The sequence below is a fragment of the Sciurus carolinensis genome, chromosome 1 (assembly GCF_902686445.1).
Source record: "Sciurus carolinensis chromosome 1, mSciCar1.2, whole genome shotgun sequence".
NCBI classification, from domain to species: domain Eukaryota; kingdom Metazoa; phylum Chordata; class Mammalia; order Rodentia; family Sciuridae; genus Sciurus; species Sciurus carolinensis.
The window spans coordinates 137,854,813-137,998,991 of NC_062213.1; the positions used below are offsets into that span (position 1 = coordinate 137,854,813).

At 40.6% G+C, this 144,179-nt stretch overlaps 1 protein-coding gene across 3 annotated transcripts; it reads left to right on the forward strand.

Moving 5' to 3' along the window:
* Window positions 1–2,356: 2,356 nt before the first annotated feature.
* Window positions 2,357–79,026, forward strand: Lpar3 (lysophosphatidic acid receptor 3). 3 transcript variants are annotated; one of them, XM_047560562.1, is made up of 4 exons: window positions 2,357–2,398; window positions 12,465–12,601; window positions 30,704–31,460; window positions 77,852–79,026. In XM_047560562.1, the coding sequence occupies exons 3-4, from the start codon at window positions 30,725–30,727 to the stop codon at window positions 78,178–78,180; spliced, it is 1,065 nt and encodes a 354-aa protein (XP_047416518.1). In that variant the 5' UTR covers window positions 2,357–2,398; window positions 12,465–12,601; window positions 30,704–30,724; the 3' UTR covers window positions 78,181–79,026. The 3 variants fall into 3 exon arrangements, with proteins under 3 accessions (XP_047416518.1, XP_047416508.1, XP_047416497.1); XM_047560552.1 differs by lacking the exon at window positions 2,357–2,398 and adding an exon at window positions 2,608–2,860; XM_047560541.1 differs by lacking the exons at window positions 2,357–2,398; window positions 12,465–12,601 and adding an exon at window positions 2,609–2,860.
* Window positions 79,027–144,179: the final 65,153 nt, after the last annotated feature.

The following is a 144,179-nucleotide window of genomic DNA, read 5'->3' on the forward strand; positions in this document are numbered from 1 at the left end:
CATAAAAACACAAGGAAGCTGATAAGCAAATGTTTTTTGAAAAAGTTTTGAAAGACTTTCCAGTCAGTGACCCCTACTGGAAAGTAAAGATCTTTAGGCTCCGTGCTTGCCAATTTCAATGTTAATTTTTATTTGGTTTTTCTAATATAAACATTTTGGTACAGAAATGAGACATCCCAGATCCAACTAGGACTGAAAGAAAGTTTTGGTGGAAAATTATTGAACTTTATGTGAAAGATTGGATTTGGGGTTCACATCTTTCTCTTTAGATGTCTTTTACCTCTTCTCCTTTTTGGTTGTTTTTTTTTTTTTTTTTTCTACTGCTCCCAAGTCTTTATCACTGCACCTGTTTTCCTAAGTCACAACTGATCCACACTTGTTAAAAAAAACCAAGTAGCAATAGCTAAACTGTGGAACCAACCTAGGTGTCCTTCAACAGATGAATGGATTAAGAAAATGTGGTACGTATATCCAATGGAATATTACTCAGCTTTAAAGAAGAATGAAATAATGGCATTTGCTGGTAAATGGAGTTGGAGAATATTATGCTAAGCGAAATAAGCCAAACCCAAAAAGTCAAAGGCTGAATGTTTTCTCCGATATGTGAATGCTAATTCACAATAAAGGGGTAGGGGCACTAGGGAAGAATAGAGTTACTTTAGGTAGAAGAGACTGAAGGGAGGGGAAGGGGTTGGGGGGCAGGAAGAATAGCAGAGTGAAAGAGATATTATTAACTCATGTGCATATACGTCGGTATGAGCAATGTGATCCTACAATATAAACAATAAAAAAAATGAGAAACTATACATTTATATATGATTTATCAAAATGCATAAATGCCTTCTATTGTCATGTAAAACTAAATAGAACAAATTTTAAAAATTTAAAAACCACATAGTAACTACAATGTCTTTCTCCTTTGGCAACACAGCTCCCCAGACGTACTTCTCTTTTTTCCTTTAAGATTCATGTATTAATGTATTAGGCCTGGAGTTGTAGTTTGGTGGTAGAGCGCATGCCTAGCACTGTATGAGGCACTGGGTTCGATCCTCAGCACCACATAAAAATAAATAAAGACATTGTGTCTGTATTCAACTAAAAAATAATATTAAAAAGTTATTTTAAAAATTCATGTATTAAAGGTAATTGCACCTGCCTCTGGCAAATGCCTATTCTCCTTTGCAGTGCTCAAGTTCAGGAAGTTCCCAAGTTGCAACATAATGTGTTTCCAAAGTGCCTTTGTTAGTAAGTCGTTTGTAACTTGGAACAGATTTTCCCAGCAAAAGGCTCTAAGTGGTGTTTACGGTTCCCAGGCCAGCTTACAACTTACTGAACACACTACACATTTGTTGAGTCAAGCATTCGCTAAGTACTGGTGGTTGAGAATTTTTAGGCTCACCAGGTTGCCTTTTAGCACTCCGCTGCTTGAATTGTGCAGTTTACTCCCCTGATCCTATTCTCATCTATCACATGCAACAATCCTGCCTATTTGGGTAAACATATGAGCTTTCTTTGACATTAGCTTTCCAAACTGTACCTCTCTCTACAGAGTTCATCTGCAAAATACTGCAGTAATTTTCTGAACCTCCAGGTGAACAACAATTATTTGCACATGCAGATAAAAATTTAGCCAAAATACTTCTATGAAGGGATGAGATTCACGGGGTAAGGAATCTAACATTAATAAAACATTGTCTTCAAAGACAGCAGAATTTCTTTGGTGGTAGGGGGCAGATTGACAGATTGTTTTCTAGGGTCTAATTCTTAGTAGGTACACCAAAGGGCCCCATATCAGTGTTGAATGTACAATGAAGGAATGGCAAAGGGCTACAGGCACATGTCTGGAAATATGCTCTTAGAAGTACCGTAGGAAGGACTTTTCATCTTACACCTTTGTCTTCTTGTGAAGTTACAAGACTTAAAGACTCGTCGTTGAGCATCTCGGTGACCTGGATTTTGTTTTGCAGGATCCAGACAGAACAAAATCTTTATGACATTTGTTTTCCTTTGCATCTTTCTTTACCAAAGGTGGGTTATTGAAGGTTTTATATGTCAGCTTTGAAAAAACGATGTGTCCAGTACTCTTTACCCCAGGAGGCCAAAAAGCCTCCTGCGAGAAACTTAAATATATTTTGTTTCCTGATGTAATAAAAAGGTGCCTAGGATAGGCCCCAAGCCAGATGTACTTCAACTTCCTTGGCCTCTGGTGGTTACCTGCACCCTGGGGTAGCTTTGGGGTTCGAGTTTTAAGACCATCAGGTCTGGGCCTGGCAGTGAGCCTGCCTCCCACAGGTGGTGGGTGTGGGCTGAACTTTCCCAGCAGCCACTTCAAACAAATCTCTCCCTATCGAGGAAGGAGAGAGAGAGGGACTGCGTTTTAATCCGGAGAGTCTTTGAGGTATGGCTCTGTAGAGTGTTAGCGGTCCTTCGGGTGGGCTCCCTCCTCTCCTAGGGCCATCCTCCTGGGGATCAAATCTCAGGAAGAAGTGCATCTGCAGAAGGGTTGCTGTCCCCTGGCTCGCGCGGACCTCTCCGCGTGCGGGTTGCGGTCTTGCCGGTGGAGGGCGCTCTCCCGTGGGAACTTTCGGACTCACGGGGCAGGGCGGGTCCAAGCAGGGAGGCAGCCTCCTCCATCCCCTCCCTCGCTCAACCAAAGTTTCGTCGGGCTGTGGGCTCGTCGCCGCGGCTGCTGGAGAGCAAGAGCTCCGCTGATCGGTCGCCGGTTCCCGCGTCCTCCACGGCTTCTCGGTGCCAGGTCGGAGCCAGGCGCCCGGTCGCCCCGTCGCGCTCGGCCCCGAGGGCATGCGGCAGTCGCAGGGGTCCCCGCTCTTGGGCTTGGAGGTGCGGACGAGAGTAAGCGGTGAGTGCAGCGCGGGACAATGAGAGAGTTCCCAGAGCCGCCGCCCGCCTGGGCACGCATGGGGACGCCGGACGCAGGGGCCCCCGCCGACCCCAGCCTGTGACTTTTAAGGGTTACCTGACTTGCAGTCTAGACCTCAAGTCCACTGCAAATTCCTGGGACAGAACTCTCCAGTCCCTCGACCCCCAGAAGCAAAAAGCAATTGAGAGGCAAACTAGAGGTTGCCTCTGTCTCCGCTATGGGCGGGTGGGCTAGGCGCAGGACGCGGAGGAGCGGAGAGCGCCGCGCAGGTGGCGCTCCGCATAAATGCTGCTTTTCCAAACTCCGCCTGATTGCGGTCGGTGGTTCTTAGGAAACTGAGGTTGTTGTGCGGATCCTAGGAAGATAACATTTTTGGCTACCAGTTACACCCGATAGGATGGTTCGTCCGTTGAGAAACATCTTGAACCGAGCGCAGGCATCTAAAGATTCGGGAAAGTTACTAACTTGAAACGCTTCAAAGTTGTGCTGGGTAAGTGAAAGTACTCGCTTTCACATCCCGGTGGACAGAAGTGCTTTGTTTTGTAGCAATGTTACTTTATTGCTTTCCCTCAGCAAGTTGTAACTACCCAAAATCTCTTACAAAATTCTCAGGCATGTAATTAGAGAAGTGACTGTGAATATTGGAAACAATTTAGTCTTATTAAGGGAATCATTAAAACAGTCCTTTAAAGCATTTACAGGTCAATTTTTAAGCAGTAGTTTTCACGAAATGTTTTATCCATAATTTGTTATTGTCACCGCAACCCTTTTCTCCCTCCTCATTATCTAGTCTTGGAATGTCACTTCAGAAGTAAAAGGCCGCTCAACTTCTCATGATTCCTACTTTCTTTATGTAAGTCGGAGCATGTAGTGAACATCAGTCTCAGGCAGGCAATCTCTTCTTTGTACATAGGTGATCATTACATGCATGTACTACATTTCATTAATGCATGAACGTTTGTATTCTTAAGGAGAATTGTTGGGTTTTCTAGTGGGTACTATCTGTCAATAGTTGCTAACCCCGTTTCCTGTAAGACATTGGATTCAGGTTGGTATGGTGATTTGTGTTCAGCGAGTAGAATTCCGCCCCCACCCCCGCCTTTTTTTTTGTCCAGAAGTGATACAGTTAGAAACACACAGCTTTGGCTCCATGCTTGTCTAAACAAATGGGGCCATTCTAAAAAAAAGAAGTCCGGCTAGCAAACTGCCAGTGAGGGTTGGATACTCATAAGCTTCCAGAGCTTTCTTGTGCCTTGAGACTGTGGACCTAGTATCGCATAGAGATCTGGACATCTAAACATTTGGATAACACTTGTATTGATTGTCACTCCATATTTACTAGTAAAATGGATCATTTTGGCATTTTTTTTTCTTATTTTACTTTTTGGCTTCGGAATTCAAAGCTTTGAAGCTTTTATTCATTTACAAATGACACTTTTCTAAATCGGGTCAATTCATTCATCAACTATAAGTCTCTATATCAGATCAGATCTATTTTAGGTATCTGGCAGTTTTACAGGATGCTTGATAAAACAGATCTGCAGGTGTTTTCTATGAATGAAGACTGAAAGGAAAACATTAAAATAGGGAACTGTTATTTGTGTACTTTCACCAGAATCTGAGATATAGAACATGTTAACTTGTATCTCATTTTTCAAGAACACACAGGCATAGAGAAACAAATGCACACTCAACAGTGTAGCCAGGCATCAACCACAGCACATGCTCTCAAAGTTAGTTGAACACACATCTCTAAGACTGACTGCTGTTTCTTGAAGTTTCCTAACTTCCTGCTGAGGTGCAGTAATCCACCATAAATCAAGCTCAACCTCTTATTTCTTTGGGCTGGGGCAAGGGGAATCACTATAACTTGAGAGGGAATTACTATAACTCAAATGACCCATTAGCCATTCTCCTTGGAGTATACATTAGTTCAAATGCTTTCTGGCCTGTGATTATACCCAGCAGAGTGGTTAAGTCTGATTGTAAGCGTCTAAATGGGCAGAGAACAGGCCCAAGGCATTATTAGTGTGGGATAAAGAGAAGAGCAAGGCTTTACGGTCAGACTAGCCTTTATTGCAGAAGGGCTTTCTGACCCTGGGCACATTGATTCACGTCCCTTAGCCTTAATTTCCTCATCTATGAAGATGAAGACTATATCCACCTTCCAAGATTAAAAGAGAAAGCACTTAACAGGGTCTCTGGTATACAGGAAATATTTCTAAAATGGTGTTTGCCCTCTTTTCCTCCTAAACATGAAAGTATTGACATTTGTGTCAACATGGATGCAAATCTATATTATTCTATTGATTCCCAAGCTGTGGGTGACTGAGAGATGCTTTATAAACTTTTCTTATGTGCTGTCCCCTTTCCTGACCATAGATCTTTTGCTCCTTCCTTTATCATTCCTCCTACAAGTAATGAGCTTCTTCCTTGTGGCCTTGTTGATCCTTATCCTGGATTTTGTATGTAGGTGTAGGAGTCCTCTGGACTGAGTCCTGCTATTGATGGGTGAGATGGTGTTGCAGGTGGGGAGCTATCTGCAGAAGCAATGAGAGTTTGTGCTTTTACAGATAATGGACTCAAGACACTTGGAATACAGGAGTCTGTGTTCTAATCCTAGCACCACTTTTGTGAGCTCTTGTGACCTTCAGTATACTTTTCATCCTTGATCAATTTTGTCATTTATACAATGGGGATAATAATTTCTTTTCTATGTGTCTGCATGGGTTATTGATAGATTCCATTAAGTCATGTGTGTGAAAGAACTTTGCACCCTGTGAAGGTCCATATAAATAGTGGAATTAAAAAGGCATGAGGTTCAAATGTGAGGCATCCCAGTCAGGCTCACTTATTGACTGGGGATGGCAAGATCACCATGTGGGTATCTTGTGTGCCAACTGGACACTGCTGCAGTCCATCCACTTCCCTCTCTTTTATCCTCTGAAGTCATACTAGACTTCAAAGGGGAAATTGTAACCAGAAGTTGAGAAACTACTCTGTGGAGAATACAAGAAGATTAATATCAGGACTGAGACTACCCAACGCTATGTGATTGATGCACAGGGCAAAATTCCAAAGAAGCCATAATTCCTTTTTGTAATTATATATACTGTCTGTTCATCTCAGTTATTAGTGAACAAAATCAAAGAGCTAGCTAGGACACAGTAAGTCAGGAAAAGAGTAACAAGGGCAATCACAGGCGTTGATGTGCCTTCTTGCTAAATTGAGTATTTAAGGTTCACTCTGCAAAGCAATAATATGACTCAAGATGATTTACTTATTTCATTCAATCTGTAAAATGTGTACTACTCTCAACACAATAGCAAGTCAGGAGAGTACCCACTGAGAGAACATTTCCAACATCCTGGGTGGTCTCACCCCACCTCTTCAGCATCTCCTAGGTCTATTCCTCTTCTCTCTTCCCTTCCTGGCCTGGCCTGGCCTCTGTAGCTCCTGACCCCCTAACCTCCTGTCCAGACGATGTCCTTGAACTCCTCCCTTGCACATGCTCCCTGATACTGCCCCACTCCCTGTAACCTTGTCTCCCCCCTCAGATATGAATTATTCATATACCAGACAGCATATTGCTCTGGAAAGCAACCCACCTATATAGCTTGCCCTACCCCTTCCTAAGAATGTTAGCTAGCTGTTTAATTACTCAACAGCTAATCCTAAGTCTTTGTTGTTCCCTGGAATATAGACTGGATGTTCTACTAGCCCTTTCCTTGACTTAGCCATGTGCAGATTGGTGGTGTTATTAAGGAAGGGCTCAGCAGGTGGCAAGATGTTGTTGGAGGGCATATTAACCCCCCTATAGGTACACAAGACAGTTTAACTAAAGGACTTTCAAGCAAATATGTAGTCTAAATAAAAGTGGTGTACTTGCTTTGTAAATGAAACTTTAAACAAGCCCTTATCTCCCTTATCATTAAGCCAGGTGTTACAGTTTAGATATGTGGTGTCCCCCAAAAGGTCATGTGTGAGACACTACCAGAAAGTTTAGAGGTGAAATGATAGGGCTGTAAGACCCTCAATCTAATCAGTACATTGATCCACTTGAACGGATTAACTGGAAGGTAACTAGGCAGGTAGTGTGTGGTTGGAGGAGGTGGGTCACTGGAGGCATGCCTTTGTTAGTTCCGTGGTGAGGGGAACTAACAGTCTGCTTCCTAATTGTCATGTTCTGAGCTGCTTTTCTCTGCCACAATCTTCTGCTATGATGTTTTGCCTCACTTTGGGCCCAGAGCAGTGGAGTTGGCCATCTGTGTGGACTGAGCACTCTGAAACTGTGAGCACCAAATAACTTTTCCTCCTCTAAAATTATTCTTGTCAGGTCTTTTGGTCATAGCAGCAAAAAAAAACTGACTAAAACTATCAGATTACTATAATCCCCACGCTTTATGGAAATTCTGGGGTTTCCCACAGACATTTTTTGCACCATGTTAGTCAGAGGTGGACAGTGGGGACATGCAGAGACATGTACTACCCAAGGAGAGCTAGAAACCCAAATTCAAGACTCACAGGCTATTGGCAGTGACTCATTATTGAAAAGTCTATTGGGAGAACATCAAGGAATCATTTACCTCCTTGTCTTGCTTGATCTTTTACCCACTAAATCCCAAGTTTTCAATTCCGTGAATATTTCAATATTTTATGTCAATGGGGACATAATCTAGAGCTTACATAGTCTGTATTATCATTAAAGGCAATACAGATTGTCCTATAAATAGGGCACCAGAATAATATAGTATCTGATAATTTTAAATACAGTGCATTTCTCAAAGGACAATCTATTTCTAGAAATACTTTCATGATGCATTTCTTATGTTACATATAAGTTATGTAATATTTTGTTCCATTAAATACTTAAGTAGAAATAATGTTCACATCAGAGTTTGTCATTTTCACAATGAGTTTAAAAATATTTTCAAATGCTCTGATCACCTATTACTTTTCTCAAAAGAATAGACTTCTAAAAACATAATAATTATTTTAAAATTACCTTAAGTGGTATATTTGTTGTTTAAGTTGTTATAGGTGTTCCATATCTATGGATGAGACAAAATAATATCAGTTCCTTGACTAGAGTTCTTCCTCTGGACAAAAATTAACATATGGATCTGACAAAAAGAAAATAAGTACACTTACCCCTATGAATTCATGCATTCCATGTTTGCAGATATAATAAAAATATTTGGGGAAAAAACTCCATCTGAACATATACAGACTTTCCTCCTTTTAATTATTCCCTAAGCAATACTTTGTAACTATTTATATAGTGTTTACATTATAGTAGTTATCATAAGTAATCTAGAAATGATTTAAACTATCCAGGAAGATGTGTGTAAGGTTATATACAAATACTATGCCATTTGAGAATAATGAATTTTGGTAAAATCCATAGGGATCTCAAAAAACAGTTCCCCGAAGGTACAACTGTATAATCTTTTTCTGTGTTCCCATGGTATTAGGATAAAAATCTCTATCTCTGACTCTGTCTTTATATATGTAATTTCAATATAAAATATATATTGTATATATTCACATTTATATGTGATAATTAGTCTTTATTCTGAATATTTTGGAAGTAAGTGTAATTATTATTCTCCACCACCCTTGGACATTCCAGCATTTTTTTTCCCCTAAAGCAAACACTTTCTTCCTATGTTACCAGCACACAAACCACCAAATCAGGAAATGGGCATTGGTCCAAAACTTCCTTTGGCACACTATCCAGAGTGCCAATGCAATGCCTATTTCATCAGTTGTCCCCCAGCTGAACACTGTCCCCATGTGATCCAGGTTTCATGTAGCACCTAGTTGTCACATGTCTTCTGGAGTGGTTCTTCAGACATTCTCTGTTCCTAAAGTCCTTGCAGTTGTCCAGGTAGAGGACAGGTCTTACACCCTGTAGATTGGCTCTCACCTGCATCTGCCAGGTGTCTCCTTGGAACTGGACCCCACAGTATTAGCAGGGTACTACAGAAGTGAAACTGCTCTTCTCAGCTCCTCACAACATGGTACCCACCCATCCTACCACTGCAGTATTGACCTCAGTCACCTCCTTACGTTGGTGTCTACTGGATCTTCCCACCTGAAAGCTACCATTTTTCCTTTGAAATTTATTGGTAGTTGTGGGGAAGTATTCTAAGGTTATGTTAATGTCCTATTCTTCATTAAACCTCCACCTACAGACTTAGCCTTCATTGATGACTTTTGTCAAAATCAGCTACCTCTGAAGATTGTTGAAGGATTATTTCCATCCCTCCTTCAACATATATTGGAATTCTACTGTAAGGAAGAACTTATTTTCTCATTTTTTTATTTGTTCTTTTTAGATATACATGACAATAGAGTGTATTTTGAGGTATTATACATACATGGAATATAAGGTTTTAATTCTCATGTGCTTATATTAAGAAACATTGGTTCCTTTTGTATTCATTAAGTTGAAATCTTTTACTTTTGTTATTTATTTTGATGCTGAAATTGTCCTCAGTTTGGCCAGTGGAAACCCTATAAAGCTGGCTCCTGTTTCCTATTGACATATGCTTATCATTTATTAAACATTTCTTTATTTTATGGCACCACACAGATGACCCAAGTTCATCTTGTACTTTCTCTGACCTACTGATTCCTCCCTTTAGTACAGAATGGTATTTTTTTTCTTTTTGAATTTTATATATTTAAGAAGTACAGTATAATATTTTGATATGCTAACCTTAGTATTCATATACATAGTGGTATCATTACTACAATTGAGCAAATGAACATACCCATCATCTCATACAGTTAGCTGGGTTTTTGTTGTTTGTTGTTGTTTTTGTGGTAAGAGTATCTAAAATCTACTTTCATGGCAAATTACCAGTATCCAGTGAAAAATTATGAACAATGGTCCTCCGGTCATACACTGCTCGGGAGAGGATGAGGGAAAATGTGAAGATGCAGATCAAAGGGTGCAAAGTTGCAGCTAGGTGGGACGAATAAGTCTAGAAAGCTGGCATAGAACCTGAGAATAGAATGAGGACACCAAGATATGAAAGGTTGAGATGCCCAATGTATGTAGGTGTTATTGCTTTTAGGTCTCTCAGAGGACAGAGCTAAGAAATACACAGCGCGCACACACACACACACACACACACACACACACACACATGAATTTTTCTGTATTAAGCCATGCATTATAAAATTACATGAATGCTTCCAATTTCAATTCAATGCCCAGGGACATTTTTATTCTTCCCTCTTTGCATGTCGGTACATATCTTCTCTGGCAGTTAGAAAGTTGACTCCCATTGTCTTAAATATTTTTACTTGTTTACTCAGGATAAACAGTCTCCCAGACATGAAGGGCATCTTGCCTTCTCTGTCTTTTCTTTTTTACCATTGTGTCTTGTCCTTGGCTTCCAGGCCTGCTAGCCTGCATCTCTGTGCAGCTTCATCATCAGTCCCTGGTCCCTCCAGCTCACTGCCCTGCGTGGCTCCCAGATGTAGCCTGTGCCTCTGTGTACCTGCCCATAGTCCCCTTCATCATATTGCAGTCTCAGCCACAAGCTGACTGCTCTGTTCAAGGGAGGGAGGAAAGGAGATGAGAAAGGAAGAGAGAAGATTGTGTATTAGTCAGGGTTCTCTAGAGGAACAGAATCAACAGGAAGTATGATTGTAGAAAGGGGATTTGTTAGATTGGTTTACAGAACCAGAAGCTGCATAGTTCACAATGGCCGTCAGCTGCTGGAGAGCTGGAAGAGCCAGCAACTGCACAGTCCAAGATGCAGAAGCCCCAGAACAAGAAAGATCAATCAGTGCTACCCTAGTCCAAGACCAAGGCTTCTGGAAACTATGTGGAGAATCACTGGCAGAGTTTGCTTTGGAAGAGAGAAGAAGCAGAGTCCGATATCCTCAGATGATCGAAGCAGCAATCAAGAACCCATTCAAGAAGAGTCGAGCTTGCATCTGCATCTGCTTCCTTGTTCTTCCAACTTTTATTCCATCCAAGCCACCCTTCTACTGGGCAGTGCTGCCCATGCTTAGGGAGGGTCTCCACTTCAGTTCACTATCCCACATTCCAATCATTCCTAGACTCACCCTCACTGACACACCCAGAAGCCTCTTAATCATCAGCATCTCTTTATACAGTCAAGGTGACAATTCAAATTAACCATTACAGATGGGAATGGAAGGAAGGCCAAGATAGGAATAGTATGTACATTTAAAAATCTTTAATATACATTGCTAAATTGCCCTCTCAAAAAGTTGTCAGTTTACATTCTCACCAACGTGTTATAAAGGTGTCATTTGCACCACATCCTTGAGTATTATTCACCTATTTAAATGTTGTTAATCAGATAGCACTTTTCTTTTATCTTTATATCAGTTCTTACCACACTTATCCCTATGTTATACTCTTCTGTATTATATCATTCTCTAAATCTTGATACCTCAAGCTTGGCCCTATGGACATTTTGGACTGATAATTCTTTGTGTGGAGGACTGTACTGTGCATGTGGAGCAGCATCTCTGGCCTTTACCACCAGGAGCACCCCCAGTTGTGAACAGTGTCGAGGTCTCTGGATCCTTGGGAGGTATCCTTGGGAAGAGGAGAGGCTTAACCTTGGCTGGGAACCCACTGCTCTAGATTATGAGCTTCCTGAGAACATTTTATATCCTTGTAAATGTCTATGCAATCTCCATCTTTGTCTTGCTTATCATGAACAATGAGCAAATGTTAATGAGGATGAGAAGAATCATTGATTGGGTAGAATCCACTGTAGAATTTGTCCATTACGTGCATACAGTCCTGCACATGTATAAGTTCCAGGGACATCCAATAGAGGAAAATGAAAAGGAATGCCAGAAAAGCTAAATTTCCATGCATTGTTACCAAGTCATGACTAGCCTTTCTCAGTTTATTTTTACCCTATTTCTTATGGTCAAATAATTGAAGGTTATAGCCTTGTTCAAATGGTAGCCTCTGTTTTGTTGATGGAAAAGTAAACTACTTTAGAAAACACGTAAAGAAAGTTATATAGTTCATTGTGCTAGATGTGGACCAGGTTACTTCTCTTCAAAGCTTTCTCTGAAACTGGCTAAGTGACTAAGCAATGCTATTTTCTATCATGTATTTAGAGTTTTATTTTGACATTTTCATTTAATTAGATGGACCTTTCCCCATAAACTTTTATCAAAAATTCTAAGGGGAGGGCTGGGGATATAGCTCAGTTGGTAGAGTGCCTGCCTTGCAAGCACGAGGCCCTGGGTTCAATCCCCAGCACCACAAAAAAAAAAAAAAAAAAAAAAAAAAAAAAAAAAAAAAAAAAAATTCTAAGGAGAGATGCACTTATAAATTTCTATCAACATTTAATAAATGGATTACATTTCTTCTAGAATCAAAGTATGTTTGCAGAAGACAATTATTGTTATTTGGAGAATAAATCTGCATATTTCATTTCTGTGGAAGCAGAGAATTGGCTTCCAAAAGGAGTTTCCAGTGGTCAGTGTGGGGAAAAGAGCCCTGGGCCAGAAAGAGGAGAGCAGATCAGAATGAACTGATCTCCCAGTGATGGTTTTATTCGTTGTGCAGGTTACACTGCTCATCTCACTGGGGATCAGATGGGGAGAGAGATGTGAACTCCTCCGCAAGCTGTTTGGTGAATGCATCTTGACTGGTTACTTTAACATCCCAATGGAGTGGTCTAGAGGAGCCATGGCCATGTACAGGTACTCCTTGTCTTACAATGGGCTTGTATCTTTTTTTAAAAAAGTTATTTATTTATTTATTTATTTATTTATTTTATTTTTTACAGACTGCATTTTGATTCATTGTACACAAATGGGCTACATGTATCTTGATAGACCCATCATAAGTATAAAGTGTTCTAAGTTGAAAATGCATATAGGACACCTAACCTCCTGAGCATCCTGGCTTAGCAGCACAGCATGCTGTAGAGTATTTGTTGCTTCCCTTGCGATTACATGGCAGGCAGAGGTCTGTAGCTCACTGCCCTTGCCCAGCATTGAGAGAGTATACTACTACAAACTGCTACCCTGGGGAAAACTCAAGACTCAAAATTCAAGTTATAGTTTGCCCTGAATGTGTATCACTTTCACACCATTGTAAAGTCAAAAAATCAAGTTGAACTGTTTCAAGTTGGGAACCGTTTGTAGTTAGAACATTAAACTTCAGGTTTTAGGCCCTGCTGTTTCCCTCTTTACTGTGCATATTCATCTGGGACTATATGTTTTCAAAGGTGGTGAAAAAAATACCAGCTAAGTCTCTGAACAGGGGAAGAAGAGAGGTTGTCTTTCTGGTGACCAACGCCCTCTGAGGGAGAGGATTCCTCTTTGGTCTCTCCTCCCCATTTTTCTCTGTTGGTACTCACTCTCTCCACCTCTTGGGAACAGGCTCACCCTGGAGCTCACTCGACATTCTGACTGCTCTAGACCCAGGAGGGAACTGGGGCTGTATACTTGCCATGCCATTCACTTCACCCCAATAGCCTAAGTTAGATCTTGTGTTCCTTTTTTAGCAAAAGAAACTGAGGTGCAAAGAGGTTGAGTAACTTTATCCAGGCCCTACTGGTAATAACAGTAATTAAATTAGCACCAAGTGTCAGAGGTTGTTCTAAGTACCTTATTTAAATCTCTCAACAGTCTTAGTAAGAAAATATTCTTATTATCCCCATTTTGTAGAAGAGGAAGTTAAGGCACAGAGAGGTTAACTAGCTTTCTTATTAGCAGGGATTCATACTCAGTCTGGCTAGCTCCAGAGGACATGCCCGTTTGCATGCATATGTCCAGTTTTCCCAACACCATTTGTTGAAGAGACTCCCTTTCCTGCATTGTGTGTTCTTGGTATTGTTGTTTTGTTGTTGAAGATCACATGATTGGATATGCCTCAGTTTATTACTACGATCTCCACAGTGTTCCATTGCTCTATACACTTGAATTTATGCCACTACCATACTATTTTAATTACTGTAGTTTTGTAAAATGGTTTGAAATCGGGAAATGTGAGGCCTCTAACTTTCTTCTTTCTCAAGGTTCTTTTTGGCTATTCTGGGTCCTGTGTGATTCCATATTTTTTTTTTCTATTTCTACAAAAGATGCCATGAAGATTTTTTTAGGGATTCCATTAAATCTGTAGATCACTTTGGGTACTGTGGAACATTATAACAATATTAAGCTTTCTGGTCTATGAACATGAGATGGCTTTCCACCTATTTATGTCTTTCTTAATTTCTTTTATCTCTGTTTCATAGTTTTCAGCATATAAGTCTGTCTTCTCCTTGGTCAAGTTTATTCCTCAATATTTTTTTTTCTTTTTGATGCTATTTTAAATGTCATTGCTTTTTAAATTTCAGTTTTGAATTGTTCCTTATTAGTGTGTAGAAATGCAATTGATTTTTGTATGCATCTTGCAACATTACTGAATTAATTTATTAATTCTAAGAGAGTTTCATTGTTACTGTTGTTTGGTTTTTAAGTCTGTAGTGTTTTCTACATACTAGATCATGTCATCTGTAATGGAGATAATTTTACTTCTTATTTTCCAATCTGTATACCATTTTTTTCTTTCTCTTACTAATTAATCTGGCTAGGATGTTTAATGGAAGTGAAAACAATGGACATCCTTGGCTCATTCCTGATTCTAGAGGAAGGCTCTCTGTTTTTCAACATTGAGCATGTTTGTTATGGGGGTCTTGCTTTTAACCTCTCAACTACCTGCTTCTCTACTAGTATTTAAACCTTGAATCCAAATCCTGTGTTCTTTTACCATGATGTTCTGCCTTCTTCTCCCTCCTCTTGTTCTTTCGACTCCTGTCTCCCTGCTGGGTTTTGAGTGGCAGCTCTGAAGGTTGATCACAGTGGTATTAAGTCTATACTCAGGCAAGAGAAGGACTTTCCTGGACTGTTGTTATTTTAGGGTAGTTTATAGGATGACTTTAATACCATTCCTCATTAGAGCATGAACAGTTAAACTCTCAGAATGCCAGTTGTATATCATTGAATTTTTAGAAATTTTGAGTCACCTCACCTTAGGAAGTACTGTATGCCACCCACTGAGTACTGTCTGTGCTCTGGGCGAGAAGGATTTCTTTCATTAATCCTTTCCGCAGCCTGTACAGTGGCTGTAGTGATGACACCATTTTCAGAGAAGAAGGAAAAGGTCCTGGCCAGATAGATGGGATGCAAGTTAAAGCCACTGCTGCAAGTGATGGGCCTACATCAGACCCAGGTCCAGCTGATGTTCCCTCACCATCCTGCCCCACTCTGCATCACAGCCTGCTGTGCTTTCCCTGAAGGTTGTAAGCTACTCCAGAACTCCACAGGTCTGGCTCTCTCTTCTCTAACCTGTTTTAAATACAAATGCTAAAATATTTTTTTTTCTTTGTTCTGACTGATCAATACCTACTATATCATGAAGGAACAGAAATAAGAAAACCACAAGAAAATCTTCCATTTAGAGGAATGAGAGGCATATACCTGTCACAGTTGCCTACAAATGATGCAGCCTGCTGGGCAGGAATTATGAAGACCTCCCTGCTCTGGCAATGGAGTAAGTTCTGTGGCTGGCCCCTGCTTCCACTCTTTGGGTCAGGCCTCCCAGAGCTCCAGACTCTGACTTTCTCTGTTGGGAAGTGTCCTTGTCCTTCACCCTCTGTCGTCATATCAGAAGTGAATATCAGAAGCATGTACTCCTTGATAGAGGATGAACATGGGCCTTTCCAGGCCAAGCTGTGACCTCCCTGGAAATACAGTTCCTTAAAAACTCCACAGGCTTCTGTTCTGTTTCTAACCAGCACCATGTGCCAATCACCTCATCTTCAAATTCCGTTCTGATACAATTCTTTTTTTTTTTTTTTTTGTCGGTGCTGGCAAGCACTCTAACGACTGAGCTATCTCCCCAGCCCCCCTGATACAATTCTTTAAACTTGCTTGTTTCCCAGTTTTGGGGCTTAGCCCATCTCTCCCTTCCTCTATTTAATAGGTACTTTGACATCCTTTGAAACATGGATGGCTTTCTTCCTTTGTCCCACTACAGCATCCAATTGAGAGATCTTTGGGAAAGGCTGGTGAGCGGTTGTGCCGTTTTCTGCTCTTTGGGGTTACAGAAGCAGGTATTTTTCCGGACCCTCCAGGACTCTTAGTTTCTGGACTCTGTCCATTCCTTTCCAACCTTGCTTACAAATGTATAGATAATTCTTGCCTGAGCTCATCTCTTTCTGGCAATAACTTGCTAAATGCTACAAGGAGCGGCCAACACTTGTTCATATTCTGGTTCTTTCCTTCATGTAGAGTCACGGTCTTCTGAGGCAAAGAGGCCCTAAAGACTGACTTGAAGAAAACAGAAGTTTACTTCTCTGTCACGTTAAGTGTCCAGCAGTGAGTGTTTGGGTCAGAGGGTTCCCTTCATCTCATTTCTCTGCTGTGCACTAGGACCCTGCTAGGACTCAAATGCTTTCTGGCTAAAGACAGGTTTTCCTTTTTTCTAATAAATTATTTTGTAATTTCTGCCAAAGACCAGTAACTTTGGTTTTTCAGAGAAAAATCCACTAATCATGCATTTGTGTCTCACAGCAGTGTCAAATTGCTGTAAACATGTCTAATTGTTTATTCTCAATTTTTTGTATTGATTTCCTCATTAAGGGGAAACTAGTCTGTGAACTACTTCGATTTGTGCTGCCTGAGGGCTTTGCCTGTCTGGATGCTCAATGCCAGAGTTGCAGGCCTGTCTGTGTTCCCACCTGCAGGAGGGGAAAAGAGCGTGGAGGGGTGCACACTTGATTTAGAGCTGACCTGGCACAGCATGTTTCATTTGTGCTCATGATGTACTGGCAAGTGCTTACTCGCACTGCCACCTCAGCTGCCAGGAGGCTGGGAAAGAGAATGTTCTGCGGGACATCCAGGTGCCCAGTACAAGTGTGTTACTCTTTTTTTTTTAATTTTTGAAAATTTGTTCTAATTAATTGTACATGACAGTAGAATGCATTTATACATTTTGATGAATCATACATAAATGGAGGGTAATTTCTCATTTTTCTGATTGTACATATTGTAGGATCACATAGGACATGCAGTCGTATATGTACATGAGGTAAAATGTGTTTCCCTCTTCTATCCTTCCCATTCCCATACCCCTTCCCTCCCTTCACCCCGCTCTACCTAATAAAAAGTAACTATTCTTCCTTAGCCCCTGCAACCATTGTGAATTAGCATTGGCACATCAGAGAAAACATTCAGCCTCTGGTTTTGGGGTTTGGCTTATTTCACTTAGCATGATATTCTCCAATTCCATTCATTTACCAGCAAATGCCATAATTTCATTCTTCTTTAAAGCTGAGTAATATTCCATTTATACACACACACACACACACACACACACACACACACCACATTTTCTTAAACCATTCATCTGTTGAAGGGCACCTAGGTTGGTTCCATAGTTTAACTATTGTGAGTTGAGCTACTGTAAACATTGAACAAGCATGTTATTCTTTAAGAAAAGGAAAATATGATTTAGCAGTCTGGGCTGCAAAATATAAGGCTAAAAAATAATACAAAGAAATAATTGCAAGAGAAGTCACAGGACAAAATAAAATTATGGGCAAATATGTTAAAAGATTGGTTGTGAGTTCAGTGTCACTCCTTGCAGAACAGGACTTTCTAGGAAAGGAACCTGGGGTCCTGTTGGCCCTTTAATGCAGCCTGACAGTCAAATACCAATTGTGTGGTGAGGCTGACAATGGGAAATTCATATCAGAAGCAGCTTAGGCCCATTCTCAGGGGAAGTCTGGAAACCAAATTACTCAGGCTGGGAACAGAGTTAGATTCCACAAAGCTATAACCAGAGTGCAGATCCAAAGGTAGGGATTACTGTGAGAGTCAGGATCCAAAGAGACACCAAGGACAGTGGCTGCAGTAGTCTACCCTGAATCCCAGTAAGACACCAGAGAGGGAGGGGAAAAATTCCTAGCCAGTGTGGTTAGACAGAGGTTTTCCCATTCTAAACCACCCTGCAAACTTGCTAATACTGTCCTATAAACAACTAGGGGGACCCGAAGTCACCATTGTTTTAGCCTTTACAGCTGAAACTTCTTTGATTATGTGGCCCCATTATCCATCCACTGAGCTGGGGGAGATTGAGAGTTCCAGACAGAATGCATGCTGCCCACAAGGACCTCTCAGTTTTCTTCAAGGCACCTCACATGCAGATGGACTCTCAATCAGAGAGGGTGTGAGAGGTGTAATGGCTGGAGGTGATTATTTGAGGTCATCCACATAGAGGAAATAATTTAAGTAATAATCTTTTTGGTGGAAAGAATTTAAAGGAAAAAGAAGAGAGGACTGAGAACTGAGTCTAAGAGTGTCTCTACTTTATGGTCAGTGGAAGAACAGGAGATCGATGGGAACACCGTAAGAGAAGAACTAGGGCAGTGGAGTCACAGAGACTGAGATGGGGAAGAGCATAACCATGGTCAGTTCCACAGGGAGATAAAAGGAGGACTGGAATCTGAATTTGGGAAATCACTGAATCAGATTGAACATATTTTTAAAAACATGTGCCTATTACAAGCCAGATTCTGTGTTTATGCTTCAAAACATGGAGACCGAAGGATAAGAGCTCCGCTTCCAATAAATTTGGAAGTGTGGTTAAGGCAGATAAATATTTAGGAAAGAATGTGGAATGCTGTAAGAGAGGCATCAAGAATTTCTCAGCCAATTTTTAAAAAAGAATAGCCTATGCTTTTTTTCCTACTTCTGTGTCACCTCATGATGGTTCAGCATAACAGATCTGGTTTTCATCTCCTCTGTTTCCAACAACTGAGACCCACCAACCGACTAGCACCTACCACAGCTGCTACACTGAGCGTTAACTGCACAAACATGAACGTTCTTGCCCTAAGAAGCTCAGAGTCTGGTGGGAAAGATGGAAAAACAGGAAAAAATGCTTATTCAGTACAGTATCTGGGGATCCTGTCCCATCACCCGCCAGTGACTGAAAGAGACCCTGAATATAATAAAAACAAAGCTGCTTTAGGACACTCAATTTATACATGTACAAAAGTTCCAGATTACAAAGGACCCAAAGTTGGGAATCGCTCTGATCTTTCCTATACATATCTGTATTCCAATGGGAAGGAGCAGGTGAAAGAGCTAAATTAGATGAGGGGAGGGGAGGGGGCTGCCTGATGATAGCTAACCCAGCAACTCACAGCCACCTGGAAGAGAGGGAGCAGGCAAAGGCAGCATCCCCACCTCAGCCTCCTCCTTCCTTAGCATCTCTTGTGGGTCCTGTCATCTGCAGAAGCTGGAAAGTGAGGAAGCTGGTTGATGAGACCTGTAAGGACCAGCCCTGTAGGATCAGAGTAACCAGAGATGGGTAGGGAGGGGACTGACAGGATCAGGCATAGCATTCAGATGCCTTTTATGTTCACATACATAACCTGGTTGCTTTCACTACCAGACAGGCAGGTGGGAGAGGGAGGCAGAACACATGAGGAGGGTTTGAACCTCCCACTTCCATGATGAAAACTTCTGCTTCCTGGCCTAAGCATAGCACTCTTACAGACCTTCTGACTTACTTGATTAGCAGTTCATAATAAATAAAGTGTTATCCTTTAGGACCTCTGAAGCTTGATTAGAAGAACTATTTTCCACTGCAGCCACCATGCTTTTAAAATTTTGTTTTCCTTTCTGCGTAGAGTTTGAGGATTCAGCTGGAGGGAGGATCTCCAGAAGCACGGAGTCACTGCAGGTCACTGTTGGTCTTTTGCTGGTCACTGTGGGAGATTATTTGTAGAGCAAGAGACTCCTGCACATCCTTCTCAAGACTGGAGGCAGGTCACGCAAGGCAGAGCCCAAGGGAGCTCAATATTGTGGCTGGGTTAGGACAGCTCAGGCCACAAGTTTGTCTGTTGTCAGTTTTATAGTATAAAGTCATTCATTCGGTATAAGCGAGCACTTAGAAATTTTTCAAAATACATTTTACAGATAACAAAAGTTCTTTGGGCAAGTTTATCTATTTCAGTTATGACTGTACCCCCATTGAATTTTGACATTCTTGACTCCTTCCACTAGTTAAGCTACTGAACTGTGATTACATAATGGTCTAAGGATGACTTGCTGCATCAAAGAACATGTGGAGTTACATGTAAATAATATTAAATTTAAACATTTTGATTAACATCTTTACTTTTATGAGGGTCAATGGACAAAATATACCTCATCTTTCTAGCCGAATGAGTTAAAGATTAAAATTTCATAATAGATAAACACAATTAAAGATTGTATTATGCTCAGATAAACTAAGGGAATTTACTGTTCACATCAAATCCATGTGTCACTTCTTTTATTTAGTTCTGTATGTTTCCATGCCTGTCTTCCTGTTTAATCAAGAGGCTTAAGACAGGCTTCAGTCACCAGGAACACATGGGAAACAATACCTTGGGTTATAGTTGTTTATTAAACAAGTCCGAGGGAAGGAGCCACATGTATATGACCTACTATAAATCCACCCACTTGATGGAGAGAGAGGGTAGTAGGTGTGACAGCTGACATGTCCCAGGTTGTCTGTTTTTGCTGACTAAAATCTCATAAATGTGCTCTGGCACAATAACCTGTTTATTCTGCTAAACTTGGGCCGCAGATTCCCCCTGAATGTCCCCACCTCTGAGTGGACACTGACTTGAGACCCTTGAGTTTCTCATTTGTATTAGGTGTTTCCCAAGCACACCAGTGGATGCTTACCTCAGCCTCTGTGGCGCTCCTCTGGGGACCTTCCCTTGGGGTGTAGATATTGTGGAGACATTGTTGCTATATGAAGGACAGAGACTCTGAATCAGAGTGGTTTTTAGGTGCCTGAGTTTAAGGTTGGTTCTTTAGAAATGGAACAATCAAACTTTAGCAAAGTTTAGCTTTCTCAAGAGAAATTGTAATATAATAAGGCAGCAGATTTGTAAAGGCCCTACCTTTAGCAAGCACTGCTACAGTAAAGTAAACAAATCAGCTTTGTCCAAAATTATCAGTGGCTCCTAATACTCTATTATGAACAATGTCTGTTTCAGTTTAATCTGCAACCAGTTGCTACTCCTCTGTAAAGTAACTGCTTATGAAACAGGAATATTATTTATTTTGAAATTAGTGCAGTATAATAATATAATCCTCCCTCCTCCTTCAAAAATTTTAAATACGTGCTTACAGAACAGTTTTATATTTACAGGAAAATTGAGCTGTCATCTACCCTCCACCTACACACAGTATCCCCTGTGATTAAATCTTACGTTCATATGGTACATTTATTATCATTAACAAACCGATATGAATAACTTTATTCATATTTCCTTGTTTTTCCCCCTTGTTCACCTGGGAGCACTATGTACCTTGCCTTTTTATCTCCGTAGGATCCTCTTGGCTGTGACAGTTTCTCAGGTTGTCCTTGTTTTTGATGACTGTAATAGTTTTGAAGTGTGCTGGTCAGGGATGTTGTAGAATGTCCCCTGATTAATATTTGTCTGATGTTTTTCTCATAATTAATCTAGAGTTATGCCTGTTGGCAGGAAGATCACAGAATAAATTGCTGCTCCTAATATATCATATCAAGACTGCAGACTAGCAACACAACTTAGAGCTGATGATTTTGAACTTGATCATCTGGTTGAAGTTGGGTTTTTCAAGTTTCTTCTCCACTGAGAAGTCACTGCCCTGCCCCACTTCCATACTGTAGTCTAGGGAGGGAGGTTACTACATACCATTTTTTTGTTTGTTTGTTTGTTTTTGTTTTTTGCGGTGCTGGGGATCGAACCCTGGGCCTTGTGCTTGCAAGGCAAGCACTCTACCGACTGAACTACTCCCCAGCCCACATACCACTTTTTTACCCCCTTTGGGTTTGTCTCTTTTTAAAAAAATTCATTTTATTGGTTCTCCTTCATTATATATGACAATAGAGTCCATTTTGATAAAATTATACAAACATAGGATATATCTTATTCTAATTAGGATCCCATTCTTGGCGGGTGGGCATAATGGTGGGGTTCACTTTGGTAATTTCATATGCGTACATTGAAAAATTATGTTTGATTTGTTCTACTGTTCCTGTTCCTATTCCTCCCTCCTTTCCTTTTGTTCCCCTTTGTTTAAGCTACTGAATATCTCTTCTCCCCCACCACCCACCTTTATTGTGGTTTATCTTTCACATATCAGCAAAATCATTTGACCTTTGGTTTGGGGGGATTGGCTTATTTCACTTAGCATGATATTCTCTAGATCCATCCATTTCCTGGTAAATGTCATAAACTTATTCTTCTTTATGACTGAGTAATACTCCATTGTGTGTGTATATAGAGATGGATAGATAGATAGAGATAGAGATAGATAGAGATAGATAGATGATAGATAGATAGATAGATACATATTTTCTTTATCCATTCATCTGTTGATGGGCATATCAAGGTTAGTTCCATCGCTTAGCTATTGTGAATTGTGCTCCTGTAAAAATTGACATGGCAAGTCACTGTAGTATGCTGATTTAAAAATCTTTTGGATACATACCAAAGAGTGGGATAACTGGGTCAAATGGTGGTTCTATTCCTAAAGGAGAGTTATACTTACCTCCTTCAGGGTGGAATACCTATGTGATTTATTAGGTATTCTTCTGCCTAGGAGATTTGTCTATTTTATTCCCATTAATTATTTTATTTAGTAACTTATTTCTATCAGTATGGACTCATGGATATTTATTTTACACTTTGGATTATAATCCCATACTGCCTTATTTATGTTACTGCTCGAATTGTTCTGTCTTTGGCCGTTGGGTCCACCTCTCTTTTGAAGGTGTGTTCAGAGAGGAGTCCTCCTTTCTATGTCCAACTCAAGGGGAGCGGCCTGTCACGGGACTGCTTTTCAGACCACCCAGACTTCTCTGTTCTGCTTAAGCTGCTGCCAGGGTCAGCAAACACCACTCCTCACACCTCTCAGCCTGCAGGGCTTGGAGCCAAGTCTGTCCAGGGAAATGAAAGAGTGGTGAGATCCAAATTACAGAGTGCATATACAGAAGAAGAAAGTCATGATGGTCAGTTTGAGTAAAAGGTTGGGAGGATATAAGCAAGGGTGCCCAAGGATACTTCACTTAAGTCTACACTTAACAAGTATTTACTGAGAGCCTACTGTGTGTTGGGCATTGCTGCAGGCACTAGAGATGTGTGGAAACAGCACAAAATCTCTGTCTTCCTAAGCAAAACTTCTAGTTGGAGAGACAGACTGAGTATCGGCTGACCTTGTCTTTGGTGTGCCATCTTGCTTCCGAAGAGGGAGAGGAGAGTGTTATCAGAAGCCAACTAAAGAGCCAGGCAGCAACTTGTCAGATGTAGCTAGAAATAAAAGCAGCCTGAGTGGTTTTCGGATGTCTTAATTTTCATAATTGTTTCCACATTCTGGGCTGGCTGGACATTTTTTCAGAGAAACAAGTTTGGGAGAGTCTAAATGAGAGCTTTGCTCATGAAGTTTTCATTTGGAATCTACATATAGACATTCTAGACCATCATTTTATGAAGTCTTAAATTACTGAAGTTTGAAGTTATGGTAATCCCTCCAGAATTTAGCATCTTTTGTTTCTGGCTCAGAACTATTAAACCTTCTAAACCTTTAGTATGAAACAAACAAACAAAAAACAGCTTGAGATTTGGCAGAGTAAGATATAGCAGCACTAATGTGGTCCTGTAGTTGACCATATTGTGTCCTACTTACCACGAAGTTGGAAGCATATTTTCAGAAAAGTGCCTTTTCTATTCTTTTCAGGACTACTTAAAAAAAAAAAAAAAAAAGACTAAAGACTATTTAGAATGCTTGTCTATTTTTTATAGTGAGACTAAAGACTATTTAGAATGCCTGTCTATTTTTTATAGTGAGGGGCAGTCTTTGAATGTGACTTGATCAGATCATTCTATTTCAGTAATGCTATAATGTAAATTTAACTATAGTTCTTGGTTTGTCTGGTATTTCATTTGCTTAAGAAGAGAAAGCATAATGTTGTAGACAAGCATGTGAGTTTATGGAACAGACTTAACATAAACGTATGTTTATCCCTGAACAGATTTTTCATTACCCTTCAGTGTGACCTTTGACAGGTACTTCAGTTTCCTCATCTGCAGAATGGGTATAATAATAGTATCTACATCATTTTCTGGAAGAGTAAATGAAATGATCCAGGTTAGATGCTTAATCTGGCACAGAGTAATCACTCAAGCAATAGTAATTAATTAAAAGTAGGAAGAAGAGAATGGATATATGAAGTAACTCACTTGAGAACTCATAGTTAATAAGTGAGAGAACTCTCCAATTGTCATTGAGTGGTTGATGTAGAAGTCAGCAAAGCACTTAGCTGAAACTTTTCACTTGAAAGGAGGGGAATAGTGTAGGACAGAGGACCATTCATTTATTCATACAAAAAACTGCTGATGCTGCCAAGGGAGCTTAATAGGCAGGGAGCAGACTGATCTAACTGGGAGTTAGACTATAAGGGCAAATGCTGAAGAAAACATATGCAGTGCTGGGTAGCTGCAGGGAAGCTTAACCAGGGCTCTCAGAATTGAGAGCCACAGGGCTGTTTTGAACTGGTCAGAGAAGGTATCTTGTGGGGAGAACTTTTAGGCTAGAACTAAACTTATTAAATTGTTTTAAATCACAGAATCACGTTTTAAGGTTTGAAAGAGTTCAAGAGATGATAAATTGGTCATTTGTTATAAGCTCACCAAAGGTTTTAGTGATTTCCAGCATTAAAAAATGTGACAATCTGTATCAGAGACTGTCAGCAAACACTGACCGTAGGTTTAGTAGCGTATGGCCAAGAAGAAAAAAAAAAAAATCGAAAGTATTCATTGCAAAACTTTTAGGTACTCATTTTTGGAGATCTGGGGTGATTAAGGAAATGTTTTATAGGAGAATTTGATGAGAGTTATGTCCTGATAGAGTCACTTGCCAGCAAGGAAACTTTTGGTTATATGAAGTTTTAAGTAGAAAATCAGCTTATTTTCATTATTACTGGAACTGTAAAGTGCTGTGTTGATAAGAGTGGACTGAACATGCGCAGCTCTTTGAACATGGAATTTAATTTTTCAGAACTATCATTCTAAAATAAAGGTAGACTATGCTGAGCAGAGTAGATGTTCCTAAAACAGAATTTGTAAACTAACTTTTAAAAGTCTGTTTATTTACTTATTACAGAAAACATAGAAAAGAAAAACCTGGAAAGAATTTTTCTTAAATGATCCAAAATTTCATTCTTCTTAATTAACTGATTAGGTTTTGGGATTTTTTTTCTGTACTGTTTTTCTATATCTTTAAAAGATGGTACACACACACACACATACTTGGTTGTGTGTTTTTCTGTGTGTATACATATAATTATTTGTGTCTGCAATTAAAATGATGATGTGCATTTTCTTGTATTGCCACTTTATGGTAAACATGTACTTATTTTGTCGCATAGTATTTTCATCATGAATTTTCTTTTTTAACCAGTTCATGATGAGAACTTTCTTACTATCATTTGCCTGTTACTCTCAAAAGTAGAACCTAGGCCCGCCAGGGGGTGTCGGAAACTGCTTAGTGAGAGTCTGCCTAATCCTGGTCTTCCTATGTTATCTCAACTTTAAAGTAAGACCAAACTACTTCTCTGTCTCAGGACAAATTTTGCTAAAATGTGTCTTAAGAATGTGCCATTTTGGTTTTGATGGGGGGAAGCTGAATTTGAAGATTTTTGAAGTAACAGTCATTGAGGTTTTAGTGCATCATATAATTACAAATTTGACCAAATGTAAGAACCAAAACTAAACTGCTAAAATGCTAAGATCCCTTTGAAAAATTAGAAAAAAAAATTAGCAGCATATTTTGGTAACACTTGAATTCCAGCATCTTGGTGACATACTAATTGTGATATTTCAAAAAAGTTAGTCAAGGACAATGTAACATTGAAATATGTTCCTCCTAGCTTTCTGGAGCATGTTACAAAATAAAATACATGAATTAATTAGAGAAAGGACACTTGAAAATTGTATCATTATAATTTCTCATGTGGTGTCTTCACATTACAAACATTATAACAAAAATACCTTAGACTAAGTAATTTATAAACAACAGCAATTTATTGCTCACTTTCTGGCAGCTGGGAACTCTTAAGATCAAGGTGCCAACAGATGTGGTGTCTGGTGAGGGCCTGGTCTCTACCTCAAAGATGGCGTCTCCTTGCTTTATCCTCTCATGGTAGAATGGCAAAAAGGGTCTCAAACTAGTGTTTATATACCTATCTACTTATTATTAGATAAATAAGTGGGCTTCTTTTATAGCCACAGGCATTAATCTAGTTGCAAGGACAGAGCCCTTATGACCCAGTCCTCTCAAAGTCCCCACCTATTAAATCTACCAAAAAGGGGATTAAGTTTCAACATGAATGTGGAAGTGGGGGGAGATACAAACATTCAGATCATAGCAGGTGGTTTTTGCATTGTTTGTATTAAATTTTTATGTACTTTCAACAATGTTGAAAGATGATTTTTCTCTTTGGATATTTATATTAAATTTCAGTAGATTAGTATCCTCTATTTAACTCTCATATACTACTGATGGGACTAGAAACATGAGCCCTTTCAAATACAGTTGGACAAAATGCATCAGAAACCTTTAAGTAAATTTATATCCTTTGTATTATTTTGAAATCTATGGACTATTTTTTTTTTAAAGGAGGAAATAACATTTGTTATTCATAGTGATTTTCAGTTAACATACACGCAATAACGTTCAGTTCATATACATATAGTAATTTGTACATATCAAGTGCTCAGTATTGCATATTATCATTATTATTACTATTGTTTTTGTTTTTTATTTGATTTTTTTTATTTTTGTAGACTACATTTTGATTCATTGTACACAAATGGGGTACAACTTTTCATTCCTATGGTTGTACACTATGTAGATTCACACCATTCATGTAATCATACATGTACATAGGGTAATGATGTTTGTCTCATTCCACTATCTTTCCTTCTCCTCCTCCCCTGTCTCATTTCCCTCTACACAATCCAAAGTTCCTCCATTCTTCTCTTACCCACCCCCTCCCTGCTGTATGGACTATTTTTTTTTGGCGGTGCTGGGGATCGAACCCAGGGCCTTGTGCTTGCAAGGCAAGCACTCTACTGACTGAGCTATCTCCCCAGCCCTGTATGGACTATTTCTAAAGAAAGAATTGCTGGCTGGGGAGATAGCTCAGTCGGTAGAGTGCTTGCCTTGCAAGCACAAGGCCCTGGGTTCAATCCCCAGCACCAAAAAAAAAAAAAAAAAAAAAAAAAAATCAAAGAAAGAATTGCTGTATTTTATCAAATGCTTTTTCTGCATCTATCGAAATAATCATGTGATTCTTGACTTTAAGTCTATTGATATGGTGAATTACATTTATTGATTTCCTGATGTTGAACCAACCTTGCATCCCTGGGATGAAACCCACTTGATCATGGTGCACTATCTTTTTAATATGTTTTTGTATGCAATTTGCTAAAATTTTGTTGAGAATTTTTGCATCGATGTTCATTAAGGATATTGGTCTGAAATTTTCTTTCCTCGATGTGTCTCTGTCTGGTTTAGGTATCAGGGTGATATTGGCTTCATAGAATGAGTTTGGGAGGGTTCCCTCCTCTTCTATTTTATGGAATACTTTGAGAAGTATTGGAATGAGCTCTTCTTTAAAGGTTTTGTAGAACTCGGCTGAGAACCCATCTGGTCCTGGACTTTTCTTTGTTGGTAGGCTTTTGATGACTTCATCTATTTCATTACTTGAAATTGGTCTATTTAAATTGTGTATGTCCTCCTCGTTCAGTTTAGGCAATTCATATGTCTCTAGAAATTTGTTGATGTCTTTGAAATTTTCAATTTTGTTGGAGTATAGATTTTCAAAATAGCTTCTAATTATGTTTTGTATTTCAGTTGTGTCTGTTGTGATATTTCCTTGTTCATTCCGAATTTTAGTAATTTGGGTTTTCTCTCGTCTTCTCTTTGTTAGTGTGGCTAAAGGTTTATCAATTTTGTTTATTTTTTCGAAGAACCAACTATTTATTTTGTCAATTTTTTGTATTGTTTCTTTTGTTTCAATTTCGTTGATTTCAGCTCTGAGTTTGACTATTTCCTGTCTTCTACTACTTTTGGTCTTGGTCTGTTCTTCTTTTTCTAGGGCTTTGAGCTGTAGTGTTAGGTTGTTTATTTGTTGAGTTTTACTTCTTTTATTAAATGCGCTCCATGAAATAAATTTTCCTCTAAGTACTGCTTTCATAGTGTCCCAGAGATTTTGATATGTTTCTTTGTTCTCATTGACCTCTAAGAATTTTTTAATTTCCTTCCTAATATCTTCTGTTATCCATTCATCATATAATAGCATATTGTTTAATCTCCAGGTGTTGGAGTAGTTTCTGTTTTTTACTCTTTCATTTATTTCTAACTTCAATCCATTATGATCTGATAGAATACAAGGTAGTGTCTCTGTCTTCTTGTATTTGCTAACATTAGCTTTGTGGCATAATATATGGTTTATTGAAATTGGAGAATATCATGCTAAGTGAGATAAGCCAATCTCAAAAAAACAAAGGACGAATGATCTCGCTAATAAGTGGATGATGACACATAATGGGGGGTGGGAGGGGTTAGTGTTAGGGTTAGAGTTAGGGTTAGGGAGGGGAGCAAGAATGGAGGAAGGAAGGACTGTATAGAGGGAAAAGAGGGGTGGGGGGAAGGGAAAAAATAACAAAATGAATCAAACAGCATTACCCTATGTAAATTTATGATTACACAAATGGTATGCCTTTACGCCATGTACAAACAGAGAAACAACATGTATCCCATTTGTTTACAATAAAATAATAAAAAAAAAAAAGAAAGAATTGCTGAAGTATGTAAAGGTTAATGCTCAAGAATATAGCTTTGTTTATAGAAGTGAAATGCTGGGAACGACCTTAATGTCCAACATTTAGGGATAAGTTAAGTAAGGTATAATATGTTAATATAAGGAAGTATTATGAAGCTACTAAAATGATATCATCTGTATTTTTAATTTGGGAAAATTATCACAAGATAGTATAGCTACTGAATGAAATTACTGGATATTTATAACTAAATGTTGGTGAATGTCTATCAAAGAGAGCAATTTTTGTTTTGTCTTTATTAAAACCGAGTCCTCCTTCCTTGTAATTAAAAGCCACAATAACCTTTTGTCTCTTGAGACCATTCCTTGTTAATTTTTAGTATATAAAATTATGTTTTACCTCCCATTTGCATGACAGAGAAGCAAGTATCTAACTCATTTAAAAGTATCTTTATACCATTAAAGTAAAATTTAGAAAGTAGACTATCTGAGATACATTTCCATTTTGTACTACTTAAAATTGTTATCTGGCCTGTTTATCCTGATTCTGGATATAATATTGGGTTCCAGGATTTTCAGTACCTTTAAAAGCCAAGGTTTCCACTACAGTTTGCTGTTAGAGCTACTTCATTCCCACCAGTGGATGGCTTAGCGCTTGGGCCTACTGGGTCTCTGACTCTCCAGTAAATAAGTTGCAGCCTTGTTCCTTGGGAGGAATCCCACAGTCCTTCTACCCAGAGGTAGACTCCTGGCTTTAAACCCCAGTCTCCTTTGCTAGGACCCTTCATGGCTGTGGACATACCACTGTAAGGCTGAACTCCTGATTTACCCCACCAACCATAGATAAATGGGCATCCTTGGAGCCTCTGCCCAACCCTGCTTTTGCCAGAATCTCTCATCTTTTGGATCCAAGAGATCTGGTACTGGGAGCTTTACTGTCTTTCTCTGTCTGCCCAACTTCACACACATGTCCCAAGGACTTGCCCCCTGCTTGGCAGGTGTATTCTCACATCCATCTTTGGTTAGATATCTGTCCAAACTCTGGATCTCAGTCTTACCCACAGAGGTCTCATCCTCCACATCTGTTGGGTGGAGCGGGCCTGAGGTGGGGTGGGGGGCTGACATGAAGTGATTGAATTGGAAAATTCAGTAAACAAATTCTCATTAGTATAGTTTGGATTAGGAAATCATAAGGAAGAAGTGAACAAAAAAGGTAAGGAAAAAGTGTTGAGACCTAAACCTTCCTTCCTATACCACATGCTTAATAAGTAAATGTAATTGTACCTTGAGAACAAAAGATGGTCAGAGGAGGATTTGGAGTAGAATCAAAAGTGGCAGAAAATTGACCTCCTGGAGAAGTCATTGGGTCATGTGAAGAATAACTCATCACCCATTATCTTGGCAGGAATGTGCTTGGCATTACCAACCTGCCCTTGGTTAATCAACATGCCCCATAAATAAGAAATGGACTAGAAACCACCAAGAGGAAGCATTCATTAATGCTTTGTGCTGTGTGGTAATTGTTACCCGTGCAGAGTGCATATTGCAGTTCTCAGCACTTTTGATATATTGATGCTTCCATGATCATCCTGTCATTCATTCAGGCAACTACTCAGCAATTACCTGTCATGAGGCAGGCAGGGCACTGGATCCTGGGGTTATTTATAAGTGAACAAAATAGACACAAACCCTCCCTCACTGAACTTACAGACTAGCCTGGGAAACAAATAACTAACATGCAAGCTAAATGCTGGGGTAGGAGGTTGGGGACTAGTATATTGGAGTAAGGGACATTTATATTGAGACATGAAAGATTAATAGGAGTTAGCCAGAAGAAAAGACCTAGCAGTGGTAATTGGTGACTTAGTGACTAAATCCATGAAGAGTGATATTTGTTTTCTCTTTAAATTTCTTTCTAGGATGTTCAACTCTTCTCCACAATGAATGAGTGTCACTATGATAAACGCATGGACTTTTTTTATAATAGGAGCAACACTGACACTCCCGACGAGTGGACAGGAACAAAGCTTGTGATTGTTTTGTGTGTTGGAACATTTTTCTGCCTGTTTATTTTTTTTTCTAATTCTCTGGTCATCGCAGCAGTGATCAAAAACAGAAAGTTCCATTTCCCCTTCTACTACCTGTTGGCTAATTTAGCCGCTGCAGATTTCTTTGCTGGAATTGCTTATGTATTCCTGATGTTTAACACTGGCCCCGTTTCAAAAACTTTGACTGTCAACCGCTGGTTTCTCCGCCAGGGGCTTCTGGACACTAGCTTGACAGCTTCTCTGACCAATTTACTGGTCATTGCTGTGGAAAGGCACATGTCAATCATGAGGATGCGAGTCCACAGCAATCTGACCAAAAAGAGAGTGACACTGCTCATTCTGCTTGTGTGGGCCATTGCCATCTTCATGGGGGCGGTCCCCACGCTGGGATGGAATTGCCTCTGCAACATCTCTGCCTGCTCTTCCCTGGCCCCCATTTACAGCAGGAGTTACCTCATTTTCTGGACTGTGTCCAACCTCGTGGCCTTCTTCATCATGGTGGTGGTGTACCTGCGGATCTACATGTACGTCAAGAGGAAAACCAACGTTTTGTCTCCACACACAAGTGGGTCCATCAGCCGCCGGAGGACACCCATGAAGCTCATGAAGACAGTGATGACTGTCTTAGGTAAGAGGAACCACGGCGATCCATTATTCTCATTCATTCAGCAAGTCTTCACTGAGTTTCTACTTATGAGGCAGTTAGAAGGCGACGGTGAAAAACAGACCTAAATCCCAACTCACCTGGAGTTTTTACTATAATAGGGGAAGGTGAAACTAGCTATTCTAATGGAGGTAAACAGAAGAAGTCAGACATAAAATGAGTCCTATGTGGAAAAAATAAGTCAAGGAAGAGATATAGGAATACTAGGCAGATATAGTTTGCAATTTTAAAAAAGCATTTTAAAGGACACCTAGAAGATAACTTTTAAGCAGAGATGTGAAGGTGTAACTAATTAGAACCAATAAATAAAAAATAGAGAGAGATGTGAAGACATGAAGGGCAAACCACATGGATGACTGGGGAAGGATTCCAGGGAGAAAACCTAATAAATGCAGGAGTCCAACAGCAAGGAGGCTGGTGTGGCTGGAGTGGAGTGAGCAAAGAAAAAGTAGGAAGAGACGAGGTCAAGAGCGAAGGGCTAAGGGGTGGGCCTCTCAACTTATGTGGGGTCATGCCTTCATAAGGACTTTAGGTTTTCTTAGTGGGAGGAGAAGCTACTGGAAGCTTTTGAAAGGAATGACCTGATCTGACTTCCATTAGAGTGATGTTGCTCTGGCTGTTGGTTTTAGAAAATGCTATAGTGGGTCATGGGAAAAAATCAGAAAATTGTTTGAGAGGGTATTTCAATACCGGGGAGAATTACAGAGTCACAGCAGAAGTTGGAGGTAATGGTCAGATCCTGGATAGCTTTTAAAGGTAGAAGTGATAGGATTTGTTGATGAGAAAGGTGAAGGAAGAAGGGGAGGTGGGAAATGTCATTAACTGAGATGGGGAAAACTAAGGTTGGGAGGGAAGGGCAGGAGTTTGGTTTTAGACATGCTTAATTTAGTATCCTATTAGACATTCAAGTGGAGGGCCGATCCTAGTGGGTAGGCAGTTGGATATATGAATCAGAATTTCAATATTTGGGACTGGGCTTATATATCTTTGAGAGTCACTGGTGGAGAGGAAATGGTACTTGAAGTCACAAGATGACACCAGCTAACCATGAAAGTAAATGTCAGTGGTGAAGAAAAGAGGGTCTAGGAAGGAGCCTCAGGGGATCCCAATGTAGGGAGGTTGAAGCAAGGGGCAGCCATCAGAGAAACTTCAGGAGATTATGATGGCCGAGAAACCAAGAGAAGAAAGCAGCCAGGGGAAGCAGGTATGGGCTGAGAGTCCCTGACCCAAAATGTTTGGATGTTTCAAACTTTTTATTTGTTGGTGCTCAAAAAGTTTCAGACTGTGCTATAATTTGGGTTTTGGATTTTCAGATTAGGCTTGTTCAATCTGTCAGTCAATGCTCCTGAGAGGTGGAAGAAGACAAGGTCTTACTGGGTTTAGCAGAGTGGTGGTTGTTTGGTGACATGGAGAGGATCGAAGTTGGTATAGTTGAGAGCCTGATTAGAATAAACCTAAGAAAAGGAGGAGTAGGATAGGGAGCTCTGAGGAGTTTTGCTTTGTTCTATGAGCCCTGTCCCAAAAAGATACATGTGGTAAGCTGGACTTTTTGCTTTGTTTTGTTTTCAGTATGGAGGTAACCTGTTGCCCCAATTCCAGTTCTGGGCTATAAGTAGAATCTGTGATGTGTAGGCGCATAAAAACTTTTGTGATTTTGTACGTCTTGTCTTCTAAGGAAAGAGAGCTTTTCTCACCATGAGTCGTGGCTGCTGCAGTGGGGACCATTAATGACAGGTTCAGCTGTGTATACCTGCCATCTCCCAAAGTGAAGGGACTATAAAATGACCTTCAGGGGGACCATTCATCCTGGAGCATACAGAGCATTGTGGTGGGATGGAAGCCATCACCATGTCTCCAGGTCCTAATGCTGCTCATAAGGTTTGGAGGTCAGCAGACGCCTAGTATGATTGTCAAGACAATTTCAGTCAAAGGGTTTACTTGATAAACATTTACAAAGTGCTTAGTATATGTGCTTAGCATTGCCCTAAGTATTTTTATATTAGCTTGTTTAGTCCTCATGACAACCCTATGAGGGTGCTATTATTGTCCCCATTGAGCAGATGAAGAAATTGAACAGAGGTTAAGCATCGTGCCCAGAGTCATTTCAGTGTTAGTGATGGGACCCTATGTCTCTGTGCAGCTGGCCTCCAGAATGCACTTGCACCCTGCAGCTAGTTTTGCTTTATTCGAACTTTTTACTGGTGTCCTCTTTATGTGGTCTTCTGCATTGACCACTTCATTCTCCATTTAGCACCTAGACAAGGACAGGAAAGGTCAAGTTTTCATTCATTTGTATTTCCCCTCTTGAATTAGAGAGGATATTGATGTCTTTGGTAAGGAGTGAAGTTTGACATTTATAAGTAGTGCCAATGAACTGTAGTATATATGTCCCCTGCTTAACTTGTAGGTGTAATCAATTGCTTCTTCCTGTGTCCTGAGGAATTACCTGCCTGCTTAAAGAAAAAAAAAACTTTCTTCTTTCAGCACATTATATACAGCATGTAACAGAAGATTGAAAAGTCTTCTGTACTTCTAGGTGGAGAGAATAGGACTCCATATGGTGGTTATAGCCACAGCTTCAGTGTCATATGTAACTTTATCTGGAATAGCTATGTGAGAGTTTAAAATAAAGGATATATGTGGTTTTGACAGATGTGGTGTTGGGTAAGAGAAAAACAGGAATAAATAATGAAATTGGCAAGTAGGATAAGAGAAGTCGTGGGATTAATATGAAACAGCACTGGGGAATTGGTTTATGGCAGGAAGACAGCTTGGTGTTGAGGGCCTAGGGAAGTTCCTCAGTGGTGAGACAGAGGGATCTGGTGGAAGACAGGAAGTTTGGGGACAGAGGAAATGAAACTGAAGAGCTAGGTGGTGTAAAGGTTTTAAGACTTTGAACTCCTCATTTCTTTGGATAACAGAGATTTGGGGTTTGGCCCCAACCCTTTCATTTTTCTATAGGATGATCTGAAGAATATTAGTTTATTTTTTTCTGGGTTAAACATTCTTATCTGAGGTAGAATAGGTAATCTTCAAGTTCTTTCCAGGTAATAAAGTTCAATGATCCCATTAAAACAATAAGTAACCGAAGGTGGGAATGGGAAGGAAGAAAGCAGGGTAAGGAATGAGGGGCATAAGTAGGAGAGAAAGAGGAGAGAAAGGGTGGGGAGAGAATGGATGAGAATCTTATAGGGCAGCAACCAACACAGGCCTGTGGATTGTCTGTGTTATCGAGCACATTATACATAACAAACAGATCCTCTTTCCTTGAGAGCACCTACTGCAGTATTCTCTTAGGGAAGAAGTCCCCAGTTGCCCTATCTAATAAATATAAGAATTCAGTTGCCTAAAACGAGCATCTCCCAAAGGATAGTATTTTAGAAAAATCAACACCATTGGCATTTACCATCATTGCAATCACTGGTTCTTGGTATGTGGATAGCAATAGCTTAATATTAATTTCTTCAATAATTATATGATTTAAATATCTTTATGACATAGTACTAGACCTTTCTAACTGCTCCTCCATCTATATCCAGTAGGGAGAGCTCATTTAAAATTAAATCCTAAAGTTTCTTACACATACTGGTCTTTTAAATGTTATAGTCAGTCAGTAAATACATAACTGTCTATTAAGCAGTGTGCAAAGAGGCAAGGGTTGCATGAATTTAGTGGGCTTACTCTCAGTTCTGAGAAAGAGGCAAGGGGCTATCAAGTTTGGGGAAGATGCTTAGCTTGAGATGTAATCAGAAAGGATAGATCGGATTTGTGTGGGCAAGAGGAAAGAAATTCTGGGTAGGAGAAACTGCATAATGAAAAGTGGGATGGTAGAAACATCTAAAGCTTGTGTAGTACAGCAACGAAGGGCCCATCAGCACATGATTGTCAGGGCACAGTGAAAAGCAGTGCCATTGTGAACAGGAAAGTTTCATTGGCTGTTCTCATTGGAAGGAGAGAGGTAGACCAGAAGTCCTTTGTGTTCCTTTCCAGTGTAAGATTTTGTTTGAACACACACATCAGAATGGGGAGCTGATTCTTTCCTTGAGGTTGGTGGTAGTGAGAATGGTGGTATGAGTTTCAAATCTGTGTATGGGTGGAAAGGCATGTAGGCATCATGTTCCCATTTTAGCAGCCCTGAGGCAGAATGCTTGCTTGCCTCGGAGTTATGATGTGTGATAGGGCTCTTTATGTGAAAAAAAAAAAAAAAAAACTTGCTTGTTGGTTCTCATTGAGAAGACTTTGGAGACATATGATCCTGCTCTTCAAAGGGCACTGAGGACCTGCCTGAGAGAGTTTTGAAATTGTACTTACTTGTCAAGGAGCCTAATTAACTTCAGTTACCACACACACACACACACACACACACACACAAAACCCTTGTTTATTGTCAAACAACACATCATGTAAAATGTGCACACAGGGATCAGAAAATGGGACTGGACTTTCTTCTATTTTTCAATGTCTTGAAGCACAAAAGAAAAGAAAGGGTGAAGGGATTCATGAACCATGATTTTGGAGCCTTTAGCAAACCTTTCTGGTTCTCAGGGTGATATTTTTCAGACTGTGGGTTATGACTAGTAGTCCCCAGTTATCCGTGGGGATATGTTCACCTGCAATGAATGCCCAAAACCATGAATTGTACTAAGCCTACATACGGTGTTTTTTTCTGTATGTACATACCAAAGGTAAAGTTTAATTTATTAATTAATCTGAGTAAGAGATTAACAAGAACAACTTGCCATAGGTTTCAGCATTTTGGCTTTTTTTGGCATGCCCAAAATGCCAGCATGACTGCTCTTTACTTCAAAGCTTCTGTTAAACAAAATAAGCATTACTTGAACATGAGCACTTTGATACCATGACAGTTGACTTGGTCACCAAGATGACTCTAAGTGACTGGCAGGCAGGTGGCACATATAGTGTAGAAGTGCTGGACAAAGGGATGATTAACATCCCAGGTGGAATGGAGGGAAATTCACTGCCCAGGTGGAAAATCTCATACACATTGTGCTAATCAGAATGTCACAATAAAAAGCTTATGAATTATTTATTTCTTGAATTTTCCATTTAATATTTTCAGGAGTTGACAAGGTAATTGAACCTATGAAAGGCAAAACTATAAATGGTGGTGGTAGGGGGTAAAATAGTGAGATTTTTAGCCAACACATTTTTTAAATGACATCACATATAAAGAAATGTCAGGATACCTTGCATTTGATAGGTATAAGTTCTGTTTCATAATCTTTCTTTTTATGTGTATATGTGTACACTGGATCGTGATATAAAATGTATTTCTTGACACAGGAGATTGTCAAGAACATTTGAAAGGCCATGGTTTATTTTTTTGGTCGGTAAGGACCAAATTCAAAATATGAAACATTATTATTCTTAAAGGGACTTTGAAAAGGTTTGTAGTAATTGAAACAAGGAGTTGGGTATTTTTCTTCTCACTTCCTCTCTTCTCTCCTCTTAGATTGATGATAAATAATCAGTGCACTAAATTGTTTACATGCCTTTATTTTTAACTAGAGCATGTTCACTTTGAAGTCAGGAACTGTCCCTTTTTATCTTTGTGTTTCTAACATGTACTGCCCTCTCTAGCACATGCTTATTGAGCTCAAGATAGAGTGAATAAATGAGGAAATTGAGATTTAGGGAAGTTAAGTGACTTTTCAAAAGCTGGAACTCAAAGAAGAACCCAGGTTTCCTCAATTCCAACTTGATCTTTGGCAGGTTCTGACTGGACATGGCGATGAACTAGACAGTAGAAGGGAATAAGCAGGTGTTCCGTTTTATAATAAGAGGAACCAAGGTTGCAGAAGGATAAGGGATGGAACTGTCTTGGGAAGGAGAAAAGAAAAGACCGTTGATGGGTGCTCCTTATAACAAAATTGGCACATTCCTAGCTTTTAGCATTTTATTTCACTTAATCCTCATGATAACTCCATGCAGATTTAGCTTACAGACAGGAAAACTTGAGTGGACTTGCATGTCTTGGCCCTAGATTCACACTAGTACAAACATTGAAATTGTGTGTTTTGCTTTCATTTACATATTTTATTCCATTTAGTATTCATGCCCACTTTATGAGGGAGATTCTATTATTATTACCAGATGAGGAAACTGAGGCCCAGAGAGGTTCAGTGTCTTTCCCAAGGTTCAAATTCAAGTATATGGGCTCTGGGACCCTACTCTTCACAGTCAATTAATGGCCTCTTGCAAGTAATAGGGATAGAATGACCTGGACTCAAGTCATGGAGTTTATAACTCATATCTCCCCTGATTTTTAGTTTATTTCTATAATGCTCTTCCAACATTTAACTCGCTCTTGATTTGTTCTAAAGATTTTGCAAAATGGTAATGATGGTTATAACACCTCCAGGGGAGCAACAGCTCTGTACTCGTCCAACTCCATAAACTTCATGCTTATTAAAATAGACTGTAGGAATAGGGGCTTTGGATTCTGGGAGGAAAGTAGATTTAAACTCTGACTTTGGCACTTCCAAGTTGCGTGACACCCAAGCAATTTACCTAACCTCTCTGTGACTTCATTTTCCTGTCTGTAAAATGGCATTAATATTAGCACATTTGGCCTGTCGAGGCATTGAGGATTCAGTGAGATGATATGCATAAAGCATACAGTATAGTGCTTGGTTCACAGTAAGGCTGAGTAAATATTAACTGCTCTTCTTAGTCCTTAGTTTGATTCTGAAGAGCTTTTTCCTTTATTCAAGTTGAGTAATCTTTTATTCCTGGTCACCAAGTATACCTTGGAGAAAGTGACCAGAGGCCTACTGCTATTGTTGTCCCAATGGCAGATTTTGTAATGTAGACAAATAGCCAAGAGAAAGCTAACCAGGTGTGCTGGCAAATGGTACCAGTTTCCAGAAACCCAGGCCAATCTGAACACATGGTCACCACAAAACTGAGAAACTCTGAGCTTGCATTTCTAGTTCCTCTGCACTATCCTCTCCCTGATGAAATTCTGTTAATCATTGCTGTCTCTGACAGATGAACTTTGCGTTAAAAATTCATATCAATTTTGCAACATTTATGAAGAAAGCATTGTAAATGAGACCTTGACCACTAAGAATCAGCTTGATACAAATCCTGTAGTACAGCACCAGCATCTGTGTGTAGATGTACTGGATGTTCCTTATATCAAATTGTCCCCATCTTGCTGAAAATCCTACCAGGGTGACTTGTTAGTCAACTGCCTTTATTTCTGAGGATTGAAAAATTTGCCTTGAGTCTGCAAAGAACTGGGACCAGAACCCAGGTCTTTGACTTTGTTCATGGGCTTCATCAGTGAAATGTGTTTGCTCGAAGGAAAGAAGGAAGGAAGTCGTTTGTCTGCTTAACACATGCTTAACCAAGAGGCAGGGAAGCTAACCAGGGAACCTTTGTTTTCTGATTTCATGTAGTTTCTTGTAGTTACCTGCATAGCACAGAAGTCTGCTTTTCATGTTAGCCACCTTGTATGCCCTATTGAACATTTATCTGAAAAAAATGAGCTAAAGTTTTGCCTTGTGCCATGAATAGACTGTTGGCATGCAGGGGCTCTCTTATCACTGTGCAGAGTCATATCAGACAGAGAAAGACTAAATCTTTCCAGAGTGAAAGCTTCCAGGCACCATTACTTAGTACATTGTGTCCAGGGCTGTTCTCTTGTCAGAGAACCTATGTTGCAGACTATGACCTTCCTGTGTGCATCATGACATTGCAACAGGGCCTTATGGGAGGGATGCATTGTTTCCTGGGCAAGGTGTGAATGAGTGGGTGCAAATTGCCACCGCCTCTCAGCTGCTGGCCCAGCCACACACTGTTGGACATATCCTTTCCCCTTCTGAGGGGGTCATGCGGATTGAGAAGACCTCAATGTCTGATGTTAGAAGGAAAACAGCTTCAAATTAAAAAAGAAAATCCATTGGCACATGCTACTTCATCCTGCCTTTTCAGATTGTCACCTCACTGCCCCTTCTTACCATCACAGCACTGTTAGGAATCTGTCTTTTCCTTCCTTCCTTCCTTCCTCCCTCCCTCCCTCCTTCCCTCCCTCTTTCTTTCTTTCTTTCTTTCTTTTTTTCTTTCTCTTTCTTTCCTTTTCCCCCTCTATCCTGTGTGGCTATTGGTCATCTCAAGTCTGGCCCTTGGTCCTTCTTCCCCATTTCACTGTCGCTGGTCTCTCCCTTTGCAGTCAGTTTGAAAGTCATTTTTCTCAAACCTTTGTCCTTGTTTCTAGTGTGGTCACTGCTCTGCCTTCTGCCTTCTTTCCTTTCTTCCACATACCCTCAAGTTCTGTTGCATTGAATGCACTTCTGGTTCTGTTGCATTATTCCACTTTCATGTTCCCTTGAAAACTTTTTTTTTTTTTTGCTTTTATTCTTTTTAGAAAATTGAGACCTTTCTCTTCAGCTAGAACAAACAATTATTGAATATTTTCTGAGTGCAAGGGACAGAAACATTCCTCAATTTGACCTTTCTGAGAAGAAGATTTTTTGGGGGAAAAGTTCCTTTACCCAACCACATCCAACCTTCCTGCCAACACCTGGCCTCCTGGAAGGCTCAGAATTCCAAAACACAGTAAAGCCCTCTCTCAGGGCCTTGATTTCTGCTAAAGGAGAATGTGGTTATTATCTGTTGCTTGGGTTTCACATCACCAGGCTAATTTAACACCTAGAATACTATGGTGTATGCTGACCTATGGGAGACTTTTATCAAATTCACATTAGCATTGTTTATACTTTGAACATTTCAACTGGAAACTGCTGTATCCAGTGTGTAGCTAAGGCAAACATGTTGGGTAGGAATCCAGAGTGAAAGGTGCTTTCTAGAATCACAGCCTATCATGGACCTGGGAATCAACATGGAAGTTGGGTAAAGGGAAAGAGAATCAGGAAGTAGAAGCTACCGGGACACCACAGGCGAGCAGCCCTTCCTTCCTGCTCTGACAGTTGTCCCTCCAGCCCAGACACCTGCTCTCCTTTGCCACCAGATTGTTATCATGAAACCTGTGGAGTGTGTGCAGGAAAGATCCCATTGCCTTGAGGAATTAATATCAGTTGAGAGATTTGATCAAGTTCACCTTGTAAATCATTGCTAGTGCTGTGGCCAGAGTTCTGGGCTTCCTAGTTCTTGCTGCTTCCAGTGGGTTCAAACTTATTGCCTTGGAGAAATATACCTGCTCTTGGATGCCTGAGTGACAGTGATATACCACAAGGGTTGTTGTATCAGATCAAACGGTTTACCACGCAACTATGGGTCTATTTTATTCTTTGTGTTTTATTTCTTTGTTTGTTTTTTCATCGTAAACATTTATTGACACCCTCCTGGGTTTTAGGCAGGAGATAACTCTAAAACATGGCTTCTACCCTACTGGTGTTTTGACTTTGTACTTGCTCTGGTTGTTTATGGTTGTCAGGAGATGACCAAGGCTTGTGAGTCAGTAAGTTGTGTCACGTGACAGAGCACACAGAGGCAGGTCTGCTCTGTGAGGCTTTTCTTATGCATGACTTACAAGGAACACTGTTTATGGGCTTATCCGAGAAAATGAGATGCCTCCTCAAAAGATAACTAAAAGAAACAAAGAAATGTCTGCAATGGCCAAGTGAGGGGATCCAGGCAAATAAAACACTGGATGGTTGGTGGAGGCCTTCCCAAAGAGGTAGGATAAAGGGTAGATCTCAACAGAGCCAGCAGGGAGATGAGAACAAGACCTTGAAGATAGGAGGAGAGGCAGGGCAGGAGACAGGCATCCGTAGACCTAGAGAGGCCATGCTGGGCCATGGGTTAGTATGGGGCAGCACAGACTATTTCTGGAGTAATGAACTAAATAGCAATGGCAATCCAGTTTTAGAGGCACCCTGGAGTCCGAGAATTGAAGGCCTTGAATTCTAAGATAGTGTGGAATTTTTTGTCAAATAAAGAACAGAGACCAGGGGGCTGGGGAGATAGCTCAGTTGGTAGAGTGCTTGCCTTGTAAGCACAAGGCCCTGGGTTCAATCCCCAGCACCCCCCCCCCAAAAAAAAAAAAAAAGAACAGAGACCAGGAAGATAGATGAGTATGCGAATTGTACCTGAGGTGGTTATAATGCAGGAGGGAGGGGTGGTATCTGTGACCAATTGACTAGATCATGTCCTATGCAAAGACATTCAGATTTCAAGTGTTGTTAAAAGATTATGCAGGCCAAATTAAGTAGGTCTGTAGTCAGTCTTCAGCCCCCAGAGAAACTGCCCCATCTAGCAATATTGATTAACATGAAGGTGGGATCTGAGAAGCCCAGAGTTTTAGAAAGGTGAGAGGTAGGTGGGAGAAAGAATGATGTAGGCCCAGGGCTCTGGGGATGGTCAGTAGCTCAGGTTCCAGAGAGAGGCAGAACTGGTTCTCATAGGAGCCCCTGCAGGAAGGACCCTCTGCCAGCCATAGCCCCGTGAATACCAGAGGGACCATCAGCCAGGGAGGCCCATCAGGAGCTGCAGAGAGCAGACAGGGAGGAGACCAGTTGAGTGTGAGCTTGTTGGAATCTTCTGGAAATTTGGCAGGAAGCAGAGATCCAGAAAGCAGGTGGCAGAGACCAGAGAAAACCTGGAAATAGGATTCCATTATGGATACTGAGATTCAGAGGCAGAGGACAGGCAAGAACTAGACTGGATTCATCAAACTGCCACTTTCCTTAAGGCCTCTGAGCTGTGCCCTTGCTCTCCCCTCCCTTCTGGTCTGAACACCCTCCCTTCCTTCATCTGGCATGGACCTCCCCTACCCTACCCCCCATCCTTACTTTCTCATTTTCGGCTGGAGCCCATTACTTCCTTCCAGGAGCTGGGGAGCCAGAAGCCTACTCTCCCAAGTGTTTAACCAGAAAAGAGCACAACCTCTGACATTACCTCCCCTTCTAACTACTGTCCTATCTCTCTCTTTGCCATCATCACCGGACATTTTACCCTTCATTATCCTGTTTTCTTAATACCTTGTACTGTGTCGAGCTGGCTTCTTACCCCAACACTCTTAACAACGCTGCTTGATTAAGCCTCCTTTGCCACATTTAGCTGCCTAACTTGACTTCCCTGTTGTGAGACTGCTGCTTCATGCTACCCTTTGATGCGTTCTCCTTTTCTGTTGCGTGTCCAGTCTCCTCCATTTCTGACCATCCCTGAAGTGCCCCTTGTCCCGTCTCTTCAGCTCTCCAAGTCCTTTCAAGGTGACCTTCCTCTTGAGGCTTGAGCCAACACATCCTTGTGAGTGCTTCCCGAGCCAGTATCTCCATTCTTGGCCTTTTTAAAGTGTGTCAAACTCATGTCCTTCCTTCAAGATCCAACTCAAAAGTCTTCCTTCTCCATGATATTTTCTTCGATTCCCACAGGCAGCATTAATTATCCAATGCTTCTACAACACACTTTTATATGTGTAAAGTATTAACTTGTTTTGTTATAATTCATAATAAAATAATTAAAAAATGTTTGCTAAATTCAATTAAATTATCTTTTGCTGAATGCCTGCATCTCTTCTGAGACAGTGAGCATGTCGAAGACAAGACTGTGTCTGTCTGTTTTTATATCTGCAACTCCTGGCACACAGTATATACTCAACAAGTGCTTATATATAAACTAACAGACACGTGTATTTGTGACAACTGGGGCAGGAACCAACTCTTTACTGGTTAATGAAGGATCTGGTCATAAGAACAAAGGGACAAGGAAGGAGAAGGTAGAACAGAATTGCCATTTATCAAACTCCTTGAAGTGTCAGGCATTTTATGCATGATTTCTCACTTCTTTCTCTTCAAAAAATTTTTATTGCTCTTTTTAGTTATACATGACAGTAGAATGTATTTCAACATATACATACATGGGGTAACATCCCATAACTTCCCATTCTTGTGGTTGTACACAAGACTGTTAAAGCAGTCATGTATTCATATATGAACACAGGAAAGTAATATTCGATTCATCCTACTGTCTTTTGATTGTCTAATCTCTAATAACAACCTTATCAGAAAAAAAAAAAAGAGGGTTTTACTGACTCGAGCATCACATTGTGCTTTTAAATCCTCTTCATAGCTCTGTAGGGAAGCCTTGCTGCACCCATTTTGAATATGAGGAAAGAGGCTCAGAGAGATGGAAACCTGCCCTAGGTCAGTCATCAAACTGTGGCCAAACCTTTATTCCAACCCCACTGCCTGACCAGGGCTGTGCTACCCTCACAGTGCCGGAGCCCACTTCTCAGCAGCTCCAGCAAGGAGATTGGAGAAATATGCAGTTGGTGAGAGGCGGGACTCTTCTCTTCAGGGCGCTTCTGCCTTGAGCAGCTTCCAGAACCTCAGTTCTTGTCCTTGTCATTACTGTGGGGCCAGATTCAGCATCACTAAGGATTTGCCTTACTAATTCTGGACATCCTGTCATGATTACTTCCTGGCATACAGGCCCCTGTGTCCTGGTTCTCACCAGGGACCATCATTTTATGAGCTGGGGAAGCTGGGGAGGGTCTGGGTAGGAAACCTAATTATCTTGAACTAGCATTGACTTTTGTGAGTGACTCTAAAGCATGAAAAGAGATTCTTTGGCAAAGTTGGAGGACCTTCAGGGTCTCTGGTGATGATTAGCATGATTCCCTCCTTCCCAGGGCAGTGGTTATTTGGAGGGGGTTATATTCATACTACTAACAGGGCCTGCTATGTAATTTGTGGGTCCCTTGTTCAAAAGGCAGGGGGAAGTACACTAAAGGTACTAAAACATAAAACCCTTTCCTTTTTCTTCACTTGTCTTCCCAGACTTTCTCATGTTCCATTGGCCCCCTTACAAAAAATAAGTAAACATAAAATTATTGAGACTTTCAAGACAGGTCAATAGAGCTAAAAACCAAGGTTTAGCTCCTGTGGGTGCTGACCCCATGTGACTGGCACCATGGCCCAGTCCATGAGGCTGACCTTGGTACTGAGATGAGCCTCTTGGCCTGTCCAAGCCCAGGACTAACCCTACTAGGGTCCATGGCACTAGAGGAGACTGAGCTCTCATTAAAGTAGCTCCCCAGGATTAGGAGGGCCAGCTGTGTGTGTTGTCTTGTGATCAATCCCAATTTCAAGAAGTATTTTCTTAGAGGATTCTTGTCTACTCTAGGGTTGATGTTTCAGGTCAAGTTTCCTCATCAACAGCCTGGAGTCCTGACATGTGGCAGCCAGCACTGTGTGGTTGAGAAGTCCTGCACACAACTGGTGCTCCCAGGACTCGGCTACAATTTCAATGTTTCTGCGCTTGCAGAACTGGACTCACCAATGAGTCAGAGGACAGTCTATTCTTGCTCTGTATCCTTCCTATCCGGACCAAGGCTTATGATATAAATGTTATATCCGGACTAGTCTCCCTGATGACTGAGTTCACCTGAAGAATTCCACGCCTGGGACTTTTTGTACAACATGAGCAATTCCTGCCTTGGCAGGTCAGTGTCTTCCTCCCCAGGAAATGTTCCAAGCTGTTAGTCCTAGGGCTTCTTATGCTTGTGCCCAGTGTTCTGTTGAAGGCTCTGGGTCCCAGAGATATTCTAAGGGGTTTGCTTTTGAAGGTCTAGGTGCTGAAACCCATGCAGAAAAGTTCCTAGGATCAGCAGCATTGCCTGGATGTTCCACTGTGACTCCAGACACACATGGCAAATTTATGAATGCTGTCTCAGCATGGAGTTTGGTGCTTCCGCATGAGACCAGGAGAGCTAGTGGGATGCTGAGGTGGCACAGAGACCTGGGTTTTTCTGGAGGGCTCTCATTGAATCCATATGCAGCTTAGAAGCTAAAATTGTGTCTGTTCAGTAGTATTGGACAGATCTTCAGAAGGACATAGAGGTGGTCCTTAAGAAGTTAATGCTATGTTATGGGGTGATGACTGGACCCTCCTAAATTTATTATAACACATTTCTCTGATTTAAGGCAACTTGCTGTTTAGGAGGGTAGCATTTGCGTTATGTTGGAGGATCATTAGGCTTCCTGATATTTCTTTGCTGGCCTCTGAATAATAAAAGGTCATGCAGGGCCTCCTGCCCCAGAGAGTCTTTCTGAATGTGGTCCACAGGGACAATGCTAGGAACCAACAACTGGATTCTGGATTTCTGTCATGTGGAACAGAAAGTGACTGACCTCAGGGCACAGCAGGGACAGTCTGGAGGTTCATTAATCAAAGGCTTTCTTGGATTCCTATAAAGTCAGGAATGAGATTCATGGGAGATTGACTGCTGGGTGGGAGAGTTAGGACTCTTTCTGCTCCACATATTAAGGGGATGGTTGGTGTTGGCCTAGGGGGGTATAGTGATTGTGATGTGGACAGGTCATGAGCAGTGGGAGCTGGCAGAGAAGGATGGGGATTTCTAAACTGAGAACCTGACTGGGACCCGGCTCTGTAGAACCTACAAAATCCCTAGGGCTAGAGTCCAGGATCTGGGGTCTTACAGGCAGTCCCAAGAGGCTCAGGGAAGCCATCTTGGATGACTTAGAGACGACATAACTAGATCCTGGAGGTTCAGAGAACACCAACCAGCTGAGCCCATTAGGCTCACAGGCCAGAGGCAAATTTGGATAAAAGAATGGAAGGGTAGGTTAGAGTTTGAGGTTGTGCGAGAGAGTCCTCATCTCATAAGGTGCCTTGAAGACTTATTGGGACACACAAATGGATGTCCTGTATTTACCAGTCAGTAGGTAGTGGACTGAGTACCCCATTACAAGGGAAGTGTGAGAGACTGAATGCAAAGATCACAGTGTGCATTTCTCCATGGGAGGTAAAGTCCTCGGCATCTCTGGGCTCTAAGTTTCCTAGAGAGCTCTCTGGTCAGTGCTCTCTGGGCAGAGGCATGAGTGCCTGAAAATCTGAGGGGCCCCTGGGTGGAGCTCTTTTAATAGCCCAGGCCAGGAAAGAAAGGGTCACAAGGTGATGCAGGGCCTACATTTTTAGGTAAAGGAAGTAGTGCAGATTGAAGGTGAGCACATTGAGATGGACAATGCCCTTTCTGGCTGCCACTGTTTCTGTAGTAGCAGAAAGTCTTGGGTCTCTGGCAGGCTGTGGCCAGGGTTGCCAGATAATTCAGTGGAGGGGAGGGCCTGGCTCTCTGGGCAGATTCCTAAAGGCTATGCCTGCCTGGAGTAGGACAGCAGATCATTGTAAAGTGGTGGTTCCTAGATGACAAAGCATAACAACATGAACCCTGGAGAGTGTCTTAGGAGCCATCAAGAAAGGGTAGGGACCTGGGAATGAGAATCAGGGACAATGAAACATATTTCCTAACAACCACGTGCTTAAGTGCACTTGGTAATCAGTAGTTGAAAGTCAGCATCAAGGAAGCCGTTGACATGGGCCAGGATGGGAGTCAGGAGGAGGGGACATATCATTTGGAGGAACTGGGAGCCCCAGCACCAGGTTTCCCTGGAGACTTTAATTAGTGGGACTAGGATAGAAAGCAGGCATCCAGATCCTAGTCAGTCAGCCTGCTGAAGCCTGGGACTCCTGATCCCTCCTAAATAGAGGAACATTTGCTGCCTGGGCCTGCAGATGGGTTCTCACTGGTTCCAAGCGCTTGAGGTTGGAAGGCTGACATTGCAGAAATGTAGCTATAGGTGCTGTGACTCTTTTTCTCAAGATCATTGGGCAACATATTTAATATGTGCGTGAGCCTCCCCAACCCCCTACACACACACACACACACACACACACACACACACACACACACACACACCAGTCTCTAATTCAGTGTTCTGCTGGTAGAGTCCTGGCAGTTGTGCTCTGGAGTCCCGACAGAGTTGTTCTGAATGGCCCTCATCCCAGGCAGAAGCAGTTCAGAGGCAAGAGTGGCTGTGATGGCAGTGAGAGAGGCACAGAAAAGCAGATCAGAAGGACAGCAAAAGGACAGAAGCCTCAGGAGGTAGGGGAGCAGCAAGAGGGTAGATTCAGCGTCTGACTTTTAAATTCAGTTAACTGAAGGAACAAAGAAAATGGTGGTTTAGGACTGAAAGAATACCAATGAAATCAAGAGGCCCAAATTGGCATCTCTGCTATTCCCAGGGCACATATATAGAGAGATATAAACTCTCTCTAAAACCTTTGGGAAATACCTAGCCCCAGCCTTAATCCCTAGGAAAATAAACTGTAGGGTAACCCCCCACACCCCAAATTTCCAGATTGCACTTTGAAGCGGCATCATTTTGCTCTATTAGAATCCCTGTGTTAAGCACGTTTTTTGTCTTCTGCCTGTATATATATCATAAGAAAATTCTGTACAAAATTTTGTCATTGCCTCATTCTTTTAGTTAGTAGGGGTAAACTATTTTGTTAGGTTGAAATTAGACAGTTTGAATTTGTATCAGATCTCATTTGCTCTAACACAATAATCCCTCTGTGGGTAATGAAAACAATTTAATGGTATGGTCTGAAGGAGAAAACAGTATTACTCGAGCTATTAACACCAGGGGACTTCTTGCTGACCTATACAGTGACCCACAAACTGTGCTTCCAATAGTATAGCACACTGAGGAAGATTGGAATGAAGTCTTGCCCAAAAATATTTTAAAGAACACTTCATAAAGAGGGCATAAAGACCATTAAAAAAAAAGGAGGGCATAAAGAAAACCAGAGAGGTATAAGTAGCTATAAATGAGAGGCAAGAAGGGACTTCTAGAATTATCCTGATGGCAAGTTTTACTAGTTTTGAGTGGCACGTCATCAGGGTGTCTGACTTGGGCCCAGGAGCCTGTCACTGCAGCATTATGCAAATAAAAATTGTGTGGGGTTCCACAGTTTTGTGTTTTGAGACTCATTGAGAGGACTGGAATGTTCAAGTCCATGAAAATTAGGCAGAGCATTTCCAACTTTAACTGGGGCAATGCGACTGGTAGTTCTCTACTGGTCCCTTACAATGCTGAATCATCTTTAAGGTACCTTTTTTAACACTTGGGGAAACTTACCTTTGAAATCTTCTTGACAGTGTTTTATGATTAACAGACTTACTATCCAGCACTGGTACTGGGAATGTGAGAGAACTTTGTAATACTGGTCTCAAATTAGCTGCTTGCCTGAAGCTGAGGGGATTGAAGTTCACCCGCCCACTTGGAAAGGAGCCCTCTTATTTGACTTCTTGGTTAGGGTAGTAATTTAGTCTTGTAGCTGTGTGGAACTGGTAGAACATGTCCTTTCTCCAGGTTTGTACACCTTGATAAGTATAATGGTGACATTACCATAACATGCAAACTGTCACAAACTTCTCAAGAATAAAGTATCCCTTTTGCAGTTTGGTAAACTCATTGTTCCTGCTTTTTTTCCTAAAAGTTTTATTTTTCCTACAATAAAGCATGCTTGTTTCATCAAAACTCACATTTCCTTTCCTCCTCCTCTTTCATCCCCTCCCCTTTCCTCCATCTTCTCCCTTTCCCTCCAGCAACTTCTCTACTTTGTCTGTATTCTTCATCATCATTTGGAATATTATGGATAGGTTTTCCTAAACGGTTCTGGTTACTGGTTTGGGCTGCCTCAAATCATATCATCTGCACATCATTAAAATGACTGATTTGTTTTGGTAATAATGGACCAACACACTTTGCAAGATAAGAAACATAATTTTTTCAGTATATTTTTACTTTATTTTCGAGTTCAAAGGAATTTGTCACTACCACTTACTATAATCCTAGTCCCTTTGGTCCTGGATAGGTTTATAGTCTGCAGGGCCTTTGCATCTACCTGCTTTCTAGGGAGTATAGGAGATGAAACAAGGATTTAAAGATGGAGAGTTTGATTCTACTTCTGTTTTCCACAGAAAAAAATTAATTTCTCTACACTGCAGTTTTCTTATCTGTAAGAGTTGTAACAGTGTATTCTTAGGAGTAAATTAAATATAATACTAACAAGAAGCTTAAACTATATACATAACAGTTGCTTGGCATTTACTTAGTGATTTTAAAATGGTTCCCACAATGTTGATTTAGCCACTTGGTCACCCTGAGCAGTAGATGAACAAGTATTCCTGCCCCCATTTTATAGTTCAGGAATAAATAAAGCTACAGAGGTGACAGCATTTGTTTATAAAAACATTGGGACTAGAGCTCGGAAATTTAAATAGTTTTATAAATATTGAAGTGCTTTAGCTCCAGAATTTAAATGAAGTTTAACGTCTTTATTGTTTTTGTTATTATGAATGTCATTTGCTTATTGTTAAAATGTAGACATTACAAAATTTATTATTTAGAAAGTGGAAGTCCTTCTCAGTTCTTTCTTTAGAGATTTAAAACCACTGCTAACAGCTTGACACGCCATTTTTCAAAAACTTTTTCTCCAATATAAAGTGTGTGTGTGTGTGTGTGTGTATGTGTATGTGTGGGGGGTGGGTGTGCATAAGTGTGTGTTTGGATATGGGTATGGGTGTGTGCACACTACCCATGCACACAGTGATCATTTTTGTACAGAAATGTGTTCTTACTATTTATGATAGTTTTTCAGCTTGCTTTTTTTTCCATGTCACTATAAACACATATCTAATTCTCATCAGTGACTATATAAGATCACATTGTATTCTACTCTGTATTGTAGCTGTGTGAATTATCGATATTTTTTGAGCTATTACTAATTTTCACCACTAAAATAATGCTACAATGAGCTTCCTTCTATATACTTCTCCAAGCATTCCTGGGCTATTTTTATGAACTGTACTATTTGAGAATTAGTAGATCAAGAAAATACTTGTTTTACAATTCTGTTAGGTATTTCTAAATTGTCTTCCAGAGGATTGCATTAATCTATACTCCCACAAACAGTGCAATAAATCTTTCTCTTTGTGTTTTCCTTTAATACTGGGTTTTTATAAATTCACATACCTTTAGATTAAGGATTCCTGCTTCAACACAAGGTATCTGAAAGGGAAAGAGCTATCTGTCTATTGTCCCTGTCATCAAAAAAGGGCAGGAAGCATAGAGAAGTAAGTTAAAGCGAGGAACAATAAAGCGAGCAGAGGTTATGCTAGAAATTGAGGTATTTGGCTTTCGTTCCTATTAATTCATTCAAATAGCACTAACTGAGGGCTGCCATGAGCCAGGCCATGTTTAGACCCTGGGAATAAAGTGATAAACAAGACAAAGTCCCTCCCTCATGAGCTTGCATTCTAGTGTGGGTTAATCATAAATAAATTAGAATGTAGCATCAAGTACTGTTTAGATCTTCAATGAAAAAGAAGACAGAGAAAGAAATTAGGGGGGTATGGTGGGTGGGAGGAGGGAAGCTGCTTTAGACAGGGTGGCCCTGGTAGGTTTCTCTGCTGATGTGACCCTGGAATAGAAATCCAAACAGTGAAGACTGAGCCCACCCCTGCGACCTGGGAAAAGCTCCATCTAGGCAGAGCTGACAGCAGCGAGTGCAAAAGGCCTGAGAAAGAAACCAGTTTGGCAGCTTCTAGAAATAGCCCTGAAGCTGCATTGACTTTGATTTGCCAGAAGAGAAAACTGGGCTACTCACTTTCTTTGTAGAGTTGCACATTCAGGTGAATGAACTTGTGAACTGCCCATGTCTCTCTAGAAGAGTAATGCTGTTAGTGTAGAGCAGCATGTTAACCACTAGAATCTACCAGCGAGTCTCGGTCCAGCAGATGCCGTGTTTTGTACAACCTCTCTGCCTAGTCGAGTCTGTGTATGGTGGAGTATATATGAGGGCAAACCAAGCCCACTGCACCTTCAGCATGGAAGAGGCTAGACCTACACCCTCAGGACTGATGGGTCTTTCTTCCTGCTTTCTAACCTGGAGAGAAGAAATCACAGTTTATAGAGACTAAAATATAACTTATTGTGTGTTTTTTGTTTCCTGCACACTAATTTCTCCGTGTCTCAACATGTAGGGAATCTTTTTTTTTCTTTACTCTCCTCTAAGAGTGTTATGCAAGAGGAATCAAACAAGAAAAACCTCCTTGTGAATAAAGCATCACCCCTGGAAGACTTTGAAATCCATGCCAAATGTGATATCGAACTTGAAATTCAAACATAGGACTGTTGTTATTATTATCTTCTTCTCTAAAAGGAACTCCCAAATCTACCCTCATTTACCTACATAAAGAAAAAATGTGCTTGCTTATAAGTACTCCACTAGATAATTTTTTAAAGAGGACAATTTTTAAAGAGTGCTATGAATAAGCTGACTGATGAGGTTTATAATTTGCACTAATACTTTTCATCTTATCAAAATGAAAACTAATCTACTTAAGTGCATTTCTTTTTTTATTTTACTATTCTTTTTTACATTTCTTTTTAACATTTCTTCAAAGCTCTAACTTATGAAGCAAAAGGAAATGTAAGGAAAATAGTGTCTGCTTGTTTGTTTACATGCTACAATCACCCACATACCCATGCAAACGCTTGGGGAGCATTTTTGGCCTTTGACCAGTGACTGATTCTTTTGTTTGGGACTTTAAAATTACTGTCAATGCTTGATCTGATAATAACTTATCTGGAAAAAAAAGTATTTATTTCAGTTTGGGGCCCTAGACTTAAATGACTTAAACTTAGAGTTTCATTCATCTATCAAACTAATGCATGTCAGCTTAAGTGAAAAAGGAGAGGAACAGGAGTGCTTTATACAACCCAAGGGCATGGAGATTACCTTGTCAAAGAACAGCCTGGAACCTGGGTTGGAAAGCCCTGTGTTATCCAGGAAATCTTTTCTATTCATTTCTCATCTCAGTTTCTGTCCATGTACTTATTTTATTTTGCCTTTGTCAACTTGCCTCCACCTTCTTCTATTTATACAGTGGAAAACATGGCAGACCATAACTCCTGTGTGCATGTATCAAGGTCTCTCTCTTTCTCTGATTTGCATTTTCTCTGTGAAGGAATACAGCTGGTTCATCCTAGAATCAGTTGCCCACCCTTAGACCCTTAAAGTCTGGCCAGAAGCTGGGGTCTAGAGAGGCAATTTTTGATTGATCTGGTCTGAGTCACATGCTTTGAAGAAACTGATTTTGGTCAGGAGTAGGATCAGGAGATGAGGATGTGAGAGTGTGCAAGAGGCTGATTAATGGAGGGATATGCAGAGAGCAGTAGTCACCCTAGAAGAGAAGATCTTTGACTTGTAGGTGCTCATTTTCATCTCAACACATGGAGCTATACTCACTGAAAACCTGACATGGCAGAGGCAGAAACTTGGAGACTAACAGGGAACTTTGAAAATTTTGGACAAATTCCTCTTCATTGAAATCCAAAATCTCTCCAGAGTTTTGTTTTTAAAAATGCTTTGATTAAATTAAGGAGTAAAACAAACACGATGTTACAAAGGGTTGCCCTTGCAACCTCTTAGATAAATATTTTCATGATTTTGCTGACATTTTAAGCAGGTTTTAATATATATCACAAAAATGGGAAAGGAAGTTTCAATAATTCATTTTTGATCTGTGATCTAGAAAAAAAAAGATGTGCCCCTCAGCAAATACTGTTATTATTTTCGTAGAATAACTGTATAGGACTGAGGGACTGGGTTCCATTTATAGTAAAAGTTTTGGTTATCCTTTCTTCAGAAGTAAATTCCAGTGAGAATTGGAATATGTCACAGACATGAGGACAAAGTCTTTGGATTGTTCAGAGGAGGGTCAATTTAAAACAAAAATCTTTCATATTTTTTGTGTCTCCTTTGGTGAGAACCAGTCACTATTCTCAGAAAGTGAAGTCTCTGTTCCAATAAAAGACAGTGTCCCCAACAAGGGATCCAGTATTTAATTACTCCAAAACCCTGACACACAGTTGTCGACTCATTTGGTTTTATCTTTTCTTAAACCAAATTATTGTTTAAATGAGACAATATGTTTTACTTTGAAGAGTGTACCACTAAATCCCCTGTTGAGGTCTGAGGATGTAAATTGCTCAGAAAATTTCCCCATAAGATGAAACTTCATTGGTCCTAAACATTCTCACAACCTAAGGAAATATTTCCTTGTAACTTTCTTGTTAATTTGGTCCTTATGTGTAGGAGTTTATCTTTCATATGAGTAAGTAGTGTGCTTGCTCTGAATGATACTTCTGGATCATTGCCTCTTTAGAGTTTGTTAGGATCCTACCCATTCATCTGCTGTTTGTTGTTTTAAAAGTCTAGTGATAGGATTTTTTGTGAGCAATCCTTAGGCTAAGTATTTGATGTTTTGTAACAATTCTTTTGGGTGACGATATTTAATTCTAGGACCAGCATATATTTGAGGATTATCACTTTATATCTGTTATTTCTCTTGCCTGTAAAACTGAGTTAATGATATTCATTTCATTTAACAAGTGCTTTTAGTTTTTTCATTATCATAAAATGCTTATAATAGCATAGCAAACACTTATATAATCCTTGTTATGTGCCAGACATTCAACTAAGCATTCTGCAGATATTTACCCATTTAGTTTTTCTCTGAAGTACAGATTATCATTATCCCCATTCTAGGGAGAGAAATTAAATAACTTACTCAAGGTCACACAGTCAGTATTGGAAGAGCTGAGATTTGGACGCAAACACATTGGTGCCAGAGTATGCTCCTAACATACCATGTTGCAGAGCGTTGTCATCATTTATCTGTTAATTTCACAAATATTCATTAAGCTCCATCTATGAAGCTACCAAAAATCAGACCTGTCTTGTCCCTTAAGGACTTTCAGTCCACAGTACAGAACATTGAGAAAACAGATCGTCATCATCAAGCCTGTGATCAACGTGGAGCTCTGAGAGCACACAGAAGGGGCACCCCAACTTGGAGAAATTACACATGCTTCCCAGAACAGTGACACCTAAACTGCCTCAGTGTCCTCATCTGTAAAAGGGGAACACAATCATACTACTCCAAAGGGTAAATGTAAGAGCTAAATAACCAAGTGGATGAAACTGTTTTCAATGGGACTCCACATAGTAAGTATAAGCTACTATTTTTATTAAACCAAGTGCTGTAAACTGTGGAGTTGTGTGAGGAACTGGGCCGGGGATCTGTAGAGTGTATCGAAGGCAGAGGAAGTTTCAAGGACAAAGCCCCAGAAATGAAAGACGGATGACCAGATCAGGGCACTGCAAATAACACAGAAGACAGGACTAAAGAGTGAAAAAAGGAGTTGCTCAGAGCAGTCAGGAGGCTGGTGGGTCAATTGCAGTGAGGTCATGAAAACCTGCCTGCCAGGTGGTGGACTTCAGGTCTTTTCTAAGATTTCTCAACAGGGAGGTAGCTTTGTCAGACTTGCCTTTTATGAGGTTGCTGACCACACTGTAGAGAATGAATTCAAGGGATTAAAACTGGAGGCAGGAAAGCCATTTGGAAGACCATTAGATGAATGCAGACTAGAGATGGTGGTGTTCTGATGTAACCACCATGGTAGGAATAGGACAGTTGAAAAGAAATGAGTGGATCCAGGCCAGATTAAAGAGGCCCAATGCACAGTTCTTAGTGACTGTTCACATGTGGGGGTGGTGGAAGGGGAAGTCAAGGATGACACCCAAACATCTGTCCTGAAGAACCGTGTGTACAGTGATACTGTTCCTTGTAACTTGGGACATGTGACCCGTATGTGAGTGCAGATTCTGCATCCTTGTGAATGGGGCTCACGAGAAGATGGTGAAGTATACAGAGAGGGGAGGGTGATCTGCGAAGGAATCCACCAGGATTCAGGTGTTGATACTGGCTGGTACAGATTTCTTAGCATTCATGCTAAGACTACTGGCACAGGATTGCTGGCAGCAGTGATCCTCCTCCTTAATACCTCCTGCCCTAAGGATCTCCTGCTTGTCCCCTAGCCTGCAGGGCCTGCCCAGGTGGGTGGTAAGTACAACCTGTATCTCCAGAAGTTGGTCTGATGCTCTTTATGCCCCAATACATGTTAAAATTGGTGTTTTGCCGAGCTCTGGTGTTTTAAGGAGATTTTTAAAATCACATCATATTACACCAGTGGAGACCCCAGAGACTGTCTGATTCAACCATTCAAGGAGAATATTTTACAAGTACATGTCATACTATGGAACTATGTGTATTGCAAGGATATCATTTCTGAATCACACCATTTTTCTTCCAGCTCCAAATAACATTCTTTTCACCCAGTTTTCTGCAAATAAGGACATAAGTTTCTACACAAAGGTAGAAACCATACCCTGTTGATTTTACAGTGGCTATATAAGAAGTGCTATGTAAAGGAAAGTGAAGGTTGCTTACAATTTGTACAAACTCTTTTGGTCTCACTGCACTCCTGTTTCTTGACCTTGTTATCACTGTTAGTTTTTCAGCCCTCCTTTTCAGTGTCCACAAACTAATGTATTATTTGTGTATATGTGTCCAAATATATGTAATAGAGACTTTGCTAATGGACATATTTTCATATTTTATGATGAGAAGTTCCAGCCTCGGTTTAACATTTCACACTTCCCTTTGTTGACTCTATCAGAGTTGATGTCATCTTGTTTCTTTCTAAAATGGAAAAAGACCCCAAATCCTTCTCTTGCTAGTACCAAACTGGCTCAGATCCTGTGGGTAAGTATATTTGCTGACTATATGGGATCAGCCTAGGGGAATTTTCTCTTTCTTTAAATAATGAAAGTGATATATTCGTATCAATTTTTTTTTCTCTTTTCCTTTTGTTTAGAATTTTTTTCTTAAGAATATAGGGCTTTTAATTTTCAGTATAGATTAGCTTTTATTGTATTATTTGCTAATAAGGTTTCCTTACACCTCTGTGTATCAGTTTCCTCATCTATAAAATGAGGTGATTAGAAAGCATATACATTACTGTTACTATTGAGCACAGTGGTTTTAACATTCTGCTCTAATATTCCACATTGAATCCCAAAAAAGTTAATATAGTTAGTTGAAAATGAAATTAAGTTATTATTCTTTCCCAGAACAGTGTATATTTAAATAAGGAATGCTACATTTTTGAACAGTAGAACTTTAAATTTCACATTCTGATCACCTTTGGAAGATTTTGAATATAAATAGAAGCAGTTTTGTATGAAGTTAGAAAATGAGAGCATGAATTTGTATTGCTTTCCTATTTTAATATTTGAAAAAGAACCTTAACTGTTAAGCAAAGTTACAGAATGGGTATTATTAAGGTACCACATAAATAACAAGTTAACGCAATTTACACTTTTTGTTATGTCCTTTGATCAGGTAAAGAGAATGATGTAGATACTGTGTGGTGGGTGTCAAGAAGGCCTTTGTCAAGAAGTTGGACATAATGTTCTGGTGGTCAAGAAGAATTGTAGCCAGGGTGACAGAACAATCAGGACACTCATCAATAACTGATCTATTATACCTGAAGGTGACCTGAAGAGACAGGACCAAAGTTAACCTATTAAGAATCTCAAGGTGTGCTGAAGAACTCTTCACTTGGTCAGTATTTCCTCAACAAAATAGCAATGACTTAGAGAAGATATAAAAAGAAACAAATTAATAAATAAAGCTGTGTATGGCGAAATACATGGGAGATAAAAAGGGGAAGAATAATGTTAGAAAGGAGGTTACTGATTCAGACAGTCATCAGTAGAGCAGAATGATATCCCCAAACAAGATAGCCTTTTGTAAGAATAGATATGGCCATTAAGTTTAGATAAGACGCACTTCCCAACTACATGAACACAACAGTGCATGTTTGGGGGAAACCAAAGACCTCAGTGTTTTTGTTACTACAAGTGCACTGGTAGAGGGCTCCTTTCTGAAAGGGAAAGGCATTCTTGGACATGGGTAGAATTCTGGGTTGGGGAAGAAATAATTTTGCTTCTTCTGGACATAAGTAAGACTATGGTGGCTCTTAAGGTCAGTTCTGGAGCTCATATTTTAAGAGGAATTTTGTTAGTATAGTCAATACCAATAGGAGCATGACAGGTTTTGAAGGATCCAGAACAAATGAAGGAAAAGATCTGGGGACCCAACAGTTACCTTAAAACATCTAAAGAAATGTTACCTGGAAAATGAATTATTTTATGTCAGAGGTTTGAGAGTTACAACTAGGACTTAAGGATAGAAAATAGGGAAAAATATTTTAGTCCATTATCAAATTCTACTAAAAATTAGAGCTATTTTCTGATGGAGCTGCCTGCCTAGAGGACTGAATGCCTTCTCCAGGTGTTAAGGTGGCCGTTAGATGACCCCATACATAATGTTAGCTAGCAGATTCTTTCATAGAGTGGGAGGACAGATGGACAACTTGTAAAAATTCTGGCAAGTCTTAGAGTCTGCGATTCTACCAAAAAATGTTATTAGCTTTATCAGTAAGCATTTTTATAAGTATAGAAAGAAGATTTGAGCTCATCTGAACTAGGCATAAACATTAAATACTTTAATTAGGTATGTATCATCTACATAAAGCAAAATGATCTTGCCAAAAGCCTGTGGAATGCCTTTGTTCTTCCTGAACTAATTAGAATTGCCAAGCAAACAAGATGATTCATAATAAAACCTCTGTTTAATAAAAATAGATGCACAGCAACCTCAAAATTGAGGTTCTGGGTTATAGGAATGGCATTCTTGTTCATCTGTCTTCTCATCTGCCACTGACTCCCACCTGGTTACCCAAGGGTCAAATGCTGTTCTACATGTATCATTAAATCATTCATACATTCACTCATTTGATCATTCACTTATGAATATTGATCAACTTTTTGCTGTATGGCAGGTATTATGCTAACTGGAAATATGAAAGTAAATTTGCTATATGTAGTCCCTGTTCTTGAGATACATTTGGTCTAGTGGAGAAAATGGATGTGAAAACCAAATAAATAAATTTTTTTTTAAATGTAGCTTTGTTAGTTCTGTAATAGAATTTTGCTGACTGGATTAATCTCAACATTCAAGTCTTTTTCATTTCTTTCCATTTGTACAGCTTTGTTCTAAACAACTAAATTTATTTTATTTTTTTTTAAATCAATACTCCTCTGGGAATCCTCAGAAAACATCAGCTAGTTTCTGCAACTCGGATAGCTCTGGTTTCTTAATAATTTTCCAGCCTTATTCAGACTCTTGAGTTTGATTCTGACCATTGTTGAAGTTGGAGAGCAGCAAGAATGGCCTCATTCTAACTAAAAAAAAATAACAACAACAAAAAGAACAGCCTCATGTAAGTAAGTCATTTGGCCCTTCCAACCACCCGACCAGTGGGCAACCTTATCATCCCCAGGTGACAGCTGGGGTAGCTGAGATACATGTGGTTTCGTAGATCAAATAAACATTAGCCAGTGTTACCCACAAGGAGTGGTAGACCCCTGGGTCTGGCTCTATAGGGCCAGAAGTTAAAATACTGTACCATATTGGCCCTTTGACCAACTGTTCTAGGTTTCCTAGTATCAGATCAAAATAGGCACCTGGGAATAGTAAGAGAGCTCAGGGTCACCATCATGATTGTGATGATGAACCAGTGCCAAAGCCACATGGAAGGGCCTTCTACCTGCCCTCTCACTGGGTCCTCACCAGCCCTGGAGGGGGGCTGTTTATTGTCTGTTTTGGTCTGACAAAACAAGGCTTAGAGGGTATTTACTCAAGTATACCTAACTAGTAAGTCGTCCAGTGTATCTCAATCAGTGGTAAAACTACCACATTAGTCACTGTACACAATAACAAACAGTCGTTTCAGGAAAATAAAAAGGAACATGTTGAAAGAGGAAGTTTTGAGGTGTTCTCCATGGGTAGAAGAGTCCTAAGGGACCAAAAGATGAGATTTGTGTTTCGTGAGTATCTTCGGCTCCACCGTTTCAGTGAGAGAGTGTCCAGGCTCCCTTTGTTGAAATTAGGGCACCTGTAACCTGGATCTATAGACCATCTCTAATTCAAAGAAAGACTCCCTTAAACCATCCCTCTCAGCATCTATATTTCTGTCATTTAGAAGTTTCTTCACTGATTAATAGTTTACAAAATATTTATTGCTGTTTACACATTTTGACTCACTAATTTCATTTGACTGCTAGTGAAGTAATCAAATGCTAGTAAATGAAGTACTAGTAAAAGTAACTTTTTAAACAGAGAATTCTTTCAAACCATGATGTCATATGGTTTCAATGTGTTTGATTTTCCCAAATGTAGAAACAGAGAGATTGTAAGAAGAGCCCCAGGCACTTCCGTTGAGATCTTAACAACGGTTTCAAAATGAAAGGAACCCTGGCTTCCCAGGGACCTAGTATCAGTCTCCAGTTCCTTTGGGTGGCATATATACTGGGAGTTATCCCAGTTTGTCATTCTTATAGCACCATATATGGTGCCCAGTTTTGAAGATGTTTGGTATACTATATGTTTGGCCAGGGGACAGGGTCAAACTGTGAGTTTTCTTCCTCCCCAATAATTCAGTTCCTTCTTGATTCCCTCATGCCCTGTCTTCTCCATCATGTCTTCTTCAATGGCCCCAACTTGCAATTTCTTCTCTGAGTTTCTGTCTCATCCACCCATTCTATTCACGTAATATGTCATTTATTATTTTATGACAGTTATTTTTATGTGTGTCCATTTTACCCTACTAGAGGGCAAATGCTTGGCGGGCAGGAATTGTCCCTTAGGTCATCTTGGCTTCCCAACATGTATCGGAGATATTAAATGTGTTGATGGTTATGGGAAGGAACAAGAGAAAGAAGCCCTTCCGCATTTTCCATCACTGTTCCAAGATGGGATACCTTGATGGTCAGCAGTACAGCACTGCCAGTGTAAATTACTCCTTGTGGTTAAGCTCCCTGCATACTTTCTAGAACAAAGTGATAGGAACTAAGTTCAGTCCAACCAGTAGGAGCAACATCTTATAGTGTTCCCACCCAAAGGCCTGGAATGTGCAGTCTTTCTCTAGAGGGAATTTATACCAGTACTCTATCAACCCTCAACTGTATACTTCTTTGTATGTTACATAAGGCAAATATATGTATTTCAAGTACACATATGTTGTATAATGCATATATGTATTATACAGGGTGAAGAGAGTACTCCATTGTGTTTTAAGGCTTAATTTATCTTGTTTTGAAATACAGAGGCATTAAAAGTATCAAAAGAGAGGTGGGAAAGGACTGAAGGGTCTTGAATAAAAAACAAACAACAACAACAAAAAAAAAAAAAAAAAAAAAAAATCAGAGAACTCCCTATTGCACCTACTGCAGGACCTGGTGGGGATTACACAAAGTAAGGCTCACAGTCTGGGAGGAGACTATGGGAATTTTTTCTCAATATTAGCAAGGGTAAAAAGGATATAACTGGTCGAGAATAAATCAATGAATAAAACCACCGCAAATGAAATCTCTCAAAGTCTGGAATTGCTTATCAAGTGATTAACTACATATGGGTGAAATAGGTTTTCACAAGAGACTTATGAGCTACATATATTAGTGTGCTCATAACAAAAGTGGGCTTTGAATTTTGACCAAGCAACTTGCCAAGTGTGCGAACAGAACTGGCTATTGAGGAAACTGATCAGGTGGGACTCCTGAAGTTCGGTCACCTTGACGGCACCAAAAAGTGATCAGCTGATTGCTTGGAAACTGTTTTGTCTGAAGACGGTACAGTGGAATAAGTCATTCTTGGTGGGAAACTGGCAGGAAGCCCATTTTAGTTTCCCATTGTGTTACCTTTGTGTATCTTCTCTGTGACATTTTAGCTTCAATATCCTGATTCCCTGAAAACTGAACCACCTACTAAGCATCCAGCCAGATTAGGTGTGGGGGTTTGCCTCTAGCTAGCTACAGGGGCATTAGCCCACATCTACTTTGGAAATGTGTCACAGGGAACATTTGACTCATCCAGGGGAGAGTGACTGGGGAAGGCATCATAGAAGAGGTTGGCAGATGAGCTTTCCTTTAAGGAATGAGATCACCAGCCAGTAATAGTGGCAGAGGGAAGAATGTGAAGGAAAAACGGGAATCAGAAGTCATTGCCTCTTTCCTGTCTCCCTTTGGCCTACTCCCCACCCCCAACCCCTACCGTGTGTGTGTGTGTGTGTGTGTGTGTGTGTGTGTGTGTGTGTGTTTAATGAGAATACCAATTTTTTTTTTGTCCAAAGAAAATATAATTACCAAGGGATTCAGATACTCGATACCTAGCAAGTTCAATTACAATCAGAAATTGCATTTTGAACAGAATCAGAGCAACAAAGATATCTACCCACCCACAGGAACAGACTGACCTTGACCAAGGACTTTTCCCCCTGGGAGAAAAGGGTCTGTGTAGACATGGCTGGCCCACATGATATTCTTTCTTGCTGTTGCCTTCAGTCAGACCAAGTGGAGGTTTTGCAGTTCTGAGGTCTAGAACATCTCTGTCTGGTGACTTTGGTTTCAGGTTTAATTCACAGGGCAACTTTTTTTCTCTCATTTCCAGGTTCTCTTAGAACACCTCATTGGCATCTGCTTATCCTACTTGCCGTGTCTGTTCTTCCTTTCCTTTCCCTTTTATCTTTCTATATCCTCTTTATGTCCTCTCCCTCACTTTCCATCTTCTGCTTTATTCCTTACTGTATGGTTAAGCCACTCTTCTCCCATAGTCCTTCTGTTAAACTTTGGAAATTTGTTCAGTTTAGATGATGAAAATATTTCCAGCCGATGTGTGTTCTTTCTTTATCTGGTTGCATAGTTTGCTCATCACAGTAAGTTATCAGCATGATCAGCCTTAAAAAGGGTATTCTTTTTCTTGAGCGTGAGCCTAACTGACAATGGCTTTTCACAAATTCCTATAGGCCCAGGCCGTTCATTATTACCAAATTACATTTCACAGGAGCCTCCAGAATACCTCAGGGTTGAAGACATTTTTCTTCACAGCATAAGGACCCTGAGAAACCATTCCCTTGGTGAAATGGACTGCCTCCATTCCATATCTGCATATGATCGTAAGATTTTGGATTGTAGATGAGAGTTAAAGATCTGGGTTGTAAAATATCTAGCACCTCCCATGTTCCCTTGAGCGTGAGGATCCCTTGGGGCACTTGTTAAACCTTCTAACTCATGGGCCCCACTCCAGATTCATGAAATCAGAATCTCCAGAGGGGAGCTCAGTAGCACTGAACACATGGGAAGTACCTGTAGGTGAATTAAATGAACAAAGTCTCACTTTCAAGTTTACTTTGCAACTGGGTTACTGACAATAAATCACTCAACCAACCAACCCATAAACAAAATAACTACAGAGAGTAATACAAAGAAACCAAACAGAATAATATTTGAAGGACTGGGTACTACTTTATTTGACACAAAAGAAAACCTCTCCAAAGAGGCAAATTTATGTCTAAACTTTGAAAAGTTGCCAATGAAGTCAGAAACTGACTAAGAGAGAGCTTGTATCTATCTTATTTTCCTGCAACCTGAGCAATTAGCACTAATGTTGGCTTCTTGTAGAGGCTTATTAAATATTTGTTATATAATGCATGAAATCCTTAGAGAGCAATGTTGTACCCAGGATCTGAACAATGAAAGCAAGTGAGTTTTGTTTAAGTTTGAAGGAGTTAACCTAGTTAGGTGGGGTAGATATCACAAATAGAATCCTAAGGAAATAGAATGAGGAATAGAATGAGAATCCTAAGGAAAAACAGAAAAATTTTAAAAAGTACATAAATGAGAACATCTGAGAAGAATAGGTGATGGAGAAGGCAGTAGAACAGCTAAGGAGTTGAGGCAGGAGATTGGGAAAGCCGTCCATGTGTCTACCTCTGGCATTACATGCTGCCAGCTAAGAAGTTAATCAGTGATTGTGGCCATTTTCTTGGGATTGAGTACTGTGTTCTTACTAGCATTGCTTTGTATATTACAAAGTTAACTTAAAAAATAAGTCCTTAGAAAACAAAGATGGTATTACATTACATTCCTTTGAAGCAAATTAGGGTAAATACTATTACAACTAGGTTCGGGAAATGTCAGATATGATCAGAAGTAACAAGTGGGAGGTATTCAATAGAATTTGAATGGTCCTTTGAATCATACCCCTGCTGAGTTAAAACTATAGATGCTTGTTATTTGGATTCTCCCCACACACAATCCCCCCACCACAGACCTCTTGGCAGCAAAAAGCATTAAAAAGCAAAATGAAAGTTATTGGAGAAGCTGGTTATTTAAGAATTAGCAGTGTGTGTACTCACAACAGGCTGTCTACATCTGTGTGTGTTCAGAGCTTGCTTAGCCTATGTCCAACTGGTGGGCTTGGAATAGGGGGTTTAAAAAAAAGAGAGAGGTAAATATGTTTTCCTATGTCCTTGCATCAGTGTCCAGAGCTCAGATGGAACTCTGGAGCTGAGCTACCAATTACTTGCTTATTAACCTTCTCTCTCTCTCTCTCTCTCTCTCTCTCTCTCTCTCTCTCTCTCTCTCTCTTGCTTTGGGGTTAGCTGTTTTATGTTGCTTTGTTTTACTTTGATTTTAAGTGGTCATTAATGTGGTGCATTCCTTTTCCGTCTTTTATGAGAGAGATTCTTAAAATTAGCCCACAAAGAGATAGAGTGTATTTTCCTGGTGTCCACCAAGTCTTCTGGCACCTACACTCATGGTGGAAAATGGCCTCTCAACACAAATAGTTGTCTCAACATCTTTCAATATGCTGTATTTCTGATGTCACTCTTCAGAGCTTTATTGACTTTTTAATTGCAGTTCTTAGCAAATGTGTTTGCATTCTAAGCCCACAGTACCTTAGAAGTAGCCAGTTGCATGGGGTGGGCAGCAGAGCTTGTTAGAGGCACAGGGACTGTTGGGTGTGGATAACTGAGAGCCACAGAATAAGGGAAGGGAAGCCGTGCAGTGACATCACCCGTTCCAGGGGTAATGGATGCTCACAGTAGTGACACAGTTATCCAGAAAAGCAGACTTGTGGTCAGTAGGCTTCACAACTAAAAGAAAAATTTTAATCTTCAATTATCTGAGAGGTGGACTTGCATGAATATTCATCCTCTGAAAGAAGATAAATGAAGGAATCTAGCATCCCTCACACCCATAATAGGCAACTTGTGGCTTGCATCTCCCCCAACCCTGTTTTCAGAGGGGGGCCAGTTATAGTTGTAGTCTTGAGGGGAGAGAAGGAGTGATCCTTTGGAACCTTTTGACTCAGCATATATTACAGGATATTTTTTCTTTCTCAACTTTTGTGCTTTTAGTAACATAATGTACAACCCGTAAAAAATTTCCAATTAATAATACATTTTTCCACTTAATTTTTTCTATGTAATGATTCCCTCATACTCTTGCTTTGCATTTTCCTATTTAATGAATTAACTGTTGACAAAATGGAGAGAACCTGCCATTAAAATATTGATTGGGAAAGGTACTCATGACCTTCTAGATTCTCAATGTGGAATCAATCCTATGGTGTTTCTTGCAGTAGTGAGTGAAAATGTATTTATTCCCATAATGGAAACAGAAATGACTTTAGTGAGGGTGTATTACTTCAAACAAAGGCAGATATGCTCAAGACAAAAAATTAAAACAATGAAAAGTGTAAAGAAGAAGATAAAAATCATTTGGACCATGCTACTTAGAGATTGTATCTTCTAGGGTTTTTTGGATGTCTATTTTGGGATCTTTTCTAAGTACACAAATATACATGCATATGTGCTTTATTGATTTATCAGTCCATTTAATAAGTTAATAATTTATTTAGGCAGAATGCTGCCATACTGTGCATAGTGTTTTGTAACCTGTTTTTTTGTTAAAATAAATAAATAAATAAATCATGAACATATTTCACATGAGTATTATTGCTTTCAATAGCCACGTGTTGTGCCACTCTTTGGATAAATCATAATATGTTATGATATGTTATTATCATAATATGTTGATCCTTCATTATGTAACACTTTTTGTTTTTTTTTTAAAGGCAGATACAGGGCTGGGGAGATAGCTAGGTTGGTAGAGTGCTTGTCTTGCAAGCACAAGGCCCTGGGTTTAATCCCCAGCACCACAAAAAAAAAGGAGGATACAATACCTTTATTTTACTTTTATGTGGTGCTGAGGCTCAAACCCAGGGCCTTATACATGCTAGGTGAGCACTCTACCACTGAGCCACAACCCCAGCTCCAAAACATTTTTAACCTTAGCTTTTTTAGGGTACTTAGCTACATTATAAAATACATAGATATCTAAGGGTTTTTTAAAAATCTTAAAAGGAAAAAAACACGAACAAGTCTTTGTGAGCTGAGAAAACAACCAGAAAAGAAAAAGGAATTTGAAGACCTGAAATTCTCTGAGCTAAAAATTTAACCAAAGTTCTTGTTGAATTTTCTGATCAACATTTCATCAGAAATGACAAATATGGGATTTATAAGGTGAGTTAGTAGATAGTTTTCAAACTATCTGCAAAAATTGCACCTTTTCCTTTTGAGATACAGCTACTGAGCACTACTGAGCTATTATATATGATATATATATAAATAATATTTTATATGAAATACCTATGGAGCTAATGAGAAGTAATGTTACTAATAGCACAGAATGTTGCATCAGATGACTTCAGGGGACAGCTTCATCATTGTATTTTCTGTGAATGACATTTTCTGGACTATTACAGTGCACTTTGTGAAACCTTACCCTTTAGTGATGTGATGCCCATATGGTGTGTATTTGCAGGCTTTTGCATTATTTAAATAGCCTATGAGATTCTGTTAGTACTTACCTTGGTTGCTTTGTAACTTTTTAAATATTGTTCATTCATTGTTCTTTCACTTGTCAGGTATTTCCATGTACTCACTGTACTTAACCAATATTCTTGGGGAATTGGGATCCCAAGGGCTTGCCCACTTTCTGATGACCAAGACAGGCCAGGCTCTGCCTCTTAACTTTTTCTCTGTTTGAGTTAAAAATTTCTTGGAGTCATTGTCAAGCCTGGGAATATTTTGTTTAATGATGGACTTATAAGCAGAGGGAGTTAATATACATAATGTAATGGACTTGAGACTACATAGTAGAGCAGAGAGAAGTCCAGTTCTAGGGAAGGAGTCACCATTCATTGGTCTCCTTAGTGTCTCCTTTATAATTCATGGCCGGAGGTATTCTTAACATTTCTACTCATTTGAAAGCTCAAGCTGTGGTGACCCTACAGAGGACATTCATTTTAACTCTGATGGAGACCATTAGGCCCTATACTTACAGCACCTTGTGTGTACCCAGCACAATAATCCCGTATCCTCTGCCCCTTTGTCTTGCTGTTGCCAGTGATTAGCAGTGTCTCATGCTGATCAAGTGTTTGCTGTATATTATATAAATGTCAAATATTTGGTGCCCCATCAGGGTACCAATTTCTTCTGGAATCACGTGATATGCATCTTAAATTTTACCACAAAATTCTTTTGCCTGGTACCATTCAGAGCATTCATTTTTGTCTTTTTATTCAGTTGCTTGAATGATATATCAGCTATGACTAAAGGAAACTATTGACTAGAAGAGTCAGAGGAATCTTACAGGTTCATTCTCTTCCAATTCCATTAATATACAGATGAAGAAACAGGAAGCATTTGGAAAATCGTACTCTAGTTAAAGTCTGGACTTGAATCAAGATCCTTTACTCTTTTATTCAACAAGCATTTATTATGCACTTATTGGGTATATGGCACTTGGCTAACCACTGGGTATCCCAAGTTGAATAAAATACAAAAGGAATCTTCCCTGAGGTTTTCAGTCTAGCAGGGCAGCCAGATGAATACAGAAACAGAGAAGAGTGTAATAAATGTTTTGTGTGTGCATGTGCTATGGGTTGGACATCCCCTGCAAAACTTGTGTTGAACTTTAATCACCATTGTACCAGTATTAAGAAGTAGGACCTTTAAGATGTGATTAGGTTATGAAGGCTCTGCCATCATGTCATGGTTTGGATATGAGGTGTCCCCCAAAAGTTCCTGTGTTAATTTAGTAATGTTCAGAAATGACATGATTATGTTACGAGAACTGTAACCCAATCAGTGGATTAATCCATTTGATGGGTTAGTAATATGACTAGATAAGTGGGTGGTAACTATAGACATGGCTGAAGAGGTGGGTCACTTGGGGTGGCGGTCCTGGAAGAATTCATCTGTCCTGCGGTCCTTTCCTTTTGTTCTCTCTGCTTCCTGGCTGCCGTAGGGGGATGGGGAGCAGCTTTCCTCTGCCACTCCCTTCTGCTATGATGTTCAGCCTTACCTTAGGCCTATAGCAATGGAGTTGGCCAACCATGGACTGAGAGCTCTGAAACCATGAGCCCAAAATAAACATTTCTTCCTCCTCTCAGTTGCTCTTTATTAATGTCATTATTCCAGGAGTGGGTTAGTTATTTCAAGAGTAAATTTGGTGTAAGTCCAACCCTGACTTCCTGCTCTCTGTCTCATGATTGCCCTTCTGCCATGTTATCAGGTAGCACAGATACAAATGTCCTCTGTAGGGTCACCACAGCTTGAGCTTTCAAATGGGTAGAAATGTTAAGAATACCTCCAGCCATGAATTATAGATAAAGGAGACACTAAGAGGACCACTGAATGGTGACTCCTTCCCTAGAACTGGACTTCTCTCTGCTCTACTATGTAGTCTCAGAACCATGAGTCAAATAAACTTGTATTGTTTATCATTTCCCGAGTCTGTGGTGTTCATTATAGCTGCAGAAAATAGTCTAAGACAGCACATGTGTGTGTTCAAACAACTGCAGCTAAAGCACTTTACCAGACCTGCTTGTAAATCATATAAAAAGCATAGCACAGGAAGTAACCAACAGTATCTGGGCAGTCAGAACTGCTATTTTCTGGGTTGAGTACTCTCCACATAGTGTCTCATTAAATTCTCACAAAAATCCTGTCCAGTCACATCATCATGCTCATCTCATGGTAAAAAAAAATGGAGGTACAGGAAAGTGAACTGATTTTCTCTGCTTCCTAAACCAGGATTTCAACACAGGATCTGCTTGATTTCAAACCTGTGTTTTTTTTTACTTTGATAGAGATGATAAGGGGATTTCATCTCAAGGACAAATTCTGTTTGATCTCCAGAGGTTGTTTGGGCCCTGTGCTACAAGGGATTCAAGGGCATACCTGGGTTGAGAGGCAAGTACTGTCATGATGAGTTAGTGACGGTGGCCGTGGTGTAGGATGGGAAATGGTAGCTCTCTCAGGTCTGTTTTTACTGAGCTCTGCCATGCTGTAGTTTCTTCCCTTTCTCTGAGCTCAGAATGGCATTTTTATTTTATTTTATTATTATTCTTTTTAGTGATACATGAGAGTAGAATTTATTTTTACAGATTCATACAGGCATGGAATATATCTTGTTCTAATTAGTTCCCAGTACCTCTCCTTTCCCCTTCCCTCTCCCAACTCCCATCTCCCTTCCCTCTGTTGATTTTTCTGCCATTTACCTATAGTTATTTTCTTAATTAATTTCTTGTGAGTGCACATGATGGCAAGATTCTCTGTGATGTATTTATATATATATATATACTTAAGAAAGTTATGTCAGATTCATTCCACTGTCTTTCCTTTTCCTATCCTCCCTCCCTTCCCTTCATTCCACTTTGTCTAATCTACAGAACTTCTATTCTTTGCCCCCCTGTCTTATTGTGGGTCAGTTTCCACATATCAGAGAAAACATTTGATCTTTTGTTTTAGGGGGTTGGCTTATTTTACTTGCATGATAATCTCCAGATCCATCCATTTACTGGTAAATGTCATAAAGTCATTCTTTATGACTGAGTAATACTCCATTGTGTATATACATCACATTTTATTTATCCATTCATCTGTTGAAGGGCACCTAGGTTGGCTCCATAGCTTAGCTATTGTGAATTGTCCTGCTATAAATATTGATGGTGGCTGCATCATGCAGTACACTGACTTTAAATCCTTTGAATATACACTAAGGAGTAGGATAACTAGGCCGAATGGTATTTTCTTTCATAGTTTTTTGCGGAATCTCCATACTACTTTTCAGAGGGGTTGCACTAGTTTGCAGTCCCACCAACAATGTAAGAGTACACCCTTTGCCCCACATCCTCTCCAACATTTATTGTTACTTGTATTCTCGATAATTGCCATTCAGAATGGCACTTTGTACCATCTGCATGTCCAGAAACTATGCAGTGTCCCATGCTGTAGCCCTTTCAAAATTTCCAACCCCATCAAAGATATTCCTTCTGCATTCCCCAGGGCCCTGTTCTGTGCTAAAGGCAGTTTATGTGATAAAATATCACATGCCAGGCTGGGGTTGTGACTCAGTGGCAGAGCACTTGCCTAGTATGTGTGAGGCACTGGGTTCGATTCTTGGCACCACATTATAAATAAATAAAATAAAGGTCCATTGACAACTATAAGACAATTTTTTAAAAATCTCTCATTGTTAGTGTTCCCAGGTAAGGTGCAACAGAGGTGTTCCTAATACAAAGAAGTGACTGCAGAAGGAAGCACTTCAGACCCTTGGGCAGGCTGATTGGGATCTGTCAGCCTTTAAGGTTATAGCAGGCAAATTGCTGCTGTTCTGCCAATGCACACAGCTGACCTCACACCTTTTCTTAGATGCTGGAAAGCCCTTGATTGAATAGTTAGTGAGGTGCTGAGGTATTGCTGGTCAATCCATATGATGCTTAAAGTAGAATCTGGAGGTGGAGATGGTGTTTTCTTACTTACACAGTTTATGGTTTCCAGCTGTTGTCTAGGATTAAACACTAGAATTAGGTCTCAGCTGTGGTTTAGGCTGGCATGCCTCTGCTTTAAGTTTTACCTCATAACCTCTTGGCATCAAGATTTTCAATTTTCCAAAGCTGGCCACAAATTTAAAACAAGTGTCTAAAACTGGTTGTTGGAATCAAAAGACCCAACAGTCATAACAATAGTGTCAAATGAATCATTTGTGGAAAGTTTAACTGCTCATCATCTATCTCAATAATCTTAGGGCTTCCTTGTATTCTGCTATAAAAATTAGTCAGATTTACTAAAAGTATATGTTTTCATTCCTTTCATATGTATAAAAATTTATTCTCTCAATTATTGGACTTCTAAAATACTGTGATTGAATATGACTTTGAAAACACATCACATCTGGATATGTTATTTTTAAATCATTGAACAAATTTTTTAATGTCATAAGAGCATTTTCACTTGAATATTTTGTTAATATATGACTTCCATATTATAATGCTTCCAACCAAAAAATAGCTATTTACTTTAAATTTTTACTTTTAAAGTTTCTTTTCAAATAAGAAGAGCATGTCCCTAGAATGAGGTCCGCAACCTGATTTTATGTAGAACTGTAATTTTCTATTTTAGTAAATCAGACAGCCCTGTGGCTTAGTAAGTTAGTATTATTGCTTGTGCATTGCTGTTTTTTCCTGGACCAAAAACAAAGAATAACAGAGTGAACAGATTTAAAATATATCTTCCTGTTTGATGAAATTAGTAGTCCATGTGCCAAAGTGAGACTTTTTTGTGTGATTGATTTTATCATTATGGATGTTTTGTGTGCCACTCACATGTCAAGATTTTTTTCTTGTTAATTGCATGTGTGAATTTTTAAACAGATGACAATATGGCTACAAGTCTAACTACATGGAATAGAAAAGTATGAGTCCTGAAGATCAGGTTACATGCAACTTAAAATCCCACTCTTGTGTACATCCTATCTGTCACCAAAACCCCAGGAATGCTGAACTGTCTTAAATATATCCCAGTGAGGGTGCTTCTGGAGTACTATTCTCCCTTGCTGTTTCCTGTAATGTGGAGAAGAGGTGTTAGCCAGAGCATTGTTTGAGATGTTTTGTAAATTGGGATGGGGGAATATAGATTACTTAAACTTAATATTGATTTAGAGATTTGGAAAGATCCTTTATTTCACTTGTCAACAATATTTTCATTTATAATTGTACCTTCCAAAGTGTTAAATATTCCTTAATTTGATGTTGCTGATTACTTAAATTGAAGTCATTAAAATGTCATCTCAGAACTGTAATTGAATATTCTAGTATATGATTCACTATACTTTAAAAATTAACATTAAACTCACGTTATTGATTTTTGAAGATAGCACTCAAACTAATTTTTTTGATTGCTGGCAGAAAGCTCATTTATAGTCTAATTGGACTATTAGTGAGGATCTTACACAGGTACTGAAAGAACATAAACCACTATTAAAATTAAAAATAACTGTTTCTGATCAATATAACTGACCTGTCACTTGGCAATGGAAGGAAGTGAGACTGCTTCATTATGAAGACATTAACTTTTAGTAGCTGGTTCTGGAAGGTGATTGCTTAGTAAATATTTAATAATGGAAGGACATATGGATTTAGTTGCCATCTATTGCTGGTAACTCCCAAGTCAACATCTGTGTTGGGAGCACTGAGTTCTGACCCAGGATTCCGGCTGCTTCCTGCACATGGAGGAGTCACAGATACTGTTAAGTGCCTGATGCCTAAAACGGAACCACTATCACCTTCTGAATCTAGACCTCCTTGTCTCCCCCACTTGGGAAGACAAGGCAGATGCCACCCAGTCACCCTAGATTCTTTCCTCCCCCTCACTTCCTAGATCCAAGTATTCATCAAGTCTTTAGTGCCTTCCTGCTTACCCCCCTTCATACCCATCCACATCTGTCCATCTCCACCACTACCTCTTCAGATCCTGATTGGATCCTCTTGGATTTTAGCCAGTCTTCAGATGTGTCTCCCTGCCTGGACCAAAGGTTCTCAAATTTTACCATGCTATAGCATTTACTAGGGAGTTGGCTGAAAACTGGAGATACCCAGATCACACCTCCATCAGTTTCTCATTTGATTGCACTTGAGGGGAGGGGCAGGAATCTGCATGGTAAGTGGGCATTCAGGTGATTCTAATGCAGGTGAGAACAGCCATCTAGTTTCACATGCCTCCTGTCCATCCTGAGCATGTGAGTAAAACTTCACTTTAAAATAAAAGATTTATCCCCACCCCTGATTAGAAATCTTCAAAGAACTACCATTCTCTAGTAGTAATTTTTAGACTGTGATCAGTGGAGTTGCCAAGGGTTCCTTAGAGGTGTCTCAATGTACGTGTGTGTATGGGGGCAGTGTTTGGAGTTTGAAGATGAGAGGGAATTTTGCTCTGCAGGGCTTTACCGGTGCCCCCTTCCCCAGCACTTTCTTTAGTCAGAGAAACCTTGCTTTTGAAGTGTAATGAGGGAACTCCTTTGGGAAAAGTATTCCTCTACTAAAAAAAAAAAAAAAAAAAAAAAGATTTGAAAACCACTGCTCTACAGAAGTGGATTTCAAACTTTTCTTTAGAAAAAAAAAAAAAAAAAACAAGACCCATGTAAGAAATAGTTTGCAGTCTGAATCACAAATACACACACACACATACACACACACATTCATATGTGTGTTCAAATTTTGTGAAGTATACTTGATGAACCCTGATATTTTCTGTTCTATTTCATTTCTTAAAAAATTGCTGGTTGCAATCTACTAAATGGGTTCCACAATGCACCGAGTTGCTACTGAGTCTGAAAGACCTTTGACCTAGCCTTTTTCATTAGAGTTCCCTTATGAATCATGGAACACAAATAGTTTTCTAATCCTATCAAATTTAGTAGATAAATCATACCTAGATGCTTAGAAGAGAAGTTAATTCTTTACATACAGTGGATGCCTGAAGGCATTGAGGCCTCATTCTCTGGATTAACTCCTGTTTGAAAAAGTCTCTTAGTGTCTGATCTACACAATAAATCTAAATTCTTGAATCTTGCTCACAGAGTTCTTCTGAATTTGGCCTATGTTGACCTCTTGGACTTTATCTTACTTCCTCAATCATGTACCTGGGTTAAAACCATCCTGAACTATTTGGAATTCCCCATATGCCTCATGCTGTTTCTCACCTCTGTGGGTTTTTGTTTTTTTTGTTTGTTTGTTTTTTTTTTTTTTTTTTTTTTTTGAGGGGGTAGGGGGTGGTACTGGGAATTGAATTTAGGAACACTTAATCACTGAGCCACACCTCCAGCCCATTTTGAAAGTTTTGACAGGGTCTTACTAAGTTGCTAAGGGCCTCACTAAGTTGCTGAGGCTAGCTGTGAACTTGAAATCCTCCTACCTCAGACTCCAGAGCTGCTGGAATTTCAGGGGTGCACCACTCCACCCGGATGCACAGTCTTTCTTGATGTTCAACACCCACCCCAACTAAGTGCCACTTCAGCTGAGCTCTTGTTGGAGAGTTGTTAGAATCATGGCCTAGCTTCCATCTCTGTCAACTCTGAAGGGCAGGATTGGACACTATTCACATCTGCAGGTGCTTCAGCTAGAGTGGTACCTGACTCCATGCTGGTCCTTGATAAACATCAATTGCATTCACCTGACTCACCACCTTGCTACTGAGTGTGGTGCTCCACACTTAGTTCTCAGGCCTTTTAAAGCTCCCTAAGCTTTAAAGAGACAGGACCTTTATATTTAAAACTATCTCTAATATTAATAATGCTCAAAAACTTGCTTGGCAGAGTTGGGCCTGCATTCAAATTGTGATTCTTCTGTTTGTTGACTTTGGGGTCCAGAACAAACTATTGAGCCATTCTAAACTTCCAAGTTCATCATGTATTAGACTAGGATATTAATGAGAGTATCAGCCTTATAGGGCTGAACATTTTAAATGGAAACTGCATACATTGAACATACTGCCTGACCAGAGCTTTCAGGACATGATAGCATGGAACTAAGCAGGTGATGTGCCCAGTGCCACATGAATGTTGCAGGTGGACAGTGCGACAGGGGTTGAGAGGAGGGAATAATCACTATGGGTTAAGGAGCCAGGAGAGGCCCAGTGGAGGAGGCAGAATATGAGCAAAGCTTAAGAAGAAAAGTAGACCTTAGATTAGTAGGTGGCAAGGTAGTTCTTGCAGAGAAAACCAAAGAACTGAGGGAGCTCTGGCGGAAGACTGTGTGCCTTGCTGTAGACTAGCTTTGCAGTGAGAGTTTATACACTGAATTATACACATGTGCTTGAATATTTTTCCAAGTGAAAGTTGAAGGTATTGATCTCTGGAGATGCTTGTTTTCTTGTTTTAAAGAATTCTGTCCCTTCTCTCTTCTTCATGGTTTTTAGCTGAGTCTATATGGAGTCTACAGTTTTGCTGTGGGGGTCAGCTTGATGGAGTCATTTTGGGTCAGCAGAGAGAAATGGTTATAAGACTAGATGTGCATCATAATCACCCAGGGACTCCCACCTCACAGATTCTGACATTGAGTCTGATGTGGGACCAGAATCTGTATTATTAAAAAATAAATCTTTGAGTAATTCAGTTGGCCAGTCAAGTTGGGGGACCACCATCTTAAAGAATTTGTCTTCCTCAGTTTTTGGCTATAGTGTCTTATAATCATGTCTGGGAAACAAGTAAAGTGTGTTTGAATATTAGGGGGAATTGAAACTCAGAACTTCGTAGACTTAGCAATTTTCTACTTGGAATAGAGTTCGGAAGACACTTAGCCTGCCTTTTATTTAGGAAAAATCTCTTCCTTTTTGTACAGCTCAGGACAGTCTAAGCAAAGGACATAAGCTGGTCAAGGGAGGCTCACTGCCTGCTTAAATAATAGATTCCCTTCTTGAATATCTCCATTGACTTGAAATCTTACATCCAAATTCTACCTCCTTTTATTTCCCATTTGTTCTGGAATGGCCCAGAATAAGTCTGTGCTTCCTCACTCTGTAAGACCACTCTTAAAGTTTTGGGAGACAGATTCTGAGCATGTGAGTAGAGACTCCAGACTCAGGCTCCTCTTAGCCCTTTCTTGACAAGAGAAACATACTAATTTCTTCCACTGGTTCCCAGATGGTACCTGGGATCCACTCCTATTTGTTAATGCCTGATTCTTTTTTTTTTTTTCTTAAGTGACTTCAGCTTGTCATTGACCTCTTGTGACTCTTGCTGGTCCCCAGCAATGATAATTTGAGCATCAATACTAAATATTCAAAAAACATTACTATTTATTTTTCTTTTGCTTTCAAAGAGAATTTATTTATTTATTTACATATTTATTTATTTTTGCTGTACTGAGGTCAAACCCAGGGCATTATGCATGCTAAGTAAATGCTACACTGAGCCACATCCCCAGTCCAGAACTTTATTTTTAGGGTTTTTTTTTTTTTTTTTTTCCTAGAATTTACAGAGGATCAGTAGAAGACTGAATGATCTGTACCTTCCAAGATGTCACACACACACACACACACACACACACACACTCCCCCCACTTTAAAGAATTAGGATAATTGCTCATTTGCATGTTTCTGTCATTCTGTAAGAATTCTCCCAGAACCAAAACCATTCCTGATATTTTCTCTTTGAAAGATTTTGGAATGAGGGCTCATATCTAGCCCCTGACATATGGAAGAAGTCCTGAAGAGTGAATTGTTAGGTAAACTCTGCCTACCTCCAGACATGTGTTTGAGCTGACAGCTTAGCCTCTAGGTACCAGAGTCCTGGAAGGGCCATGTTTCCCCTGGTGACTACCATGGAGTGTCACTGTCAGCTCATGGCCACATATCTGAGGCACCTGTTCCACACTTCAGCCTGGTGTGTGGGGGCTATTCCATCAAAGAAAACTTGCCTTTCATTGGTCTTTTGAGGCACTATGAAGACAAGATCAACAGATTCTTATTTCTCTTCTTACCCTGTAACCAGCCTCTCTCCTCCAATTCTTTCCCTTCTCCTTCTCTCCCCTTCCCTTTTCTTCTCCTTTCCCCCACCCCTTTCTTCTCCCTTCCCCCACCCCTTTCTTCTCCCTTTTCTGGCCAGATAATCTTTCTTTAGCATATCAAAGCATAACTTATATGCAGCTTCATGGTCAGATACAACATACCTCAAAAGGAACTTTAAATCCAGAAGTACTCCCATCACCACTTTAATAATAAGACACTTTCTGGCCCAACAGTGAGCATCCTAGCTTAGGGACAGGAGTACAGACTGTGGTGCCGATCCTGGCTCTGACACTTGTCAGCCTTTGAGCATCTCACCTAACATCTCAGCCTTCATTGCCCCAAGCACAGTGGTGAGTACCATTTTCCATTACCTCTGATACCCAAAGCCACCCAACATAGTTAAGTATATTATCTTATTTTTTAAAGGAAAGAATGAAGGCTTAGAAAAATGGAGTAATTTGCCTATGTTGGGTAGCTCATAAAGTGAGGAGCTGGGCATACCTGTCTACCCTAAAGCTCATGGTGCTTCCTCATCTTGTCTTACTTTGTATTCTATCTCTCAGAAGGAAGATAAAGTAACAAGAGGAAACTGTCCAGGATTAATTCTAACCACTAAGAGTAACTAGTTGTTGCTATGGTTTTATAGATTTATCTACTTATTCTTAGTCTGGCATTAGCATTTTAGCATTAACATTTTAGTACACGGTCATCACCTCCTCCTGTCTAGTAGATCTCCTTGCATGAATAAGCAAGTGTATTTGGAAATGACAAGGACATGGAAAGAAAGCAACCACATCACACTACTGAGTCAGGTCATATGGTGGCCAAGAGCATAACCCCTGGCAAAAGATTGCTTACATTCAAAATTGTATACCTTAAAAACTATTCAATCATAGGCAAGTTATGTAACTTCCTTGGTGCCTCAGTTTCCAGGAGATAATAATAATGCCAACCTCATATTGTGGTCCTGAGTTAATCAAGGGAAATCATTCACACCAGTACTAGCTCACTGAGCACTGTACAAAGTCTAGCTGCTACTGCTATCTGAGGTAATGAGAACTAAGTGCAGAATGTTGTATCCTTGACTTATATTTTAAAAGAAAAATTCAGGAAACTTGGAAGTAAGGTAAGTGTGCTCCAGTGACTAAAGACAGGAAAGACTGCTGTATGTTCAATTGTGGAGTCTCAAGCACTTTTCTATGTCCCCAGGAAAATTTTATTTCTGGCAAAAAAAAAAAAAAATTAGAACATCTAAATCTAGAGCAGGTGATTAAGCAGGTGACCTGTGGAGATGCCAAAAAGAATGTAGTGCTTACCAAGCATCAGCATTAATTTGTGAAGAATAGCATTTTTGAGCCAGTGACTTAGTTAAAACCTAGAAGATACACCACAGATGCAACATGTCTTATTTTCAAGAAAGCATTTAGGAAGTCTGATTTGAAGAACAGCAATAGATAGGGTTGTATGTCTGAATCCTAGAGTTAGAGAGGCTTCTCCACATATCCCCTGAGGAACCAGATCTCAGTTCTACATCTGTCAATTGTGGATAATGATCACAGCAGCCTTCTAGTGTGGGTCAGAGAACTACTGGAGATCATATGGGTATAGGGCTTCCTAAGCAGGAGATCAGTGTAAGCTCTGAACCTTATAACAAGACCTGGGTAAGCAGGTGAAATAGTCAGGTCTCAAATGCTCAGATGAAAGCTGGAAGTTTGCTTTGCAGTTGACAGAACAAATCCTTGTGGTCCCTTGATACCACGGACTGAAGGTTAGGAGAAAAGAATCCTGAATAAGTCTGAGTACATGTTGTTTCTTGTTCTCTCCCTCCAGGGGCATTTGTGGTATGCTGGACCCCAGGCCTGGTGGTTCTGCTCCTGGATGGCCTGAGCTGCACACAGTGTGGGGTACAGCATGTGAAACGCTGGTTCCTGCTGCTGGCACTGCTCAACTCTGTCATGAACCCCATCATCTACTCCTACAAAGATGAGGACATGTACAGCACCATGAAGAAGATGATCTGCTGCTTTTCTCAGGAGAACAACCCAGAGAGGCGTCCCTCCCGCATCCCCTCCACAGTCCTCAGCAGGAGCGACACGGGTAGCCAGTATATGGAAGATAGTATTAGCCAAAGCACGGTCTGCAATAAAAGCAGCTCCTAAGCTGTGGACCTTTCCTGTCCAGGCCTCCCTTGGGGAAAGAGCTGTTGAGAATGGTTACCTGTCTCTAACAAAGCCCATGTACAGTGTTATTTGAGGTCTGAATTAATCACTGCTAGATTTAGAAATTTGTTCTTGTTTTTCATAGTTTAAAAGCATGGGCAGTGAAGAGAAGACACAATGCATTTAGTGAAAATGCACAGAAAGAGGGAAGACAGCACAGTACCTTCCTGCTCGTTGTCCTGTGAACTGCTCAAAGCATCTCCTAGCTGGCCGGGCATTCTGGGCTTGGCCGCCATCTTGTAGCCATTCTCTTTGTGTTTCAAAAGATGTTGTTAAAGGGTTTAGGCTGAAATAAATAATAAATGATGTTACTTGAGCCATTTTATTTAGCTGCTAGAAAAACCTATGTAGTTCTTTCTGCATGCATTTGAAATTTTCAGAAACGCTTCACCAATTGTATTTTTCTTTTTTCCCTCAAAGAAACCAGGCCAGTAGCTAGGTGTTCAATAGGAATCTAAGAACAACAAGTCAGTAAGAGCTCCAGGATAAATGTGACTTTTAACAAAAAGAAAGTTCTGAAGAAAACCATTTACTTAAAAATAGCAACAAAAAGGCAAAGGCTTAAAACTTTTTTGGAAGTGGGGAAGACTTCAATGTGGTTCTCTGAGTGGGCATGCCCACATGAGCATATCTTCTTATTAACTCTGTTTCTAAGGACTCCAAGGACAATGGTGGTGAAGGAAAGTCACTGGTCACCTAGACTTTTCAGTCCAGGACAGTAGCTATAGAAATAACCTGTTGTGCTCTAAAAAGGAGAGAGAGAGAGAGAGAGAGAGAGAGAGAGAGAGAGAGAGAAGAGGGGTAGAGAGAGAGATAGAGAGAGAAGTGTTCATTTAAAAACAGACTTTTAAAAAACAGCCTAGTAAAAGGTGTATCAACAAGCAGGCAAAAATCCCTTCCACATAGGATCAAATACAAGTACGACTAGAGTCCTTATTTTCAGTTACCTCCACGTCACTGAAAGTGTGTGGAATAATTTCACATCTCATATTTTGCCCTAGATTATCAACCTACTTCAATACTTACCCAACTTGTGAAATGAATTTTGATCTGGGTTCTATTTTGAATTTTTCTTCTTCTAAGACTTAAGTAGGTAACATAAAAGGCAAACAAGTAAAAAAGAAAAAAAAAATATATATATATATATATGCTACTGACCAAAGTTTTCTGTGTAAGGCATGTAGAACATATTCTGATTTAAAATAAGAATAACTTTAAGGCAGATATTATAGTATTTATGTAGTTTGCAAAAGAAGTTTATTTTTTTTTTTTTTTTTTTTTTTGCTATTGTGATGTAACATTTATGTGCAGGAACTACTTGTAATATTAGAACTTGAGAAGTCATGCTTTTAGATATAATGGCCTAAAATAGAGAGTATTATGATTTGAAGGTGTGGATTTCATGAGCTCTGTGTTATAAGTGGCTCTACCTGAAGCTTCTATCAAAGCCACCTATAAAAATAAAATTTTAAAAAGATCTGTTCTCTCTTGTTGAGGTGCATTACCGCTTTGTATATTTTCTAAGTAAAAATAAAGTTTGTGGTAACTATGGCACACATTTCTATTGCGAAAGAAAAATCAAATTTTCCGTGAAGTACATACTGTGGATGTTTTATGTAAGCATTTTGAATCTACAGCTGGCCAACGGGTGGAGAATTGAAATTGAATTCCAGTCCCCAAATAGCTACTAAGGGATCTTTAAAGGTTTTATTTTGAGGAAAGAACCATTTTTACTACCCTGCAGCTGAGTGGCATATTTGGAATGGTATCTGGAGGGGATCCAAAGTGTGGAAATGCAGGGTAGAAATATATAGTTTTTGTTTTCATCACACACATATCTCAGTGATGGTGCAAGAGAAGAAAAATCAAGTATATTTGGAAATGACAAGTGCCAGGGGTCACAGAACTCAAGACCACTCAGCAACCCTGGTCCTTAGTAGGGAAGAAAAAAAAAATTTAAATAATATTCCTCTGCAAATTCTAAGATCCCAAGCTTATCTGAAAGTCATTAAGATGGTAATACTGAAAATGTTATCCAGAATTTATCAGATCAGACCTTGGGCTACTTCCTAACTAAACAAGATTTCATCTTCTTCTTAAATTTGCAGCACTCTCCAAGGTGTTCTGATCAATCTATATTGGTAAGAGAACTTAGTTATTCATGAAGACTGCCTGCTTGGATAGAAGTAATTTTTTGAAAATAAATTTTAAATTTCTTGGCGAATTTCTTTTTTTAAGGCCAGTTTGTGGCAATTCCAATTAAAAGTAATACTAAACCATAAAGTAAATGTAAACTTTCAACAAAGTTCTGGTCACCCTCATAATCAGTACTTTGATGGATGATTTTTGCAAATACCAAAATTTTCCAGGTGTGGTGGTGCACACCTGTAATCCCCGTTATTCGGGAGGCTGAGGCAGGAGGATTACAAGTTCAAAGGCAGCCTCTGCAACCTAGAAAGGCCCTAAGCAATTTAGGGAGACCCCGTCTCAAAATAAAAAATAAAAAGGGCTGGGGATGAGGTTCAGTGGTTAAGCACACCTGGGTTCAACCCCTGATACCAAATAAATAAATAGGATTGGAGATGTGTCTCAGTGGTAGAGCACCCAGGGGTTCAATCCCCAAAACTAGAAAAAAAAAATTGAAATATATCAAATAGGTACCATCTTCCCTGGAATTCTGAGTACATGAAGAGTTGATGACCTGGGACCAAGGACTCAGTAGAGTTGACTGCAACAGCATCATGTGGTGCCAAGGGTGTGGCTCTACTTCCCTGTCAATGTGACCTCACACACTGCTTGCTGTGTCCTGTGTTGTAGTTTAGTCATCCTGAGGTTGAAAGCATTTCGTGCTTAGTAGCTCATTAATCCTCTAGCTTGGGGAGGGAAGGCAATAAGATTGCTTGACCCTCTTTTTTAATTGGTTGAACAGGCAGAGTGAAGGTAAGCTCTGTGAAGACCTCAGAAAGGGTGACTTAGTGACAAACTCAAAACCTGTTAGAGCCTGGACCAAACATACCCACAGCCTTATCCTACATGACATTGCATCTCACTGTGTACTAGACAAATTAATAACACACAAAAACAGATCTAACTTCTGGAAGGCTTACCATAGAATTACAACCCCTTTGTGGAACACTAAATGTGGTGCTAAATTGGAACCCCCCCCCCCCACCGCCAGTTTCTAATTTTACACATTGTCTTTTAGGCATAGAGTGGGAATTGGAATCACTGAAAGACATAAAGAATTTTTAAAGTAAGGGAAGCTGCACTTGGTGTGACAGATGCTCTCCTGAATACATCACATAATTTCAAATACTCATAACTTAAAACCAGTTTTCACAGAAAAATATTAGGTGGGATGCTACTGAGGCTTTTTGGCCCTACTGCTGTATTTTATCTTTATATCATTTTCTCCAGTGCTTTTTAAAGGATGCTCTCTCCTAAATTAACAGATGATACCCTGTTGATTGCAGTGGTTAGGGGTTCTGAGTGTTTTATCACGTGTAAGATCCTAGCTAACGGTTTATAGTGCAGGCAATGGCATGATGGTCACTGAGTCCCATTGGAAGTTGCAGTGCACAGCACTTGAAGTGTGGGTCATTCCATTCTGTGTAACACAGCACCTTTCCATGATGATCCATGAATCTAGTTTGCAATTTGCTGGGTTAGCCACTTTGGAATTTGCAGTTCTTGGCAGCTTTTTAGAGAGGTGCTATTTTATGCAGCAAAACTTTATAGTATTTTCTGAAAGCAATTTCAAATTTGCATAATTCAACTTTCCATAAAATGTATCTGTACTATATCTGTTATTGAGATTAGTGCCTGTACATTGTACATTAATGGAAAGGTATACTGAGTAAAGAAGGGGAGGGGCTGCCAACCACCAGCTTGTGTTACATCTTCGAATGTATTAAAAAATGGTATCCCTTCCTCAAGGAATTTCTGCATCTTTTGAAAATTAATACATTAATCATGTTTGAACTTTACTGCTATCTGGCCAGAAAACTGTGCTAATACATATGCCTGTCTGCAGCATAACTGACATATATAAAGTAGTGCAATTCACCACTCCCACAAATGCATGTGACAACCATGTTTTAAAAAGCACTGAATTGGGGCTGGAGATATAGCTCAGTTGGTAGTGCCTGCCTTGCACGCACAAAGCCCTGGGTTCAATCCTCAGCACCGCCAAAAAAAAAAAAAAAAAAAATTCACTGAATTGAAATTCACATAACTGGGTTCTGAGTTCTGTTCTACACCAAACTGTCTATGAACTCTAGATGTGATTACTGGTTTCCTAAATGAGAGCTAAAGTTAAATGATCTGGAGGAAACTTTGCAGTGCCGAAATTCATATTCTAGGCATCATCTTCCAGATGTGAATCCTATGAAAAGCCCTAAGGCTTTGAATTCTTTAGACTTCACTCCTTGCATGAGGATTTCAAAGAAACAGAGGCCTACTTTCATTTATTGCAGTGGTTCTCAAGTTTCAGTGTACACAATAATCACTTAGTGAGATCATCTAAAATCTGTTTTAAGCTAGTGTGAAATGTGTAATCATAAATCCATCATGATTACAGGGGAGAAAGAAATCCTGAAATAAAATGGACAGCTAACCCATATGGAGAAACTCAGAGGCTCATATTTGCTAAAAGCTGACTCAAATTTGAAATGCGTGAGCTGCTATTGGCTCCATCAAGACAAGTAGAAAATCACACAGTAATTTTACATTTAATTTAACCAATAAATGTAAACATTTCCTAGGAGCTGAGGACCCTCCCCCACAAAGAAAACACCTTGCCTTAAAAGAATTGACAAAACCATAAATCCAACAAATACACAAATAAGGAGAATAAAGTAAAAAGGTGCTGAAAATGTTAGGAATGAACATTGTGTAACCACCATCCTTAGGGTATCACCTTGGAACTTCGGTCATGCTGGTATGGTAGTTTTTTGATCTGGACTGTTATGATTTGTGTGGTAGTATTCTATAAGACCTAGAGAAGAAAATGAAATGACATAAATGTGTTACTTAAAAAAATTTTTTTGTTGTTGTTGTAGGTGGACTTTATTTTTATTTATTTATTTATTTTTTTATGTGGGGCTGAGGATCAAACCCAGTGCCCCACTCACACCAGGCAAGTACTGTACCACTGAGCCATAACCCCAGCCATGGGTTACTTTTTGGGTTAAAATATTTTGCAATTTATGGGTTGGGGAATCTGGTGCCTATAAACTAAACTAGACTTCTCTGTTTTGGTTTGTTTTGTTTTGCTGAGGTGAATGCTTGACCACAGATTTATGTAAATACAGAAGCCAGGACATATCAGTCGATCTTCAGTCAGAAAAACAAAAACTATTGTGGTATTTGAAGCAAGAAGGTATTTAAAACAGGCCATTAAGCGCTTATAAAACAGGTGGAAGGGCAAACCCATAATTACCTCTTGGGTTTCTAGCTAAATTTTAGGGAATTATTGCCTGCAGGTCAGGAACTTCTGGAAAGGGCCTCCAGAGACAGGAGATTTGTGGAGGGACACCCTGAAGTCCTGCAAAATCTCACATCTCAACCTTGCTGTGGAGGAGGAATATGGGCACTGTTTCCCTTCTGATCCCTTCATCTTTCAGGATTGTCTGGCACTGATGGAAACCGACAGGGATGCTTACTGGGAAGTACTGGGACGGGCACAGAGGGGTCTGCAATAGGACGACTGCCAACCGGAAGCCAATGCACACAGAAAAAAAAAAAAAAAAAGCAAAGGGTGGGTTTTCCTGGCTTCTGGAACTTTCTCCTTTCTAAATAAAGGTTCTATTAGTTTTTCTTGACTGATGGAAGAAGGTAATATAACTAGTTCTACAGTGAGGGTTCTAAAAAATAAAGTGTTAATACATACAACATAGGAGATTTGCCTTAAAATAATGGGATTTTCTGAAGTCTAAAGACTAGATTTTTTAAAAAAGTGTAAGAGCATAGTTCACTTATTCAAATCTATGATATCAAAGTTGAGATAAGAGCACAAGAAGAAACTATGGCGATCATAGTTGATACACCACCAATGGCAAATATATCACGACATGATCTTTAGGTCCAGGTGGAGAATAGAATAGGATCTTGAAACAGTAATAAACGAGCAAAGGTCAGTGTAAAATGCAGACATGCAGAGCCATTAAAAGTCACACTTCAGTGTTCCGTTAATCCTCAAGACAGCAACGAACCAATCCCTTTTTAGGAAGAAGCAGAACTAGATCTATGTTTCAGAGTTGGTGGCTTGTTTGGGGGAAAATAACACTACCGTTTCTACTTTGTTAGAGATGAAGGTCTGATGAAGGCACCTTGCAGGAATTATCTTGATTTTATACAAAAGGAAACTAAATACCTTATGAAAGAGTGTCTTAGATACATAGTAATTAAATCAAGGATCATGTTTAGCTATCTAAGTTCTTTATATGTTCTCTATTTTAAAAAATACTAGTTTCCGAATAACTATATATAACTTCAGATTTCAAAGAGTCAATTTTTTTTTTTTTTTTTTTTTTTTTTTTTTTTTGGCGGTGCCGGGGATTGTGCTTGTAAGGCAAGCACTCTACCAACTGAGCTATATCCCCAGCCCACCGAAAGAGTTAATTTTACTAATAATAGCCATTCTAGGAATTAAGTAGGTTTGCATTCTTTAAATAACTCAATTTCTGAAAATACATACCCAAGAAATGATTCTAAAAAGTCTTTGACACAAAAGTGGTTAAAACTACTGAAAACTTCTAAACAATCTAAGTATCCAAGCATAGAATAACTGGGTGAGTTGGTCAAGTTCCTCTGTGACTTCGTTTATCTATAAAATGGAGATAATAATTGTACCCATCTTGCAGGGTTTTATGGAGATTAAATAACTTGTATGTAAAGCACTTAGAACAGTCCTGGGCACTGTATATGTGAAGTTCTTTTTTTTATTAAAATACTTTTTATTTTTACAGACACATTTTGTTTCATTGTACACAAATGGGGTACAACTTTTCTTTTCTATGGTTGTACACAATGTATATTCACACCATTCATGTAATCATACATATATATAGGGTGATACTGTCTGTTTCATTCTACTGTTTTTCCATTCCCACCCCCTTCCCCCCTTTTTCCTCTACACCATCCAAAGTTCCTTCATTCTTCTCTACCCCCCACGACCCCCCCTCATTATGTATTGTCATGCACTTATCAGAGAAAACATTCGACCTTTGGTTTTTGGGGCTTGGCTTATCTCACTTAGCATGATACTTTCCAACACCATCCATTTACCAACAAATGCCATAATTTTATTCTTCTTTATGGCTGAGTAATGTTCCATTGTGTATATATACCACAGTTTCTTTATCCATTCATCTGTTGAAGGGCATCTAGGTTGGTTCCACAATCTATCTATTGTAAATTGAGCTGCTATGAACATTGATGTGGCTGCATCACTGTAGTATGCTGATTTTAAGTCCTTTGGGTATAAACTGAGGAGTGGGATAGCTGGGTCAAATGGTAGGTCCATTCCAAGCTTTCTGAGGAATCTCCATACTGCTTTCCAGAGTGGCTGTACCAATTTGCAACTCCTCCAGCAATGTATGAGTGTGTCTTTTCCCCCACATCCATGCCAACACTTATTATTGCTTGTGTTCTTGATAACAGCCATTCTAATTGGAGTTAGATGAAATCTTAGGGTGGTTTTAATTTGTATTTCTCTATGTGTAGTTCTTAGCATACGTGAATATATTTGGCAGTTTAAATTATATGCATGTGCTGGGCAAGGTGGCACATGCCTGTAATGCCAGCAACTCAGGAGGCTGGAGCAGGAGCATCCCCAAGTTCAAGGCCAGCCTGAGAAATTTAGCAAGATCCTGTCTCAAAAAGAAAAATGAAAAAGGCTGAGAATGTAGCTCAGTAGTAAACCACCCCGGGGTTCAATTCCCAGTATCACAAAAAAGAAAAAAGAATGAAGAAGTATCTCTCTCTTTTTTTTTTTTTTTTCTTGCAGTGCTGGGGATTGAACCCAGGACCATGTGCTTGCAAGGCAAGCACTCTATCAACTGAGCTATATCCCCATACCCATGAATAAGTAAATAAATAAATAAAATTATATGTATGAATAATAATATTGAAAAACAATATAATATAGAATTTGCTGATGGATATGTTCTTAAGAGGTGGGTATTAAGAATGACTTCAAGGGCTTAGGTCTGAGCTTCTACAAAGGTAGAATTGCTTTTTACTAAAATAGAGAAGGTGGTGGAAGCAACCGATGTGGGGGCGGGTGGGAATCAGGAATTTGGTTTAATTATGTGGTATTCAATGTTGCAGAGACAGAATCAGGTGAAGTTGTCAAGAAGGCAGACAGATAAAGAAATGTGGAGTTCAGAAGAGGTCCAGACAGAAGATATCAATCTCGGAGTCACCAGTATATGGGAGGTATTTAAAGCCATGATATTAGACAAAATTACTTGGACAGCAAGTTAGACAGAGATAAGAACAGGTCTGAAAACTGACCCTGAGGATTTCCAATGTCTGAGGTCATAGAAATGAGAAGTCAGTTAAGGAGACTGAGAAGGAGAAGTTAGAAAGGTCATGTGCTTCTCTCCAGTCCTTCTAGCTCCCTGGCTGTTGTCATGATATAGACAGAGAATTGAATTGTTTTGTTGAAGTCTGGATTCTACTAGCTAAAACCAAATCTCTGGAACTTGGGTGTCTGAAGTGATCATCATGTACAGCTAGGATTGAGAACCATGGATGAAAGCAGGCTGAGATCCAGGAAATGAAATCCTGCCATAAAAACTCCACATCCGTTTAATTACCTAAATGTCAGCCATAAATTTAACCACTATCATAATTCATAGGATAGGAGCCAAGGGTGGATTAGAACCTGTTGTGGATTAGGAACTGTGCAGCCCTTCTACATGCTTAGTCTTGAAATGACTCTTGATAAGGATTTCAGCCTCTATTCTAGAATAAACTGGGACTCAAAATGGTGATGTGAGTTACTCATAGCTGATCAGCTAAGAAGCAGTAAAGCCAGGTTTTGACTCCAGAATCAAAGTAGTCTAACCTTTTGCTTAAGACTATAAACGGAGTGCAATGGGGCACACCAGTAATTCCAGTGATTCTGGAGGCTGAGACAAGAGGATCACAAGTTGGAGGTTAGGCTCAGCAAATTAGAGAGGTCCTCAGCAACTTAGTGAGACCCTGTCTCAAAAATAAATAAATAAACAAACAAACAAATAGAACTATAGATGTAGTTCTGTGGTAAAACGCCCTTGGTTCAATCCCCAGTACCTGCCCCCCCAAAAAAATACTCAGGGAAGGATACCTCCTGCAACCAGGTAAGTTGGAGCAAATGAAAGAGTAAGTGAACTACCCCACCACCCAACAAAAAATGGATCAGGAGAGTGTCTGCTCTCAATGATGAGACAGTTGGGCAGCCGACAATATTCTTGGGGCCCAAGGAAGCTGCATTGCAAAACTGCTAAGCGAACATTCCCTGCATTGTTTGTCCAATTCATTATTCTAAAAAAATGATAGCTGTTGGGTTCCTTTGAGATAAAAGATGGCCTCTGAGTAGAAACTCATTATCATCTGTCATCATGGCTTGGTTGCTTTATGTGTCCACAGAATCTCAGAATCTATATTTCTCCAGCTTTAATCTCAGGGTCGATATCCCAACACAACACTGCTCATAACAAATAGCTAGTATTAAATGATAAAGTAGGCTACTGTGTTTTATTTTATTTGGCTTTCAAGCCAATCAATTTTATGCTGTCTGAATGCAGAAGAAAAATTCTAGAGACAGCTAAGAATCATATGAAAAACTAGAACACACTGATAAATGAATCTTTCTTTATCTCTCCCACTTCCTGCTCAGAAAGAGGCCCGAGGTAGACTGCTGATTATGCATACAGTAAGGTGGCTGCTTGTGACACGGTCCTTTTGATTGGTTGCAGAGTGACTCCAGGTTATGCCCTCCTGGCCGGTGGGTTCATGTGCACCTGTGTGATGAACTCAGTGATGACATTGGTTTGCTTGCCTTCTCACAGAGGTGTTTGCTTACTTTGATAATATAGATAATCATATTTCCCAGAATGGTAGCAAAAAATTGTGATATATGGAAAGTAAACTAGCATCTGTCATCAACAGTACTGCTGATTAGAAAGCTGCATCTCCCTCCTCTCTGCCTAGTTATTTCTCTTGGAAATATCTGTGTTTCAAATAAGGTGGAATATATCTTGCTTATCCTTGGGTGGAAAGCATTCATTCTTGAGTTCATGTTATAGGGGGGAAAAAAAGGTCCAAACAATCTTACCAAAAAGTACGCAATAAATCTAACGTAAAAGGCAACTTCTAAGTATAATGGTTAAGTTTGTTTAAGTTTCAGTTTCTGCCCAAGAAAGTCTCTTTAGTTTGAGTCATTTGTTGATGCAGCATGCACTATTCAGTCATTCACTGAACAAACTTACCATGGACCAAAAAGTGTGATGGAGACTAAGGAAAATAAAATGAACCCTGAACTCAAAAAAGAGCTTACACTAGTGACTAAGGCTCTTCCAGTAGATATCCATGGGGCAAGAAAGTGCTTCATATGCGTGGATTGCCCACACTGTCCAAAGTGCATGACCAAGTCCAAGTCCCTCCCCAAATTCATGACTCTCCAACAATGCCATTTGGATTGCCTTTTTACAACTTGCATGATAAGGTATACAGTTTATTATTGCTATGGAACCACCTAGCAGTTTTCTACTCTCAGGGTAACTGAATGTAAAGTGCACATTTTATGTAGATTGGGTTGCAGGCATACTTTTAAGAATGATTATTGCTATCCTGAGGCATATTCCTTGATTTTTATTTCTTTTGTTAATTTTTAATTGTTAAAATCCTTTGATTCCCTCATAGAAGTCTCTGAAGAAAGTCAACAGACATTATCTAGAGAGGAAGAGCCAGGGGTGCTGGGAAGGCAGGACAGGTGGCACCTGGACCGCTGAAGAGCTCACGGTCACCACACGGAGGGCCTTCCCAGAGTCACGCGCGGACTCCAGCAACACAGGAGCACAGCTCCTGCTTTCCAGGACCCTGCACTCTCTTGGTTGTCCTTCCCAGGACCCTGACTGATTTGGCTCTTCTCCCTGGCTTCTGGATGCTGAAGGTTCTTCCCCTGGTCCAGTTCTCTTCTCTATCTGCTCTGACTCATTTGGTGATCTCAGTCAGTCATGTAGCTCTAAGTATCTTTTCCATGCTGACAACTCCCAAATTCATAACTACAGCCAAGTCCTCTCCCCTCTTAAGCTCCAAACTCATAGATAAAATTCCACTCGGAGGTCTGGTAAACATTCCCTCTCACCCTGAGCCTGCTCTGCTCACAGTCCCCGCTCCTCAGCTGAAGGCAACACAATCTCAGAGCCTCCCTCTCTTCTCTTTATCTCACACCCTCACATCTAGGAGGAATGGCCTTGCCTCCATTTCACCTAGGGGCAAAATCCGACTATTTTTCACCACCTCCCATGCTAATTTCTGGTCCAAGCTTCCTCCATTGCTTACCTGGACTCCTGTGTATCCTCAGATTATTCTCCTGGCTTTTACCTTTCCTGTCTTATGGTCTATTCTGCACACTGCAGCCAGAGTGATCCTTTTAAAATTCAAATTCAATCCGGTTACTTCTTTGCTCTGAAATTTACAGTGGCTTCCCATCTTACTAAAGTGATGCCAAGGCCTTCATGATCTACCCTGTCACCTCTCTACCTTTTCTCCTCTCTTCCCACCCCATATCACTCTAGTTATGACCTCCGAACAACTATTAGGCACACAAATTTTAGTACCCTAATCACTAACACTATGTGTGCTCATTGTAAGTTGGGCACTATGGGAAGCACTTGGTGTGCACCACCTCTATTTATTTTAAGGGGGGCGGGTACCAGGGATTGAACTCAGGGGCACTCAACCACTGAGCCACATCCTCAGCCTTATTTTGTATTTTATTTAGAGACAGAGTCTCACTGAGTTGCTTAGTGCCTCACTTTTCTGAGGCTGGCTTTGGACTCTTGATCCTCCTGCCTCAGTCTCCTGAGCCGCTGGGTTGTAGGTTTGCACCACCACGCCTGGTCATCACCTCTTTTAATCCTCACAACCTAGTGAAGTACCTTGGAGTGATTTTCCTCCATAGCATAGGTAGGAATACACTGGCTCAGAAAGGTTAAGTCATTTCCCAAGTCACACAACACATGCACGTGTACACACATATACATGTACATACATATACCTTTATATGTACATATGAATATATGTATGTGTGTATATATATATATGTGTGTGTGTGTGTGTGTGTGTGTGTGTGTACACATATCTTTACCACTCTTCAATTCTACTTCCTTTAAGCAAAAACCTATTGTCAGAATTGGTTCTTTGAGATTCCTTTTGCAACAGTTGTTCCAAAACCCTGAGAGCATTACTACCCAAATGTTTGAAGCTGACAGTGGAAAACACCTCAGAAGTGTGACAACTGGTCAGGCAAAGTTATCAGAGAGATGCCAGAATTCAATTTGATGCTGTTTCAATAACCCTAAGAGTTGATAATCCTGACAGATCAGAAAGTTATGAAAAGAAAGCAGGATTCTGTCATTTAAATGTAGTTATATATGTTAAGTATTAACAAATGCAAAATCTAACCAAGTGAAGTGTGCAGTCTGAGGGTGAGAAGTTGGTACAGACTTCTGTGGGGAGGTAAATAGATTTAATAAAGCAGATGAGAATTGGGGGCCATGGACTGGAATATAGCTTCACCTGAAGGACACAGACAGCACCACTATAAATAGAATGAAGCTTGTGCCAGCAGGGGTGATACCAGAAAGGAGGAGAGTCCCAGCCACCAGCTCTGGGCCTTCCCATGACCCACTAGAATGACAGCATTTTTGTGGGGATAGTGGATTGAATTACAACCCCCTAAAAGATATGTCTGTGTCCAAATATCTGGAAACTGTGCATGTTTCTTTACTTGGGGAAAAATCTTTGCAGATGTAATGAAGTTATTCTTGCAATAAGAGGATCTGGTGGCACACGCCTGTATTCCCAGTGACTCTGCAGGCTGAGGTAGAAGGATCTGGAGTTCAAAGCCAGCCTTAGCAAAAGCAAGGTGCTAAGCAATTCATTGAGATCCTGTCTCTAAATAAGCTGCAAAATAGTGTTGGGGATGTGGCTCAGTGACCAAGCCCTGAATTCAATTCCCAGCACAAAAAAAAAAAAAAAAAAAAAAAGTACCTGGGAATACCCGAATGAGCCCTGAAACCAATGACAAGTGATCTTGTAAGAGAGAGGAGAGAAGACACAGAGAAGGAAAGCAAGGTGGAGATGGAGCCAGTGATCAAAGTGATGTAACTACAACTAAGGAAGCCAAGGAACACTGGCAGCACTCCCCACACACACACCAAAAGTGTAAGAGGTGAGGAAAGGATTCTAGTCTATGGATTCCAGAGGGAGCAGACACCCTGCTAACACTGGATCTCTGATTTCTGGCCTCCGAAACTGTAAGATAACAAATCTTTGTTGTTTTACGCCACCCAGTTTGTGGTGACTTGTTACAGCAGCCCTAAGAAAAGATGACAGTGAGTTAGCATCCTTCAACCCCAGGTGGATTTAGATTTAAGTATGAATGCGTTTAAGGAAATCAACCTGTTGTGTGCTAATAGTTTGTGTGGGGGAGAAGCACATGTTTGATATCTCAAGGGCCCATAATGTGTAGGACAATTTAAGCTAATATTAGAATGAACCGTTTTAAAATTCCAACTTATAACATATGGATAATGGATTCAAATTTTTACATGATTATCCATTGCTTATACACAGTTTTAAAATATTAATTAACTCTATTTATGAGTTTGAGCTATTGATGTTCTGTGTTACATTAATTTCATAAATATCAAAGTAATTTTTTAAAAAAGAAATAGAAAACATTGGCTTATAAATGTGATTTAAAATGTTTGAGGGTGTTAAATTATCTAAGCTTATTAGTAGGATCACATGTCATTCAAAGGCCCCTAGCATAGTTTTAAAAACTATGACTGGTTATATGCAATATATAAGGAACAGTAAAATTTGTTGCAGGACTTAAAAATGTTAGGAAAAAATTTGTGTTTCTTGATCTGTAGCTTTAATAAATTGCGTATTAATTTTTAAAAGCAACATTAACCTCTGAATAGTTTTTACTGCCCTCAAAAAACCACTTGAGGGCACCAAAAAGCTCACATTTAATAGAAAGAACATAAAAGAAACTTTTTAATTATTTCATCCTTCAGAAACAGGCCAGGGGAGGCGGTCAGTAGAAGTGAATCAGTGTAGAGAGTGCAAAGGTGATCTATGCTGCGGTAGCAGCAGCACCTGGCTCTCAACTTCACTGTGAGTGCCTTTGTTCTGAGTCAAAGCGTCCCTTGCCACATGGAGGAACATCGGGTCCATAGGCCTCTAGTGACTGAGCAGATAACGTGCATTCCATCAAAGCTTTGGCTTCTGCTCATCCCTGTGCCTCCTCCCCAAGACAGTGTGGTGAATGTGAGGTTCAGGCAAGCGTTTGATTTTCTGTTTTTTTTTTTTTTTTTTTAATTTATTTGTTTAATTTGATGAATCAACTCTGTTTCCACAGAGAAAACCACAGAATAAGTGTCTTGAAATGGAAACCATTTCTAGCTTTAGGACTGTAGTTCCCATTCATTGTTGATGGGATACAGTGAAGTTAACAGAACTTCCCTTCTGGATGATGTTACATGTGACAGTCACGCACATCTTGCTAGGAGACACCTTCCTTCACTAGCTGCAGAGAAGCAGGCCGCCATGTTTTGAGCATGGATGGGGACAAGACATGCAAGGAACTGAGGGCAGCCGACAGTCAACAAGGAAGAAATAGAGGCCCTCGGTCCACAAGAATCAAAGACTATCAACCAGCTGCATGAGTTGGAGGTGGATCTTTCCCCAGTCAGGCTGAAGAATGAGAACTCAGCCCTGACTGACACTTTGATTTCAGATTGTAAATAACTTGGAAGCCCAGGACCCAGCTAAACATGCCTAGACTCCCGAACCACTGAAATTGTGAGAAAATAAATGTGCATTGTTCTAAGGTGCTAATTGGGTGACTCTGTTGTTATGAAGCAATAAATAACTAATATAGGTGGTCAGGGACAGAATCTCAGGTGACATATACATTATGCTCCCTTGGGAAAATCCTTAGAACAGTGTATTGCAATGTCTGCCTCCACTCTTGAAGCCACTGGCCTTGTCTTATTCTCCTCTGAGTTTTCTCATATGTAAAATAGGATAATAATAGCACACACCACTTGGGTTTACAAGTGAAATCATTTAAGTCGTGGACTTAACACCATGCCTGACACTTATTATGTGCTCATTAAACACTACCTCTAAATTTTCAGGGCTTAGCCCAGTATGTGACACATGGTTCATAAATTTTTATTGGATGAATCATTAAATGTAAGAATTGATGAAGAAAAACAGCATATCAGTACCTCATGTGAAAAGGAAAAGTGATCATACATGTACATAGGGTAGCGATGTCTGTCTCATTCCACCATTTTTCATACCCCCCTCCCTCTCATTTCCCTCTACGTATTCTAAAGTTCCTCCATTCCTCTCTCATCCCCCACCAGACATCATTACCCTGTGTACATGTATGATTACAAGAACGGTATGAATCTACATCGTGCACAACCATAGAAACAAAATAATGTACCCCATTTGTGTACAATGAATCAAAATGCAGTCTGTAAAAAATAAAAAAATAGAAATAAAAAAGGAAAAGTGAAGTTGGGCTATCATCTCTCAAGGTTTGCCAGAAGGAACTGAAGGTATATTGAACATTGCCACCAGATGCCTCTGGGTTGTCTGAGGCAAGGCAAAGTCTCTTTGGTTTTGCCCACTCTGGACATAAATTCCCTGCCTGGTGTAGATATGTAGGTTTCACCCAGGGTTTCTTTTAATTCAGGGCTTTATAAACCCAGACTTTGCATTGAGAACAATAAGTAGTTTACATATCTATATACAATGAAATCTACAAGATCATGGGCAGATTCCTATATAACTTTTAAGTTCTGCCTTTCGAAGGATCTGATAATAACCTTAATACTCCCTTTGCTACTTCTTTCATTCATTATACATTCCACCCACAAACACTTCTTGAGAACAACTCTATGGCAGTCACTGGGGTAAGCCCTGGACCTGTCACTCTGCCAGGGCTTGCTTAGTGACAGATCTGGTTGGAATCTCTTCTGAATGTACTGGGCAGCCCTTCCAGTTCCCAGCTGCTTCTGTTATGCTGAAATGTCCTGCTCTTGTTTCTGGGTCTTCAGATTCTTTGCAGTTTTTACTTCCATATTTGCTTCAAGAAGTATCTTGAGACATTGCGTCGTCATCAAGTAAAATTTATGGAAGGATTTTCTCCCTTTAGTGAGCTCCTTCCCTGGGATGGGCAAGTGATTTTGCACTAATCACCTCTTTAATCTGGATGTACTTTGTGTTCTCTTCTCTGTTTTCTCTTAGGCATGTGAGTTGGGGAGATAGGAGGGAACTTCAATGCTTGAAAATTCATTCTTAGCTTGAAACTTGAGCTTAATGTGGATCCTCATCTGCATAACACTCCACATCTCCAGACACTGTGAAAGGCAGATGGTGGGAACCCAACCTAGCAGATTCCAGCAAGGGCCATTTAGTTATGTTTGGGGTCAGATAATCACTACCAGATCATGGGGAGAGATAAGAAGAAACCCAACTACAAGCAATGTAACCTGTCTGTAGGTGGCCAGGGAGGCCAGCCCAGCCTACAAGCTACTGCTTTTTTTTTTTTTTTTTTTTTTAAAAAAAACCAAAGCTTTGGATCTACTAAGTGGAATTATAAACAATAAGCCTTGATCTTCCATGAGCCTACCAACCTACTTAAGGACTATAACATCATAAATATCATGATGCTCTCTGAGTAGAGTTGCCAGGATTAGCCAAAAACAGACAACAGTGAGAAAGGTGCCCAACTAACTTCAAATTTCAGATAGACAATGACTAATGTTTAGCATAAGTTTATTTCCTGCACTATCTAGGACATACTTATACTAAAAAATTTATTCATTGTTTAAATTCAAAATTGCCTGGGCCTCCTGCTTTTACCTGGCAATATCTGTGAGATTGTCACCAGTCACAGTCCCAAAGCCCCTCCCTGGTAGATAACCATTACCTTAACAGGTAGCCTGTTTTGTCATCCCTTGGTGTTGTTGATAGTTTTACCACATTTAAATTTATCACTAACAAAATATCACTTCTTTCCCCAGTTTACTAAAATTCATGTTTCATGTATTGTTTTTCCTTTCAACATTCTATATCTGAGACTTAATTATATAAAGATTCATTTTCATTGCACCAGTTGATTTTTGAGTGCATCACAATTGATTTGTCCATTCTCTTGTTGGTGTACACCTGGGTTGTATTCAGTTTGTTGTTGATACAAACAAGGCTGCCTTGAACTTGACACCTGGTGTTTGTGTGCAAGAGTCTTTGTAGGGCATAATCCTAGAAATCAGAGATGTGCAGTCTCAACTGTACATCATCATGTGAAGTTGTTTTCCAAAGTGACTGTATCATCCATTGCCAATGTTTAGGAGACCCCATTGTACTGCAGCCTTGCCAACACTTAAAACTGTCAAACTTTAAGTTCGTACCAATCTTATGTGTAAAAAAAAAAAAAATCCCTCATTGTGATTTCACCTAGCTTTTTCTTGATTACTAATGAAATTAAGCTAATTTTATTTATTAATTGATTATTCTTATTTTCTGTTTCTGCAAAAAAAAAAAAAAAAAACCTTTTCATTCCTTTTGCCTGTTTTCTGCTCAGTAGTTGGTATATTTTCATACTAGTTTTTAATAGTTTTTCATGAATTCTGCATACCAGTCTTTCAATAATAGTATGCATGGCAAATATGCTCTTTCATTTTGGGGCTTGTCTTTTTATTCTGTTTCTGATATCTTTTGAAAAAAGAATCCAATTATCAGAGTTTTTTCAATATGGATAGACTCTCATTCTACACTTTTTATTAACAGTTCATTTCCTGCCATGTCCTTTACCCTCCCACACCCCAACTGCTCTGCAATGCCCATAACTAGTCTTCATATATTCATAGGTTCAATTTTGGACTCATTATTCTTTCTATTGGTCGGTTTGCCTATCCCTGTTCCAATACCACATTATCTTATTTGCACTGATTTATCGTGATTTACATAGATTTCCCTCAAATTTCAGGATACTTCCTACCTTTACCTCTCCTACCCCCCTCACACACACACACACACACACACACACACACACACACCACACACACACAAACACACACACACACACACCACACACACACACACACACACACACACACACTCCTTATTCTTATTTTTCTAAAGTATTGACCATTTGTGGGCTTTCACTCTTCCAGTAAGTTTTGAGATCAGATTAAAAAGGATCATGATAAACTAAGTATTGACTGGAATTGAATTCTTTTGGGGAAGAGTTGACACATTTATGAAATTGAGTCTATGAACATGATGTATCAAGTATTTTAAAATGTTTTTCAACAAAGTCTCTCCATAAATTTCTTGCTCTTATTTTACTATTATTTTGTTTCCATTATAATGATGTCTTTAAAAATTGTATTACTACATTTTTATGGTCATTGGATGAATGCAATTGGTTTTTGTATACCCTGCAATTTGCTAAAGTTGAACAATTTAACTATATATCCTTCAGAATATTCTCCATAAGCAATCATATAATTTGCTAATAATTATTATTTTATTCCTTCCTTTTCAATTTGTGTATCTTTATTTTCTTTTTAAATTTTTTTTCTAATGAGAATCACTAGAATAATGTTGACTAGAATGAGGATATTGGACATCCTCAAATTGCTCCTGATTTTAAAGGGAATATTTATAAGTTTGGCAATTAAAACTGAAGCTGCCATAAGTTTTTGGTTTTGGCCTTCATCTTGTTAAATAAGTTAGCTTCTTAATTATAATTCTCATTGTTTCTATCACAAATTGGGATTTTTTTCCTCAAATGCATTTTCCCAATCTATTGAAATGATCAAATGGTCTTCCTTTTCTAATCTGTTAATATAACTAATAACATTAATCAATTTTATAATGGTAACCCAGTTTTGTATTCCTGGGATAAATCCAACTTAGGGTGATAGTTTTTTTTTTTTTTTTCTTTTTCATACACTGCTGGATTTTGTTGATAATAGTTTGCTTAGAACTTCTGAAATTTTGCTTATGAATAAGATTGGCCTATAATCTTCCTTTCTAATACTATTTTACTTTATTTTGGGATCAATGTTATACTAATTTCATGAAGAACGGGAAAATTTTAAGATTGGTGTAAGAAGATGTTAAATTAAGTTTCAGTTGAAACACCAAGATTCAAAAGATATAATCTTCCAAAGTGAGATGCTAGACCAAAATAGTCTTTTCAAAGAAAATGTCCAGGAATCAGTTCTTTCCCCTGTCAAGCATGTAAATGACTGGAGAGAGTGAGTTTAATGGAGACTTCTCAAGAGGATATCTTTGGAAAACATTCCTGGTATGAACTGAGCCAGTTGAGAAGGAATTCTGTAGTTCCCTTTGGAGAGCTCCATATGGGTCCTCTGCAGAGAGACCAGTCCAGTGAACTTTTATTTGGCTCCCATTTAGAACAGAAAAAGCAAGAGAAGAACTAGCCTGCTGGCTTGGTAATCTAGTGAAATAAAGGTGTGACTAGGCTTGAATCAGCTTGCAGTTCCACAGTTTGCCTGGACAAGACATGTATGAGTGTTTCCTTGGTTTATACACAGCCAGATATGCACAAAAGAGCTGGCATTGGATCATCTCAGATTAACCCAAATAGAATCGGGTCAGTTGGAGAGGTGAACAGGTTTCATTACAGGGAGGCTGGAGGTGGATACTGCTTTCCTTGGCACTAAGGGTGTGGAATAGGCAACTTCCAGAATACAATGCATTCATTCAGATCAAAGGAAACCAGCAGTGATGGGGTAAGAAAATAGATATTCTAAAGCCCACACAAAACAGTCCAGGAGAGAAAGAAATAACATCAAATACCTAACTGAGCCAGAGGGAGCAAAACACTTTTATACCAGGACCAGTTAGGTAAAGACTTTCTGTATTTTTCCTTCCCCATCTCCCAGACCTGGAGAGGATCACCAAAGCAGTGAGTGGATGAGGGATGCGTCACTTAGTAAGTGATTGTCTTTCAGCATCAAACCTGTCCTTTATTGCTCTGCTCTGTGATGCTAAAGCCAGAACCCTGAAAACCACACTTCTGCTTTGCCTGCTGTTCCCTGTTAGGCTCTGCCAGTTGGGGTATTAGAGGGAGGTGGGAATGCCAAAGAAGCAGAGGAGACATGGTCCTCCTGGTCTGCTCCCTATGGGCCTTCTGTCTGCTTTTGGTTCTATGAGTTCCCCAAACTGCATCTTCACCACCTCCATGGTAATTTCTTCCGTAGAGTAGCTGATTCAAAACTTTAGGAGTGTCTGCAAAACTTTTGGAGCAGATTCATCACATCTACTCCTTTATCCTGAGACGGTCCTACATGCTGGCCACAACCTCTTCTTCAGAGTGTGCAACCCAGCCTCTCAAGATTGCTCCTCTGAGCTCAGAGACCCCCAACACCAGCCAAGTATCACCCCCTCCTCAGGGGTCAGAGTATCAGCTCTGCAGGATTCTTTGTCTAAGTTTTCAGGTTTTAATAATTCTAACCTCTTCCTTGTAGTCCCTCCCTTTGCGAGATGGTAAGTGTTTCCTGAATAATTGCTTAGGATATCTTCTTGTCTCTTTAACTATCTGGTCAATAGCTTTACATTTAGTTAATAATTCTTTTTATTAAATTCCTTCTCAAATAACAGGTGTGTTTTCTGTATCCTCACTAGACTCTGGCTAGTATGGGGGAAGGTGGTTCAGAAGGTGAGAGAGAAAAAGAGAAGACTGACTCCATTTCCTCCTGCTATAACAAGTGATGAGCCTGCCTCAGCTGGTATTGGAGAGGAGTTGGTGGAGCAGAGCCTTAACTATTAAATTGGAAGTCTGGTTATTATATCAGACTGGACATTCGAGCTATTCATTTGGGTATGGGTTTGTTGCTAAAAGTAAATATAGGTATAATAACCATAAAAACCAAGAGACTTGCCTTGGCTTTCATCCAATGCCAGAGGACGATTTAAAGGGATAGTAGAAGACAAAACTGTAATAACTTTCTTGATTATATCTCATGAATCCTGCTTATTAAACATGCAGGTTATAATCTGAGGCTGTAATTGAATGTTTTTCAAAACTCAAATAAAACTCTCTAGGCCTAAAAAAATTCTTTTTCCTTGGGGAAATTTTTGCTGCTGATTGATTACCCAGGTCTTCTCTTTCTTTCTCTCTTTTCTTTCTTTCTTTCTTTCTTTCTTTCTTTCTTTCTTTCTTTCTTTCTTTCTTTCTTTCCCAGTTTTGGTAAATTTTATTTTTCTTAAAAATTTGTTTTAATGCACATTTTCAAACTTATTGGTAATTTCTTTTATCTCTTTGATCTTTTTGTATTCTCCCTTTTCATTCCTAACATTTTTGTGCCCTCCCCCACACAAATTTAAGGATCTGTATATATTTTAATTTCCTTAGTCAATCTTTTCAAAGGCTAATCTCTTCATAGAGTCCATTTTTTGACTTTATCATCCTCATTGTATCTATTATCTGTTTAATTTCAGGTTATTTCCTTTTTTCACTTTCTATTGGAATATTCTGTTTCCTTTTTATCTTCTTATGTCTGATGCTCACTGTATTAATTTTAGGCCTCTCTTTTTTTTCCAAACTAACATTTTAGGCTGTAAGTCTTCTTCCACATGTTCTCTGGAGAAGCCATTGCCATCCTGTCTCCACTGCTTTCCCACCTGCAGACCTGAATGAATGTGCTGCAGACCACAAAGTTTGAGTGTAATTGTCAAGCAGTTAATAGATTTTTATATATTGCAGTATGACTTTCCACCCATGAGTTATGTTATGGTTTGGATGTGAGGCGTCCCCCATAAGCTCACATGTGAGACAATGCAAGAAGGTTCAGAGGAGAAATGTCTGGGTTGTGAGAGTCTTAACCCAATCAGTGATTTAATCCCCTGATAGGGACTGAGCAGTAACTGAAGTGGTAGGATGTGACTAGAGGAGATTGTAATTGGGGCGTGATTTTGTGGTGTATATTTTGTATCTGAAAAGTAGAGACTGTCTCTCTGCTTCCTGACGATGCAAGCTGCTTGCCTCTGCCACACTCTTCCATCATGATGTCCAGCCTCACCTGGAGCCCTGAGGAATGGAGCTGGCCTTCTATGGACTAAGACCTCTGAAACCATGAACCCTCAAATAAACCTTTCCTCCTCTGTAATTGTGCTGGTCAGAACATTTAGTCACAGAAGTGAAAAAGCTGACTAAAACAAGTTATTAAGTAATATGTCTTTTAAATTTTAAAAACTCTTTTGAAACAATATAGAAAATGTAAACATGAATATATATAACACAGAAAAGTGCATGTCATAAGTGCATATAGCTTGAAAAGTTTCACAAACTATACACACTTTCATATCTACACATTTGGATTTAAGTGCAAGGAAATGAACATTTTTTTTAATTGGGGAGAAATTCATATAGCATATTAAAGTGTACACTTCAGTAGGATTTAGTTCATTCACAATGTAGTGCCACCACCACCTCTGTCCAGTGTCCACACATTGCCATCACCATAGAAGCAAATTCTGCATCCATCAGGTGGTCACTTCCCATTCTCTTCCCCTCCAAGCCCCCAGCAATCAGCAATCTGCTTTCTGTTTATGGACTTTTAAAAAATGTGTTTTTAAATTTCTAAATGTATGGGGATTTTATTTTATAATTTTCACTGGTTTCTAACTTAATTGTGATACCCTCTTATGATACCAATTTCTTGAAACTTGATTTGGGATTTGCTCCATGCCCTAATCAGTTTTCAAACACGTACAGTGTGATTTTGAAAAGAAAGTGCATTCTCTGATGATTGAGTACAGTGCTCACGTAAGTCTTTTATATCAACCTTGCTAATCATGTTGTTTAAAGTCTTTATAATTTCACTGGATTTTTTAGCTATTTGATCTGTCAGTTACTAAGAAAGACATGCTAAACCTCCCACTCTGATCACAGTTTTGTCAATTACTCCTTGACATGCTGTCAGTTTTTGCTTTTCCGATAGACTTTTGAGATAACAGAGACACTAATCAATGCAGAAACTTCGCATGTGCTAAGTGTGCAACAAGATTGACAGCATCTCAGTCTCTTCTGCCACATTAGCCCAATTTGGTCAAAGTCTTTCTAGAAAATGACAGCCCTTGTTGTTGCTCTCTCACCCCCTTTCTTTTCCTTCCTATTATTCCGGAAACACATCTACGTAACATCAAAAGGATGGTCTAAGAAGATGTTGAATAAAAATATTCTAGCTCCTTAGAATTCCCCTATTTCATTGCAGCAATGAAACCAAAAAAAAAATTTTTTTTAATTTATTGATTACTAACACACAACCTTGTAGTTTTCTATTTTCCACAAGAGCCACTGTGTGCCAAGGAGTGTTGGACCAAGGATGGACCAAACACTATTGGCATCTCATTTCCATGTGGTCTTCAGCACTGTGCCACCTCTTCACAAGACATTCCTCCTGCGGAGAGGAAAGTTCCTATGACCACAAATGAATCCACTCGGTTTATCACTATCTTAATCAGAATAAGAGAAACAAATGAAGTGCATCATTGGGCTGGCTTCAGCATCTTCATTTCTTATTCCCTGCTATTTCTGATACAATTGCTAATTGAGGTAATTACTGTCTGGGAGCAAAACTCTGTGTTGCCCATAAGACTGACTGACTGATGTGCTTTGAAAATGCAGCAAAAAGTCTTTTACTATGCTTGGATTCATTTCCCTTAGTAGATGATTTCAATCACTTCACATCATTGTTCATCTGGCAAGTCAAAGGAAGCCAAGATTTGAGGGAAATGAAGCTGGTACCTGGGAGTGGAGCAGACCCGTCTTCCATGCAGATGTGTGTGCCAGCTTCATACTTGCAGAGAGGTGCCTGGATTTGCTCAAATCAACATGTGGTGCTCATGCTAATTGGTTGTTCCAAACAGGCGGTCCAGCTGGCAGCTGTCTAGGCCACTGGAATGGCCCTGGGGCTGCTGACTCATTTCTGTCCCCAAGACTCAATGGTGTATTATTTTGAACGGAGGCTGGAGCCGACCTAATCTGCCCCAACTCCTTGTAGGGGATGCCTAAGAAGGAGTGGCCTCTTCAGGGCTTCTGCTGACCTTCAGAGTCTCATCTGCACTTTGGCACAGTAAATTGCCTGGGAAACCTGCGCTGCATCTGGGACCTCAAGCTTGGAGGCCAGGGAAGGTCACTAGTTTGTGTCCTGGTGGATAGTGTGAGAAAAAGGACACAATAAGCCTGGTGTGTGACCTGGTCAGGCAGTATTGTCTTTAGTCCTTTGGGGTCATCACCCTCCTCCTGAAATACCATCAGGAGTGGCAAAGGAAAGGACTGGGAGCAGATAATCACTTGCTAGTGATCAATACTTTAATACTCATTTGTACAATTCATCTAGTACTTAGTCAATCTAGATATCATATTTATTGAGTACCTATTACATACAAGAAATGGTGCTAGATTTAATGGATATAAAAATAGAAATCTGAGAAGATCCTTGCCTTCAAATTCCTTAGAGTCTAAGTAGGGAATTAGGACATAAACACAAAAAGTTAAAGAACAATAAGAACATTAAATAAAACCAAAATAACCCACATTTTAGAAACCAACAAATTTATTTCTCACAGTACTTCATTCCGCCCTGGAAGCATAAATGATGTGACTCCTCCATGGAACTATTCCTGTTCACCCAATGGATGTGAACATGATCGACACCTGTGCAGAGCATTTTTAAGCACTTTACTCATTATTTCACTTAATCTTCAGAAAAATTGCTAAACTGTAGCAAAACTCTTAAAAAGTAAGGCATGATTCAGGCTTTAAATTAGACATTACAACAAAAACCATTCCTTTGAATTTCATCCGTGGCCCAATTTGTGCCCAAGACCAGAATTAAGTCTTTCTTCTGCTGTAACATGCTGCTTATTCCACTTGAGAAGGATCCAGGCTGTAGATGCAAATAGGACTGTGTGCTCATGACTCGGACGGTGGAGGGTTAAGGACAGACAGTGGGAACAAACCCTTATTAATAGGAGCTGCTCATAAAAGAGAAAACATCTCAATAAAAATCAAAAGCTGTTTCCAGTTTGAGAACTAAAGTAGAGGTTGAAAATTTCACCCTATAACTTCTGACCAAGCGTCTCAAGACTAAATATTCAATTTTCAAATATATGTTTAGCAGAGGAACAACTTTGTTATAATATGGTAGAGAAACATCTCCTTGAAATACCACTCACATTAAACTGATCTCTGAGGTCAACTTCAGAATTCTCTGGAGACTTCCTCTGGGATAAGAACATAGGAAGAAAATAAGGTGAAAAACTGCTATATCACTCCTGTGCTTCAAACTCATGCTGGCCTAGTTCTTATAGGACAAGGCTCTCCTCAGGTTTGAGTTCAGCACCACCTCCCACCACAGCCCAGTCACCCTTTCCAGCAGTCAGCCCAGTGGGCATGCTGAGCATCTACTGTGTGCTTCAGAGGCACATGCCACTCTGTTCTTTGCCAGGTCTGAATGCCCACCCACCCCTGAGTACTAGAGACCAAACTGTGTCCTGAAGACCAGCCTCCACTCCCAGGCCCTTAGGAAGCCTAGGTGGGGTTTCATGCCCTCCCCCGCGCTCCCATTTATTGGACTCAGGTTTCCAGATGTAACTCATTCCTACACTGCTCCTTAAGAGTAGAGGTGCATTTACTCGTTTTGTATTCCCAGCACCTACCATAGAACGGGGCACATTCAGTTCAAGCTGAACCTCAGAGAAGCAGCACATGGGAAGGTGTTGTATCCAAGGTCCCCTGGGAGGGTTGGGGGGTAAATGGGATAGTGTGTGTGTTAAGTGACTTAGTGTTCATTTCCTGGGGAGGGCTGTGATACTATGCTTTCTGTGGGTTCATCTCCATGGCTATCAGAGCAAGTTCCATTCTTTAGGGTGCGGTGGAACGAGACCTGGCCCCTCCCTTCCTCATCAGAGATGAGAGGGGCTTGGAGTAAGTATTACTGACCTACATGGACCAAAAATGAGACTGCAAAAATAGGAAGGATGGAGGTTTGATCCGCACTCCAGCTGTGGCTGGTCATGTGATTATTGTTGGGAAGCCCAGTTTGGAAAATTGGAAAGGAATAAAAACTCCAAATCCGTGGCCTACCGTCTGCCAATGGGTAGCAAAAACAATCACAGCAATAATCACACCTCTGGAGGGTCACTATGTGGGAAGCATTGTTCTAAGTGTTTTGTGTACTTGTTGAATAGGAGTAGCAGGGGCAGACCTGTCAGTGTCCATGAAGGGTCCAAAGAAATAGGCCCACTGCAGAAAGAATTAGCTCAGTGCCAGAAGTACAGGGGAGGTCAAGAGTAGAGTGAAGAAGGGTGTGTGTAACCCCAAGGTCTGTCTTCACAATGTGTCTGAGAAGCTGCTCATCTCCTACCCCCTACAGCCAGACCTCTGGTAGGAACAGCCTTTCCTGCCACCTAGTCTGCATGCTCCAATCACCTCAAGATAGTGTCCGGATGACCTCAGGGTGTCCCCCTTTGGAAGGGCCCTTGAAATCCCTGGCCCTGGAATTTGCCCTTCAGGATTACATTCTCTGCTGGGAGAAATCTAAATATGGACAGAGCATGGCGTCTTTAAACATTGTACAAGAGGAGAGGAACAACTGAATCCAAATGATAATATTTTGAAAAACCACAGGGAGCCTCTGCCGTTGTGGAGTTAAAGTCGCTCCTCTTTCATGTGATTAAAGAAGCCCTTGTGGGTTTTTTCTTTTCCTTAGAGACATACCATGGCTTCTCCCTCCCACTACAGCATGAGCGATTTTTAAGATTTCCAAGTGCACTGCATTTACATTACTACCCATTCTCTAATGAAAGGCAAAAGCACATTAATGAGCCTCCTGATTACCACAGCTCTTGAGAAATTAATTAACGACAAGGCCGCATACACTAAACGTCCCTCCTCCTCTGCCTGGAGAGCTGGAGGGGCTGCTTTGCAACCTGCACGCAGACAAGAGCCCCCGAGAGTCTCCAGCCTGAGAAATGGTTTTCCAGGATGCTTTTTTGGATTGCTTTTCCTAAAGAAAAGTTGTTTCCTGAATAATTGAGTGACTGCATCTTTTTTTGTGGTGGAGGCTTGCTTTTTTTCTTTTCTTTTTTTCTAACCTGAAACTAGGTAATTTTGGTTGGAATATCCTTGGATGTGTCTTTTTTCCTTCTTTTTCTTTTTTCTGTTTCTTCTCCTTTTTTCCCTCCTACCTTCCTTCCTTTCTTTATCTTTTTTTTTTTTTTAAGTAAGCAACTAATTATCAAGCATCAGCATTCACCTGGCCCTTCCCTTATAATAATAGACAACACTTAAATGTTGTTTAATTTTTTAGGGACTGTTCCAACTGCCGTGTGTGTGTGTGTGTGTGTGTGTGTGTGTGTGTACACAGTACACATTTATTGTTATTCACAATAATCCTGGGGTAGGTGCTGTTATTATCCCAGTTTTACAAAGGATGAAATAAAGGTTCAGAGATACCAATTTACTTAAGATTATACAGCTAGAAAGTGGCAGAGCCGTGATCTGAACACAAAGGAGTTATCTCAGAATTCATGCCCTACCCTTTAATGACATCCACACATATATACATGTGTATCTTGGATATTTTTAATACTAACATGCTTATCTTTTATTATATGCATTTGATGTATAAAATAGGATCCATACACATACACATATACAGGTAATCAAATTAATATAGCCATCAATTTTCCTAACTTCTCCAGTTCTTCGTGCGTGTTTGTGTTAAAAGCACATAAAGCCTACTCCCAGCAAATTTTTAATGTATAGCACACTCTATCAACTATAAATTAGCTCTCTAGATTTATCCATTCTACGTAACCCAAGTTGTACCCTTTGCCAGATACATCCCTTTTCCCCCACTCCCCACCTGTAGTAACCATGATTCCTTTCTCTGTTTTTATGTACTGGACTTTTTCTTTAAGATTGTGAGATCATGCAGTATTTCTCTATTTCTGACTTATTTCACTTAGCATAAAGTCCTTCAAGTTCATCCATGTTGTGGCAAATGAGAGTAACTCCGTTTTAAAGGCTGAATAATATTCCATATCTGTGTCACAATTTCTGCATCCATTTATACATTGATAGGATTAGGTGATCTCCGTTACTTGACTATTGTAAATAATGCTGCAACGAATATTCAAAATGTGTTTCTTGAGATGTTTCCCACTGTCCTGATACAGGGTGCTTTCAGGCTGAATCCTGAAACTGTGACCTGAGTCAAACTCAGTGACCTTTCCAATGTTTCATCTATAAAGTGAGAGAATATCTGTATTTATGTCACAGGACTGTTGACACCATGGTTGTAAGGAGCATATATGGTGTGCATAGTGCTTGATACATATTGAGCTCTTCATAAAAAGTAACTGTTTTGGAGAGTGTCCAGTGCTCTTTGCTAGATTAGTCCTTCTACTGAGCACCTGCCACTCCCTCTGAAATGCTCTGCCCCAGGTACCCAAGGCTCACTCCCCTCTAGTCAGACATCTGCTCAAAGTCCTGCTGCTCAGTAGCTTCCCCAACCACCCAGCCCAAAGCAGCTACCGCCTCCCATCTCACTTTGTGCTTTTCATGCACCTGGCCCAGAGGCCATCTCATATATTCATGTGTTTATTTGCTTATTTTCTGCCTCCTCCTACTAGAGCATTAACCTCATGGTGACAGCAACTGTATTGTGCTCACTGCTGGATTCTTGGTGCCTAGTTCAGTGTCTGGCATACACAAAGTAAATTCCTATTGAATGCATGTGAATTTGTGACATCTCTCCTATGTATTTGTGATTCCACACAATGGCATAGCCGAGAACTGTTCGTCTATTACAGTAGCTATTGCATATCTGGGACAAGCCTTGGGCTTCAGAGCCACCGGTGTAGTGACTGAGAAGGCCTAACCCACCAAGGAATTCAGCTATGCTTGGTAAGCCCTAACGCCCAGAAGTGCAAAGCAATCATTGATCCAGGCTGGAGGGGATCCAAAATGGCTCAACTGTTTGCTAGAAAAGTTTTAGCCTGGAGTGACAACAGGCAAGCTAAATGCTTCCCAGCTTCTGCCTCCCCATCTCCCTCCAGGATTCTTTATTGGGTCATGGCCCTTTCTCAAGGACAAGAAGCATGTCTTTAAACTAACCTGTGGCAATGGATAGTTTACTGCTTTTAAGCTTGGGAATTATTTTTTAATGGTAGCACAGAGCTTGGCTCATGATTTTCAATAAGTAAAAGCAGAAGTGGATTTTGCTTCTGGCTCTACCTGGCTTCCATTGAAGTGCAGCAGCTTTTGATTCACAAGTTGTTATCCGAATATCACAGCCTCATGGATAGCACCTGTACCCAGAAGTGCAGCAGCTCTGTGGACAAACGGCAGCCTCTTTACTGCTGCTGCTTAGTGGAGGCTAAAGCAACTGAGGTCAGTGAGTGCTAGATGTCCTGACCCCGCCTTGCCAAGCTCCTGGGCTCACCCTCTCCAGGGCAGAGCCAGATGGAAGGTGAGTCAGGCGGGGGTCATTTGAGCTGCACAATAATGCTCCTCAGCCACCAGAGGAGATTGATTTAGAAACAACTCTAAAGGGCGTGGTGTTTCTTCTAAATGCAAGGCTTATAAATTCCAAGCACTTTCAGAGGTTCTAATACGGAGACGTGTGGCTTCCCAAAGCCTTCATAAAACAGAGAGATGAGGAAAAAAGAAAAAATAAATTAAACAACAAATAGCAAAAAGGAAAGCAAGCACCATGAACTCTCCATGACCCAGCAGTTGCAATAACTCATGTTAGGGTTTAGTTTCCATGTATATGCAGTGAGCAGCAAGATCTGCAGGCTGAAGAGGAAGCTGCCTCCGTTCCTTAGCTGTGAATTATCGTCTATGAGGTAGACATTATTTCCACGTTAATGTATATGATGTATCAGGTAACTATGATGGTAACCCTACTGGTAAAGCCTGTGGATAGACGCAGTCATTAAGAGCTATAATAACCCCAAATCATGGACTTGGGTGTTGGGAGAATCCAACTGGCCATGCTGACGTGGCGGGGCGGGCCCAGACTTGTGTAGTGGAAGTGTGTTTCCTTTGCCATTCCACATGAAGTCATAAGTCAGTAGACCAGTCTTGCTGGGTTCCTGGCAATGTTCAGGTCTCTGGTTATGGATGAGTCACTTTTTTTTCCTTTTATTTCCTTTTTCTTCTGCCTGGCTTGAAGTGTTTCTTAGAAAAACATAGATCTTATTGAAGGAAACCTCCATTAGGGGTTTCCTGAGCAGCCTCTCTCCAGGGGCTATTATCTCATATGCACACTCAGACCTCTCACTGTGGAACCCCAGAAAACTGACAGGCTATTGCCCATTCATCTCCTGGGAATTTTCAGAACTCAACCCATCTGCAGATATTGGTCCCCACTAGGCTGGCAGGTAGACATCAGAACCAAAACCTGGCAAGTGGAGCTAAGAGTCTAGGTAAGAGCTCCATATTTTAGCTTTCACTCCAACAACTGCAGATGCTGGGAGACTTCCTGCCCCCACCCCCCATTTCAACTTTCTCCCCATAGAGGAAATGACCCCACCCTCCATTGTGTCCCAACTGAGCTCCATACTTAACTGCTAACATAGCCCCTGTATTATTTTGCACTTTTTTTTTTCATATCTGAAGGTTTTTAGAGGACCTCTGAGGGAGCCTGAGTCTGACATGGTGCCTGAATAGCAAAGAAATTATGGTCAAATGCATGAACCTTTCACTTATTTGTCTAAGGACCTTCCTCCTAGGGTGGCAGGATGTCCATCGATGCATAGAAACAACCTCTACCTTACTCAGAAATGCAAAGAAATCCATGATGGGTCTAAACATGTCTCATGGCCAGGTGTGTAAAAATTCCTGACTCAATGTTACCACACATCTGTCTGCTCACCCCACAACTGGCCCAGGAAGTCAAGTGACAAGCCGTTGAAGCAAGGAAAGCAACTTTGTACCAAGACCGGGTTGACCAAAACACTGGAGGATGAACTTCCAAAGTCCATCTTGCTGGGAAGCTGAATTAGCAATGGTAGATACAGGCTGGTGATGGGTACTCATGGACAAGTGGGCACCTTCTCACAGATTCAGGGTTTGTAGCCAGATGATGCACATCTGATCTTTATGACCGTCTTAAGATGTTTTTCAGCTCTGCAAATCTCAGAAGAAACAGTGATCAGTTTTGTTTACTAATCAGTTTGCTTACATGCAGTTCCTGACACATTACACAAGAGAGAGGCTAGAGTGGGTAGCTCCCAGAGAAGAAAGACAAGTGTCAAGTGAACTTAGAGTCCTTAATCTCAGCTTCAATGACAGCTTGGGTCAGAAATCCTTACAAATACCGCCTTATCTGATCCCAAGGGCAAGGATGGCTCGAGTAGCTGAGATTCAGCTTGGCCTAGCCAACAAGTGTTTTCTCCTGTCCCATAGGGTTGTCCATGGAGTCCTTGGAGATAGAAATGTTCTCCCCAGCCCAGCTGGTTCACAACACGCTCACCTTTGACTGATCTAAGGCCTCTCAGGCCCCAAATCACATTCAGTTCATGATCCCTTGGCAATAATCATGATGGGAAAATACACACAGCCCAGGCATGGCAGAATCCCAGCTTTGTGGGATTTCCTTGTTCAAGGAATGTATGATGGTGGTGACAAGGAAAGGACTAGGCTTACAGACGGAAGGCCAGGCGCCTGGGAGCAAGAGTAGCAGCAGGTTCCCTTCTTCATCGGAGGACTTAGACCTGTAACCTGAGGAGCTCTGGAGAGGAGGGGAAGGACTTGCCTTGGGGCACTGACTGGAAAGTAAGTTATTCTAGAAAAATCTGAGGCCTTTGATCCAGAGCATCTCCTCTGACTACCCTGAGAAGGATCTGGCCATTCCTGACTCCTGAGCGGCTACCTGGGTTGGAAGGTGTACGTGTTGGGGAGGAATCCCCCAGAATCAAGAACCAGGCCCAGGCTTTCCTATAGAGGGCTTCTAGCAATTCCTGCCTAGCAGCATGGCAACCACATCCCATTTACCTGGGATCTGGGCAGCCTGAATGCTTTTTAAAAGGGTAGATTTTATTTCATTGCAAGCCAAAGAGGCATTCAGTCTCCAGGCCCTGACTACCCTGGCAGCATCTTCCCTGAGAGAGCTCCCCACACAGGCGCAAGCACCTGCATGGCCTCCCAGATGAAGGACAGAAAGATGGATGAGCCGCCGTAGGCAAGCTTGCTCTGTGGGAACACCAAGCCCAGGCGTCTGCTTGAGGCAGAAGCTCCAGGGGCCCAGTAAGAGAGCACTGGGCCCTGGTTGTGCAGTCAGGGGAAGCTGATGGGCTGGGCACTCATTGCCAGCCAGGGAGCACGGAATGTTCCTCCACAGTACAGCGTGCCCTTCTGGGTGGGGAGCCCCTACAGCTGGCCTCTCTGGGAATGTGCCTTTGCCATTTAAAAGGCTATGAGCCAACATTGTTCATTCAGATGCCCCCTGTGAGGCTGAGAAGGCTGGTTTCATTGTCCCACTCCCCTTCCCTCCCTTCCATCCTCCCGTCTGCAGCCCAGATCCACCTCTCCTCCTGCTGCTGTCAGTTGTACAAGGCTCATGACCATATCCAAACCATAGAACCTTCTAAGCAGTGATCGCCACCATTCTAACTAAACAGAGAGAACTGACTGTGAGCCAAACTTGAAAGGACGAAGGCCACATACTGGTCCTGCTCAGCTTTTAAGCAGCTCTGTGCCTTCATATCTGACATGGTTTCCCTCATCCTTTCCATTTTGCAATGCTATCTACATATGCCCTCTACCTTTACCAGTCCCTACTCAGGGCAGAAGTGCTAATCAATTGCTCTCCCACAGAGCCCTGAAGCTTGACCTTGGCCACCTTAACAGAGAGCTCTTATAGCCAACTCCTAAGTGCTGATGTGAAGGGCAACGGGGAGGAGACCTATTTGCACTCTCTGTCCTAAAAGAATGTGTCACCTGGAAATGGAATTCTGTACCAAGAATAGGCCAGGCCACTCAAAAACATAGCTAACTAACTAACTAACTAACTAAATAAGGTTAAAAATCAAAGAGACAATAAACCCACCTGAATAATCTGGACTAGCCAACGAGTGATACTTATTACTAGGCAAAGATATCCTCACTCCATATTTTATCTGGATAGATTCAAGGTTAGAGATATTGAAACACTGGAAATCAGAACTGCCCTTTCCTTGTATGTATGGAGTTCTGGGAAAGAGGGGACTTTAGTCCTTCCCTCCCCTTCCCAGGAAAGGGTGTCCTCAGTGGCTGTGACCTCCTGGGTCACTGGCTGGTGGTGGCCATGTCAGGCTTTCTGGTTCCTAGTCCAGAGCTTCCTCCACTTGCTGACTACAGTGTCCAGCTTGGCAAGGAAAAAACATTGCTATTTAAGGCACAGGCAATTAATGGTTTTCAATGGTGTTTTTGGTAAAAATTAATGAACCAATGGAACTTCATTGAGACCATAAAAAACAAATTCCTAAACACTGCATGATTGAATAAGGGAGTCAGAACACCTTTTTAGTATAACTCTACCACTCCCTGTTTGGAGACCTGTGGAGTCACCTAACTCCCTCCCTCTTTTTATTAGAACTTTGTGGTCATATACTGTAGTTGGGTTCATTCCAAAAAATCATACATGCATGGAATTCGATCTCAGTTCACAATCCCCCCTTTTCCCTCTCCCTTTTCCTTCCCATCTTCTCCTCCCTCCCCTCCTGCATTGTCCTTCTTTACTCTGCTAGATTTCCTTTCATTCATCTATTATTTATATTTGATTGGTTCTTTTTACTTACACACAAATGTGAAATTCCCTGTGGTATATTTGTATATGCACATAACATGATTTTTAAAGAATTTATGGACTGGGGATATAGCTCAGTTGGTAGAGTGCTTGCCTCATAAGCACAAGGCCCTGGATTCAAATCCCCAGTACCGAAAAAAAAAAAAAAAAAGAATTTATTCCACTTTGCCTCCCCTTACCCATCCCTCCTCTCTGCCACTTAATCCCCTTCTTCTACATTACTGATCTTAACTCCATCTTTATAATATGATATCCTTCCCTCCTCCCTTCCTTTATTTTGCTCTAGTTTCTACACATGAGAGGAAACATTCGACCTTTGAGTTTGAGTCTAGCTTATTTCACTTAGTGTGATGTTATCCATTTCCATCCATTTACCAGCAAATGCCATAATTTTATTCATTTTATAGCTGAGTAGAACTCCATTGTGTATATATACCACAATTTCTTAATGTGTTCATCTATTGATGAGCACCAGAGCCTAACCCTTTTTTTTGTTCTTTGGCTTTGGTACTAGGGATTGAACCCGGAGGCACTTTACCACTGAACTATATCCCCAGCACTTTTTATTTTTTATTTTGAGACAGGGCTTCACTAAGTTGGTAAGGCTGGCCTTAAACTTGCAATCCTCCTGCCTTACCCTCCAGAATGGCTGGGATTACCAGCCTATGCCACCGCACTCAACTCTAACCTGTGTTGAACCTTAGTTTTCTTGCCTGTACAATGAACACCAACAGTACTGTCTGTGATTGCCTCACTGAACATAGACACCAAAAACAAAACAAACAAACAAAAAAAAACATGGAACTTCTGGATCCAGTTGAACAGCAGTCACCATGAGAGGGTGGCCAGCAATGAAATAGGGAGATGTAATTCCAGGATTAGTGGCGATTTTCCACAAATACCAGGATTCCAGGTATAAATACCCATAGCTCAGATGGTTTGAACTCTGCAGGTCAGGCAGACTTTACACATGGTTTTTATGGGTGGGAATGTCAGGGAAAAGAAAACTGCAGAGGGACCTTCCACAGGATGAAGGATTGTTTCAGACCCACGGGAGACCCAGGGGACCTTCCCACATCTTTCCACCTCAGACTCTGGAGGAGGGTCTGACAGCAGGTCCAGGATAAAAGCGCTGCATGCATGCTTAATGAGCGTTAACTGGGGAGCAGCTGAAAGCATTAAGGACCAGTGTGTAACAGATTAGCTCATGGGGAGTAACCCAAACACATCTCCTCTGGGTTGCATTTATCAGAGCACCCCGCTGAGTGTTCCTGACATTGGGAGCCCGCTTTGTAACCATATGCCCACTGCACCAAGGCCTTTGCCATAGGAAGCAGCGTGTGTTCACCCAGCATATCTTTCTAAGACGTGAATTAACATGTGCTCCTCCCAACTCTGGCAGCTTGCTGCACTCCTTCAAAGGAAGGACTGAAATGACTTTGTGCTGTGATTGAGACAGGACCTGTGAGCAGAAGGCATTTTAGGGAGAACAAAGCCTCTGGATCAGCCACTGGGTGGCGCAGGAACTCTACCAATGCCCTCTTAGGAAAAGGAAAGAATTCATAGTTTCCAAGGATTTCAAAGCAGGATGGGGCCTTAGAGATCCTCTAGTCCAACCCTACAGCTTTATGAGCTCAGAGATGAAAGAATTAGCCCAGAGTAAACAACTGGTTAAGTACAAACCTCTAGCACTCTAGCCAGGACGAGAAGCCAGTCTCCTTACTTCTGAATCAATCTCGTTCAACAAGCCACCAAGTTTCCCTCCCCAGGTATGTTTGTCTTCAATTCTTAGCTCCAGGGCCCCAGTGAGAAAGCAAAGGACCCTCTGATTCAGTTGAGGCACAGAGAATCCTCCTGTGGCCTTGCCTGTCCAGTGCTGTCTTGGGATAGTGAAGGTCAAATGTAGTCGAAGATCCAGCCGGCAGACCTGGTTTCTAGCTCTACTTTGCTCACCACTCAGTAAATGTAAATCAGTCCCAGCCCTGAGCCTTGGTTTCTTGCTTACTAAAACCACATAGGAGAGGAGGGGAGATGCCATCAAATGTGCATCTGAAGACCTAGGGGCAGAAAATGAACCTGCCATGATTTTAATTTTGTTATTTTATTTTTCTGTGTGTGTGGTTTTTTTTTTTTTACAACTTTATATCTGCCCTATCATATTTCAAAAACAAACTACAATACATCTAAAAAGTCAGGAAAATTTCACAGAGACCAAGAAATATCTGAGCATACCGATGATTCATTCAACAAAACCTATCCAGAAATATTTATTGGATGCCAAGTTTATTTATCTATTAGTCTTTTTATCTAATATTCTGTCAACAACAACAAAAAAAATCACCTTTATCTGGCACATCTGCACTTTTTACTGCCAAGTCATAATTCATATTTCTCATAGACGAAGCATTCACTGTGGTGTGAAGATTATAAGCACAGAATCTGCCCCAGTTTGACATTTTCTGCCACTTCTGAACCGTATGACAGTGGGCCCTCACGTGACCTTTCTCACTGGTCTCTACAATTCTCATCTCTAAACTTTGAGTTTTAAGTGTTATATAATTGATTCCAAATTACCTTAGATTGACAGATGATGCCATTACACCCAGATCTTGTTTCCTGAAATACCAATCTCCAGTAAAAGGGACCCAGGGATTCTTTGGGGCTGTGGAAAATTCAAAATGAGCCTGGACACTTTGGTGGGACCAGAAAGTAAGTACCCCAATAAGAAGGATGGCATGCCAGGAGGGCATGAGAACTCACCTGGAAGGGCTTCCAGTGACCAGAGCTGGGACGGTTTGCACAGCAAAATAAGTAATGATAGTGTTGGATTAGAACTCATAGAATAAAATAAGTATTTATTTATACTGGCATAAATAATTGGTTACATAAATAAGTAGGAAAAGGGACAAAACTTCCTTCCAGAATCACTATTAATAAATGAAGGGTTGGGAGAGAGCTCAGTCGGTAGAGTGCTTGCCTTGCAAGCACAAGGCCCTGGGTCCAATCCCCAGCACCACAAAAAACAAAAAAAATGTAGAATGAGGAACCTATAAAATCACTTTTAGAATCCCACAGGCGAGATCCTGTGAATGCTAAAATTAATGGAAAGAGGTTTTAAAGGGAAACAGGATATACGAATAGTCTCAGGATCTCCTCTAAGACACTTATTAATTACAAAGGGAAAATTAATAACTTCATAGTGGGGAGACTCAGCAGACACCACCTTAAGCAAATGGTCAGAATCAAAGTCACCAGGAACAAGATGTACTGGCATCATGTGCCCCCTTATACGATGGGCTAGGAGGGGCTTATCGCTTTTATAGCATTCCTGCTAAAAATGTGTAACCTCAATCTAATCATAAGAAAACATCAATCAAACCCAACTTGATAGACATGCTACAAAAATAACTGAGCGGTACCCTCAGAAGTGTCAAGGTAATGAAAGACTAGGAAGGACTGAGGGCGTCACACATGGGAGGAGACTGAAGAGTCGTGACAACTATGTGCAACGTGGGATCCTGGATTGGGTCCTAAAACGGGGAAAGGGCACCTGTGTTCCTGGCAGAGGGGACAGCAAGGGAAAAGGTCATGAGACCAGCTGAGATGCGGACTCCTTTATCTCTGGCAGGATGGGGGCTAGGTCACCCCTGCCAGCTCCGTGCTGTACAGAGTGTCACTTTTTCTATGTGCCATGAAGGGAAAGAAATTGGGCAGCACCCAGGCTGAAGGTGAGAACAATGGCCAACGTTTCTGCAACCCCTCATGCTTCCATTTTGCAGACTGACAAAGGACTACGAGTAGTCTCTGAAATGAGTAACTCCAAGTAGCCTGGGGCTGTCGTGCTGTGGGCACACCCCCACATCTGGTGGGCTCCAGTTTGGGCCTAGCCTCCCTTTCCCAAGGCAGCCTAAAATTTGCTAAAACACAGTATAGCAGGGAAAGTTCTGAAATAAAACATACCTAAATTTAAATCCCACACACAATTGTGTATGACTTTGGAGAACTTACTTAACCTCTCTGATCCTTGGTTTCATCATCTATAAAATGGGAGTTAATAATAGCACTTACCTTAAGTAAGTTATGTTGGTCTTAAGGATTAAATGAGGCACAGTAAAGGCTCAATTATCAGGTTGTCTGCTTCTTTCTGTATTTGTGTCTTCAAAGACACTGTTGGCTAATTAATGGCAGGTTACCCTGGGGGGATTTGGCTTTTATGGGGGGTGGGAGGGGTACCAGAGATTGAACCAGGGGCACTCAACCACTGAGCCACATTCCCCAGTCCTATTTTTGTATTTTATTTAGTGACAGGGTCTCACCAAGTTGCTGAGCGCCTCACGTTGCTGAAGCTGGTTTTGAACTCACCATCCTCCTGCCTCAGCCTCCCAAGCCACTGGGATTACAGGCATGTGTCACCACCCAGCCAGGACTTGGTTTCTGCTTACAGAGACAGTGCAACCCAGTGGGATGGAGTTGCTATCTGTCTAGTTGAAGTGTGTCATTAACAGTGTCACGATGGGCCAATCCATACAGACAACAGGCATTAAAGGCAAAACACTGATATAAGGAAAAACCAAACTCCAAGCAAATCAGAGGTCACAACTGTCTTGGAGGTGACAGGGGACAAGTAGAGTGAAGACAGGGCAAGGCATATACTGATTGTTTCTATTCAGTATCCCATCTCCCCTACTTCTTAGTTACAAGCATGGTTTTATGCATAGTGGCATCATACTCAGCAAAATGACTACATTTCCCAGTTTCCTTTGCACATGGATCACCTAGGACAACCTCTAGTCAATGAAATATAAATGAAAGTTGTTGGGTGGGACTGCTAGGAGGGCTTTAGGAGGAAACAGTAGTGGAAATGTGATCTTTTTCACATTCTGTTTTTCTTTGGTCCTTATCTAGAAGGTGGGCTTAATGACTGGAGTTCTCATGGTCTTTGAAACATGAGGCAGCCATTAGAATGGAAACTACATGCTATAACAGAGAGGTAGGAAAACCTGAGTCCGAGGATCACAGGGCTGAACTGCCAGTCAAACCTGGACTCCAGACTACACACTCGATACATATGATTCTCAATCTGTTATTAGCAGCTAATAGAAATTTCTAAGAGATACAAGAATATGAAAACTCATTAGATGGAGCAAATTTTGAATGATGAAGACAGATCATGACAGTGTAAAGGACAAGAAGAAGAAATCCCTTTGTCGTGACCTGTAGCATTTCTGTATATAAGAAGCCATGGACGTAAGAATGAACTGAAAACACCACACACACCCACACCCACCCACACACACACACATACACACACACATCATGGTTCTGCATAGAGGAGGGACATCAGGTCAGACAGAAGAACACGTGATATTGCCTGAGCTAATTGGCCAATAGCTTGGAAGTATTTTGTGTCTTGCATTCACCCTCAACCCTTGATTCAAAGTCTATTCCCAATTTAGCAATCTTTTTGCAAGTGACAGAGTAAGTACAATCACTTGTAAATCAGATTATCTTGTCTAGCAGAAGCCCCAATGGAAGTTTATTAGAAACAATAGCTCCTCCACACACTTTTTCTTTACAGTAGGTAGTTTTCCTAAAACTCCTTTGTGTAAATCATCTCCTTCCTATTGGAAAAAAATCATATATATGCCTTACAGCATATTTAGACGTTTCATCAAAGCAGTAGACAGGTTGGTTCATGCTGGGCAGGGAGAACTCTGAACTGTATTCTTATTCCAAATAGAAAACTCCCTGAGTAGACTATAAATCATCATTGGTTAGTGGGTTGTTAGAAGTTCCAAATACTATAAAAGTCTAATTTGGCTTTTCATTTTTTAATGTGTTTTATAGAACAACAGGCTACCAGACTAATGTTGGGTAAGAAGATATTTGGCAAAGGCTCTGGGATTAGTTCACTTGTCTATCTGTCCAATCCATCCATCCATTTACATATCCATCTATCTATTTGCCTGTTCATCCGTCCACCAAGATCAATAACTGAGGAGACTCCATGCACCAGATGTAGAACTCACTGGTGAATAAGACACATCCTCTACTGCTGTGAGGAATGGCTGTCCTAGGACCTCAAATAAGGATATAAACTACCCAACAGATGCAATTGAACCTGAGACTTCACCTCATTTTTCAGCACAAACATAAATGGATGAATTAATGGTATTGAAAAACAGGAGGTAAAAAGCAATTGATAGAGCTATCCCACTCCTCAGTTAATACCCAAAGGACTTGAAATCAGCATACTACAGTGACTCAGCCCCATCAATGTTTTATAGCAGCTCAACTCACAATATCTCAACTATGGAACCAACCTAGGTACCCTTCGACAGATGAATGTATAAAGAAAATGTGGTTACATATACACGATGGAATATTACTCAGCCTTAAAGAAGAACAAAATTATGGCATTTGCTGATTAATGGATGGAACTGGAGAATATCATGCTAAGCGAAATAGCCAATCTGAAAAAACCAAAGACGGAAAGTTTTTTCTGATATGCAGATGTTAACTCACAATAAAGTGGGGGCAGGATTAGGGAAGAATAGAGATACCTTGGATTAGACAGAGGGCAGTGAACAGAGGGGAGGGAGTCTGAGGGTAGGAAGGATAGGAGAATGAATCAGATATTATTGCCCTATGTGCATATATGATTACATGACCAGTGTGATTCTACATCATGTACAACCAGACGAATGAGAAGTTACACTCCATTAAGTATGATGTGTCAAAGTGCATTCTACTGTCATTTATAACTAATTAGAACAAAATTTAAAAAGCAATAAATAGTAGATTTTAATTTTCACTAATTATTATTATAGTAGTAATTATGGGTTACCTTTTATGGAATGATACCTTCATGCCAAGAACTAGACTTGCGCCATCTCAGTTAATTTTTACAATGAATCCCCAGAGATAGGAATTCATATTAATTGGAATACTTAAGTCACAAAAATCCAAATAGCCTTTCAACCTTCTTATTTAACAAAGAGGCAAGCAGTTCAGAGAAGTGCAACAGCCAAGGTACTAGGTAAGTATCTGCTAAGATTTGAATGTCTGCTCCAAAACTCATGGTGAAATTTAATTGCTCTTGCCACAATATTAAGAGGTGGGACCTTTAAAGGGTGATTAGGTCAAGAGGGTATAACCCTCACAAATGGATGAGTGCCACTCTGGAAGGAGTGGGCCAGTTACTGCAAGAGTGGGTATAAGATCAGCTCCCTTTTTCCCTCTCACTGTCTCCTGAGTGCTCTGCCCATGTGATGCATCCTGCCATCTTATGACATGGCAAGAAGACCCTCACCAAATGTGGTCCTTTGATCTTGGATTTCCCAGCCTTCAGAACTGTGAGCCAAGGAAATCTTTTTTTTTCTTTCTTTCTTTCTTTTTTTTTTTTTTTTTACAATTATGTAGTTGTAGAAATCTGATAGAAAATCAATTAGCATTCTTGACCTTCCCTTCATGGTGACTTGATTATGGCAGCCCCAGCTATCACATTCTCACATGACAACATCCAAAGCATGAAGAGAGAAAAACAGAATAGCAGTCTCCTTTGGTGCCTCTTATGATAAAGGTTCCCCAGCAGATTTCCACTTCCAGCCCATTGGCTCAAGCCTGGTGGTACAGTCATCCCTTCTGGCCAAGGAGAGGGGGATAGCATGTACCCCCTATATTGAAGGCAAGGAAGATGGAATCAGGCATTGGGCTGCAGTCACTTGGCTTCTGCTACAGTACCATTGTAACCTCCCTTTTACAGACAAGGAAGCTGAGGCATGGAAGGTCACACTTATATTTGCCCAAGGCACATAGCTACAAATGGCAGAATCAGGATTAAAATTCAGGAAAGCCCAGACTCAATCACCACCAGACACTTTCCTCATCTGCTGTACAAGACTACACTTAGTTTAACAACTTGCCCATTGATTGTACTTCTCTGCTCTTTCATTAACTTTTACATTGAGGCCTTGATGTTGTAAAATATCTCGATAAGACAAAGAGGCCTATGCAGTATTTGCAGCATAGTGAGGAAACCTAAGTTACCATTGAAATATAAAGCTCCTAGGAAGGGAGCGATTTAACAGAGCAATAGCAGAGGCAGGATTTTGAGCAGGCCATGCAGTGAAATAGTTCCACACAGTAGCTGGGAAACTATCATTCAGACAGGGTTGGCTGATGAATGTCTGCTGTTAGGTAGCATTTTTGCCATAGAAATAAAGTTCAAGGTGAAGGGCAGGTCTCAGCCACCTAACTAGTTTCTTTAAGATGTCGTGTACCTTGAGCATAGTACAATTGCATTGATTTCTCTCCATGATAATACTGCTTTCATTGGAAAATGCAGTTTAATTCCCAATAGGGTATACCAGGACTCAAATGCCCCTGTGTTATGGTGATTCAAGGGCCATTTCTAGCAAGCAGGTGAGAAAGAGAGAGTGGGAAAAATAATTCATTAATGTTCAAGGCCTGTGGGGAGAAGTATAACAGAGAAGAGTCATGCACAATCCCCAAGGAGGATAAACTCATAGGCATGAGCAGAGAGGATCTGAGTTTCAGGTGAGTTGTCCACCAGAAGGTGGCAGAAGATGAATCTCTCCTAGGAGTCCCAACACCTCCACCTTGCTGCTGAGCACCTGCAACTCTGGCTGCTGAAATTATACTCTAGGGGGCTACAGAATGCAGAACAATGTCTTCCCAAGGACGTCATACCCTACTCCTCCAAACCTGACACGACGAAAGTGGCTTTGCAGACATGATTAAGCTAAGGATTTAAAGATGGGAATATTATCCTGGATTATCTGGGTGGGCCCAATGTAATCACAGGGGTTATTATAAAGGAGGAAATGGAGAGAGAGTTGAAGATGCTGTGCTACTGACCTGATAAGTAGATGAAGAGAGTTGTGAGCCAAGAACTGTAGGTATCTTCTAGGAGCCAGAAAAGACAAGGAAATGGATTCTCCCTGGGAACCTCTGAAAGAAACAAATCCTGACAATATCTTGACTTTTGCCAGGTAGGATACATTTGGAACTTCTGACCTTCTGAAGTGTTAGAGAGTAAATGCATTTGTTTTAAGTCACTCAGTATGTGACAGTTTGTTACGGCAGCCATGGAAACTAATTCAAGAGGCTGAGGTGGAGCAGGCACCAGATGAGTCCCACGGACAAGGGTGAGATGGCCAGGGTGTGCACACAGGCAGGGAGGGGTCAGTGTGAGGATATAACCACAGCTGCCCTGTGCTCTCCCCACATCCCTGGTTGTAATCTGGGGTTGTGAGTTCTGCTGACCTGCCCAGAGTCTTCCTCAAGGCCCACAGGACCTTCTGTTTAGGACTAATCATGCATTCCTAAGACTCTGTGCTAGAGATAAACAGGGATACAGGGCTGACCACTAGGCCCTGATTTCAGGCCTTCTGACCATTTCCTGGGCCTTGTTGTTTTGCTTCTCTGTTTCTCTGCCAAAGCACTTTCCTTGCTCTAGTTCTGAGTGATCCAGTTGATGGGACCGCTTTCTCTGCTTCCCTGGGAGGCTTGGTTCATTACATCCATTAGCACTTCCCCATTTCTCCCCAGCAGGAGATTTTTTTAAAGCATTAGTTCAAATGGCAGCTATCTCCCATCAGCGGAGAGATGGCATCCCCTGCTCTGTTCTGGTTCTCTCCCCTTCCCCTTGGCAGTAGAGACGTCCCAGGTGGCCTCTCTACATTGTGAGCCATGTTTCTTGTTAAAGAAACCTGTGTGCCCCTGGGCTTTACAAGGACTGCATTCCTTTGCAGTGGTTGTTCCCTGATTGAGAAGATAATAGCTTTCGGTGCCTATGAAGAAGGTAAAAAAATATCCAGAGTGAATAAAACCTGCTTTCAACCTCCACTCCGGAGGTTTCCTTGTTTTACGTGAGTTGATTTTGATCACAGGGCACTGCAGGGACCACCTGACTTGCATTGGAAACTCATTAGGGATTGTCTGCACAGAGATGGGGGACCTGGCTTGAGCTTCAGGCACAAATTTCCCTGCTGTGGGCACCCAGTGGAATAAGGATGGGAAGAGGTATATTTGGTGTTTTGGAAGAGCATTTTGCTCTCCAAAAAGCTGGATGGAAATCAGACTGTGCTTCATTGTTAAGCACCCAGAACACATTGTTAATTGGATGTAGAAGACAGCATTAGACAGGATTAGCTATGCAGATGATCAGCAGCATGAGAGGCTCAGAACATTAGAAACTACAATTCCAAATAATAATACCTTAATAATTTCAAATATCAGTTGGAGGTATTTAAAACAGCTGCTCTTTTAAAAGATTCTTTTTTAGCCAGAGCTATTATTTAACCAGAGTTATGGATGATGGGAACTTTCATACAAGTGGAAACCTCCAAGAATCCATAGGCAAAATGTGGATGAAGTCAATTAAAAGAGCAACAAACAGCTGAAAAACTGGCTTATAGCAACAAAGAGTATCTTATACTCAAGAAAGAATGAATTGTGAATAATCAAGATTATGTTATATTAGCAACAACAAAAAAACATGTGCCCTTTGAAAATGTGTAATGAAAGCATGGGAAAATGGCATATACCCTGTAACCCCTTCCTGTAATTGCAGCAGACATCATTAATCCAACACCATATTTTCCTGCATGACCAAAATATTGCGTGGAAATCCTCTGCATAGTGCTCCAGCTGGTTGCTATCAATGGAGAGGGTTTATCGTGCCAGATAAAACTCTGGTCTGCAAATCAGAGTCATCCATTAGCAAGTTCATTCAGTCACTTCATATTCTGAGGATTTATCTCACTAAGATGCCTACATGTCTAGGACAATGTGCTGGGCACTGGGAAAAAGGGGACACCATGGATGTTTTGCTGAGCTAAATGGAAAGATTTTTTAAGATAGGGGACATCTTCCCAGGAAAGATGATAATGGAGTTGGTCCTTTAAGGAGAAAAGGAAGCAGAGATGGTTGCGAAATGGACAAGAGCATGAAGCACAGCCAGAGGGATAGAAGTTTACTCCTGGAGTGTTCCAGGATACATAAGGATGAAGTAGATGATGTCCTAGAAACTGGTTGAAGTCATTCTGCAAAGGGCCTTGAATGCTGTGCTAGGAATTTCCTGCAGCAAAAAAGGAGATGGCTGCTGACTTTCCCAAAGCTCTCCATGTTTTACAACAGCAACTCCATCAAAAGTGTGCAGGGACTCTGCACAAAGGGGAGCCTGGAGAAGGAAACAAGTACCCTTTTTTTATTTTATTTTTTATGGTGCTGGGGATGCAAACCCAGGGCCTTGTGCTTGTGAGGCAAGCACGCTACCAATTGAACTATATCCCCAGTCCAGAAACAAGTGTCTTAAAAGAAAGCATGCAATGCCTTTATCTTCCTTCCTCCACGCCAACAGTTTACTACATTACAGTCAGTTCATTTCTGGGTTGGAACTCTTTAAGTTGTCCTAGATGCCTCTGAGTTATAAGAACCCCTTTATAGCTTCCAATCTCCCAAAAGTTCTGGGAACCTTGAGGCCTCTGGTGACCTGGCCCACTCAAGACTTGGCCACAGATTGCAAGCTACCTGAGTACAGGAACCAGGACTTCTGTCATTCCAGTACCAGCCTACGCCTGGGCCTCAGCAAATGCCACACAGATAATTGCTGAACTAAAAAGAGGACATTCCTCTTTTTTATTGAATGCCCCTTACTATGTGTTCCACTCCAGTTGGGCAGACCTCAATATGTTCCAAGTAAGGAAACCTTTCCCAGATTTGTTCCTCTGATCCTCCTCTGTTAAAACAGAAAGTCTCCTCTCTTCCATTCCCACAAAACCACAGCACACACTCACCCCTTCTAAGAAATTCACCGTGAGTGATGATGCAGTCACACCCTATGGTACCACAGCTCAGACTTTATGAACCTTTGGCCCACTGTGCACCCATGACAACACCCTTGCCTTGGAGGAAAGATCTGTTGCTCCTTTCAACCCAAAGACTTTGGGTCAAGTGTACGAGCTAGAAGCATCCACAGACCACTAACTCTGTCAAGTCTTGGCAAGGGAAACTGAAGGCCTACTTTATCCAATTTGAGAGTGGCAGAGTCAGGATTAATGCTCCACCTCCTGAAGTTGAGTCCACTCCACTTCCTTCAAAAACCCACAGCTGCCTCTCCTAATCCTCGAGTGCATGGTCCATGAATTTTCAGCAAACAGCTGAATTAATGGAGGTGACAACTCTCTATTGATTACCAACTTTGAAAGAAATAACATTTTTCAAATAAAATCCATTTTACACCAGAATGGCATGGAACAGGGTTTTTCAGGGTGGTGTTTTTCAGAAGGCATTTGGTAGTCTCACAGCGTTTGTATAAATCCCAGTTACTATCACTGTATTGGCAAATGGGAGCAATACAGGTTACCACGTGGCCAGCAAAGTTAGTAGATAGAACTGAGTAGATATCAGCTATGAAATACCTATCACAGAACTGGCCTGCATGAAGGCCTCAGAACTGGTCCTGTTGCTGTTATTGTATTTCCAGAGGCTGCAGGTGAGGCCTGAGGTGTTGTCATTCACCCCCGAAGGACCTAGAGAAAGTTGTTGGGAAGTACAAACCATCACTCATTAAGTTCCAGCTTAGAACCAGGGGCAGTGCTCAAAACCTCCAGATCTCATTTATTCCTCAAACCCAGTTAGGTAGGTCTTGTCATTCAGTGGACTTCATTATGTTGCTAGTACCTTGGTGCCTCATTTTCAGCTACATACTGCTCTGGAAAAATTATTGGATATTTGTGTTCATCGTCTCTAACAGAATACTTGAGATAATTAACTTATAATTAAACAGGTTTGGGTCACTGTCTCAGAGGCTTCCATACATGACCAATTGACCACATTATTTCTGGCCTTCAGTGAGGCAGTACATCATGGTGGTATCATGTGGCAGAGCAAAAGCTCACACCATGGCAAAAGAGAAGACAGCAAAGAGAAGTTCCGAATCCCCTAAATTCTCTTTGGGGGTGTGCCCTCAATGATCTAAGCACCTCCTAAAGATTCCACCACCTTCCAATAGTGCCACCCTCAGGACCAATTTTTTAACACAGACCTTTGGGGGACATCCAACATTCAAACTATAGTGTAGTTTATGTTCATTTATGTATCTTTGCCTCATGTACCCTGTTTAAGAACATAAATCATTTGCATTAATAATGACTTTCCATTCTGTTAAAAGGGTTAATAACATTTCCTATTTAATACTGTGGTCATAATGATTATATGAACTGATGCATGAAAAATACTTAGAACAGTACCATTAGCATAGCACCATTCTAGTTTTCTTTACAATTGCAATTACTACTATGATGATGATTGATATTCTTTTGCTTTACTTTTCCTTCCAATTACCATACTCTTTAGTCTAGAAACTCCTAGAAGTTACATGTTTTGCTTCCTTTTAAAACGAAGCATTTTTTAAATAATATTAAAAGCAATGTTTGAAACACAAAATAAAGACTAGCAATAAATAATGTTAAACCCTTTTAATACCTTGGATAGATTTATTTTCTTTTACTAAATTTTTTACAATAATAGACTTCATTTTGTAGAGCAGTTTTATGTTCACAGCAAAATTGCACAAAAGGTACAGAGATTTCCCAGACACCTCCTGCCTCCACGCACGCTCAGCCTCCCCCATGATCAACATCCCCACCATAGTGGTGCACACGTTAAAATCAATGAATCTACACTGAGATGTCATTATCACCCAAAGTACATAGTTTACATAGTTCACTCCTGTTGGGGTGGGGTCTGTGGATAAATTATTTAGAAACTTTTTGAATACATATGTGCACATACATACACACACACACACACACACACACACACACAATATGTTCCCCAAACATATTTTAATCTGTGAAGCATAGTTTAAATCTAACCCAAGAAGCATATTTGACCACTTGTTCACTTATCCAGCAAAAAATTTTGAAATGCCAGGACTGAGCAAGGTGGTGAGCAAGGCCATACTCCTTCTCAGGACTTCTTTCCGGGACTTTTCAGAGCTTGAAATGAGTGATTTTGAAAACATGGGAGATTACTGTGAATTACCAGGCTTGGCTGGCTGATGGCAGAACAGACCTGTGGCTCCTTCAGTTGACACTCTTCCTTAAGAGCCATGAGGACACTGTGACCCTGCCCCTGCCCCTCTGCACACACTCCCATCTCAGTCGTCGCCTCCACACCACTTGTACAGCCAAGGTCGGGGGAATGTCCATCATTCCAACTAACTTCACAAGAAGTCTTTTGGTTTGCATGAAAACAAAGATCTTGATTTTTGTAAGGAAACAATGATTGTTTGAGTCAAGACTCATTTGCCGATTGAGTAGGAGAAAAGAAATAGGAGTATTATTTACTGTTGGCAGTTAATCAGACTTAATTCATCTAGTGAGCAAGATCAGCCCTTGGACCCAGCCATGTGCAGGAACAATTGGGGCACTCGGAACCCCCACGAGGACTGCCAGTAAGCTCTGCCCAGATTGCCGAAGAAGGAGTAGTGGGTGTGTATTATTTATGTTCCCCTTTCAAAACAAACCCGTCAAAAGAACAAAGCCTCCCTTCTGCTGGCAACGTGGTGGCTCCAACATATGGCACTCCCCAGCTCTTTCTGCTGAGGAGTGGGCATCCAGGGTGTGCGAAGGGATTGCCTGCAGCCATCTGCTGAGTGCCAGTTTTTTCACTCCAAGCTGAATTCTAATTGTAGAACAGGCTGTGGAAGAAGGGAAGGGAGAGTGGCTGGGACACAAGACATGATTTTCTGACAGAGGAAATATGTCCATGCAGACTGTCATTTATTACACACGTGGTCCAAGCCCATTCTCCTGGGGAAAGGCATGAGACCATGTATGTGACAAAAGAGAAAGGAAAGGGCCCAGGTGTAAAGAGAAGGGGAAAGAACAGGGGACAGGAAGTCAAGGTGCAAAAGTGAAGCTATTTGTAGGTTCCTGATCATAATTTAATCTCTAAACAATATTTTTATATTTCTAGACCCTCTTGCAGATGCATATGATGTCACTTCGAAAAAACCCATGGTTGGTGCACTGTTTTCACGAGTGGTTTGGATCACAAAGTGACTGTGTAGTAAAATGTCACAGGACCATAATCCTTTTGTGCTCAGGGGCCCTGAAATGAAAGACATGGAGAATCCACATGCAATTCATGGCATTAGTTTGGCCCTTTTTGTATGGTAAACTTTGCTCTGTGCCCCATAATCTGGCATACAACAGAGTAGGAGGCACTGGGAGATGTCATATAACACTGAGTGTTTGTGTGTGTGTGTGTGTGTGTGTGTGTGTGCATGAACTTCTCAAAGCAATGAAAGATACTTACGGTGTGTGATGTTTAATGTCACATGCTGTATGCTGTTGTTCTTAGAGTGACGGGTCAATATCTATGTATACTGGTGCCAGGAATACACAAATGTACATAGATGCATATTTTGAAAACCAAATGGAAACATTTGTCCTTGGAGATCATCAAGTCCTCTGAAGACTGTTACTCTCTTGACTTATGCTCCAAGCAGTAGAATTTATCACCTGAGGCTAAGATTAACTGGGCTGTGTCAGGGTTTCGCTCTGCTTTGTTTTTCCTTTTCTCAGAGACCCAAGGATCACACCAACCTCACTGAAACTACCACCTCAAACCTGGATAGTCACAAAACCAGCTGTTTGCTTCTTGCCCCCAGCAAGCCCAGAGACCAAAGACTTTGAAGGGTTGCTAATCCTCAGGAAAAGCAGAGCAGTTGGAGAGGGCATTTCTCTAAGCTAAGATTGTCTTTTCTTCCAGAATCAGAAAAAAATATGTATATACATATATATATATATATGAAAAAAATTATAGAAATATGAACACTTCTGTTTTCCTGCAGGCATTTTTCTTTTAGGGTAAAAATTCTATGATGGTCCCTGGCCCTTGCATTCACCATCAAGAAAAGGTAACCCTTGCTTCTGCTGCCTTCCCTTTGGGACCATTAAGGATTGTCCATACCTTGTTGGGCATTGTTTGTGGGAAACCGTGGAAAAAGTCCCAATGACTGTAAGGGGGATCTAGGTAACTTTGAAATATACCCTATCTTTTTCCTATTTTTTTTCCTATCTTTTTTGCCTAGTAAAGTTCATTAAGTTGTCCTTTTTCCAGCCAATGAAATGAAATCGGAAAATATGAAATTCAATGTGTGCAGAGGGAGGAGAAGGATGAAATCCAATGTTTGTTTATTCCCACAAGCACCACCTAACGCTAGATCAAGGTTTGTCCCAGAGGTTGCCAGTGTCTCTCCAGGGACAATCTACTCTGGCCACTGGGAAGCAACTTCTATATACTTCTATATGGGCTTATTCTGATGAAGGTCTCCTGGGGAATGAAGTGTGCTTCAGACTCCAGAACCTCAGAGCTGGGAAACAACTTCTTAGTGCAGGCGTTGGCAAAGCTCTGCAAAGGACCATGGGAGTGACAGGTTTTGGGGATGGAGGCAAAATTGAGCAACTGTTCTAGTTAAAAGGCTTTTTGGTTTTATCTTGCAATTTGCCTCTAAAATGTAAAAATAACTTCTGGCTTTGGGGCTACAGAATACACAAGGCTGGATTTGACCCAGAGGCAGACATTTGAAGTCCCTCTGCAGGATCCACAGAGGTGTCTGTCCATACTTTACTTAATACCTCTAGGCTATAGGAAACTCACCACCTTTCAAAGACACTAAATCTGTTTAAGGGCAACATAAATCACCAGAAAGCACTTCTTTATATTGACCTGGAAATTGTCTACCTCATGTTACTACCAAAAAATTACTCTAAGAGCTGATTTAATTTCTAGAAATATTTTTGATGGAAATCACTCTCTATTATGTATTCCCCTGCCTAGTAGCCATGTTGTAAACTTTTCTTAGTGTGAGAGAACCATTATGAAAATAAAGTATTTTATTGTACCAGAATGCAGAGAAACCCTCAGGAGCTACTGGAGTTTATAGAGCAATCTGCCTTTCCCCTAAATGTCCCTACACTGCAACACTCCATGAATTCTCGTTTCCTTTTTCAGTTTTTCTGCCTGATCCCTTATTACAGGGATGTCATCCATGATCCCTTCTCACTGCTGTCTCTGAGCCTACTGAAACAGTTCACCTCCCTCTTCTAATTAAATGCTTCTAATCCTTCCTGGACTTAAAACTAGGTCACCAAGAGTACAGACCCCAGGGGGTCTGGGGCCTTTGGTATTTGAGTGAGTATTTTCATCAGTGAAGTATTTAAACTACTTGGTCTTCTCCCCCCCCCCCCACCTCTACCCTTGTACCCCCAACTCTCTCTCTCAATACTAAGTAGGATTTTGGTAAAAGTGAAAGTTTGCCGAAACCACTCGTGTTGTTTACTGATCTTAAATTCCTTGATGGCAGGGACTTTCTTTCTCAACATTGCATAGCCTTAGATCCTAGTCCAGTGCTTCATGTACACTAGGAATTCAACAGATGTTTCTAGAAGGCAAAAAAAATGAGATGTTTGAGGGTAGTGGTAGGTTAATTTGATTTAACATATTTCAGCTTTGGGTGAAAGTTTTTTGCATTTCTTTTATTAGCTCTAAGTTTAATATTATTAAATAATATGGCCTAGAAACCAAAAAGAAATTAACCTTTAGGAATGTAATTTGATACAAACAAAAACAGGCAATTTCTAGTATTTCCGCACTAATGTCTATTTCCATGTATTCCACCCAACCTTAACTCTCATCAAACAAGGATCTGTGGAATTTATATAGATACCATCAGGCTGTACAGGCCGGCTGCTGGACTGTTTGGAGCTCTAGGATTGCTGTGTGGAGGTGGTCTCTGTTTGTAGTTCCGGATGCTGGGAGGTAATAGTGAGCCTTAACTAATTACACCTCGCATCACCCCCAGGAGGTAGGTAATGATTATAGACACACTTGGCTGAAGTAACTCAGAATGTCTTAATAATCACTTAATAGAATCTTATCATGAGAAGCAAATTGCATTAAATGGGCAAATGAAGTTGACTGTGAGAAGCAGAGAGCTAGGAAATAAAATGCTACAGGGGTTTTTATATGGGAAAAATCCAATTAACACCTTTTTTAAAGAGTTGGCCCCATGGCTTCTTCATATCCCTCTCAGTGCCTATCATGGGGTTCTGCCCTGAATAAATACTTTCCCCATGGATGTGAAAGAAATCAGGTAAAAATGAAGGAAGGATGCTAAAAGATGCTGGAGGGGATAGGGTCTAGAAGCCACTGGTTATAATTCTAGAGGCAAACAATGTGATTTCATTGTGAAGTTACCTTGAGGAACTTGACAATGACACATTTGTTTCTTACTTTATCCTTTAGCAAAATGGCCGTTGTTATATAATAAACACAGAATGCTAACCAGACAAATTGTGTGTGCATGACTGATGTGCCCTCTGCATGTCCAAGTCTAGGAAACCCTAGTGTTAAAAGAAACAAGCCCCTAGATGTCAGGGTGGCAAGATGAGCTTAGTGAAGAGAGATCTTGGGTGGGTGTATGGTCTAGAAAAAGACAGTGTAAATTATGTGTCACATCTAAAGATAAGGAGACATCATGAAAGCTGCTATGGGACTTGCGGCACTGACCATGGGTGGGTAAGTGACCATGGGTGGGTAAGCTGCTATGGGACTTGCGGCACTAACCATGGGGTAAAGGAAGGGGTGGGCTTTTCTTGGGTGAAGTGATTCTGGAGAAGTGATTTTTGTTGTTGGTGTCAAAGCTGTGCTCTTAAGAAAACTGGAGGCCAGCAGAAAGTTATGAACGAAACCAGGCTGCTCATCTGTGATACACAGATCCAATAGGAAAGAGCAGGGCATGGTGGTTGGGAGGCCAGCATCCAGTGGGGGGTGGGGAGAGTGAGATTCCAGGACAGGCCAAAGCAGCAGAGAGCAAGGAGTTGTGTGCCTGGGCCTCAACCTGGACCAGAATCAAAGTAAAAATAAAAACTGCATGCTGGAAATAGCACAAAGAGATAATTACATCATAAAGTGAAATTGTACACCAAACCATTCCAACAGGACCCTGTACAAAGGTGAATGCAATGTGAGAGAACTTTACTTTATAAATTTTGTTATATGACATTTTTCTTTTCTAAGGGACATGCATTAAAATAAAAACTACCACATATTTATTATTTTTTAAAAATAAATGGGGGGCAGTGGGGTAAGAAGCATGTATCACCTATGAAAGAGTTGACAGGGCTTTGGTCTTTGTGGGAGAAATCGCCTCCCTTTTATTTGAAGGATAAGACAGTCCCTTGTGATGTTTAATAATGTTTAAGAGAAAGCTGGGATCTATTTTCCTCACAATGTGAAGAAAATTTCCTCCTGGATTGGCAGCCTATAGCCATCAGGATCCTTTCAGTAACCATTGTTTGCCTGCATTTCCTTTACTTAACACTTCCATTTGCTTGCCCTGGCGAGGCGATGTTATCGTGCGCTGCTCAGAATCTCTAAATCACCCTCATTTCCTCCAGTTTGGAGGCCCAGGCGGGGCCCTGGCCATTACCACGTAATGGTGTGTTATGCTGCAGCGTGCCTCTCATATCCGTGATGGACGGGCCTCAGGGATGCATGTTAGCGTCATTCTAATTGAGCGCAGAATGCTGTTTTCCTATAGCCTTCTTTTCCTGTCTTGTAGGGGTGACTAATGAGAGAAAACAAGCAGGTGCAATGGGCAGTCAGGGTCACTTTTCTTGCTCCAAGGACATGCAACAGCAGAGACGACGCGCTGATGGATGTCAAGACTGAAAAGACAGGACAGGCTTTTTCAGCATTACCCAGAGACTTGAGCTGCCTGGTTCCACTTCCAGGTCAGCGCTGATTCTGCCCACAGCGGCTCAGCAGTGAAAACCAAATAGGTTCCCCAAACCTTGTCAGGGGTGCCTGAACGTGAATCACTGACTTCCAGAATGTGTTCTGACTCCCCGGCTACCTGGGGAATTTTAATAACATGTCTTTGAACAAATTAGAAGGTGAAGCAAATTAAATTCGGTAAATCAAAGAAAAGCTTGAAAAAACAAAACAGAAGAAAGCCGTTTCAAAGCATTCAGATTCGAAAATGTTAAGTTTTCCAAGCGGTTAGCAAAAAAGGGAAAAGTTACCATGACAACTCCAAAATCTAGCAAGCAACTACATGTTTCCAAATGTCTTGCTCTGTGAAGTGAGGTTGGAGGGCAGGTTTGGGTTCGTTTGTTTGTTTAATGTTTTAAATTAAGGAAAAGAATAAAGTGGCAAGTTAGTGGATAAAGATCCACCTTAGAATGCCAGGAAGAGCCCTTGATGCCTGAGATTCCTGTGAAGAAGCACGTGCGTTGAGTAATGACTGACCGCTTGGTGTCGCTGTTGCTCCGCCGCTGGTTCTGCTGCGGCCTCCCTCGCTGGTGAAAGATGGCCTCCCTTTCCCTTTCTGTGAGTCGCCCTGACATTCATTTTTTTTCAAAAAAAAAAAAAAACATTTATAGTGTTTACTATGTGCCGAGCCATATGAGTCTCTGAAGCTAGGAGGGTGAACCGACAGTGCATGGAGCTCATAGTCTAGTTAAAGAGGGAAGTACACAAAATAATCACACATTATGATTAGGTCTATGTAGGAAGAGATCAGGCTCCATGATGGAGCCTAATGGTGGGTGACTGACTTATGCAAGTTGGGCAGGAAGGCCTTTCTGATGAATAATTAGGCCGAAGATCTGAAAGATAAGGAGTGAACCCCCTGAAGGGATAGAGGAGTTCTGTACCAAATGAAGCAACAGAAAGTGGTCACTGGGCTGGGCACCATGAGAGAAGAGGGGCGTGGCCGTGGAGGAACAGGTAGGGACCATTTGGTGCCGGAAAACTTCAGTCCCCTCAGACCTCAGTGCAGATTTCATTCCTAGGGCAAAGGTAAGAAATAAAGCAGTAGGGTGAGGTTATGCAACCTAAATAGTTTGCTCTTCACACTGTATTGTAATTCCCACTTTGCTGTGGGACTTGTTTTACCATCTTTGTATTTTTTACATGACTATTGTTGAAATAATACAAACATAGTATATAAGGCATAACACAATCTTTGCTAGTAGAGCAGAATTTTAAAAGTCTGAGAGAAACAGAAGCAGTCTGGTGAGAGAGCATTGGATTATGAGGTGACTAGGGAGACTTGGGTGCTGCCCCTCTTCACAGCACTTCACATACCATATTGTTGTTACTCTAACTTAACTTCTGTCCCACTAGTCTCTGGGGCCCAGGGACAGGAACAGATTTGCCCATCTTGGTAAGCACACATTAGCATAGGAACACAATATACTCTAGATAAGTGCTAGGTGAAAGGAAGGACGAAGAGAGGGAGGGATGGAGGGATGGGCAGGCAGAAGGTAAGAGGGGTAGAAATGTCGATGCTGGATAACTGAGCCTTGAACAGAATTTTAGTGGCACTTTCTCAAAGGTAAATCAATTGTTTCAACCTTCAGGGGTAAAAGAAAGCATTTCTCTGATCTCTTTGTGTATGTATCATGTTAATGAAGCACCTACTCTACGCAAGGCCCTGTCACAGATATGAAGAAACAAAAATGAGCATGACATCATCACAGTCCTCATGCTTCCTACAATCTAGGAAGGATATAAGCCCAAAGCAAAACTAACCCATACTCTAGAAAGTGTTACGTACACAAAGCGAGTGTGGAGTAAAAACTATTGGTTGGAAGAAAGAAGACATCTGTAAAGGTCAAGCATAATTTCATGAAGTTAACACTTGAGTTGTATTTCAAGGGTGAGAGGTTTCTTCCTGGGAGTGACAGACCTCTGTGAGCCTCCATCCAAGCAAAGAGTGGTAACTTGCTCATGAACACACTGTGCTTCTGAGGAGAAAGACCTCTCCCATTCCTTCTCCCTGTTTCCTGAGCCCAGGGAATTGTCACCACATGCATGCAGACAGCCTGGCTTCCTGGACCCAGAGACACAGGCTTCCACTGATGAGTATGTTCTGGGTGTGGATCTCACCACAACACTCGCAAACCTTCCCAATGATCCTTGTGGCTTCCGGTTATAGTCTTTAGTTTGGGGTCACGCTTCATTTTTCTACTGCAGAATTTTTCCAACTACAGATTACAGTCCATTAGTGGGCCAGGTAATCAATACAGTAAATGTGACCAGAATTTTAAACAACAGAGTGAAATAGAATGGAAATTGTTCAGTAGTGTTTCATAGTAAGGGAAAGCTTTTTTAAAGTTAAGTGTGATGTGGGAATAGTGGCAGCCCTGCTAGGTGATCCTTCTCTGACAAGCTCCTGGGCACAAACTTTCCTGCCAGAGTGTTATTGCTCTGCTCCCATAGCAACTCCAAACTTTCACACAGAATAAACTTAGATCTCCTCTAAAGCATGAGTATATGTAAATTTATGCCAGAATTTGGTGGAATGCATTTTTGTTCTAAGCATAAACATTTTTTGCAAACAGATGTCTTTTTTGGAGTGGCACTAAAATATTCTGAATTCTCCATCTTATGCATGTGTGCACACGTCCTCCTCTGGCTGGTCAAAAATGCCTTATGACAACACTCTGAGTAATGTACCTCATCAAGCAAGAAGATACAAGTCAAAGTACCACAAAATGTTTGTGGCAGGGAGTCACCCAGAGCTCACAAAGCTGTGGAGTCTTTCATAGTACCTCCAGGTCATTTTGTTAGAATTGTTTATAAACAAACAACTTCTGTCACTAACAGATTTTAGTCAGATTCAATAACCACTGTTTTCCACCAGATATCTCCTGAAAGTCTTCGAATTATTAGTGGAATTTAGGGCAGGTCTCAAATTCTCACCTCCAAATACAAGTTGTGAAACCACAGAAGCACAATTACAATTGATTGAACCAAGTAATGTATAGTTTGTCATTCATTGATTATTTTATTAACATTTATAAGGTCCCAATAAGTGCAAACGTGGAAGATGCTGGGAATGGCAAATTGGCCTGGTCCGTGCCCCAGGAAACTCAAGCCACCACTGAGCATTCAGCAAGTTATTGACTCTTCTCCTTTCTGAGTTGGAATTATGGAGAACAGTACATTGGGAGGAAAAGAATGAGGGTCTGCTCTTCCTAAACGGAGGAGACATCTTGGTGATTGTATCACTGTATCAGCAGTTGCAGGTGACATGTGACTATTGTAAAGTGATTGCCCCTCCTCTATTTAGGATCCAAACCAATCTCAAGAATTTGTGTACAAGGGCACATCACATGCTGTCTGAAACACATAAGGGGGACTCAGAACGCAGGTGTGGCTTGGCAAGGATGTGCAGAAATGGCTTCACATGTTCCCTCTTTCTGGGGTTTTTACACTGTTCTCACATATTGCAGGCAACTTATAAATGGTAAGATTCTAATGAGCCTAAGTCATCTTTAGGCTGTCAGTGTTGGCTGTTAGCAGGGGCAATAAACAAACTGGTAAAGTGAATTCAGGTGAGCAATTAGTCATTTTTCCATCTTAGATTTCCTGGAAATTGATTCCAGATATACCAACAATAACTTTCCAATGCTGTGGCTCCTGCTTACCAGCCATTCCTGAAGAAGAGAAGGGCATGATCTCATGGAGCTGTGAGGACTGACTTGTAAGCATCTACTGTGGGTCATGGCCAGGTTAGAGGGCCAGGAAATATCAACCCATCTTGAAGACTGCAACCCACCACCAGTTCCAAGACACTTGAGTCCTTCTGTAGGACAGTCAAAGAATAGTTTATTTCAAATCTTTGGATTTTAGCAAACTCTATCATCACTGAGCTTGGACCTGGAAGATTCCTGGCCCTACTGCCATCTGTTAACCATCCCCAGAGCTCTAAGGAACAGAGTACACCTCAAGACAACCCACTCTTATGCCATTGTCTCAAGTTTCCAGATGCATGTCTGTGCGTACATTAGAAGCCAGGTGGTCTCAGTCAACAAGGTGCCCTGACTCACTCATTCTGCACTATGTTGTATCCAACCAGAAGGCTGGGGAAGGCGAAGGTGAGAGGTAAGCAACTCTGTGTTCTTCTGCTTCCCATAGGACATGTTTGCTGCTCCTTTAAAGAGTAGGATGGACTCTGTAAAGTCTGAAACTAAAACCAAGATGACTAAGTAGAGCTAACCTGCCTGACAGCAGTCTTATGCATGAGCATGACTGATTCACAAATTCCCACTATTTTCATATAATAAAGTCAAAATATTTTTGTTACAAAACTTAAGCTGGATGAACAAATTCTGGATGAATCCAAAGCAATGGGTGATGGGAGTCCTGGTGTGGATTTTCATTCTAACTCTTTGAAATTTATCCTTTAACATCTACCATTGAAATTCAGGATGTTGGTTTGTCGTCTCAGAACACAGGCAGTGTGGGGAAGGTGGGGTTAAGTGGGCACCGAGAGTTCAAGCCCGGATTCTCAAAGGAATTGGTGGAGGTCCACTCGCTTTACCATTTGGAGGGGTGTTTCTGTGCATGCTCCATGGACATACACTTGTCCCTTTCCTTCCTCCTTGATAGTGTCAGCATCATACAGAAAAAGAGATGCTTTTGAAGAACTGTGGCCTTTGTTTGACCCTAACTAAGTGTCCCTTCCCAGCATTTCTGCTTCTCAGAACAGTGTTGTAGACATTCAGCCCTGGGTTTAGTGAGGCACCTAGAGATGGTGCCTGCTGACCAGATCCAGCGCTCTTTACTGTGGGCAGCAGGAGCTCTGGTGCGGGGAATTGGGCTGGAGGCTGGAAGGCATCAGAATGATTAGAGCTGCGTGTTAAGCTAGCAGACTTTGAGGTTTTACCCCAGAACTGCCCATGGAGAATCTGGGATGAGGGAGCAAGCTGCCCGAGGACAGGGCAGGCAAGCTTCTGCAGGCGGCATGCCTAGCACTCACCCAAGGTGATTCTCATTCCAATAGAAATTTGAAAACTATTGTCTGGTGCAAACCACAGCCCTGGCTGCACATCAGAATCATTTGAAGAGCTTTGAAAAATACCTGCCATAGACCATTCATAGGAATTTCTGTGGTGATGACAGAATTTAATAGCTCTCCTGGTGATTCTAATTTGCAACTAGAGTTGAGAACCAAAGCAACTCCTTAAAGCAAACAATAACAGTTCACCAGGTACCTTAGGGAATAAGACTGTGTGACACCTAATAGTCCCTGTCTTAGTTCTTCTCAATGCCCTGAGGTTAATGGGGGACAGTATATGGGCTATAACATGGGCCAAATTCGGAATGCAGAACATACTATAGGATTCCTCCTGGGATCATCTTATTTCTCACCTTGGGTCTGAGGAGGGCTTTCCCAGCTACAAAGAGCTTTCTCACATGTTATAGAGGAAACTTGAAAGGTTTGTCACTTCCTCTGATGATCAGGGAACCAGTGAAAATCAAGTTCCTTGAAAGATGTATAAACTCAACTTTAATAATGAGAGTAGCATACAAAATATTAATTGAGACAATTTCCTTCTGTGTTTCTTGCATGAAATAAAAGAGAAGTGTTTTTCTTGTAAAGAAAATGAAAATAAGTTTATTTCAAAAGGAAGTGATTAAGTGTTAGTGGTAAACATAAACTGTCAATCTCAAAGAGATTATTTTTTGAATCATTACCTTTGATATTTAAAACACTGATATTCTAATAACAAGAATTCATAGAAGCCAACATTGATGGACTTACATAAGGTGCTTCGGTAATATACTTATTTCAGTATCTCCGTTGTTATTACCCAGTAAATATTTTCTGACTGACTATATACCAGGCATTATCCAAGGATGGGAGTACAAAAAGAACGAGACAGGATCTTAGCCCTAAAAAGAATGGGGAATGAATAAAAGTACACAAATGGGTACACAAATGGGTGATATTAGCACTTACCAAGAATAAATATTAGGTGTTATTCAAGTTGAAGGAACATAAATGCCTGTCTAAATCAACCTTTTTTTTTTTTTTTTTTTCTAAATCAACCATTTTGATCTGGTTTTTGAAGGGTAGGAATTTTCTAAGTGGACCATATGGACAGTCCAGGAAGAGAAAGTGGTATATGCAGGAAGTGCAGATGAGTGGGTTGGAAAACCAGTAGATTCCTTTTCTATTGCTTTTGTGGAAAATCTCCATAAACTTAGCATCATAAAACAACACAAATTTATCTAATAGTTCTGGAAGCCAGATGTCTGATGGAGCTAAGATCAGGGTATTGGCAGAGCTGTGTTCCTCCTGAAGCTCTAGGGGACAATCTGATTTTTTGCCTTTTTTTAGCTTCTAGAGTATACACACTCCTTGGCTCATGGCCTCCTTCCTCCATCTTCTAACCAATGACGACAGGTCAAGTCCTTCTTATGTTACAGTTCTCCACTGCTCTCTCATCATTTCTCTGACCACAACTGGAAAACTTCTCTGCTTTAATGACTCATGTGATTAGGTTGGGCCCATCTCATCCCCCACAGAATAATCTCCCCTTCTTGAACTTCATGTCCTCAGTCATATATGCAAAGTCTCTTCTGGGTGACATATTCACAGGTTCTGAGGATTGGGGCATGAACATCTTGGAGATCCATTATTCTGCCTATCACATTGCCTCAGTTTGCTGAGTGACTTTGTTCTAGGGTGGATCTGGAATGTCCCTCAAAAGCTCATGTGTTGGGCTGGGGATATAGCTCAGTTGGTAGAGTGCTTGCCTCACAAACTCATGGCCCTGGGTTCAATCCCTAGCACCACCACAAAAAATAATAATAATAATAATAAGCTCATGTGTTGAAGACTTGGACCCCAGTGCAGCGGGGTTCAGAGGTAGAGATTTTTGAAAGTCATCAATGGATTAATCCATTAACAGATGAATGGACTACTGGGAGATGGTAAAAACTGTAGGCATAGAGCATGGGTATAGGTAGAGGAAGTAGGTCACTGAAGGCATGCCCTGGAAGGGTATTTTTTGTCTGTGGCTCCTTCCTCTCTGTTTCCCAGCTGTTTTGAGGTGATCAGCTTTCCTCTGTCACGATATTCTGCCTCAACTCAGGCCCAAAGCAATGGAGCAGGCTGACCATGGACAGAAACCTCTGAAACCATAAACCAAAATAAATCCTTTCTCTATGTTGTCTTTATCAGGTAATTTGGTCATGGTGACAAAAATCTTACTAACAGACAGGGTGAATTATAGCCAAATCATAAAAGGCCCTGGTATGTCAAGTTAAAACACACTTTTTTCATTCTGTGAGTGCCAGTAGTCAGAAGATTTTGAGCTGGAAGATTCCTTCTTAGAAATGTCTTTGACTACACTGGCTCATCGTAAGGATGGGTGGGGTTCTGATTTAGCATGTCCAGTGTATGTGCACAGGAACTTGATTATGATCAGTCAGGCTGCCAGTACACTACTCGGGAAGTTTGTTAACAATACAGCAGGGCTGGAGGCAGAGAGAGGGGGCGGGCTATGCCATCTGTCCAGTGAGAACTAATGAAAGCATGAACTAAGGAAGTGAACAACCCTATGGATGCAGAGAAGGGGGACGATTTCAGTGACACGTAAGAGAAAAACTTGGCAGAGCTATTCGTGATCTATTAGATGCAGCCCTGTGTGGTAGAAAAATGCATATTTTCAAACTAGACAGATGTGGGTTCAAATCTTAGACATATGGGTTCAAATTCTGACCCTGACTATCACCTACTAGCCAATGAACTTTGGACAAATAATGTCTTTGAATCTCATGCTCTTTGATAAAATGAGGATAATAGTACAGATTCTGCAGGAATTACAATAATATATATCATTATACATTCTTCATAATAATAAATACCTAGACTATAATAGGCATTCAAACAATGGTTACCATTATCAATTGTCATTATGGATAGTTGATGGTATATAAATATAAAGAGGGATGGTAGGAGGTGGGACAAGGAAGAAAAGAATGAGGATGACTTCCAAAATGTGCGATTTGTTGAACCAAATGGGTAGAAGGACCATTTACCCAGATGTGATATATTGGAAGATGAAGTGCAAGCTGGGAAGGAGAAGGGTTGCATTTCAGTTCTAAGCCAGTTGAGTGGAAGGTTAAGTGTGGGACTTGTGGGTGAAGTATCCGGAAAGCAGTAAGCTATACAGATCCAAATTTCCAGAGTCAGGAGAAAAAAAGATTCTGTGTAAAAGCTACAGCAGCTTTTCCACAAATCTGAAAACTTTCAAAAGATGTCTTTGAACATGAGCTGCAAAACTGTAGGAATCAAAAGAACTACTAATTCATCAAAGCATTTTTACTGTTTAAGTCACTTTGCATATTATAATAATGCACAAGTAATTACAGTGTTCCCATTTCAGTAATAATACCCTGACAATTGAAAGGCGTGTTTAGAGAACCATAAGGACCTAAACATTCATTTTGAGTCTTCACTGAACTCGTTCGTTTATGATTTTACCAGTTTCCTGGAAGCAGGGTCATGAGGAGGTTGGAAGGCTGTATGCCTCTGGGATGGCTGTTGGCAGAAGCCAAGTCCAGCTGTCTGCTTTCTGCTCCTCACTTCATTCATTTTCTGACTTTTTTAACCTAAGACTGAACCCTCCCTGAGAAAGCATCCTTGACTTTTTCTGTGTTCCCTCTATGGGGTCTGCTAATGTGAGCCCTAAAGTGTCCATTCCTTCTCTTTGAGGATTACTGACCTTGACAGGGGTCAGTTTCTCACTAGTACTTGCTGCCTTTAAAATGAAAGCCTGGTGCCTCTGGGTTCACTCAGTCTCCTAAACATGTTGATTAATGGGACTCGTCCTTCATTTCCAAGCCCTTCCTTCTATGTTCAAAGTTTCCAGAGTCCATGACTTAATACCTGGAGCACCTCACAGGTGGTCTTATTTACTCCCCTTCCGAGTTCCTCTGGCCCTTCACCAGAAGAGTTCAGGACTCAGAGTTGGGATTCCTTAGGGAATAAGTCCCTACCCTCCTGCCTGCTAGCTGGGTGAACTAGGAAGAGACACTTAACTTCTCTGTACAGTGAGTTGTGCTCATCCAGTGTTTTCAGTTTATTATTTTCATAGCAAAATTCCCCTGTTCAAATAAAATCTGCAATGGAAATGCAGAATATGAAACCGGTAACGAAGCAAAGGGTTCTGAGAAGTCGGAATGGTCATCCCAGAGCATAGTCCCTTGCGCTGACTCAGCTAAGACCCCGGGCATCCTTACAGAGAGCACTGGGAGCTGCTCCTGAGAGCCTCGGGATCTCTGCCTCTGAAACCCCGTTCATTACATCACTCCATACTTGAACCTTAGCCTTTCCACAGTCCAAAGACAGTGTCTAAATGCATTAATCTCAGTGCAGGCTCCCCACAGTCTGATACGAACTGACCTTTCTGACTTAAAATTCTATTATACACCTACAGCAGCCCTCTGCTCTGATGACTGTCCCTAAATCATACTTAGATTTTCCTGTCTTTGTACTCGCAGCTCTTCCCTGATTTACACTCTATTTAGTTTTCTACTGTTGCTATAACAAATGACCATAAACTTAGTGGTTTTAAAACACAAACTTACTCTCTTATAGTTCTGGAGGTCCTAACTCCAACAAGGGTCTCATGGAGCTAAAATTTAGATGTCAAGGGTTATACCCTCTGGAGGCTCCATGGTTCAGTCTGTTTCCTTGCCTTTTCCAGCTCTGACAGTCAGCCCCCTTCCATTTTCAAAACCAGCAATGTCGCATCTCTCTGGACTTTGTTCCAGGGACATTTCCCTGAGTCTCCTTTTCTGTCTCCATCTTCGACTGCAAGGACCCTGGTGATTATATGGAGCCCATCCAGATAATCCAGAGTAATTTTCTCACATAAGACCCTTAAATCAATCATGTCTGCAAAGTCATAGAACATAAACATGGGTTCCAAAGCTTAGGACAACTTGGGGTCATTATTCTATCAACCACACACTCCAATAACCATTCCTACGAGTTATGTGCATGAGTCACAGACTTAACTGAAGGATGGAGAAGGAGGGTTTTCATTGCAGCCACACAAACTAGTTCAAATGGTTTCCCAGACACCATCCTTTTGGCCATTCTACCATGGAGGCAGTTCCCTGGCCATTTTACCCTGCATAGCATCCTAACCTCCTTCTGCCTGAACTTGTTGTCCTCCAACTCCTTCCCCCTTTGCCTCTCTGCTTTGCTCTTTGCCTCCCCCATGGATTGGCACTGAGCACTCCCAATCCTTATTCATGAATATGGTATTCCTACTGTGTCGGTACCACATTGCACATTTTCTCTTCTTTAGACACATAGGAAAATGCCTCAGAAAAATATCTGGCTGGGGCAAGAGAATGGAAATTTAAGTTGGTGCTTTCCAATCTCATAATCTAAGAGAAGAGACTGATGCTCCTATGATTGGTAAGTATAGCTAAAAATGTGGATTTTTAAAAAACTGTAAAATAAATGACTCTATGGTAGTCAAGTACTGACCTTTACTGAAAGGATTATAACTTAGAGGTTGGAGACTACATTTTATTCAATGTCATATCCCCAACAACTTAGAATAGAATCTGCACATAATAGATCCTTAATACATTTTGATTCATACAATTGGTAGAAAGAATATAATGATCTACCATTTATAAAAACAGACATATACATTTTTCTCCTCATCGTATGTCCTTTCTCTCACTTGGAAGGAAGGTTGTCCTTCCCTTACCTTCTGGGGTATTCAAAGGTGAACTGTTTCTGGCTCTCAGGTGAGAATTGGTGTTAAGAGAGTTGAGTACTAGAATAGAGAACCCTCCATAGGAGATATTGAATGGAACATTGGGAGAAGTGTTTAAAAGCCACAAATTAGTATTAACTTCTGCACAAAACAAGCTTTCGAACCATGAAGCAACAGGATTTATAGCAGACCATTAATCTTTACTCTGTTCCTGAGTTAGAGATGCTTATTTTCAACAGTGAGTCACTCACAGACAAGAGCTACAGAAAGCACTAAGTTTCAACTCTCAAAGAAACATGGAGGAGACAATGGAAAATTAATTCTCACTCTCATAATTAAGTATGGCATTTTAAATCTTGTTTCAAATGGTTGGCAATTAGAACGCTTTTCCCACATACAATTTTTCAGCACTACTTGTAGTTCTTTCTGAGTGGAGTCCAACAGGAGGGGTTTTCTGTGGGCATGTGACAGTGTTCTGTCCTCTTACAGGAAGATGTTCAGTGACCTGGAGGGTCAATATGTTCCATGACAACAAAAGCTTTCCCTTCTGTGAGTGCAATTTACTGAAGATTATTCATCCTGACAGAAGGGCAAAGCATGGGTAGATGTCCCAACCTCATATAGTAAGTTACCTCCTGTTGCTGCAGACTGTATGTTTACAATGCCCCAGGGTCCTACTTTGAAACCTAAGCCCCATGTGTTAGTATTAGGCAGTGTTATCTGTGAGAGGTGAACTTGGGCACATTACCTGCTTCTGCCAATCCTAGAGTCCCAGGGTCTTATGTTCCTGTATCTCCATCTACCTAGTCCCTTGGGAATTCTAACATCAGGAGATGTGTCCAGTGAGAGGACTATAGCAGCAAGGTCTTTCTGATGCCCTCAGTTCTGGTCTTAACCTCTGGCTCTCAGGCCACAATCCATTAAGTCAGAATCAGAAATTTTTCTTGACCCCCGACTCCATCAGTGACTTCAACATCTACCTCTTTTCCATGATACTGCATTTCCATTCTTAAGACTATTCTAGCACCAGACTATATCCGAATTCATAGGCCAATCTGGCCACTGAAACATCCTGCTGCTCTCTTGGAGGGACCCTGATGAATCCCTGTGACCATTTTTATGTCTAAGAGATTCATCTGTGTCCTGT

Excerpts from the sequence above, each read along its gene's own strand:
- Lpar3 (XM_047560562.1), top strand. The coding sequence starts at position 30,725 with ATGAATGAGTGTCACTATGATAAACGCATGGACTTTTTTTATAATAGG. Across the intron at positions 31,461-77,851 it reads GACAGTGATGACTGTCTTAG|GGGCATTTGTGGTATGCTGG; the intron begins GTAAGAGGAACC and ends CTCTCCCTCCAG.